Below are 135,736 nucleotides of genomic sequence, written 5' to 3' on the forward strand. Positions count from 1 at the left end.
GTACAACCAATAGAGCTGACTCTACTGGTTGCACAACAGCAACTCAGCCATCAAGCCATGTCAAATCAAAGAAAGGTTGCCAACTTTCTGGAGTCAATCACAACAGATCTCCAAACTTGTGGACTTCAGATTAGCGGGACTCGGTTTCCATGCATCCAAGCCTTACATCATCAAGTGCAATGCAAAGCATCGGATGCAGTGGTGTGAAGCACACCGCCACTGGACTCTAGAGCAGTGGCAATGTGATTGCTGAAGTGACGAATCGTGTTTCTCCATTTAGCAATTCGATGGACGAGTCTGAGTTTGGTGATTTCCAGGGGAACGATACTTGTCTGACTGCACTGTGCCAAGTTTAAAGTCTGGTGAAGGGGAGATTATGATGTGGGGTTGTTTTTCAGGAGCTGGGCTTAGCCCCTTAGTTCTGGTGAACTGACTTTGTGGGAACAATTTGGGAATGGCCCCTTCCTGTTCCAACAAGACTATGCATGACTGCACAAAGCAAGATCCATAAATACACAAAGCAAATTAGGTGTGGAAGAACGAGACTGGGCTGCAGGTTCCTGACCGCAACCCAACAGAACACCTTTGGGATGAATTAGTGCAGAGACTGTGAGCCAGGCCTTTTCATCCAACATCAGTGTTTGACCTGACAAATGCTCTTCTCCTACACTCCTACTATCTTGTGGAAAGCCTTCCTAGAGGAGCTGAAGTGATTATGGCTGCAAAGTGTGGGTCAACATCATATTAAACCTATAGATTAAGAATGTGATGTCATCAAATTCATATGCTGGTGAAGACAGCATAGCGTTTGCTCAATGAAATACTTGTACTTAACATTATAGTCAAAAGGATTTTTGTATTTCCGTATAATGTTGGAGGATCATGCTGGCTATGAGCCAGTCATTTGTTGACCAGAGTTGACTGGTATTGCACACTCCTATGCTGCAAGCAACTCAATAAGCAAGTGTCTCCAGGTTGGACAGAAATGTCAAATGCCTTGAAGTTTCACTGAAACACCAGCAAGAAACACATTCCTATTTTATAGATAAAACAGTAAGAGTACCTCATCTGAAAAAAAAAAAGACATAACAGCACAGGACTTAATTGCAGAAATGAGGTGCAATTATTTTTTTTTTACACTTATTAACTGCCAAAGGATTTTCAAATGTGCAAATTTTGCATTTCAAGTAACTGTTGTAGATCGTAGCCGTCAGGTATCATTAATGGTCTCCATTTGCGGCACTCAAACTTCAAGGACTGAGTATCCAAACCTGAACTGTGGTTTTAAACACCAGGTGAGAATGAATAAATGCACAAATTAAAATTTATTCATCATGCAAAACCGGAGCTCCGGATTTAAAACCACTGAAAGGATCAGGTTGTGTCATTTCCCTGACATAAGACATCAAACAGAGGGATATAAATAGTGTCTTAATACCATGTATTAAAATTTCCCTGGCCTTCAGTGATTCATCTTAAACATCATCATCTACTCTAGCTGCTCTATGTACTGCTGTTAATGCCCCTCAGACACTGAAACCTGACTTTCAGAGTGTAGTTTAAATGAGGGACCTGTCATACTTGATTGAGTACACATGCACCCTAAATGATGGTGCAAACATCTACTATATCATATAGCAAATAGATTGTGTGAGAATGTGACTTTTATGTTCTGGATGTGTGTGTCCTTAGCACTTGCAAAAGCACTCTCCCACATAGAAATGCTAGGAAACGTTATCCTGTGTGTTAGGGTAAAATTCAAAGGCAGACTTGAAGACAACAGGCTGGTGGATGTAAAAAGGTCACTTTAACAAAACAGGTTGAGCTGGATAGTCAACAAGCCCAGAGTCTAACAGAAAGCCCAGCTAACAACTAGGACCAGAAAAGAAAGCATAAACTCAGAGGGATTAACATGGAGACAAGAGGGATACTGGGCCGTCACATGACAGGCGGACAGCAAACGCACACTGACAACTGACAAAGGACTATGAGGGCAAGGCACACAATCACAAGGAAGGAGGCAAAGCAGCTCCCCCCCCCCCACACACACACATTACTACTAAAATAAAACTGGACGTGACTATAAAGCAGCTAACACAGACAAATGGGATACAAAGAGAGAAAAAGGGACATGGGGAAATGGGCAGGAGAAGCAAATGGAAAGGCTAGAATTAAATGTCACAGAACAAAAAAGAGTCATCAATAATTCATGTGCATTACATGACAGTCACCAAAGTTTCCTTCAGAATTAATGACAATGGCAGTGCAACATATACATTAGCAAGAGTGGGGGTAAAGGGTGCATGGATGTCTTTTAATGCTTGCTTACAGGGGCAATAGATAACACAGTTATGTCAAATGTTTGCACCATTTTAATATAAAGAAATATAAACGTAAAATATTTGCTCACTTTAAAGTTAATGATAGTAACACGTCTCAAAAAAATTGGCCATGTAACATCCCTTCTTCTTTTAACTTCAATACACAAATTGGGACTGATGACATCATTTGCTGGACTGTTTGGGAGAAGAATGTTGTCCCTTTCCTGTCTCATACAGGATTCCAGCTGCTTAACAGTCCAGCTGTGGGCTTCTGTGTTGTATTTTTAGTTTCACTATACTCCAAATGTTTTTGGTCTGGACTTCAGGCAGGCCTGTTGAGGTTTCTAATGTGCATGAAAATAAAGCAATGAGAGCACACTAAGCATTAAAATATTTCATTAAAATGAAAATGTAAATTGTACCGCTATGTGCGCTAAAGCCCAAGAATAACAGTTTTTGTGCAGCATCAATTTCATGTCTTATTTCAATGTTCTGGTAATATATATATATATTTTTTTATTTTTTTATTTATTTATTTATTAAGGGTTGCACCGATATTGAACCATTCGATAAAGTGCTTTCGGTTCGGTATGCATATGAACAATACAATATTTTTAATTTATATTATCAACTTTTCTTCTGACAATGCTGTCTGTGTTGAGAGCTCAGTGGATCTGCGTTTGACTACTCCACCTAGGCTGCACTGTCGAGCGCAGATCCACTGAGCGCAGCGCAAGCTAGCAAGACAGAAGCTTAGCTCGTTGCAACATGGCAAATTGAACCTCCCCCACCCTCATTCAGATCTGGCCTGTGGAACTATTTTGGTCTTCATGTGACGTATGACCCTGAAGGTAAGCGTGTCATGGGCAAAAGTAAAACAGTATGTCGGATGTGCCACGCAATGCTCAATTACATGGGTGGGAACTACTGTGTAGTTTGCTCGTTAAGGTGTTGACACAGTCCAGCCCCACGCACGGGGCGATCCGCGGTAACTCGATAACGGAGATTTGCCTGTTGTGGCGTTAACGTCATTTCAGATTAACACTGACAGCACTAGTGGGAACAAAATGAATATGACTGCACATTTACTCCGATATCATTTGTTGTATAGGATGCTTTAAGTGCTCTATACACTCTCTGCTTTATGAATATGTTTCATATAAGCAGCCAATATTTAGTCATATAGTAATAAAACTACTAAGTGTCGCTCAACTGTGAAGTTACACCAATTCTAACTGTGCATTGTCACTGGAAATCACACACACTGAAAATGTGACACAGAAAATGTATAACACAAGTAAATGATTCTTGATCCTCATGAATATGAAGCAATAAATGTGAATAAAATACAAATGAAATATAGAAAATCAAGGGCTTATATATTCAAATAGTTAATCATTAAGAAAAATATGGCCAATATAAACTGAACATTTACTAATCAAGTAAATTTTATTTCCATTAAAATGTAACCAATTAATTTTACTGATACATTCTAATGGTTTTTTTTAATAGATCTTGAACATGTTGCACTGTCAATGGTGCTGCTATGGAGAAGGTACGCAGCACCAAGTTCCTGGGTGTGCACATCTCAGAAGATCTCTCCTAGTCAAAAAACACATCATTGCTGGTCAGTAAAGCCCAACAGTGACTCTACTTTCTCCACAAACTGGGAAGAGCAAGAGCCTCAACCCCAACTATGAGCACCGTTGAGAGTATTTTGCCATAGTTACAATGGGTAGTAAGAGCAGCGGACAGGATCGTAGGTACCTCTCTTTCCTCTCTCCAGTACATCTACTGCACCCAACTCATCCAGAAAGCCCTCTGCATTACAGGTAACTCCACTCATCCGTCTAACAGCTTCTTCAGTTTGCTCAGGAAGGAGACTGAAGAGCCTCTTGGCCAGAACCAGCAGACTGAGAGACAGCTTCGACCATCAGGCTGTCAGGATGCTGAATTCACTCCCTGCTCTCACACACGAACTGCAGACCTGCGTTCACTTCTTCCCTGTGAAACATACAAAACTCTGACCTGCCACCATTGCCTTTTCACTGACTGCCCCACCCCACTCGCACACAAACTTGCCCACAATCACTATAATTGTGTTGGACACTGCTGTTTAAATAAGATTGTATAGTATTGTGTTGCACATAAGGCTCCCATTTTATTTTTATCTTTTTATCTTTATATTGTTTTAGTGTACACTGAGGGCCATGCGAGCATTGCAGTTTCAAATTCCTGTGTGTGATTGTAAATATGGTCTTTGACAATAAGGCTAACTTTGACTTTGATAATGTCTCTGATTTGAGTAGGTGGTGTTCAGCTGAATCTCCCCAAACAAATCAAATGACGTACAAATGCTTTCTTTTATGTCAACATGCACAAAGCCTGAAGCAAAGCCTTCAAAACTGTTTTATATATTTTTATGCAGATGACACAGTTTTATATGCCAGTGGCTCTTCCTTTGATCTGGCTATTGCAAATGTACAACCTGCTTTTTTTTAACGTTGTTTTTCTTAATTTTTGATTGTGTGGAATACGTAATTTTATTTTATATGGTAATAGCTGTCTATCTTGAGAAAGAGATGTCAAACCCAGTGACAATACCTGTTTAAATAAAGTATTTAATAAGAATTTGTTTTTGTATCTGATGCCATTGAGACCTACTGTATGGGTTGTATTTTATGCTACAGAAAGTGCTCTCTGCCACCTCCATAAAGCCAAACACTTTGGGTGGTAGCTGCTCCTCTTTTGCTGTTGTTGTCCGCTTAAATGTCTGTTATATTACATCTGTATGTGCAATCTGAGGTTTCAACTTGGCTCACATATTCTCCTGGGCTAGCGCATTGCCCTTCAAAAGGCAATTACTCGTTCTAAGACAGCCAGTTTGAGGTGCAGCATGCGATGAGACAGTAAGAGACTGTAGAGACTCAATCGAGGGGCCACTGATACAGCAGATGAAGCTGACCCAGATTCTGTGGGAAGAAGGCAAGAAGAGAGTCTCATCTACAAAGTAATTTCCTCTGTGAGAAAAACACTGGCTGCTTTGCCCTTAAAATTGTCTGATCAAATATTTCAGTCTGAATGTAGGGTCGGTGTCTGGAGAAGATGTGATCTGCTAAGGCATGTTATTAATCCTCATTATCTGTCCAGTGGTGCACACTGCAGATGTGCGAGTGTCTCTGTTACTAAAGACTATCACAGCCAAGTGGCTTCACAAGAGTAAAATAAATGAGATGTTCTCAGCTTGAAGAACTTTTAAAGGATTTTTAAAAATTAACTACATTTTTTTTAGTATCAGAAACTTCTCTGGGATTCTTCCTAGGTCTGTATACTATAAGTTCTGCTGTACTTGTACTTGCTTTAGTTTTCTCAGTCTCTGTCCCTATTTGCCCATCTCTTCGGTTCTGGCTGCCAACCAATCACAATATAAAGAGACAGACCTGGGCTTAATCACAATATTTATATGTAAAAGTGTCTTATTTCACCTGACCAAAGTCAAAGTTAAAGCATTTTTTGTCACAGTCCTCTCCTCTTGTGACGTTCTCTCTCTCCAACTCATTTGTATGTAGATGTGTGTTTAGCAAAAGCAGGACTCTCCTTTTGCCTCCAAACACCTGGTTTAATCACAGACCTGTTCCTGATGTCCTGTTCAGTCCTCACTGGATCATTGTCTTGCATCAGTTAGTGCAGCCAGGCTCCAAGCCTTAAGTTAATGTTTCCACTTACCTGTGAAAGAGCTGTTTCCCTGTGCTCAGGTCTGCCTGGGGACGGGAGAGTGGTGAGCAGTCTTTGTTTGGATTTGAGAGAGTTTGGACACTGTGGAGTGTCCTAGTGGAGTCTGGGACCATCACAACTGTTGTACTTTGACTAGGAGCTCTACCTGTGCCCAGATCTCGACATTTAGCGGGAAAACGATAATAAATATTTTTATATCAAGGCAATTATCATGGTCTCCATGTCCTCCATTGCAGACCTGCTTTCAGTCTCCCTTTCCTCCTCTTTTGATCTCCTTTTCTCTCTCCCATCAGTTTGCATCCCAGGCAGGTGCACCTGTTTACCATTCAGTGGTACCATTTCAGTCAGGCTTTCACCAGAACGTTACTCATGCGTCGCTTTTGCTGTTTTCAGTTCTACTTTTTGATGGACTTGCCTGCTTGTCTCCACCTCCTCTTCCCATTAGCTGTGCCTGCTGGATGTTCTTACCTGACTCTGTCTCTCATGTGTTTTCTGGAAAAGAAACCCTGTCTTGTAAATCTGGAGTGTAGGAGCTGACCCATGTTTAAGAAAGGAAGACAGAAAGCAGAGAAATAACAGGAAAGACTCTTCTAACAATCACAGACATGACTTACTGACCTGAGATTCTGCTTTTGACCTTTAGAGAACTCTTGGTATTGTGAAATAATCTAAAGTTTTTTCATTAAGCCACTCAGTTGTGTCATGTGTTTGAGCTCTCTTAACTGATTTTATTACTACAATGATGTTATTTTCCATCCAGATCATTTTAACACCTGCTGAGTCACAAACAGCTTCTCACATCAGTGATGTGATCTTACACTTTTTTTTGAAAAGGGTAGTCCTGTTTTTCTCTTTCTTTCACATGGCAGTGAAAGAGTAAGAGCGCTTTAATGTGGAAAATGGGAAACTGCTTGCTCACCTGAAAATTATCCAGTGCTTGTTGAATTGTTTCTAACAGGCACATTGGTAAGGCCATTTCACATTTGTCCCATTCCTACAGTCATGTGAAAGTTTTCACAGCACTCTGTTGAGGCCGGGGAAGCTCATTCACTCAGTATCTTATAGAACCACCTTCAGCAGCAATAACTTGAGGAATGTCAGCATACTGTTCTTTATGACTTTCAGTTAATTAAGGGTATGTACAGTTTTGTCAAGATCTTGCTAAAGAATTTCAATCAGGTTTAAGGTCTGGACTTTGACTTTGATAGCAACGCCTTCATTCTTTTCTTTTTCTGCTCATTCTTTAGTGAATTTTCTGTTTTATTTGGGAATTTTGTCTGTTGCGTGAGCCAGTTTCAGCCAAACTTTAGCTGTCACACCAAACTTGCCTGACTCTTATGAACTCCCATCCTCCTCACTGCCCTCTCTGCTCTCTAATCATTAGTACACCTAAAGGGCCCTGGGCTAACCCCAGAGACAACATTCAGCCGTCTCAGTCAGGCGAGAAAACAAGCTGAGAAAACAAAGGTGTCTTCAGTTTACATCAGCATTTCACTTTGTCAGTTTTGAACTGCAGTCAATATCAGTGGGCATGAACAGTTCATTTTTGATAGTTTTCATTTTTCAAGCGCTGCTATGTCTTTCCTGTAACGACCCACCTTTCAACTGATCGTGTTATAATAATTCCTTCAAAGCCTCTCTCCACCCATTTGAAGCCCTTTTGTGTAATATTTGACTCTGGCTTTAAGTTCGACGAGTAAATTGACTCAGTGGTTAAAAACTGTTTTTCTATTCAATTCATCCATCCATCCATTCGCTACCGCTTATCCTTTTCAGGGTCGCGGGGGGTGCTGGAGCCTATCCCAGCTGTCATAGGGCGAGAGGCGGGGTACACCCTGGACAGGTCGCCAGTCGCAGGGCCAACACACAGGGACAGACAACCATTCACACTCAGATTCACTCGCACATTCACACCTAGTGGCAATTTGAATTATCCAATTAACCTATCCCCACAAGCTGCATGTCTTTGGACGGTGGGAGGAAGCCGGAGTACCCGGAGAGAACCCACGCAAACACGGGGAGAACATGCAAACTCCACACAGAAAGACCCCGGCCTGATGGTGGAATTGAACTCAGGACCTTCTTGCTGTGCGGCAACAGTGCTAACCACCGTGCCACCGTGCTGCCCTATTCAATTCAATTCAATTTTATTTATATGGCACCAAATCACAACAATAGTCACCTCAAAGTGCTTTATATTGTAAGGTAGACCCTACAATAATACATACAGAGAAAAACCCAACAATATGACCCCCTAATGAGCAAGCACTTTGGTGACAGTGGGAAGGAAAAACTCCCTTTTAACAGGAAGAAGCCTCCAGCAGAATCAGGCTCAGGGAGGGGCGGGGCCATCTGCTGCGACCGGTTGGGGTCAGAGAAGGAAGACATGATAAAAGACATGCTGTGGAAGAGAGACAGAGATTAATAACAGGTATGATTCAGTGCAGAGAGGTCTACCAACATATTTGAGTAAGAAAGGTGACTAAAGAATAAATACTCAATGCATCATCTCTACTTCATATCAAAAAATAAGCATTTCCTTTCTGTGAGAGATTGTGAAATTGTTATTCATGCTCTAATGTCCTCCTGCTTGAGATACTGCACTTCACTTTACAATAGTCTCAGTCAGTCTTCTATTTCCTGTCTCCAGCTTGCCTGAAATGCTGCTGTTAGTTGAAACTGAAGTGACATTCACACTGATTTTGCACTGTTACCAGCATGGCCCAAACCAAAAGGAAGATGGTTGACTGAAATGCCTCGGACATGTGCCCGTGTTTTCAAAGAGAAATAAAAGCTCTACTTTCAGTGTTTTACTATCAGAATCAGAATCAGAATCAGAATACTTTATTGATCCCTGGGGGAAATTATTTTGTAGTCAGTAGTAGACTCCAAGAATATGAGAACATGAGTTTGTGTGTGGAGGAGAAACAGCGTGAAGAATAGTAGATGGAGGAAAATAGAGATGGACATGTCAGCTGTGTCGCTGTGGCAACCACACCGCAAAGCAGCAGGAGTGAGGAGTGTTCAGTTACCTTTTCTTTTTTTTGGTTTCCTGGTATTTGCTGTGATGATCTGGGATGTCACTTCAGGGACTTGCTGTCTAAGGCTTGAGTGTGTGGAAACAGTCTGCCAGGCAGCTTCCAAGAGGTGCTCGTTAACTGTGTACAGAGTAAGCAGCTGGAGCCTTGACATTTAAAGAAGGCGGGTTTCTGGCACACGGCGAGATTTGTCTACATTATGAGGGGGAGAAAACATGTGCTGCCAGCCACCTGGCCTTCTGCTTAAGCCACTGATCGATGCAAATATTACACATGAGAAAGAATTTGTAAAGGAATCTGTACCTGAAGCCATGATGAAGCTGTGAGCTTTATTTTGTATGTGCATTTGATTTCATCCCGCAAGTTTCATAATAAGAAGAATAAGAAATATGTTATTTATCCCATATTTCAAAAATTATTTTGTAACAACAACAACAATTAGCTGTATAAATGAACTTTTATAAAGTTTTATAAAAGATTTAAAAAATATTTATTATTAATAATACTAATGTATTACATATTTTATATAATACTTTCTCATTATTAATTCATTAATTAGGTGTTCTCGCCTGTAAATGGTGCACAGGGTGGTCAGGACGATCCATGAGGGATAACAGTTCAGGGACCTCTCTACCAAGAATCAAAAATATTGAATTTCAGTCTTTAGTCTTTAGTGTCACTACGTCCAATGCTGCTCCCCCTGGCAGACCACAGCAAAGCACACTTTACTCACCAGCACTAGTGATAGAAAATCTCCATCACTGCAGACACTGAAGCATCTCAGTTTACTTAAGAAACAGAACCCAGACATGGACAGTGTAGACATCATCCTTTTCCTTCTGAAGTTGATTTCTTCCAGACCACTACACAAAATCCTCTACTAGTGCCCTGCACTCGTCCTCCTGTCCATCACTCAGTAATTCAACCAGGTGAACAGGAATGGAGTAAGCACAGTTCCCTGAAGAGCTTCTCTACAACACATAGCCAGCCTGTCTGTCTGGTAGTCAATGATCCATGGGATGGTGGGCATGTTCCTTGACATTTCCTGTTGCTTCTCTCTCTCTCCGCAGCAGCAGCTGAATTGTATTAAATGCACTTAAGAAATCAAAGAAGGCCATCCTCAACGTGCAGCTGTTCCTTCGGGATCTCTGCAGATAATCAAATGTTTGCATCATATGTGATGTGAAGGCAACCGCCTGATACTTATGGTGTCAACTTTGGTACAGGATCCAGGCAAGATATTTTCCACCACACAGCAATGGCTTCATGCTGACTCGGGTTGTAAATGTGACGACTTAGGATCACAGACTCCTGGCTAGCTGCAGGTCCTCAGAACCTTGGGTGTGTGTGTATGTGTGTGTGAGAGAGAGAGATAGAGAAAAAGAGAGAGAGCGTGAGAAAGCAGTGAGGATATGTGGAGAACAGGGTGTGTAGTGGAGGAGGTAGCAGGGGGGCTGTGAACTAGATGTAGCAATGTTTCAGCAGGCTGCCCACCGGTTGTGGTTACACACCACAGTGCTTAAATGGAACAGGGAACTGACTAGCCATTATAACAAATGACTGTCTTTTCCTCTTCCTCTAAATTTGTATGTAAATCACTGTCCAAGTCCACCAAATTAGAGCCAGCAGTAAAATAAAATTATCCACAAAAGTTTAGGTGCTGATGCAGCTACTCACAGAAGCTGGCATGATGCCACAATAATGAATGCATTAATTTCAAAGTCTGGCTTTCCTAATTGTTGATTTACTTTAATGCTAGGGGGAATACAACTCCTAGCATTTAATGTCTGAAGTCAGCTCTCTGTGAGATGCTTAAAGAAAGTTTGCAATGTTCTGTATTTTTTTTTATCAGCCAAGCTACCTTGACTAATAATACAGCCCAGGGACTCTTGTTAAAGCAGCTATGAGGAGACTAAGACCTTCACGTTACCAACAATTAAATTCATCACACACAACAATCACAGTATTGACAAGCATTTATGTTTCTGTCTGCTTGCAAGTAAGTAGAATACTTTTTGGAGATGGGGTCCGGGAGCCACCGCCAGCCCCCTTCAAGGCCTTCGCCAATTCATGTTTAAGCCATGCACCTCTATCTACTAAAACGCTGTCAAACCTCAAATGAGGACGTGGGCCCAGTGAGTGAACTCTCCTTTTATCTTTGTTTTGGTCTCCTCCACCGCCTTTGCAGACAAAAATCTGGCTGTTTTGCCACAGAGACCTCCTCTCAGGGGGTTTATTGGCTAAAAAAAACAGCAAAACAGCAGCATTCTGCATTTAAAAATGGCACTTAAATGAACAGGAGTGAATGGAACTTTAGGGTTTCAACCAACTTTCTGTGGTTTCACTAAACAATAAGCAGTACCTTTCATGTTAGACTTAGTCATTTGATCCATTTGAGATCCAGAGAATACAGAGCTTTATAACAACATAACCTGAAAACCACAGAGATTCTTTTAAATGTTGTCAGTAAGAGGAGAAAATGCTGAGGTTAGCTCTTTCTGCCCTGCGATGCATTCTAATTTCCACATATGCCTTGTTACTTTTTCACTGCATGCGTACCTTTCAACTATAGTGATTTCACAGAGTGCCGAACTGCCAAAATACAGGATATGAGGAAATGTCAGATGTTATCCTCTGACAGCCTTATGTAACTCCTGAGCGTGTGTCAGGGGTAATCCTCTTACAGGGGAGAAAAGTCCCCTTAATAGGAAACAAAACAGTTTGCCTCCTCTGTCCCCTGCTTTTAATAATCAAATTGCAGCTTGCGCAAAGGCCACCACACCAAAGTAATCCATGCTGGAGGACAATCCTCTGCTCTTTAATCTATGATTATTTGCATGTTCAAAATGACCAGATAGTGACAGACCATTGACAAACAGATGTGTTTGGGCTTAGGAAAACATCTTATTGATGATAGCAATGATTCCTTCATTTTTGTGTATGATCTACAAAAGAGTGCAAATCTAGAGGCTGTCGTGGAATTTATAGGAATTCATTAATTTGCTTTGAGCTATGGCTCTGTCTTCATCGGGGTATTATTAATATTGCAAGAGGTTGCACAGTTAACAAAATGTGAACTGCAAATTAAGGCTCTGACTCCCTCTGTTGGTGTGGGATGATAAATGCTGGCGTTACTCAGGATTAGAGTATTTCAAATGCACAACAATTCACACCTCTGAACTCAATACCTGGTGGTGTCACGAAAGATTTGAGCAGTGAAAGTGATGTTAAAAAACAGCAATACAACCCTACAAAACAGAGTCCATTACAGATAAAGTTGCTCTTCTTAATACAAGAAAGAATGAATAAAAAAGAAGACTCTGTGTTAAATTTACTTGGATCTGGCACCATTTTAACGATATCTGGTTGAGATGGCAGACTTTGGAAAAGTCAGTGACAGTTTTGTAAAGAGTAACCAATCAAAAAAGTTACAGCCATTGGTTTCACTTTTAGCAAAACATGTTAGAATGATTATTTTCTTCGTTCCCTGGTTACCAAGACTCAGGAGAACGATTCAAATAAAACCAAAAATTACATTTTCTGATTGTGTACTGTTAGTAGAAAAGTACTGGTTTTTACACTTGCCTGGAAAGTGAAATGTTACTTCATTTCTAGCCGGGGACAATAATCCCCTTTGGTGATGCATCAGGAAGTGTGAAACTGTCAAAACAAACATGTGGAGCTACCTGTGGTGGTGACCCCGTATGGCAGGGGAGCAGCCAGAAGTGGCTCTCAGTGATGACTTCGACCTCAGTTCGTTAATGTGACCCAGTGGTGAGTGCTTTTCCACATGGGAAGAGAGTCCTGGGTCAAAATCAGAGTTGTGAACCTCATGTTGTTTGTCTTGGCTCAGAGCACTCTCGAAAAGAGACTCTTAATTTCAAGAGTTCTACTTCCTGTTAAAATAAAAAAAGTAACTTGAAGTCTGATATCTTCCTCTCAAATGCGGGGTAATAAAAGTACTCTATGAAGTAGCAGAAAATAGTTACTTTACCATGTTCACTTTTATTTTAACCTTTTCATTGGGAAATATATTTTAAGAAAATAATGAACCAATTGTAGAAGAAGTATGAGAGTAAATACTCATTAATAAAGTTATTATCCATTTGATTATTGCTGACTGTTTTTATCCCATTGGTTCGTATTGGTTTGCACCTCTAAAGAAAGTTGACATTTTTGCCTCTGTGGTTTTACTGTGGAATTAATTAACTAGAAATATATATGAGTCTGTTTCCTTGAAGTAGGAACTCAATTAAATAAATACACCTTTTTCACTTTTTAGTGAGTGCTGACTCACCTGCTATGAAAAAAAAGTAAAAATACGTTAAAAAAAAAAAAGCTGGATGCAGTGAAAGAATTTTCCATATTCAATTTTTACAGTTGTCTCCCTGTACTTTTAAACCATGCATTAAACTTACCATGACGTTTTTTTTCAGTGTTAATGACAATAATGTCTAAATAAAAAACATCTACTGACTCAAGATATAATCAAGAAAGGGAAAGTCAAATGTCTTTACAATAAATAATATTTATTACTGCAGTTATCAATCTAAATTCAAGTGGAAAGCATTTCCAATATAGGCAAACTGTGGACAGCGCCATAGCCTTGATAGAATAGGTCTTTACATTACTTAATTTTTCTTGCACTACACTATAGCAGAGCATATAAGCCTGACATTCATTTAAATACATTTATTTACAGTGAAGCAAAATGTGAACTCCCTTAGCAAGAAGAAATGTAAACAGGGTTTGTTACCTAGTAAGCTCAGGAGAGTAGGTCCTCTCATCTAAAACAGAAAATGTGGAAAAGTTTCATCTTGCTTAAAATCTACATTCAGGATCTGAAGATGTACCCTGCTGAGAGTCCAAACTGGAAGGGAAAAAGTAGCAAATCCCACTGCCAAATGTTCCAGAGCACTTCTCTTAGTTTTGCAGACATGGGCTCCAAAGTCACTGTTACGGTGAGCTAGATGCAGTTCAGAAACTGTCCAACAGGAGGGGCTGGTCTGACATAGCAGGAGGAAGGGATGAGAGTCCAGTACATGCAGGAAACCCGGCACTCTCCCTCTGCTGTGCTGTGAAAACCAAAGACCTGCTGACTACCTGGAAATAAGAGACACTGGTGTAAAGCTTGCAAACACCGAGAAACATTTCAAACAAACAGCTTTATTTACATTTTTTTGGATCGCAGTTTGAATACACTTTGTACTGAATATACACGGCATTCATCCATGGCAGCAGAAAACTGCTTTTAATGTCATCTTTTGAGCAATAACTTGAACTGTAGTCTGGGTTTTAGTCCAGTAACAGAAAATGCCAACTAAAAGTGACTATAACACTTATTAAACACAAGAACTTTCATTTCCTGGTCATACAACTGTACATTTATTAAGTCGATATTAGATGGGCTTTTGAATTTCTGTGGATAGACTGGATATAGATAAAAAACATAAACCAGGCTTTCAATCAGTTCACATTTTCAGTCAGAACTAAACGTTAGCACAATTTGCTAGTTAGCTAGAGTAAATACAAGACTGCAACAGCTGTTCTGGTGGACTGAAATTTGTAGTCCCCATAAGAAGATGCTAGTTGTGAGTAAATGGCAACTACCAGAGCTGAAAACGGAAGCTAATGCATTAATGCCAAATACTGCATTTCCTCAAGACTGTCTCCAAAGACCCCCTTGGTAAAACATCATAGCGGAAACAGGGACGCTTACAGCCTTATACAAAAAAGGCTTTTGGTCTCTATAGCTGAGTCACACCGCTAAGTATTTAATAACTCGGACTTTTTAAACTTTTAAAACTTAGCGGTAAAAATCTTTAAAAGGTAGTAAAGCCAGAACATTCTCATTCCCAACGCGCAACATACTGACAATTTCTCACAGCCCGAGGAGTCTCATAGTGACACGAGAGGTACCCTTCTGCGTCCTTATGAGATGCTCCAGATTCTCAATTGAATCCAACAGAATGCCGCTCGTGGTGGGAACACACGCTTCGAGCAGAGGCTCCAGCCCTCGCTTCCAGCCTGAACCAGAACCTTAACCATAAGCTTAAACCTATCACGTAGTGTTTTCCAGAGTGATTCATGATCAGAACATAAAACACATTTACATGTATAGATTCATTCCTTTCGGCTCTCATGCCTCAGAATGCGTAACATACCGACGATCTGTCACATGCGCCGGTATGTTATGCGTTGGGATGAGAACGTGGTGAGTAAAGCGGTAAATGCCACTACAAATCAAACCTCTCTGTGTGACTTAGCAGACACTTATGTCTGCATATGTCGCCCATCCACTTTATGGTATTCTAATTTTAGGCACTAAATACCGGCTAAAAGAACAGCAGTGGTCAAATTAATAACTTTAAACCATCAACATGGGTCTTCACCAGTGTACTGGTGTAACGCATTACAAAGTAAACATTACACCAGTAACTAATACAACGCATGCAAAGTAATATGATTCATCACATTACATGTGTCCATAATACTGTAATGTAATATGTTAATATGATACTAAATTCAGCAATTATATTGCAGTTACAATTATCTCTTTACGTCTGTTACAAAGGTTCTTCAGTTATCAGCAGCAGAAATGAAAAAAAACCACCCCACATCGAACACTTTTTTTTTGTCTTGTGTACTTGCACTACAATCAACTGAATTTGGGTGGAGTAAAATGGTGGAGCGGCATCAGCTTTGAGGAGTTATGTGCATCACTTTTATTTTAATTTCACAAAATTAACACAAGCCCACAAGCCACATTTTACTGATAAAGCAACTTTATTTTTTGCACATGTCTGCACAGACAGCATGCTAAGGCAAAGCTAGCCAAAAACCCAGAGTATATGCCGACCCCAACCCAGCAACCAAACACTGATCTTTAATAGGCTTGATCTTCACTTAGTTAAATGATGAGTCATCAGACTTGAAGCCTCTGTTTCCACCTGTTCATGCCACTTAAGTAGAATCACTGCAGCAGCCCCTTTGAGGTTTCTTTGCTTTGTGTTCATATGCAACTACTAAAAGAAAGATTGTAGGCCTGTCCTCACTAGGATAGGGATTTGGGCTGATGTGTGGGACTGTAGCCTCAGGTTTGTTAAATAGTAATTACATGACACTGTGTTTCAGGTCATTTTACAGAGTAACTGGAAAGTAATGTAACGAGTAGTGTAAAAATTTTTTACTCTTTCTGGTGAGTAATTCAGTAACATACTTACATTTAATAAAAGTAATAAAGCAATACTTTTCCTAAATAACAACCCCAACGCTGGTCTTCACAAACAAATAAATGACATCATGGTAGCCATTTTTGATATACAGCCTTAATAGAGCTGAAGAAAATCTCTCTACATGTACCTGTTGGTGTGTTCAGGGCCATTCCTTATGGTGGACCCTGTCTTTCTTCTTCTTCTCGTTTTTTTCCTTTTGCAGTCTCTCCAACTCAGCCTCATACATCATCTCCTGGATCAAGTATTTCTCCCTGCGCATTCTGTCTCGCAGGTCCTTGGGAAGGTCGGGGATCAGGTATGCGATCAGAGTCTTGATGGCAAAGACCATATGCTACAAAAACACAGAACTTTATCAGAAATCCCAGAGCTATACCTCCACTATGCTAAGAACTTTGAAGTGATAAGATGCAGTAATGCTTTTCTTCTTTGATTGTTATGTCCTAATAGGAAAGACTGGCTCTTTATCAGTTAAATGCTTCACAAAGCATAACAAATGATTTGAAAGATGGTAAAAAATTTCCGAGTGACACGTTTATTTGAGCCTCTTCTCTGATAAATACACTGTACCCGAGCAGCTCTAATCTGGATTTATAAAATGCTTTTTTTACACCTCCTAAATCTGGATTAGTTGCAATGTTACTTAGAGCGTGTGAGCTAAAATAGAAGAGTGCACTCCTCCAGCCGCTGAAAGCTGGAACAGGTTGCTCAGAATGCCAAACACAGGAAGCAGAACATGTTTTTTTTAAATTGCATGACTCTATTTTGGTCACAGCAACGTTAGAACATGACTGGGCTTCTGTGGCTGCACTTTTCTGCAATTCATCAAATCTTTAGTCTCTAAATGATTTGAGTTGATGGGTCATGGTTAAAAATATTCACTAGAGCCATGTCTCTATTAGGCTTTTTTAGATTTGAGAAAAATATTGAGAAAAATACAGTTCTATGAAAATGTATTTAACCCCTTCATGATTTCTTACTTTTTTGCATATTTGTAACACTTGCATGTTTCAGATCATTGAACACTTTTATTATTATTCAAAAGTAACCCCAGTAAATGCAAAATGCAATTTTAAATTATTTTTAAGGGGAAAACAATCCATCTAAACATAACTGGTTGTGCCGCCCAAGAACTGCAATCAAGTGTGCCAACTGGCAATGAGTCTTTCACTTCATTGTGGAGAAATTGAGGCATTCTCTTTGCAAAACTGTTTTAATTTAGCAACACTGGAGGGTTTTCAGACATGAACGGCCTTTTAAGGTCAAAGATTTAAGTTCAGACTTTGACTAGTCACTCCAAAACCTGAAGTTTCGTTATTTTTAGCCATTCAGAGGTGGACTATCTGGTGTATTTGGGATCATTGTCCTGCTGCAGAAGTGAGCTTGCGCTTCAGGGCATGAACTGATGGCCTGACATTCTCCTTCAGGATTTTCTGGTAGAGAGCATAATTCATGGCTCCACCAATTACAGCAAGTTGTCCAAATCCTGAAGCAGCAAGGTAGGCCCAGATCACCACACTGTTACAACCATGTCTGCCTGCTTGTATGATGTTGTGTTAGTTTTATGGCATATGTTTTTCTTCTCTCGCCCCAACCGGTTGCAGCAGATGGCCCCGCCCCTCCCTGAGCCTGGTTCTGCCGGAGGTTTCTTCCTGTTAAAAGGGAGTTTTTCCTTCCCACTGTCGCCAAAGTGCTTGCTCATAGGGGGTCATATGATTGTTGGGTTTTTCTCTGTATCTATGAAGCGCCTTGAGGTGACTTTTGTTGTGATTTGGCGTTATATAAATAAAATTGAATTGAATTGAATAGAATAGATGTAAGATAGTTTCTGGCAATTGTGAAACGAGCCTTTATGTTCTTTTTGGTCAGCTGTGGCTGTCTCCACCAACTCTCCCCTGGTGCCATTGTTGCCCAGTGTCTTTCTTATTTTTGAGCCATGACCTTTGACCTTTAGGGACAATTTACGTCTGCAGTTCTCTTGTAACCTCCTTGATAAGTTGCTGATGCACTCATAGAGAAATTTTGGAAGGGTGGACTTTCCTGTGAATGCTCCAAGTTTTCTCCATTTGTGAATAACGACCTCCCTCAGCCTTAGAAATGCCTTTGTAACCCTTCCACCCCGGTGTCGATGACTTTGTCTCTCATCTGTTCTCTCAGATCTTCTTGAGTTTCTTTAGATCGTGTCATGATGTTCCTCCTTTATGAGATCTCTTAGACCTCTTCAGCTTCTCAGACAGGTTCTATTTAAGTGAATTCTTGATTCAACAGGTCTTCCTGGGTGTGGCTCGTAATCTAAAACAAATTTTTCTAAAAAAAAAATATGGTTCACAACAACTAATTCACCTAGACTAAGGTCGAGGTAAGATAGCTTTTTTGATCAATGAAATCATAATTTAAAAACTGAAATTTGCATTTACTCTTTTTATCTTTCTATAAAATTAGAATTAGTTTGAAGGGGGAAAGAAGGGAGTCAAGTACTTTTTCACAGCACTGCTGGTTGGTCCTGATAAATAAGAGAGAAAGGTGAAAACCTGTTGACAAAATAATAAGAAGGAATCCAATTCCAAAGGCAGCCTGCAGCCTGCTGTCATTTGTCAGTGACTACAAAAGACTGACCTCAAAAACAATGATGAAGGCCAGCCGGGCTGCCAGGACGTGCCAGAACTGCAGAGTGTAAGAGTAAGGCTCTGCAGAATCTGGAGGCTCCCTGTAGTCACGATACCTAAAAGGGGAGGGGAAAAAAGAGAAAGGTCAAAGTTCATCCTACAGAAACACTGATGACTCATTTACCGTATTTCCCGGACTACAAAGCGCACCTGAATATTAGCCGCACAAGCTAAAATCCGGGGAAAATCCTGTTTTGTACATACATTAGCCGCACCTGACTAAAAGCCGCAGGTGTTTCAATGTTGACTTATCATATGTAAGAGAATATGCACAAAGGGAATTGTCAGGAAAGAGATGGCTGTTTGGAGACATCACTTTTATTAATATTTTGAAAAACAAGTTATGGGTACATATTTGCACATGTAGTACATAACAGTAGCCTACAGCACACCAGAAAAATAGATTCGGACTACCTTTTAGGCTCAGGTGCAGTAACACGGCTTTAACAAGAAGAAAAGTCAGTCATTCACCATCTTTCTCTTCTTCCTGCGCACTAAAACCACCAAAGTCCTCTCCTCCAGTGTCGGAAACAAACAGGCTCAGGATGGCTTCGTCATCCACTCTCCGCTTCTCTCCTTCGTTGTCACTTTCAAAACCAAAGAAATCCTCGTTGTCAGTGTCAGAGTCGAACACCCTCTGAAGGGCCGTGGCGGTGTCCTCCTCTCCATCATGCAGCAGTCCAGCCCTTCAAAATCCGTTGGTGATCGTGGATGTTTTCACACTTTTCCACGCTGTCAGAATCCACCGGTGGAGTTGGGCATAACTTGCTTTTCGCAAGTTTATCGCCGCTCATCATCCACGCCTCCCGCTGAACGCGTACCGCTACTTTGAAGTTTGTTTTTCGAGCTACTTCGTACGGCACTACGTTGCCTGGCGCACGGACATGTGACTAACATACCACTCTTGAACCCCGATCCTTCCGCCAGGCAACGTAGTGCCGTACAACAGCGGAACACACAAAACAAATCGTCTTACGATATGACAAAAATCATGGACAATCCATAGAAAAGCCGCACCTGACTAAAAGCCGCAGGGTTCAAAGCTTGTGCAAAAAGTAGCGGCTTATAGCCCGACAATTACGGTACTCATATTAGTGAGCAGGAAAATTGGGATACTGGCAGAAAATGGGGCGTTTCCAAAATGATGTTCTGTAACTTCAGTTCAATGTGGATCTCAGTAAGATCACTCAGTTACCAGAATTGTGAATAAAGTAGTGGATTATCTTATAGTTGACCCTGTGCTTTTAGCTGAAGCCTTTTTAAAATAAACAAACTTCTCTTCCCACAGTGTTTCTGTTTTCTACAGCTGCCTCAAAATAACAGCTTTTCACTTCTCACACCACCTGCAGTACTTCACGGCTTCTCCAAACAGCTCCGAGCCATTCGTCCTGGGGTGCGACCTCCTCTCAAAATCTGACACCCGGAAAACTGAGAGACTGGCGTTGACATAACCCATCATGCACCTGCGGCACATACGGGAAATGATTTTACCAACTGCAGCATGCAGCAACACAGAATTAAAGCAAAAACTGTGAAATCATCCCTCACCCCTCCCCTGCTCGGCCCTGACCAGCGCAGGGTCCGTACTTGTAGGCGTAAACAAGGCGGGGGATGAAGTCCGAGGTAACGGCGATCACAAAGGCGTTGGTGATGACGGACAAGATGCCGATGCCCTCCAAAATGCCATACCAGATCCCTGCCAATAAAGAATGATTTCAAAGACACCCCACAAACAGGAAAGTGTTTCTGTAATAAAGGAACGTACTGCATTTTACTCTTTACCTATGTCTTTGGCTTGTGATGGCAGAGGGCGTCGCCACTGTGTGACAAACTTGTAAGCGTCTAAACGGATCTCGATGATGTTGTTGATCAGCGCCAAGAGAGGGGCCAGAGGGAAAGCTGCCACGAAGATGGTGGTAAAGCCAAACTGTAAAACTGAAACAAACAGTGCAAGACTTCAGAGGCCTGCACTACAGCCGGCCACGGCAGATGCCTGGTTCTGTTTGAGGTTTCTTCCTGTTAAAGGGGAGGTTTTCCTTCCCACTGTCGCCAAGTGCTTGCTCATAGAGGGCTGTCTGATTGACGGGGTTTTGCCTGCATTAATGTTGGGTCTTTATCTAACAATAAGAAGCACCTTGAGGCGACCGTTGTTTTGATTTCTACTCAATTTAATTACAAGCAGGATTTGTGGTTGCCATGGTAAATCCAGACATTTATGCTGCACAGTAGCCTGCTACCCTGAGCAAGCTACATTTATAAAATCTCTGTCTATTGACCACTCAAAGCTCGAGCAGACCTCAGTGCACAGATATTAAAAAAGGCTCTGTTTGTTTACTACTCGCTGTAAGTTTTTGGCTGTTTGACATCACCATGGCTGGATCATAAAGATCATTAAGAATAGGGATACATTTAAGGGATTTACAATCATATCTACTCATGCACAAATATGAAGGAATGATACTGTTGACCCTAACCTTTATTTATCGAGTTGAAAACCAGTGTTGTGAGAAGGTTTCGCCTGATTGTGGTTATTAGGTTTAATGAAGCCAGACTGTATAAAGGTAAACTAGCTACCTTGAACATCAGGCATGTAACAAAAACATGCCTGATGTCCAACATCTCCTTTAGATGTTCATCATGCTTTCAAACAGTTTTTTTTTAGACTGGAATTTAAGAATTTAGAGTCATGTTATTGGCTGCTGCATGAATGTAAGGCAGTAGTTTCTGTCCTGTTCAGCTCTTTATGACTTGAAGAAAGCGTATAGTGGATTTATTTGAGCGATTTCAAATCTGGGAATGGGTGAACTTAAAAACTGTAGGATGAAAATCCAAAACAATGATCAAAAACATCAAATGCACCTTAAAGCTCCTTAAAGCACGTGGAAAAGCTTCTAGCTCTAATTCAATATAGTGCAGTGTCAGAATTACATAACATGGATTGAAGCTGCTGGGACCAAGATAAAAAAATTGTTTAGATAAATTCTGAAGATTAAACTGTAGAGTGCATTTTAGGATAGCCTTAAAATACAGAACTGATATCAAAGGTTACCAGCAAAGCGTATTTCATTCATATTGTGCTTGCATCCAACATACTCATCTCCAGGTATTCATCAAACAGTCCATAGGCATTCATTGGCTGTAGGTTAAAATCCCTCTCCCACTGTGGAAAGCCAGCCTTTGCATTTTGGCCGTGTTCTCTCCTCAGCCTCCGCCGCGTCCACCAGTTCTGCATCAGTCTGAGTAAAAAACAAAAAAAAACTGGGCATGATCTTCTTGTGCAACTACACTAAGTCCAGGTGTTTCGGAACACGAGAGACTGCTGTTTTCAAGTTTAAAAGCTCTCCGGATCTGTTCTTAAACACAGTACATGTAACCATATGGTAACTGGAGCTGCACACAAGCACAGTTGAGTAATATGGGAATGTTATTAGCTAGGTAAATGACCATAAGTAAGTACTGGTCAAATGATTGATTTAAAAATAAATAAATAAATAAATTTATAAAAAGCACGAAAGAGAAAAACACTTTATCAAACAACAAAAAACAAAATGGGAGTGAGACCAGTTTTGCAGTAGATGATGAATCACAAGGTTAGAAAAGCAGGATTCATTGCCTGGGGATCATGAATGTTTACCATGGCAATAGATTCAGATACGTTCAGCACCTTTTCAATCTGACACTACGTTTCTCGACCAACATAGACTGTATATAAACGACGGATGTATCCACTGTGATGTACCCAGCTGTGAACAACAGTTTGACAATTTTGCCATAACTGTGTTTTTTTTTGGTTTGTTTTTTTCAAATTTTCAGATGACGTAGAGTTAGAGAGTTGCCAGCTAATGCTAGCACTGGCTAGCTAGCTTGGATAGCAAGATGCATTTGCAATTCAGCATTAAATAAAATGGGCTAGTAATGGGCTAGAATTATATATTTTTGTAGTTACTCCATATACATACACGTAAGAGGTTGCCATAGTAACTAGCTCCATATATTTTATTTTTTACACCAGATGCTGCTTTTTGTCTAAACACATAACAGGTTTATATTATTTTAAGGTTACAGCGGCAAACGGAACTCACGGGTAGCCGAGCTCCATAAAGTTGTTCCACGTCTGTTTTAGCACCATGATGATTCCCATCTGCATACAGAGGTCAATGAGACAGCCACTAGGATGGCACTGAGGAGACAAGAAAGAGATAGCATGAAATCAAACTTTAGCCTTTGCCAACATGGTGTTTTAAAGTGTAAACAAAAGAGTTTCATTTTCAAGAAGGAATCCAGGATCGCTAGAACTAGTCACTGTTATAAGCATGAGTCTAACAGGATTTGCAAGCATCACTTGCTGGAAAACACCCACTGCAGCAATGCAAGTGCAGTTTATTTTGGAAAGGCTATAGTCACAACCTGTAATTATTTTTCATACACTTACGATTATGATTTATGCCTGCAACCTTTAACAGCTTTTTAAATGTGCAGCCGAGGCAGTAATGTCTTTAAGGACAATAATGGTTCTGCATGGGAATGAAAGGCTGACTGAGGCTACACTTGTACTGTACATGTCACATTATAGAGACTTTTTCCATTTCTGCTGCTGAGGGAAAACATTAGCTCAGCACCTAAAAGCGTCGGCTCAGGCCTTTTGTCCCCTTAGACCACTCCACTGTATTATTTCCCTGCATGTTCCCAGAAGTACCACTTACTAATGATGGGGGTTAAATGCCTGGTGGTTAGCCATACAGTAATAGCTTAATGCCCAAGTTAGAAATATGTCAATCCATAATGCCTTGCGATTATTCCCCACTGGGAAAAGGAAAGTCATTACTCACTTCTTCCAGTTTCCAGCGATTTATGAGACGCAGATATGAACCAGGTCGACCTGTGAATCTGTAGGCCAAGGGTCGAAAAAAAACAACAGGAGTAAGGAGTTAATAAAAGAGCACACAATTAGAGCTACATGTTTAGCGTCACTATAAGCTACGTTAAGCCCAGAGACGGCTTTGCTCAAAGTCTGTAAAATGTATCAAAATGGACCCGATGGTTAAAATTATAGATGTCACTGAAAAATAAAAACTCTTCTAGATTTGAAAGCCTTGGTAATGCAAAATGCCAGTTTTCTGGTACTGAAAGACCTGAGACATCTTTGTATCCCTTTGGTTGTCCTTTTAAGAGAGATTAAACAATTTTCCTGTGACACTTTATTACTCTTGGATAATTACAAGATCCAGAAAACCTTAAACTTATTCCTAACTGTACTTAACAGGACAATTTTGATGGCTTTAAAGGCATTTTATTTCATGTAACAAATAAAAGCTGGAAGATTAATCTAAATCAGGGGTGGGCAACTCCAGGCCTCGAGGGCCGGTCTCCCTGCAGGTTTTAGATGTGTCCTTGAACCAACACAGCTGATTTAAATGGCTAAATTAGCTCCTCAACATGTCCTGAAGTTCTCCAGAGGCCTGGTAACGAACTAATCATGTGATTCAGGTGTGTTGACCCAAGGTGAGATCTAAAACCTGCAGGACACCGGCCCTCGGGGCCTGGAATTGCCCACCCCTGATCTAAGTGCTCACAATAATGTGTGTAAAGAAACAGGCTTCGAGAACAGAAGTACACAAAATATACAATGCTGTTATAGATTCAATGAGATACACTGCGCTGCATTAGGTTACATTTTGTAAGCTACATTTTACATTTTTTACCTAACCAACAACCAACCAGCATTTGAACGTCAGCTGTATAATTTACACATACAGTACTATCATTGACCGTCAGGAAAATTCCAATTTGTCCCTAATTACACAAAAGGTGAACTCTTCAAAGGGTATCAGGATAACTATCCCCAAGCAGCAAGGCTGAAAGATGAAGCATATGATCATGCACCAAAAACTGCAGTTCCTCGAACGGCCACTTGAAGCTGGCTAAAAAAAAATGAGGCAATCTCCACAGACTTCTATTTTCAAAAGTTTACAAATGCTCTTCCTGTTTAAAGTAATATAAAACTTAATCTCTGTCAATGGGTTATTCACAACTATACAAGCAATTCAAGCAACCCCCCCCCCCCCCCCCCCCCCCCAAAAAAAAAACAAAACATCTCTTTAAAATGTATTAAGGCTATTCTGATTTAAATAATAATAATGGATTGCATTTATATAGCGCCTTTCTAGACACTCAAAGGGCTTTACAATTCCACTATTCATTCACTCTCACATTCACACACTGGTGGAGGCAAACCATGACAGGTGATTGCTTTCTTATAGGTCAGCTGTACTAAAGGATTCAGTATATTTTGTTTAAGACTTTTGGATATTCCCTAATGACTTTAATATCACAGTAAAATATACAGGCCCCTTTGCTAAACAAGGCAACTAGCCAGTGTAAGAATAAGTAATAGGAACTCAGCTACGTATATTTGTGTGAAACTGGTTACATGATTCAACTAATACTGGTCCTGTCCTGTATTTGTAAATTGCCTGTGACTTACTCACCTTCCCAAAAAGAAGGCGATGTAGAAAGTTGAACTGTTAAGATTGACAAACTGAAAAAGAAACATCTTGAAAGTAAAGCTGTTCTCCCACTCAGACTCTGTCCTCGGTTGCTCTGTGGTTAAACAGAAAGAAGGAGTTCATTTTAAGAATATCGTAACATTATTCATACAAAAAGAAATTGCAAAATTGTGTGTCACCAGCTTACCTAAATTGGTAAGAAGCAGAGCAACTTTTTCATAAAGCTGTAAAAAAGGGTGAAATTAAATGTATTTCTCAAGGTATTTCTCTAAATTTATTGTCTAAAAATGCTGTTAAAAGCGTTAGAAAGCTATCAAAATAATGATAATGATAATCTTATATGTATCCGTGTAACTATTCATACAATGCATGAATTAGCCGTTACATTTAAAACAGTATTTATCACACCTGAAATAAATGCATTAACTATTTCGTCATTGCTCTACTTCTGCACAGTGCAGTCGAAAAACAGCAGAAACTTACCACGTTAAGGAGCATGATGATGCAAAAGTTGATGCATACTGCCGTGCCCGTGGTCGCCACCTGAGAGTTGTTCCTGATGAGAGCCCAGCCGAAGGCAGCGAAGGTACTGACAGTGATAACTCGGTAAATGACGATGCCAAACACGGCAGCAATCACCACCAATATCTGTGACGTGACAGTGACAAGAAAAAGAGAACATTTCAACTGTAAACACTTATGAATGTATATATGATAACTGAATTTTTCAGTCTATAAACTGAGAGGTCTAGTTTTAGATGGAACAATGGAAATTGTAATTGCAGACAAAAAGCAGTTGACACATTTAGTAACACATCTTTTACTTAATGCTCACTTGCTCCAGAAACTCACCATAAAGAATATTCCAGATGTGGAAACGATGAGGCGACTGTATTTGTCAGAGAAGGCCTGGTAAGGTTCAGGTTTTCCAGATATAGGGTTCATCCTCTCCTTCTTTGAGTATTTGGCCTCAAACTGCGGGCGTATTTCTTCCTGAAAGATAACAGACTACACATATGAGCATAAACTGCAGTAAGAAAGCACACATTTAGTTACTAGTTAGCAGCCATTTCTGCTGAGAAGTTTTTCACAGGATTGCATAGTTGAGGGTGCAAGTCACAGGCAGTATGAGGTATGTATTAACACAATCTTCACAGAAGTGGAAAGCGTAAGGACTCAACAGACTTCAGTTAGTGGGATAAATGACATGACATGTCAATGCAATTAGAAAAAGACTGAACAAGTACTACTTTTTTTAAAAGGGTTACCACGGAGAAAGCTTCTTCTTCAGGGTATCAGCACAAATATTTAATACGAACTGTGTAAAGCACAGATCATGGGTATCATGGGATGTACCACCAACAGATAGAGGAAGTCTCTGACGTCAAGAAATCCTACCAGCGGCTAGAAAAGGCCACAGAGGTTCTGATTATGGCAGCACAAGAACCGGCCCTAAGCACCAGATCTATTTGGGCAAGAGTCTAGCACAGCCAACAGGACTCAAACTGCAGGCTGTGTCCAAAGGTGCCTGACACATAGCAACAGGATATAATAGCCAAGCTGGGACAGTGTAGAGGCACAACCAAGTGGCTGCAAACCACCCTTATATCCTCAAGCTCTGACCAAAAGCCTGTCTTCTCACGTTACGTACAAAGCAGATTGAAATTCTGAATCACATTTACATCGAAAGAAGAGCAGCCTTCAAAGAACACATTCACTATCTATTATGTGATTGACAGATGATGGTTGGAGGTTGATACACAAGACAGGAGAGAACATAAAAACCCACAGAAATTACATTATGACAGCTGTGTGGGTCTTTAGTTTGTTCGTGCTTTCATTGTAGAGCTGCAGATTTTCAGTGACTCATAAAATGAACTGAGACAGACTTGACACAGGCTCTTAGTACACCATCTCCACCTTTTTAAATATATGCTTTGAGATTGACATGGACTGAAAAGGGTATGAGTAGGCCAACATTTCTTCAGGGAAGAAGTGCTTGTTCAAGAAAAAAAGAAATAACTAGAAATATAATTGACTATCTTTTCCCTCCTAATTTCTTTTCATACTATTTATTTATGTTAAAGGGAGCAGATAAGCTACAGGACTTTTACCTCCTCTTCTTCCCAGTCAATGAGGTCCCAGTCATATGCGAGGACAGCTCTGCGTCTCTTCCAGAACTCCAGGAAGACCGTTGCTGGAAGACATGAACAAAAAAGTTTGCATTGCGTCCTAAACAGTCCCCAGGATGGGATTATATGGCTCCTACCAAGCACTAATCAACTTTCTATTAAATTTCTTCTGTTAGATGATTCTTCTGTCATTATGTAAACAATACATTATTGATGAGCCCGTCATGTTTTTGCAGATAACATGCTTCAAATTTAGACGTACAAGTCTTAATAATGAAGAAATCGTCACAATCTTTAAATATTTGGCCTGATATTAATCAACAAGACAGATACTTGTAATAAAAAGCAAAGTGCATGGGTCAGAAAGCTAAGTCAAGCTTAAAGTCTGAGTTTTCTGTTAAACACATAACCCAGGCTTTGTAGTATGAAGCAAGTTCAGTATACTGAGGGCAGTTTTCCTGTATCTGGACTCACTTACCCTAAAATTGATGATCAGAAAAACTTTAGACCCTCCTACCATCCGTGCTTAGAAGACCAACAGGATTAGTAGTGTTATTTTCCAGAGAACTGATTGTTCAGTTGGTGCTGATTTCATATCTGCACATATTATTCCAATAATATGCTCCATATGTGGTTATTGTCTGGACCCCAGTTTCTTGTATGCGTACACATACTTGGCCAGTAAAGCACCACTTTCAAGACACAGAGATGGCTCAACCCATTATTGTAGTACACCCCTCAGATTCATCTTGTAGTTTTGGACTGCAACAACTTCGCTTGCTTAAAGCATGCTAGCAAGAATTGTGTCATGTTTCTGACCTGGCGTTTTGAGTTTATTCTGTATTTTTGAGTTTCTTATGTAAAGTTTGTGATTATAAGTTATTGTGTTAGTCTTATTTGGGGTCTAGTGGAGTTTTAGTTTAGCCATTACTATCATCTGTCTCCTTGTCTTTTGTGTCTTGTTTCTTGTCTAGTCTGTCATGTCATTGTCAAGCTTGTGTTGTCCTGTCTCTCCATGTTTCCTGTTTTATTTTGAAAGTCTTGTGTTTCTATATTCAGTGAGGTTTAAGTTTACTTTTCCCTCTGATGTCATTATGTTCTTTCTAATCAGCTGTTTCCCCATGTGTTTCCACTTCCCCTGCTCACTTCCTGTGTGCATTTAGTCTGTGTGTTTTCATTCATTTCTTTGGGTCGTTTGCTATGTTCATGCTATGTCATGTTTCTAGGTTTGTTTTTATGTTTTAATCTTAGGTCACCAAGTTTAGGTTATTGTTTAGTTTCGCCTTTGCCTCTTGTAATGTTTTCCGGCCTTGAATAAACGGCTTGTTCTTAGATAGATTAAAGATTTGTTTTGCATGTTTGTACTCGGGTCCTCCTCCTCACTCCACACAGTCAGCTTCTCAGCTAGACTGTGACAAACTGTAGAAGGACGCAAGAGCAAAAGCTGTTCTTGCTGGCTGTTGCAAAGAACCAGGTTGATAAAAGTAAACCAAAACAAAAACCTGACCAATTAGCCTAAAGATGCTCAAACTCGTAATAGAAAAATAAGAAAGTGCAGGTAAGTCTGCATTAGGGTAGCTTCTACAAATTATGCCTTTTTACAATACAGTGGTCCCTCGTTTATTGCGGGGGTTATGTTCTAAAAATAACCCGCGATAGGTGAAATCCGCGAAGTAGCCAACTTAATTTTTTTACAACTATTATAGATGTTTTCAGGCTGTTAACCTCCTCATGGCACACTTTATACACTTTTCTCAGACATGCATAAACATTTTCACACCTTTCTCTCTCTTTTAAACACTCTCAGAGCTCAAGCCTTCAAATAAGTCCAGTACTATACTGTAGAATGACACCAAAGGCACCCGCGGTTGCTTTTGACGGTGCAAAACGTTTCATCGACATTGTTGTGTTTGTTGGGGAGAAAACCTACAAACATACAGAGCAGCACTTCAGAGTCACACTGCTAGTGAAAGATTTATGTAAATTTAACAAGCTGAACACATTCTGTACTGTACAGGAGACACGGCATGAGATTGATTGACAATGGTCTACAGCCAATCAGGATCTAAAAAAACAAAACTAAAAAAACTAAACTAGCAAACAAAAAAAACATGGAATATTGCACAAAAAAATCCGCAAAACAGCAAGGCCACAAAAGGTGAACTGCGTTATAGCGAGGGACCACTGTATATATGTAATTTGACCAACTCTTTATATAAAATAGGCACAAAAGATGAAACATTTCAGCTTTTATTTGTTTAAATTTTAAAACATCACTAAATAAAAATAACGTGCATCACTCTCCGGGTAAGAGAATAGTGTTTTGGCCATTATTTTCTACACCACAGATCACAATGAAGTTTAAATTACTGACACAAACTGCCAACACTGGTTAATGAGTTAATCTTTACTATTGCTTCCGAGTTGATCTTGCACTGTGTAGGGAAATGCCTACTGGTCTTCTGGATCTTTATATATGCACTATTAAGTTAATCCTAACTGCAGAGTGGTAAATAGTGAGAGGTTGATATGATGCCCGTGTTATCCAACTGTGTTGAAAATGGCACGTGTCAAAGTGCTTTCTGATCCAGTGTTTACAATGCACGACAACTCAGAAACAGTGCTGAGCCATGGAAGTTAGATCCTGCTGAACAAAGTCCTCCGGATGGCTTACTTATTGCAGACGCTGCTCAGATCAGAGGCCTTCATCCTCAGTGTTTCAAACACAAGCTTTTCATTTATTTTCTCTGTCATGCCGTCTGAAGCTGCATAAGAGAAAGGTATTTTCAGAGCGAACACTCAGCTGTATGAGCAAACAGCAGGGGAGAGAACTTCTGAGGAACCTTAATGAGGGGATTTCAGTGGATTCTGTGCTGCAGTGAAACCCAAAAATTAATTCGGACAAGCGGCGAGAAGCAGTGGATGTAAGGTCAGTACATTAATGCGCTTTCTTTTTGACTTTTCTTTTAATAAAAATAGAAAACTGGTAATGTTTTTGCTGTATTTGCAGACTTCAAACAGTGCTCTGAGATGCCAGCGCAGCTGTGAAAACAGCTTTAGTATTCTACACTGGTTGTTAAACTTGGCAAGTGTTTTTATATGTGTAGTTCAATGTCTAATAAATGCAACTATGTGTATTCAGGAATTATCAATTATTATACAGAAATAAAAAAACTATTTTGTGGAGTTTAACTTTGTACTATTTAGAGCTCAGTTGGGTGCTTATTTGTTAATTACATAAGAGCTGGTTAACTTTGTTAGTTGATAAGATAAGGGACTAGGATTGCAGATTTCATTGTAGAGTAAAAATGTTGTAGCTCCCTATCAAGATCCCAGTGTCCTGTACAACACCATATTACTAACAGTTTTAGTTTTAGTAGGTTGTTTATAGAGGTTGTTTGCAGAACTATATTAAACGTAAACATCTTTAGTAGCAGGGAATGCCCTCTATCGATCTATCCATGCTAACTGGGTGACTGTTATTATGTCCTCTACTGAAAAGTGAATTATTTAAAGTGCCGCAGTTTTTACATTTTTTGCCTGTGCGAAGCTACACAATCAAAGCTGCCCCTTTCTTCCCGCAGCACAGATTAAATATACAAATTAAAGCAGCCAAAAGATAATCAGCAGTGATGTTTAGCACCTTGCTGTCAAGACTGTCGCTGCCTGTACTGTACCATATAATCTTCAGCAACACTTTAACATGTTAAAGTAAGACTTTAAACCTCATTTTTAACCGCTGTGTTGGACTATCACATTATTACTTCTGTGATAGGTGCATCCTAGGTGCACCTTCAGCAGCATTAGAAGGTGCACCTAGGATCATAGTCAGAATCTTAAACAGATAAAAACATGCCACATACATATGTCATCAGGCATTTTGTTTTCCCAGAGAGGAGCATTTGATTTACAGGCTTATTTATAGACAGCACAGCCCCACCAGCTGTGGGCTGCTCAGTTTAAATATCCATAGTATTGATACCAATGTTGGTATTGTTATCGGCTCGATACTAGCGAGACAGGATCAATGCTTTCGTTTGATTTTCTCCTCTAGGTTCATTAATTTGCTCAATCATGAATGAAAATGTCTGAATACAAGGATACTTTTGTGTTGACTCTCAGGTCAAGTCGTTACATTGTAGGTCTGTGAAAGTGCCAGTTGTAAAATTTGTGTAAAAACTGTGAAAGCTGTGTTTGGTTTTATTAAGTAACACAACAAAACACTCTAATAGTGGAATTAAAATTCAAAGACATGTAGGTGTATTCAGAAGAAGCATATTGAGGATAGATACTTCAAAACTTATAACAAATAAGCCGCTGTTATCCCAAAAAGTTGATTCAGTTTATCTGGACGTCGCGTTTTCAGTGGGAGAAACGTTTGATGTCTCAGGAGTATCGGAACAGTTGAGACGAATTTTCTCGAAAACACAGCGTCTCTGAAGCTTTTAAACCCCAAATCGCGCTGCGCTGCGATCCTTGGGGTGGACCAAAAATTGGTCCACCCCAAGGATCGGGTCCCCCAACACAAACAGAGTAACATAGTGTACGCTGTTAAGTGCCAGGATTATTGCCAGGATTTATACATCGGGGAAACCAAAGAACCTCTGACTAAGCGGATGGCACAACACAGAAGAGCTACCTCGTCAGGCCGGGACTCTACTATCTACTCACACCTACAGGCCAGTGGACTCTCATTTAATCCTGGACAGGGATTTAGGACTGGTCTGATGTGGGGAGTCAAGAAGGAGGGGGCCTAAGGGTACATCTGTCACCATCTTACAATGCTGTGACTGCAGCCATTTCCCAATTCTCTGTGAATGGTACTCATGGCCACTGATCAATGACCAATGGTCTTTGATCAGTGGTTATTGATCAATGGTCATGACAATTTGCATATTTATGATCAAGGAAATGACCTCACAGCCCATTGTTCCTTCAGTGGGCTGGTTTCAGTCATTGAAGGGCAAATGTACTGTTTATAAGATTGGGGAAACCTGCAGTCAGCTGAGACTGAAGCAGTCACTTGGATGAGTGACGAAACGTTTCTCCCTCTGAAAACACTAAACATCTGTGATAATGGTCCTGTAATTACGTGGTAATGGATCAATACCAAATTTTGCAGTATTGCATACCACTAAACCAAACTGTGCTCATCTGAAGCAACGCTCAAATTGTGTTTGCTTCAAACCTAACTAACTAGTAACTAACTGCTAGACCTACAACAAATCATTATCAGATTATCAAACATTGACTGAACCATGATGAGCTCTTTTACATGCCTCAGTGGCTCTCTATGAGGGTAAATGATCTTAGTAAATAACATCTGAATTCCTAATAAAAGCAAAAAAGACATTCCTACATAAAAACAGACTAGCCCAATGACGTCAGACACGACATCATCAGCACTATAAAATTCAGGAAATGGTTGATCGATAGACAATAAGTTTTTTCACTGAAGTTGTAGTTTACTAGGATGTCTTTGCATAAGAACTCCATGTGCTCAGGTTGTTTCTTAACTTTTTTTTTTTGTTTCATCATGCAGAGTAGACAATAGACAATGCCATGAGCCAGTTGGTACCAAAGTATGCAAATGACATCTACAAAAACTGGAAAAATCTGTATTAAAGAAAATCAAAGGAATCATTTTTGATCACATCGTGCCTTCCCAAGCAAGTTTTAAATTGCATTTTGAAAAGTTAAAAAGCCAGCGATTAGTTGAAAGGACGTGGTAGCTTGCTGTAACGCTGGTCTGAGCTTTTACAAGCTGTAGAGTATTTGTTTTCTTCTGGCAAATTTAACTTCTATATGAACGGATACTGAGCTTTCCTTTATTTAGTTATACACAGCTCACAAACACAAGTAACTCGTCCACCGGAGCTTTTAATTTAACTTCTTTTCAATGACAAGCTGGAATAAAATTCCAAGCCCAGCTGATCAAAATCCAAATGCCCGTTGTTTTGCCTTCACAGCAAATCTCCTGGAGCAATAAGATCTACCTGATGGGGCTCCTCCAGAACCAGAACCAGTCTCTGGTCTTTTCTCAACCAGAGGTCATCCACTTGGAGTCCACAGCACAACAATCAGCTGGTACTATAATATTTCCAATGCAAAAGAGTCCTGATTCTGTACAACTACTACAACTTCAGAAAACAAATAGAAAAATGAGATTTTGTTTGCACTGTTTTATTCAACAGTTCATTTGTACTCTTAGGCCCACCCTAGAAAACTATGAAAGTATCAATAATGACTTTGTGCCTCTTTGAACACTAAATGTAGGCATTATCTTTTATCTTATCCAATAATTAGTTCACGTTGAATGAAGCTACGCCTCATTTGTCTGTACATTGTATTTATGAAAGTAATCAATGGTAATTCATAATAATTATAAAGAAACAAAGGTCCAAGTTTTATTCCTGTTCTGTCAGTCTGATTTGTTAAAGCCTTTTTGTACCTCTTCCCTCCTTTTTACCCTCAACAGTAAACAACATTGTCATCGTGCTGTGTGTGTTGATCTTCATCCTCCAGCTGTGTTTAGCTCTGTTCTTCATGCTGAGATGTTTTAGATATGACAACAGAATACGAGAGGCTCTCAAACAGCCGACCGATGTTAAAAAAATCCTTGGTGAGCATATGTTGCTACTCTATTTTTTGTTCTTCCTTTACATAGGTACTCAAATTAAACACAGTTCAACAACATTTCTGATTATATATGTGAAGATCAATGTGCAGGAACACCTGTTAAAGATGGTACTTATTTTTAAACATCAACATTGTTTTGATATGTATCATTTTGAGTTTAAGCTGTTAGAAATGTGACTTTTGAGTAATTTTTCTTTATTTTGTGCATTTTTTGTGCTCCATTTTTCTGTCACTAAGGCATTTCTAAAGAGTCCAGGGATCACCTTTATGATGCTGCTGGTTCTTCATCACCTGCCGTGTCAGCAGTGGAGGAAAGTTATGAACAGCCCACAGGTTCCTTAAGTGCACCGCACATATACTGGGACCTTGTTCAGTAGTCACGTGTCTAACAGTTCAACCAGGCTTTTAAACAGTGTTAATGAAACTGTAAATGTCTGTTTAATCTTTTAAATATATAAAATTCGGAAATGTTTTGTTTTTAGAGTATTAATACTAATTGAAAAAGAAATACAAACGACTGATGTTACTGTGTAATGTGAAAATCTTTGATAATATATAAAATAGCTGAAATAGCTCTGTGTTGAAATGTTTTAGTGTCTTCAGCTATTGGCTGCTGCTTCATTCATTTTCAGTCCATTCCTTGTACGTGATGATTTTTAGGGGAATTAACTGGGGTTTTTTTTGTTTCTGTTGTTGTTTTTCAGTTAATTTTTATCATGTAAACAATATACAGAGAGTCATTTAGGAAAAAAAAAAATTAAAGCAGAAATCTATCCACCTATTTTGATCTGCTTTACATATCAAACAGGAGTGGGAACAAACAAGTGCACGTTTATTTAATCCTGAGGCTGAATGGAACAAAAGACAGCCAACCTGAATATAGTTAAAGAAGCCTAATTTCCATGTTCCCTGCAAAATACAAATAAATGAGGGATGGCTCAAGGCTTTTGCACAGTAATCTCTATCTTTTAGAAAACATCAGAAGAGGTTATCAGACAGTGCAGCAGCACAGCACTGTACGAACCTCATTGTTATGTGTTTCCCTGCTGCATTTTTCCAAAGTTCAATGTTAACTTACCCCACACAGCCATGAACACAGCAAAGAAAACAGTGGCCCCGTTGTCGAATAGATGGGTGACCTTAAAACGAAGACAAGATCACACATTTTTATGTCAAAAAGCAAATTTAGGAAAAATCTACACACCTGATTCAATGAGATGCATAAATGTCAAAGATTTTAGTGCCGGTTTATGTGCAGTTAGTATGTTCCTAAGAATACTTTTGGATGATAAAAATGTCATTTTCATCACAGTGTTTCCAAGTAGGATGAGATGATTGAAGGGTGAGAAACTGAGGACACTGCACATTCATTCATAAACTGGTAGCTTGTGAATCAAAACATAGGGCTACCCCAAAGCATACCCTCATTAATCTCTTTTTGATGATACTTCAAATATACAAATATTTCAATCCTACTGGACTCATTTAGTGATAGACAGCTTCTTAACACATATTTATTTAACTAACACTGAGATCGGCTACTATCACAAGTATCAGCTGCTGGGAACATTTCGTCCCCCTTTTCATGTACCTTGGCGTAGATGCAGCTGTCTGACAGTCTCAGGTAGGGGCAGTACTGGTCACAGATGGGGCACATGATGATGTCGTTGGCCTGGCAGATTTCTTTGCTGGACGACGACAAACAAACGACCAAAGCATTCAAGTAGGACAAGAATTATAACATCCAGCAAGAGACAAAGTCACAGAAAAACCCAGACAAACGCAAGTCTGAGTTCTCTTAAAAAATACAAGTGCAAAACGTAAGTGTGTGTGATCTCTGTTCAGGTAAATGAAATTATGTTCTTAAGAAAAGTCATTACAGAGAACATTTGCTTCTGTGTGAGATTTTTCAGCCAAAGAAGCCTGCGCACGTTTGATTTTCTGTTTCAGTTAAGCAGCATCCAGTATAATCACGTACAGGGGACAATTTCACACTCTGTTGCCTCATCTCAAATTGCAAATTACAGTTAGCTCCATAATCTGTTGGACAAACACACATTTTTTGTAGTTTTGCCTCCGTATTATCACTGCAGTGAATTTTAAATCAAACAGCCAGGATATGATTGAAGTTTTTGTAAACATAAACGTATATATAGTTTAAACGAAGAGGCTCCAAATTCATTTTAGTACTGACTGAGAGAGACAGCAAATACCTTAGGAGCAGTGTTGGTCAAGCTACTTGAAAAAAGCAATTAGTTGTTAATTACTGATTACTTCTCCAAGAAAGAAATCCTGTTACTTTACTGATGACTTATTTTCAAAAGTAATTAGTTACTTATTACTTATTTACATGCTACACAACAGACAACAGACCTTTCCACAATAAAGCAACAGACCTTTCAGCCCAATTCTATTTTTTCTGCATAATCATCACATAAAATTGAATGAAATGAAAAAGTCTCTTTTTAAAACTTGTTAGTTTTAATCTTCATGCATCAAGCAAACATTAAATTATATGCAACAGTCTTTGACTGAAATAGAAACATTTTCAACACATTATAGATCTAAATGTATCCAAATGTATGTAAAAATAATTTAACGTTTAGTCTGCTCTGCACACGAGGATTCGTGGAAAGATGCAGCAGTTTGAAGAAAATAATGCGTCTTCTTCTGTAGACGCTCAGAGTAAAGAATAGCAGGACACACATGTTTATCACTACAGAGAGGAGGTGTCTTTACCTGACCTGGCAGTGCTCCAGAGTGAAAAGCCCGTACAGAAATACCAGTAGGCCAACTAGAGCTGCAGGAAACAGCATCCCCGTGTACCAGCCGAGCCAGGCGAAGTACAGTCCGATCTTCTCTCCAAAATACCTCCTGGAACAACAGCCGAGCACAAGCGGAATGAGAAAAAACAAGTTTGTTCCCTCAGAATGGCCTCGAAACTACACCTGTATGTGGTAAAAGCTACACAACACATCATGATGTCTTAATTAAATTTTATGTAAAGATATTTCAGCTATCGCTACCTGATGATGATGATGTTCTCATTTCAATATACTTTCAGATCTAATTGTGTGCATGTAGTTACCTGACTAGATCCAGCGGCTGGTACTTGTACCAAACCCCCCACCAAGCCCAGCACTCATACAAGAGGTGCCGATGGTTGTCTGCTCCGTGCGTTCTGATGGAGTTTTTGCTGTGGTAGCTCCCCTGTTAAAGCATGCATATATATGTTTATGTACACATAGACATGATCTCTGTGTGTGATATAATATCACAGCAAAGAACTACTTCAAAACAGGTGGTGGAAATGAATGAGTGAAAGGTTTCTAGCAGCCAAATTACCTCATGAAGGGGGAAAGCTGCCTCGTATGAATTATTGCTCAAAAGACGATTAAGCCCTGCAAAAAAATTAATAAATAAATAAAAGAAAGAAAGAGAATCATTAAAGGAGTGAAGTCAGGTGGAGCCATACCGTTTCCGTGTTCACATTTAGAATTTACCGTGTGAATGCATAATCAAATCAAGCCTTGCATGAGAAGACGGGGTTTCATGCAAACACATTCATTAAAAACCTCATAAAAATTGAGTCAAAATTTTGCAGCTGGGGGTGTTTTACAGATATCGGCTGAAATTCTGGTCCCTGCAGAAACACCGTTTGAGCTAAAGAGGATTTTTTCATTGTTGTTGATGTAATGCCACAACTAACCACTGGGATAAAATCAGGAGAAATGCCTGTAAGTCTGTCATAAAAGGATTTTGAGAATTCATCCGGAGTTTTTGAGACAGCATGAGCTGCCATTTTTTATGGGCCTTGGATTAATATGCATCAGATAGGACTGTCTGGTGTTTTTTTTTTTTATAAAAAGGCATTGATAAACAGGAAATAGTAATATTAAAATGTTATAAAACCATATTTAAAGTCTGAAAACTTACACATAAGCTTAAAGTGTAAAAAAGAATGGAAACCAAATGGATTTCTTAGTCAAATATACGGTGCTTATATACAATAATATTCTGGTGCATTTTGTGCATTGATATGTATTTTTTTTAATTTATTTTTTGGTAATTTTCATTAATTCTACAGAATCTTACCCATCTTAGTTTTCCCCTCCTCATATTTGACCCGCTGCAGGATGTGGTGAACGATGCGACTTCTGGTGGCGTTGTTGAAAAATGTATCTTTGTTGTGGATGATGAAACTGGAGTGAAACAAACTGGTTAGAACAAGTCTGTCTGCCCTGACTGATAGGTTTTTTGTATATACGTGCACATATGTAAGTGCAAAAGTGTGTTTTACACTGTGCACCAATTTGCATATAAGAGGCTAAAGTACAAAAGAGGGAATGGAAATGCACCAGCTGGCGGTGTAAGATTAAGTTCAAAAAGTCTCTCGGGGTGAAGCATTCCTCAACAACTCACTGATGGATCCTCGATCGACTGAAGGGGGCGGTAAAGCTCTCGTTCTCCTCCAGGTCGGGCAGCCTGTCATTGTCGAACTTCATGGGCTTGCGGGGAAGCCAGCCGCGGAATTTGTTGATGCGCTTCTCCATCCTGCAAGAGAAGCTTCTGTTGAAGCTGCAGCAGTGGGGGTTTGCTTAGTCCACTTACACGTTGCCATGGACACTCACCTGCTCATAAACTTGTGCCGTCGGTGCATGTAGAAGATTTTCCTCCTGGAAAACGGAATGTTGATGAGAAGAGAAGAAGAAATTCATTCAGGATGCTATCACTTGATAATTAATTCATTAAATAAATAAATACAACCTTACAACCAATTTGGGCTTCCATCTATTCAACAGTGCAATAAATTCCACAGAGCTTAAAATTACTGTGTGCACTGGGTTTTAAGATATTTTTATAGAAATAAGCTACAACTTTCAGCTAATGGATCTCATTAAGTGTTAAGTGTTGTTTTAATGGTGATTTTATATTACCGTGTTAAAACAGTGGGGCATCATCTAGACAGAAATGGAACAGGGCAGCCAACATAAAACGAAGAGCTTTTTTGCTTTTTATACTGTATCTTCATGTATGTTTGAATAGTAATTATTAAATATTATATTTATAGAGTGCATAGTCACCTCAGGGTGCTTTATATTGTAGAGTAAAGACCCTAAATGAGGGAGCACTTGGTGAAACTGGGAAGGAAAAACTCAATTTTTACAGGAAGAAACCCCTGGAAGAATCAGGCTCAGTGATCTGTTGGGGTTACATTACACTACATGCAAATAACTTCTGTTTGTGTACAAGAAAATTCGACAGGGCAGCTTTAATTATTTTCACATTAGCATCATTAGAAGTTTTGTCTAACCTGAAAGGCATGCGAATGTTCATGAGTTCTGCATAGCGACAGAGAACATCCCATGGTGCATGAAGCTTCAAGAAGATCACATCACTGTTTGTTAACGAGGCCTGTAATGAAGTCAAACACACATAAATATACTATACCGTTTTATAATATGTATATATATATAAAGCAGAATTTATTTTTTAAAGGGAAGAGCTACAAAATATCTCACTGCAGGCTGTTGAGCATCTGCTCTTTTCCTCACCTGTTTGTACTTCCTGACTGTGTAGGAGTCTGTCTAAGGGTACATGAATCAGAAGCTAACTGCAGAGACCTAAAAATAACTAAATGACTCCATGCAAGAAATACACACAAGTGGGCTGAAGGTTGAAGGAGACAACAACCGTCGCCTTCCGCTGCGCACTCTAGATAATGACGATCTTGGCGGTACAGCATCAGCAAACAGAGCTGAGGTTAACACACAGCATCACAACATCCACCTTCTCCATTCTATCAAGTGACACTTTTGCTCAGTGAGAAGCAGCAGCAGGGAAAATTGCGATCGGCACATTTGATTTTGCTCTACGAGTGCTGAACGTCTCGACAGCCCCCAGCTGTCAGACCTGGCACAAAGGCTTTGAGCATTTTAAAATTCAACACTTCGGCCATTTAGATTACATGCATAATAGGGCTGTGCATTAAATAACTTCCTCACATAAAATGGTATCGCTGTTGAGCGAGACTCACAATAAATGCAATTGCAGGTTGGCTGAAGAAGCTGGTTCTCTGTCAGCACCGGAAACTATCGAGCTTCTCGTTTACTTTGGAGTCATCGCTTTTTAAAGAACTGGACTACGTTTGCTTTGCTAATGTCCTGTGATTATAAGAATTGCTCTTGAACAATAGATATATGGCCGAAGAACGAATTGAGTGCTACATTGCTGACCTCCAAAACAAATTTTAAAATACGGTATATCATAAATGATTTATAATCCAAAGTTTGCCTCATTCATTGACTGGGTCTATTGTTTGGATTTTGCAAACCACAAGGAGATGCTTCAGAATAATTTAGGTCACATTGCTTTTATTGTTGCTGTCAAAAAAAGAAAAGGAAAAGGTCTTAGAAACTGTTTTACCTGCAAAGCGCAAAATACTAGAAAGGATTAGTGAATGGTTAACAAACACTGTGCAAGCCAGCTATTTTACCTCCTTTTCCATGTGCAGGCCCTCTGCACGGATGTTCCGTTCAAATACTTCCCTTTTCTCTGACTGTGAACTGGATTTCCTGTAGACCAGGATGTAATCGATGCGGCTCTTTCCATCACTGAAGCAAAGGCCACTGGACTTACTCCTCCCCTGAGGCCACGCAGATAAAGAGAGTCAGCAAAGAATAGCAAGTAGCCATTTAGAGGAACCGTTATCTCTGCTGTTTTGACTCAGTTATTGTCTATTATTGACGATGGATGGATGAATAAGCAAACATTTGGCTGTCGGTGATTTGTTTATTTTCACCGCTGACCTCTGGGAGACCTGCACTGGACTTTGTGTTGTCATCAAGGATGCTGCTGTGGGTGCCCTGGTTCTGCAGAGTGGAGTCGTCGTCTCTGGACGGGCTGCTGATGCCACCTGACCTTTCTCGTTCAAGAAGCACGTTAACATCCTTCACAACTGGAGAGTAAATGGAAACGAGAATAGAATCCAAGCTGACTAACTTTTAATCCAGTAAAAATGCTGACTCTTCTTCTGTTCTTATTCAATAACTGAGCAATCATAAGACAGCTAAAGAAAACCTTTTCATCCCTTATTATTTTTTAGCTATAAAAATCCAAAACAATGAGCTAAAAAGCTCAAAAACATCAACACGATCGTAGTGTTAGAAGTTTTTCTCCGGGATAGAATCAGCTCTGCTTCAAATTCTACTTTTAAGAACTATAGAAACCACAAGTGGCATCTTCAGACACAACAGGAGCTGATTATTCAAGAGCTTGTATGAGAGGAAAGGGACTTTAAATTAAATTCCAATTCAAATGGCTTTTGATTCTTTCACGATGCTCTGTACTGTATCTAACTCCTTTAATTAATCTGTGTTGTCGCAAAAAGCAAGTATGTTGGCAGAGAGCAGAGAGGACTATCGTATTTTACTATTTTTATATCAGGTAAAGGGGAACAACTCTAAATACAGTAATTGAAAATGCCAACAACCTGCACGCAAGTCTGAAAAAGTTTCTCTGAGCAGTGATGGCCTTTTATTAGCTGATGTAAAGGTATTCATTAGAAAGACCACAATGCTGTCAGCTAAACTTGCTGGGAGAAAATAAGCTGAGCGAAGTCGACATAAATGTAGTTGCTGCTGGTGGTGCTCACCCAGTGGAGGCACATCATCTTGAGTGCTGGAATCTGGGGCTGTGGCCAAAGATTCCTCCATGATGTCTTCTTCCCCACAGGAGGGGAAGGTGAGAGGTCTGTCTGCTGCCCGGTAGCCAGAGGCCGAGGGCTGCAGCTGGACTCTGTGTCGGCGGAGGCTCTGGTGCTGGAGCTCAGACCCATGTAGAGATAAACTTGCACCTGTAAGGATACACAGCACGTTACTGTCGTTTTTTGTTTCCTTTTAAGAGATAGCAATTAATCTTTTAGTGCTTATTGTTATCTTTTTCCATTTACTTGCTCTCGCTTAAGACACAACAGAAAGTCTAGTAATAAACTTGCGAGCAACTGGTCGAGTATTGACCGTGTCATCTGGACTTGGAACTATTGTGACAGTGAACATGAGAAGACTTTCTGTCAGAACGTCCCCCAGGTAAAGCTTTCTCACTAACTACACGGTAATGGCCATCCATGCAAGAAGAATACATCAAGACCAAAGACCCGAAGCTAAACGTGAGTCATCCCAAGGAATAAATCAACAAAAATAATCAGGGCCAGGCAGGCAAAACTTGCAAACTTGCAATTACTCTGCACACACACACACACACACACACACACACACGCGCGCGCGCGCACGCACACACAAAAGTCACAAGGGCCCCTCCAGCCAGCATCATCTGACAGCCTTGCAAAAACACAGTTAAAGTTATTCTAGAAATGCCAGAGACCATGTTGACTTCACTAACAATGCCCAAGTTGACTGGTTATAAAATGTTAACTATTAACTCCTAAGCTAACAAGTCAACTGCTGGTGTCCCAACTGTGACTTCTGCCTGTGCGCACTTGACTTGTTCACATCATGGCCAGTAGAGCTCGACACACACAAGGCTGCTCAGCTAGCTAAGTTAACTAATGTTGAACTTCAAACAAATTAAATGTTTCTACGTATATTTCACTCGCAGTTAAGGCTAGATTACTTGACTCAAACTCAACTTAATGTATTTATAAAGCACATTTTTAACACATTGTTAACAACCGGCACCAAAACCCTGTTCAAAAGACAAAATAGATTTAAAAAAACAAACAAACAAAAGCAAAAAGCACAAAAGGGAATAGATACGAAATGACTTAAATACATTTTAGTAGGTGCTTAATACATGAAGCTGAAAAAGTGAGTGAAGACACAATGAGCAAGTCCGATTCAAATGCCAGTGAGTAAAAATGAGTTTTAAGTCCAGTCCAGGCTGGATGGAGCAGATTTGACTGGGAGGGGAATGCTGTTCCACAGTTTGGAGAATGCTCTCTGAGTTTCAATTTAAAGTGGAAAACAGTCAGAAGCATCTGATCAGCTAACCGGACGAACAGACAAAGAGTTTTCGTTAGAGAAAATTACCTTTTCTTTTCCTTTACTGTAGATGTAGAGCAGGTTAATCTCACTCACATATGCTAGAAAGTTTTCCAAGTGGTCACTCTGGGTATTCCAAAAAACAACAACAACAAACCCCCTCTGCAAATAAAATAAATAAAACTTTGTTGTAAAAGAAATATTTTTAAAACTACAGCTTCACAGGCAATCAAGACTGTCTTTTCTAAATCTTTAATCCATGGAGGTTTTGACATCTACAAAGGTAGCTAGAGTTTAGTGTAGAGTGGAAAGGAACAGTCCCTAAGAGGAAATGCTGATGAACAGCCGTGCTGCACATCATACAAGGTGTAAGCCAATGGGTAGAATGCAATAAATGCTGAAGACGTAGACAGAGATTCCCACTATACAAACACTTTCCTTGAGTTTTTGCTGAAGCGTAACAGCAAAATTTAAAAGGAAGACAAAAACAGCAGGAACAGATGTACAGCAACAGATAATATGGCAGAGGAAGCTGTGTGAAAATTAGAGGGAAAAAAAGAAAAAGCACAGCTCTGTAACTTCTATCTCCTTAGCAAAGATTAACCTTGAAAGACCCTCCAAAGATAGACACTCTACATGGCAACACATATGCTAATTGGAGCTATTGGTCAACTAGACTGTGCCCGTCTGGGAGGGAGAAATTATTCCAAGCTTAGCATAAAACGAACAATCTAAACAGGTCTGTGTCTCTTACTTTCAGTCCTCTGGAGAGTGAGAAGACTTCGAGAGAGGGGGTTGGCTGTCTTGAAGGTCTGCATGGTGAATTTACGTTTGTGATAGCAAAGGTGACTCAGCTAAATTTTTCTGCTGAGCGGTGGTAAGAGGGACAGAGATATAGAGGTTGGGGAGTCGTCCCAGCCTTTAATCAGCCGTTGATGCTTTGGAACATTGGACTCCATGGACGAGGCTAATAGAAAGATGATCAATCTGATACTAGTGGAAAACAGGGTGACCAACTCAACCTGCAACCTTCAGAGAGGGCACACTGAAAAAACACTTTATTTATTCAAAGAAGATGAATAAAGTTTAATCTCAAGATTTGAGATTAAAAGTTCTTCTATGGAAACTCATTTCTGCCAGTAAGTGAAAAAAGATCAAATTAATCACGAACTTTAAAGAGTGTATGAATATTTACGACCTTTTACGCTTCATTTAAATTGAAAAACTGAAATAAAGTCCTAATTTTACTATTCTTTTCCTTTGATGTCATACGTATATTGTACTGTGCCTGGGTGTCTTTGGAGGAGTCGGACTCAAGCACACATAATCTGTATTCAGGAGGGCGTGCATAAAAATTAAGTGAAACAGTCGCAACATATGGATTGTGCTTTGCTCACAACAAAATTTAAAGTTTGTTCAATACCTGAACGTATTCCAGTTTTGTATCAGTTTAAATTGGTGTACTTTTCTACTGTGTAACATGCACAGTTAAAAAAAAACCAATTATAGTTTTTAATGGAAAAATTATTATTATTATTGTTGTGTTACTGGTGGAAATTAGCTTCCATAGTTCTGACATGAGAAGCTTTTTTAGCATGTTATTTTCAACTCTTAAACCCAGGCAGTATGTGATGACCTCGTACACTTCCCGACCCCGTTTCCTCAGCACCCTCAGCACTGCAACGCTGCTCTCGTTAATGGAAAGGAGAATTGCTTACTATAAATATTGGCTCTCGGAGGACTGAGACACCAGATATTAGCCTACATTGTGCTGTCTTGCCAGGCAGTGGCCAGTCAAACAATGTATTCATCAATCTTTAACAACCTTATCGTGCTTCTGTAACCCAAGCCACAACTGAGGTCACATGGTACTAAAGCTTTGGGTGTACACACATCTGTTTTTCTTAAACTCAATAAAGCCACACTTCAGCAGTGGCACTGTAGATTATTTCCTTTTCCTCTTTAATTTTGAACATCCAAGAAAAATGCATCTTAAATTTTTTCAATTACCAGATGAAGAATTTGTTAATTCTATTTTAAGATTTTATATAACATGCCATTACATGCAGCCTAGTCTTGCAAGTTGTTGCTTTATTATTTATTTTATTCTCACTAGTTTTGTATGCATAATGCAGTTTTTTTGTATTAGAAAAAATATATGTTGTGTCAGGTTTTCTCATAAAGTATTACCTGTGCCACATGTGCTCACTTACTATAAACTATATTCATACTCTTAATGTAGTTTTAATACTTGTCAACTCGTAGTAGTTGTATCAGGAAAATCACTGGGGTTGGATGTGGCAGAAAACCATACACACACCACATGTATGCTATTGTTCCTTTTTGTGGTTTAACCTGTGAAGGACAAAAATGTAAAGAAAATTCTGCATCAAGCCTTGCAGTCATATTGTTTCTGAATGACATTACGGTGGTTACCATTGCTGCCTCACAGCAAGGTCCTGAGTTCAAATCCACCAACTGTGTGGAGATTGCATGTTCTCCCTGTGGGTTCACTCTGGGTACTCTGTCTTCCTCCCACATAACAAACATGTGCTTAGTGGGGTTAGGTTAATTGATTTTTCTAAATTGTCCAAGCTGTGTTAGACTTGTCCAGCTTATACCTTGCCCTATAACACCTGGGATAGACTCCAGCCCCCTTCGCCCCCCTGTGAGCCTGATAAGGACAAGTGGCTGGAGTGACAGCTACAGTATGTACATTTTGTTATAAAAGCAATGTCTACACACGTTTTATGTTAATCAGACTCTAGACTCTAGACACTCCAAGAAATAACTCTTTAAATGAACTTTAAAATAATCACAGAAAGGTATTTTGACATTTATAAATGGCTTTCTCTTAGCATTAAGTACTTTTGCAGGACTACTCTAATTTGGAAAGGTTGGATTAACTCAATTTAATTAAATTGGACTCAACTGCAGTATATAAGTTGATTCACAATTAATGAATTAAGTTGGTTCAACTCAAGTACATTAAGTTGGAACAACAGAATTGCATAATGCTAAAATAAAGCAATTTAAGCACGTGTAAATCCTTTCCTTTGGATAAGAAATGACTAAAATACATACTTGCCTCTATCAGTGCGCCCCAGGGTGGCTGTGGTTACAATGTAGCTTGCCATCACCAGTGTGTGAATGTGTGTGTGAATGGGTGGATGACTGGTTGTGTAAAGCGCTTTGGGGTCCTTAGGGACCTTAGGGACCCCAAAGCGCTTTACACAACCAGTCATCCACGCTATACAAATACAGGCCATTTACCATTTACATTTTAATAGGTGCTAAACACATGAAGCTGAAAAAGTGAGTGAAGACACAATGAGCAAGTCCGATTCAAATGCCAGTGAGTAAAAATGAGTTTTAAGTCCAGTCCAGGCTGGATGGAGCAGATTTGACTGAGGGGAATGCTGTTCCACAGTTTGGAGAATGCTCTCTGAGTTTCAATTTAAAGCAGAAAACAGTCAGAAGCATCTGATCAGCTAACCGGACTAACAGAACAAGAGTTTTTGTTAGATATTTCCGTTTTTATTCCTTTACTCTAGATGTAGAGCAGGTTAATCTCACTCACATGTGCTAAAAAAGTTTTCCAAGTGGTCACTCTGGTTATTGCTAGTTAGCGCTTGTGGAGAAATTATATATTGTGGAGGTAAACACAGACGACACGAGAGCTCTCGATAAACACTGCTCGTTTATTACTCATCACCACAGAACTGAATACTTTCCCTCCAAAACACAGCAACAACACTTCCTGAGAACTGGGTGTGAGTGGAGCCCTCCAGTGGTCCACGGGTGGGCCAGCAGGGCGGCGTTTGCCAGCGCGGTCTTGGCCCCAGAAAATGCCTGGATGCGTTCAGGGGGCCAATCAATCGTGTCCTTAGCTGTTTTACCCTTCAAGGCAGCATAGAGAGGCTGCAGCAGGTGCGCAGCTCTGGGGAGAAAGCGGTTGTAGAAATTGACCATCCCCAAGAACTCCTGCAGTGCTTTAACGGACGCAGGATGCGGAAAAGCCGAAACGGCCCGGACCTTGTCTGGCAACGGAACCACACCGTCAGCGGAAATGCGGTGGCCCAAGAAACCCAGAACCGGCAAGCCGAACTGGCACTTGGAGGGGTTGTGTGTGCCGGCAAGCACTGGAAAACCTGATGCAGATGGGACGCGTGCTGACTCTCAGAGCAGCTGGCCACCAATATATCGTCAAGGTACACGAAGACGAAAGGCAGCCCGCGCAAAACAGAGTCCATCAACCGCTGAAAAGTCTGGGCCGCGCCTTTCAGGCCGAACGGCATGCGCAGAAATTCAGACAGTTCGAAAGGGGTAATAACGGCAGTTTTGGGGACGTCTTCGGTGCGCACGGGAACCTGGTGTTACCCCTGCACCAAGTCAATTTTAGAAAAAATCGAGGTGCCGGCGAGGTGGGCGGAAAAATCCTGGATGTGGGGAATGGGGTAACGGTCGTTCTCCGTGACATTATTCAAACGGCAAAAATCCCCACACGGCCGCCACCGACCGTCTGACTTGGGCACCATGTGTAGCGGAGAAGCCCAGGCACTATTCGAGCGCTGCACTATGCCGAGGCGCTCCATTGCGGCAAACTCTTCCCGAGCGACGAGAGTTTCGCGGGGTCGAGGCGCGTGCGAACACTGGGGGACCGACCGTCGGAATATAATGTTCAACCCCGTGCTTCGTTGCCGTGTTTGAGAAATTAGGAACAGTCAGTGAAGGGAACTCCAAGAGCAAATGCTGAAAAACATTCCCTGAAGTCACTACATTAGCCCGATTCAGGGGATCGATGGCACGAGTGAAACAGGGTATTGAAGAAAAAGACAGTGCATCGATTAAGCGTCTGTTAGCGACATCGACCAGCAGTCCGTGGGCACAAAGAAAATCGGCGCCCAAAATAGGTACAGAGCTAGCGGCAACAACAAAGGTCCATTGGAAATCCCGACCATGAAAACAAACAGTCACGAACCTTTCCCCGAACGTTGCGATGGGAGAGCCATTAGCCGCAACAAGCTGCGGTCCGCAGCCCGCTGCTAAACTGTCGGCTCCAGACGGGGGAAGGAGGCTCTTCTGGAAGCCAGAGTCGACCAGGAAACGTCTCCCAGAGGGCGAATCTTCTATGAAGAGCAGTTTTTCTTTGTCGGCAGCGGTTGCGGCCGCTACAGCGCGCTGGCGGGGTCCATGTCCCAGGGTCGGAAAAGCGCAAGGCGGGAGGCAGTGGCGCGCTCCGGCGCCAAAACGCCGATGGTAGAAACAGAGGTCCCGTCCGTGGTGTCGCTGTGCCGTGATCTTTGCCGTCAGCGAAGGATCGGGTACGTCGTGGCAGGTCAGCGGGGAAGTGGAAGGCGCCGCCGGCGAGGCTGGAACTAGGTCGTGATCGTGGAAAGTGCGGGTAGCCAGGAGAATACGATCCGCGTCCTCAGCCAGGGAGCGATAATCCTTCGTGCCCAGAAGCGGAGAGTTGGCGAGGCCGGCTCTCACGGCCGCCGCCGGCTGTCGGAGGAAGATGTGGGTGAAGAGGAATCCCCCGTCGTCCGGTCCAAGCCCGTACTTCCCTCGGGTGGGTGGGTCCCGGAGGAGAGTCAACGCACGACGGGTGGCTAGCGGGTTGAGAGAAGCCACCACATGGTGATATTTAGTGTCGTCAGCCGAGATGCCACGAAGGGCGAACTGAGCCTCCACGTGCACGAACCACGACGGGGGGTCGTGAAGCCAAAAGTCCGGCAGCTCGAGCGCCACAGCAAACGTAGCTGCAGCTGGAGGCAGAGGGCTGGCGGCTGCTGATGCATCCAGAGCGGAGTCGGTGCCACCATCGGACTGCAGCATGTTCGAGTCAGGGGTCACCAATGTGGAGGTAAACACAGACGACACGAGAGCTCTCGATAAACACTGCTCGTTTATTACTCATCACCACAGAACTGAATACTTTCCCTCCAAAACACAGCAACAACACTTTCTGAGAACTGGGTGTGAGTGGAGCCCTCCAGTGGTCCACCACAATATCTTCTATAGCCTGGAAATACCTTAATGTCCACCAAGAAGAACTGAAATGTAACAATCTTTATTTGTCCGACTCAGCTTTGGTGCAGCACCTCAGTTCATCCTGAACCATGCTGCTTTAGCTCCACTTCCTTTAAGGCCTCCTTCACTTCAAGCCAGCTTTCTTTCAATTGGTTGCCGTAGCAAACAAAAGGTTTAAGCATCAGGTTGGAGGGGCTTCGGTGCTCACTGCCAGAGCTGAAGCTAGTTTGGTTCATTTTAGGTTACTTGTACATACACTGACCTGATTATATGAAACTTTAGCCATGTTTAGTACGACCAGCCACCATTGTAACAAAACGAATAGTTTCATGCTAATGCAGGTCATTTTTCCGAACTGATTGCTACTTTCCAACCACACAAGCTTGAACTAAAAATAGCTGATCACAGTTATGTTAAAGTTACCTTGCTGTGACTTTTTCACTGCGATATGCTGAGGGTCATTAAATGCTTCATGATGACATAATGACAGTTTGAACAAAAGCTGAAAAAAAGACACCAGCAGTGGAATGGTGCAAAACATTAAGCGAGAAATTGTCTGCGTCTGAAGAAAATTCATTAAACTGTGTAAACTGATGTAACACTGGAGCTTCACGTGGTCACTCAAACAGGTCTTTATTGATTTTGAAGATGCAAAAGTGACACATAAATCTGGATAGCCTGTTTGAATAACTTCAAACAACCTCGGTTTGATTATGTATTTTATTTTCTGCATTTTTAGTGTGGTGAGCCTTCTCTGTTAACATAATATCATTCCACTGTGTCAGTTTGAGCAGCCCAAATACTTGGATGTCGTATCAATAATTTAAACTTGTCTGCTAAATAGTTTGGAGTCAAGATCTCCGGTATTTGAAGCAAGTAAGTCATCAAAATTAATGTGAGGAGAAGTAGGCCATGCTTGTTATTTCAGTGTTTTATGGTCACATCTGTGGACACACCACGAGATTTAAGCGTCCATGTTTTTTTGCCATTGTGTTTAGATTACTGTTGTGACCCGTTCACTGGCTTTGATAATCTCTTTCAGACTTACACCAAGACTTCTAATGTCTTTTAGTAAGCAAACTCACCTTATTCTTACTTTATGTGCCTGACCTTGAGTCCCAGTTGATTAGAGAATTAGTTTTGAAATGTTACATGCAGAGGAGTAAATGGACACAATTTATCTTAACTTGGTCTTAAATACACTGGAAAACGCAGTGTGTTTAGAACCTATTGAAGACTGGGGTGGTGGTCATATTAAAAAAGAGCATAACATTACTATTACACAAGAATATTTAAAGATTTTTTCTCCAGTGAAAAAGGAATTCTTCTTCTCTTCTAGTTGCTTAAAACACTCAACAGTGCGGCTCCATTTATAACACAACACAACATGGAGATGACAGCTCACGCTGATAGGAGAAGAAAGGTGTGTGTGTGTATGAATGTGTGTGTGTGTGGGGGGGGGTTAATGGGAAATGGGAGGGAGGGAGGGGGTGTGTGTGTTGTCAAGGGGGATTAGGTGTCAGTCACCAGTTAGGAGGGATTGTTTGTTCTAGCTGGATGCGCGAATCATACCCAGGGGCGCATTTTCTCCCTAGCAGCCAAGGGATGGAAATTTTTGCACCTGCCGAGCTGCTACTGGTGCCCAGTCACCACAGTCACAGCAAACACACACTCATACACGGACATTGCTCACAGAGACATGACTAGTTTCCGTGCGTTACAGCTGATGAATCACAGCAAAAGAGCTGGTGGAGCATGTGGGAAAAAACAAGTAGAATTACAATCAAGAGAAAGGGGATTATGAGGAGCTGGAAGAAAGAGTGTGTGTGTGCATATGAAGGTCAAATGCTTACACTGTTCAGGGAACTGCGGGTGAAAGATGAAGCAGTGTAAGGGCGGGGAGAAGGACACGGTAACAAATGAGTGAGAGCACTGCAGAAAAAAAAGAAGAGAATCCATTCTGGAGATCAAGCTGCCTTTGCTTCAAGACAACTTGAGGACACTCACCATGTGAAGGTGGGCAGAGGCAGAGAGGCAGCTTCGCTCCTCAGAAGGCAGGAGGAGGAGGAGGAGGGGGGGAGAGGCTTCACAGCTGAGCCGCAGCAAATGCCAAAACAGCCCGATGACTCCTCTACATACACACACTGACATATGCACACACCATCCTCCACCTCCAGCCCCTCGCTGAGGGCGACAAACAAGTGCGATGTCCCACGAGAGCAACCAGCATCCCCACTTTATTTTTTTTTACTCCTTATTCCTCACATCCCTGCATCAGTCGGTCCAGAATCACTGTAACATTCACACACATGCGGATCGGATCTGTCATAGTGAAAGATGCTCAAATCTGGCAGCAGGAAAGCTGCAAAAGCTGTCACAGATCCTCACTGAAGGAAAAAAAACACAAGCATGAGCAGGATGTTTACAGTGTCAGAGAGAGAGAGAGCGAGAGAGAAAGGAGAGCTACTCATCGGCATTCTTAATCGGGCTTCTCTGGCAGCCAATCGGGGGTCAAGCTGCTCTGACAGCGGCCAATCAGAAAAAAGGGCCGGCTAGTCAGTGTTGCTGCAGCCCAAAACAATGACAGTTGGCACTGATGACAGTGTCAGCATGGTCCTCTGATGGAGACTCAAGGGCACACACGCTTACATACAAATACATGCACGCACACATAGACACACACACCTGGGAATAAATATATCCATTAATCTATCTAACCTATTAACAGATATTGCAGGTTTATCATGTCATAATAAAAACCCTATAAGAACGATTGATTTCAATATAGAGATCTGCAGTTTGTTAAGCGAAACAAGTAAGTGGAGCAGAAACAGCTGCGCGGGGGGGATGGGGGCAAATCTGGGTGAAGGACAGCCATATTGAAAAGGTGACACTGGTGAAGAAGTGATAGTGTACTACACCACGTCATAGAGGTGTAGCAGATGTGCTGCCCAAGCTCTTCTGCAGATGTGTACAGACATAAGAACAGACGACTGGAAAACCTGCAGCGTGGTAAAGTGAGGTGAACACAGGTTGAAGGGCCAGAACACTCTGACCAATATTTAGGAATGAAGTCCCCGATATAAACATTATCTCAGCCTCATCTTCTCTAGTCTAAAACAAGTTTTTAAGTAGTTGCATCTATGGTATCAGTTTGAAACTCCTACGTTGCTGAGTTATTGCATTAAAGAGGCTATTTTCTCAAACAAAAGGCTCAAGGGTGACCGGATATCGATACTGGTACTAGCCAAAGACAAAAGAGGGCAGAAGAGTAAATCATGTCCATATGTGTGTTGACTCAGCATTGATTATACTGAATGGGAAAACCTGATGGTGTTCAAATAAAACAAAACCCGCACTTATGGATGACAGGATAAGCTGACTCCACTTTAAAACTGCCATTAACTGAGAATTCACGAACACCGGAGGGTCCCTGGTCTGAAGCCAAGCTTGAGCAGTGAGGGTGCTCCCATAACATTTGAATCACTTGTCGACAAAGGGCAGTTTATTTAATCCAGGGCCAGAGAGCACAGCAGATGAATGTCAACAGGAAACAGAAATGCATGGTGGAGGAAACTTGGAGGTTGAGACCACGTTTCTCCTTATTTAGCTTCAGATGTGATCAGAGTTTCCTTTGTGCTAAAAAAGTACAGACACCGTGCAGTTTATCTGGTTATAAATTGATTCTGCAGCATGACAATCAGCTCATATGTACAACCAAAGACATTAAGAACTGCCTTCAGCTCAAAGAGTAAACAGTTGTTGTGTGGCCCACAGAGTGCCAGTTTCAGCATTATGGAGATTGCGTAGAGGGTCAATCATAACTCTGATATCAACACAGCTACAGGATGTTACCATCTGACCTGTTGTAATCAGTGTTTTACTAACTGAAATGTAGATTTGCTGTAAAAAAAAAAAAGTTATCATAATTGAAAAGAATGTACTGTCACAGCTCTCAGCGTACTCGTGCTGCTGTCACACAGCGTCTCCTGGCTGGCACTGTACGTGGGGAGCGGGGTGACGGACAGCGACGCCGGGCAGGACACTGGCTCAAGATGCTCGCTGATGGGCGGGACAGCGGAGGCCTCGGAGTGAACACAGTCTGGACTTGGGAGGTTCTGGCTGCTCTCTGGAAAAGGACTGTTCCAGTGTGAGAACTCGATGGCCACTTGACCCCCGAGATCAAACCCTGTTGAGTGACAACAATTGAGGCAGATAATGAGATTCTAAACAAGAAGGGAAGAGGACACTGAAAACTTTAACATTCATCTTGTGGGAGCATTGCTACATGTACAATTTGGGACTGTGTATGCTGAACATAACAGCAAACAGTTGTTGCAATGTTGCCCCCTAGTGGTGGAAACTTTCAACTTCAATAAAACATTGAATTTTCATTGTTGCCAGGTATGTCCTCAGCAGCAACCACACAAAAGATGATTCTCAGTGTATGAGATTATAGTTCAGCAAAGTAATTATGATAAAATTCATGACAATGTAATACAGCCACACAGACAAATAGACATAAAAGCATATAGTTAAAAGATAGATTATTAAGCATAATTTTGCAATTTCCTCCAATAGCTAAAAGTTGCAAAACAACAAGTTAATACACAGGAATACTTCAAACACCTCTGACTTATATTAAATGAAAATATAATAATAATGAGAATGGCCACGAAGAACCTCCACATCTTTCTGTCAGTTTTTGCTGCTCTCCAGAGTTCCTGAGGACCAGCCCTCTGCTGAACCAGCTCGGCACGCTTCCGGCCTTCGATTTCTCCTCAGCAGGCTTCCCTCCCTGTTTCAGCTCAGCTCTGACAAGTGACTGAGCTGGATGGTCCAGATGTAGCTGCCCCCCACCTCCCCAAACCTTCATTATCTATAATTCTTCAGTAGGGCATTATAGATGCAGCAGATCTGATTGTACATAGCTATCTTATAAGCTGCTGCTGACCCCATTATTGAATTATCAAGTGCAGTTTGGCCATGCTGACCTTCAGAATGCTGCAGTCAATTGAAATGCTTTATGCTTGTCTTCCAGGTCATGGTGCCCTACTTTACCCTTCAATTAGGACCACAATGTACATTCTTGTACCTGCTGTTAGAACACTTGATCTATGTTGGCTTAAACTTTGGAATCAGAGATCCAATAGATCCAGATGCAGTAGATGAGCTCTGTTGTAAATAATCTGTGTTCTTTTCAATTTACTATTTAATTGTGTTCAATTTATTAAGCCTTTTTGATTACTTTGTTTTTTTGCTTTTTTTTTTATTAACCTTGACTTTATTCTATGCCTTATTCTAAAGAAATCTCTGATATGCCAATGCCATAATGCCAATGTTACGTATGTTTTTTACTCTACACAAAATAACGGGCAAATAAATGTCCTATTTTCCAAAATAAGTCTCGTTAAGGAAGGAAAAATGATAAAACTATTTCTTTACACTTCACTAACCAAACCTTAATTTTTTTTATTTCATTTTAAAAACAAATTATTAATTAAATCACAATATTATTTTTTCAATAGCAGCATCACTACCTGTTTTGCATTTTTAATCTGAACTGATATGTTGCGTTTGCTTACATGAGTGGACTGATTCTGCTGGAGGTTTCTTCCTATTAAAAGAGAGTTTTTCCTTCCCACTGTTGACAAAGTGCTTGCTCATATGACCCTCATAGGGTCATATGATTGTTGGGTTTTTCTCTGTAGGGCCCAATTTACAAAATAAAGTGCCTTGAGGTGACTGTTGTTGTGATTTGGCGCTGTATAAATAAAATTGAACTGAACTGAATAGATGAGACACATAGTACCAAATATAAAGAGCAGCAAAGTGTGTTTTTAATGTTTTGTATATTTAATATTTCTGGTATCTTTCACTGGCAGGTGGGATAAGGGAACACCTCCACCCATGCCACCTCCTGGTTTCCTGTAAAATACAAAGCCCAGCAGATTTCAGATGTACATCAGCAATGAACAAACGCAGCCCCAATCAATAGCAGAAAAGTGGAACGCCTCACAGTCTCCAGGCCCTCTGGCTCACTCCTTGCAATGCACATTCAGCTGGAGGATAAACTGCGATGAGGAGTGACGAGATAAATCTAAGCCATACTTTATATTTCATCGAATCTTTTACACCCTCCAGTTTTCAGAGAGAATGAAAGGAGGGATTTCACAAATGAAGTGTAAGAGTGTAAGGCTGGGCATCCCCCAAAATGATGTGCTCAAGTCAGCACTTTCAAAAACTGTGAGTAGGACTTTATTCACCCCGGGGGAGAAAACTGTAAGTGCATTACCTCTGGAAAGACAAATCTAACTCCCGTCTTTGGTGGGTGAAAATTTGACATAGTGAGATATTAATTTGGATGTAGAGCAAATACTGGAACGCATTTATGATATAGTGATGATTTATAGTTGATTTCATAGGTGTGGAATTATAATTTTTTTTAAAAAAGACAGCCTGTAATAATGATGAAAACTTGATTTTTTTCAACTCTTTTAAAGCACAGACACCTTGTTAAAATACACTGTGTTTGTTAACTCATTACAAACATTACTGCAGTGTAACAGACATGCCCTCACACTATAGGGATCTTATTTCAGTGTATGATTTGAAATAAGGAATAGTGAAGATATGAAACAATGTGCCATGTGCAGCTCATATTACTGAAGGTGATGAAAATAGCAGGGATGGATGGATAAATTACACTGCAGTCTCTGAGATGTATCCGTTACTGATGTACAGTGTGAGGTGGACACAGGCATATGCGCACTGCAGGGCAGTGAGAATGACCCTAAGACATAGGGAGGCTATTTTATATATGTTATTTGGGCTTATATCTATGTATACTAAATCTGTTGTTTCTTGTAGGGACTTAATAAATAATATCAAGCATGTTTGCTCTAATTTTCTAAGATATTCCAGAGCAGCCCGTCTACTCGATGGCCACAAACAGAAAGAGCACCTCAGCAGTTTATATATGCATAGTTTTGTTTTAAACTTTAGAAGTGGATTAGCCTGTAAGATGGGTGTTAAATGTAAATTTTACTTTACGAACTGCTACTAGTATAATTTTGCCAATTTACATTTTTTCAAAAATCTTGTAGCTTATACCGTTTGTCTAGTTGATGCCTTCAAGCCTTAAAAAGGAATCTATTGATTTATGTGGGGAGGTATGGCTCCATTAATGCCTTTTAGAATTTGTTTACAGGCACACAGTGTTCTTTGAAGTTTTTGTATCCTGTACCTGCTTACATCTCTGCTGAATGATTTATGTGGTCAATCTACAGTGCTCCATAACCTGTAAGTGGCTCCTGGATTTTAAACTGTATTAACAAGTGCTTTGAGCCATCAATGCCATCATCTCATAAAAGTCACCCACAACGATGGGAAGGGTGGAGTGGGTGCTGTAATCTACACCTGGCGTGTATCCGAACGACCTCCAAAACTTATGTTGCCCGGGCATAGTGTGTTCTAAGCATTATCTATGTCGCAGTCATCAGAAAAAAGTTCCCCTGTGGCTCTCTGAGGAGAGAGAGCCCTAGATACACCCCCCCTCACTTCCTGATGCCCTCAGAGGTAAGAAAACAAATGCAGGTGCATTTATCTGGGCCACATGCGGCACAATGCATTAACACGTTTGAGCTTGGAGTTTACAGGAAACTACTGGTGCTTTAATTTGAACAGTGAATGGGCATGTGTCGGAAACTGCAGCAACACAGCCTAAGAAGTGCTGCACAGTTGAAGTTATACATTATATTAAATACTGTATGAATGGTTTTTATCATTTTAGGGACAATACTAAGTAAAAGGTTGGAAACACAGTTGTAGCTTTGCAAATCTATGTACAGTATTATTCTTGATAACAATAGCTGTCTTTTTCCATCAGAGTAAAAATCTTCATACAGTAAAAAATATCCATACATTCAATTCAGGGTAAAACACAATGAATGAAAATGTTCATTCTTTGCTTTTTACACTATTTCAATGTAACAACCTTATGGAAGTTAAATAAAATAAACATTAACATATGTTGAAGCATTAAGTTGAGTTCCTTGCATTGGAACTGAGGGGCCACGCCCAGCTCCTGAAAAATAGCCCCACACCATAATCTCCATCCACCAAACTTGACACTTGGAGACACAATGGTGTCAGACAGGTACCGTTGACAACTGCCAAAGCCAGACTTGTCCATCAAAGCATCATTCATCACTCCAGAGAAAACATCTCCACTGCCCTAGAGTCCAGTGGTGGCGTAGTTTCAACCGGATGCTTTCCATAGCACTTGGTTGCAGCTGTTCAGCCATTGCAACCCATTCAATGAAGCTCTATAGTCCTATACACTCTATATGTTACTGAGCTAATCTGAAGGCCACATTCAATTCAATTCAATTCAATTCAATTTTATTTATATAGCGCCAAATCACAGCAACAGGTGCCTCAAGGTGGTTTATATTGTGAGGTAGATCGTATAATAATGGATACAGAGAAAAACCCAAAAATCATATGACCCCCTATGAGCAAGTACTTTGGCAACAGTGGGAAGGAAAAACTCCCTTTTAACAGGAAGAAACCTCCGGCAGAACCAGGCTCAGGGAGGGGCGGCCATCTTCTGTGACCGGTTGGGGTGAGAGGATGAAAACAGGATAAAGACATGCTGTGGAAGAGAGACAGAGATTAATAACAGATATGATTCAATGCAGAGAGGTCTGTTAATACATAGTGAGTGAGAAAGGTGACTGGAGAGGAAAAACTCAATGCATCATGGGAATCCCCCGGCAGCCTACGTCTATTGCAGCATAACCAAGGGAGGATTCAGGGTCACCTGGTCCAGCCCTAACTATATGCTTTAGCAAAAAGGAAAGTTTTAAGCCTAATCTTAAAAGTAGAGATAGTGTCTGTCTCCTGAATCCAAACTGGAAGCTGGTTCCACAGAAGAGGGGCCTGAAAACTGAAGGCTCTGCCTCCCATTCTACTTTTAAATATTGTAGGAAGAACAAGTAGGCCTGCAGTGCGAGAGCAAAGTGCTCTAATAGGGTGATATGGTACTACAAGGTCATTAAGATAAGATGGGGCCTGATTATTTAAGACCTTGTATGTGAGGAGCAGGATTTTGAATTCAATTCTGGACTTAACAGGAAGCCAATGAAGGGAAGCCAAAACAGGAGAAATATGCTCTCTCTTTCGAGTCCCTGTCAGCACTCTTGCTGCAGCATTTTGGATTAACTGAAGGCTTTTCAGCGGGTTTTTTGGACATCCTGATAATAATGAATTACAGTCGTCCAGCCTGGAAGTAATAAATGCATGAACTAGTTTTTCAGCGTCACTCTGAGACAGGATATTTCTAATTTTAGAGATGTTGCGCAAATCGAAGAACGCAGTCTTACATATTTGTTTAATATGTGCATTGAAGGACATGTCCTGGTCAAAAATGACTCCAAGGTTCCTCACAGTGTTACTGGAGGCCAAGGTAATGCCATCCAGAGTAAGAATCTGGTTAGATACCATATTTCTAAGCTTTTCAGGGCCGAGTACAATAACCTCAGTTTTATCTGAATTAAGAAGCAAAAAGTTAGAAGCCATCCAGGTCTTTATGTCTTTAAGACATTCCTGCAGTCTAACTAATTGGTGTGTGTTACCTGGCTTCATGGACAGATAGAGTTGGGTGTCATCTGCATAGCAGTGAAAATGTATGCTATGTCTTCTGATGATACTGCCAAGGGGAAGCATGTATAATGTAAACAGAATTGCTCCTAGCACTGAACCCTGTGGAACTCCATAATTAACCTCAGTGTGTGAAGAGGACTCTCCATGTATATGCACAAATTGGAGTCTGTTAGATAGATATGATACAAACCACTGCAGTGCAGTACCTGCAATGCCTACATCGTGCTCTAATCGCGCTAATAGGATATTATGGTCAACAGTATCGAACACTGCACTGAGGTCTAGCAGGACAAGCACAGAGATGAGTCCACTGTCAGAGACCATAAGAAGATCATTTGTAACCTTCACTAAAGGTTTGAACACATAAATTCTGACTCTGCAGAAAGTTGGTGACCTGAGACTTTTGGCAATACAGTGGTCCCTCGCTATAACCCGGCTCAGCTTTCACAGCATCGCTGTTTCGCGTATTTTTTGTATGCAATTTTGCATGATTTGTCAACTTATCAAATTTACATAATTTACATAAATCTTTGATCGCTAGCAGTGTGACTCTAAAGCGCTGTACTGTATGTTTGTAAGTTTTCTCCCAAACAAACACAACAATGTCGACGAAATGTTTTGCACCGTCAAAGGCATCTGCGGTAGCACCCAAAAGGCAGAGGAAGATGCTAACCGTCATTCAAAAAGTTGGACTTCTGGACATGCTAAAGGAAGGTAGAAGTTACCATATTTTCTGGATTATTAGGCGCATTAAGCAAAACAAAACAGTTAGATAAGTAAAACTTTACTCAACTCATTCTTCTTGCTTCCTCCACTTCTGTACCATTGATTCATTATTGTTGAATTCTCTGGCAGCTGCTCTATTGCTATGTTCTGGACCTGAAAACAGGGTTTGATCTTTGGTTTCGTTCTATAATACTGGACTTATTTTTCTACGAAGGTTTGAACTTTGAGAGTGTTTAAACAGGAGAGAAAAGTATGAAAATGTTCATGCTTGTCTGACAAAAGTGCATAAAGTGTGTAGTGAAGGGTTTTACAGCCTTAAAACATCTATAATAGTTGTAAAAAATAAAGCTAACTACTTCGTGGATTTCCCCTATTGCGGCTTAATTTTAGAACGTAACTCCCAAGATAAATGAGGGACCACTGTACTGTAATTTCATAAGTTTTCTGCCCAACAAACACAACAATGTCGACGAAATGTTTTGGACTTCTGGACATACTAAAGGAAGGCGGAAGTAACCGTATTCTCCGGATTATTAGGTGCATTAAGTGAAACAAAAGAGTCAGACAAGTGAAACTTTACTCGACTTATTCTTCCTGCTTCCTTTGTGAACCCCAACCCTGTTTCTTTACCCAAACCTAAATTGTTTATCTAGAACAAACCATAACACCCTTTCTTCTCTTTATTCACTTTCTAGCTCACTTGATCACCATCACTCCCTGTCCCTCCGACTGCACTGTCTCTGTTCATCTTGCTTTCTCTGACAATAAACATCTTCACTGGTCAAAACATTGGACTTCATTGGTGGTATAAAAACATACCTGTCCCTCCTCATCAATCCATCCATTTATTTATTTATTTTTTGTTCTGTTGTCCTTTATCTGGCTTCTTGTAGGCTGCTGGGTTTTAAAAATGCCACTTTATGTGGTTCTCTTCTCAGATTTTATTCAGTGCCAACAAAGACTTTTTTGGGGCCACTTACTGTATATGCTTTATATCAGCTTAATTCTTGCAAGTGAAAAGTGCTTTTAGCTGTGTCGCACTGCTTAGTTGAAGTCAGGGTGAAAAGCGATCAGTTATACAGAGGGCTGAGATGGGATGAATGGCAGAGCTGGGGATCTTTCCTCAAAGTACTGAACTTGAATTTTGTGATGACCTGATATTTTTACAAAACACCATGAATCCTCTCGGACGGCAAAATCTCACACTTCAAACTGTAAAAAAAAAAAGGATAACTTGTGTTTTTGGTTCTGGCCAGTGCAGAGCCAACCTCAGTGCAGTAGTGCTCTAAAATTTCCAGCATGACGCATTTAATGTTTTATTTCATCCTTCACTGAATCCCTACCTCAGGGTGAATATTAGCTCTGTCTATAAGCTGCACTATCCCAGTAGATTCCTACAACAATAAAGGAGGGTGGAATTGATGTGAGATTATAATCGATTAGAACGTTTAAGAACCTACGGTGATGCTGACTTGTATTTTCCTCTCGAACAAAGGCCGGAGCTTTAAAATCACAGGCAGCACAGTAAATCTTTTTGATGTCAGAGTGTGGGACGAGACTATAGATCTTTCTTTTGTGAAAACCAACAGAGTGAGTCTCAGTGGTCCAAAGCTCCCCCTCAGCAGTTCATTAGTTAGTTGTTTTTTTTGTTTTTTGTTTTTAAATTTAGCTTCTAGAGAAGAGAGGAACACCTGCATGCAGCAGCAGCACAGTCTGAATCCCCTTGCTGTCAACAACCTATACAGTAGCTTACAGGCTAACCACACACTGTGTTAATATTCATTGAAAAAATGTCGAAAGCCAAGGCCTCAATATTCCAAATGGCAGGCAGTTGCAGTTTTGTGACAGACAGGAAAATTATGTTGAACAGCTTTGTCACCATTGTACAATTTTCCATCAAGAACCTTGGACGTACAAACAAACTTCCACGTCAGCGGAAATCTTTAATTTTCTTACTGCTTAGCAAATCCCAAGTTAAATTTCCCCTAACCCCTCTGCTGTCAGAACTCTAACAATTCATACGGGACTAAACTGCACTGATACATAATAAAAATAAAATATACAGTGGGGCAAAAAAGTATTTAGTCAGCCACCGATTGTGCAAGTTCCCCCAACTAAAATGATGACAGAGGTCAGTAATTTGCACCAGAGGTACACTTCAACTGTGAGAGACAGAATGTGAAAAAAAAATCCATGAATCCACATGGTAGGATTTGTAAAGAATTTATTCGTAAATCAGGGTGGAAAATAAGTATTTGGTCAATAACAAAAATACAACTCAATACTTTGTAACATAACCTTTGTTGGCAATAACAGAGGTCAAACGTTTACTATAGGTCTTTACCAGGTTTGCACACACAGTAGCTGGTATTTTGGCCCATTCCTCCATGCAGATCTTCTCGAGAGCAGTGATGTTTTGGGGCTGTCGCCGAGCAACACGGACTTTCAACTCCCGCCACAGATTTTCTATGGGGTTGAGGTCTGGAGACTGGCTAGGCCACTCCAGGACTTTCAAATGCTTCTTACGGAGCCACTCCTTTGTTGCCCGGGCGGTGTGTTTTGGATCATTGTCATGTTGGAAGACCCAGCCTCGTTTCATCTTCAAAGTTCTCACTGATGGAAGGAGGTTTTGGCTCAAAATCTCACGATACATGGCCCCATTCATTCTGTCCTTAACACGGATCAGTCGTCCTGTCCCCTTGGCAGAAAAACAGCCCCATAGCATGATGTTTCCACCCCCATGCTTCACAGTAGGTATGGTGTTCTTGGGATGCAACTCAGTATTCTTCTTCCTCCAAACACGACGAGTTGAGTTTATACCAAAAAGTTCTACTTTGGTTTCATCTGACCACATGACATTCTCCCAATCCTCTGCTGTATCATCCATGTGCTCTCTGGCAAACTTCAGACGGGCCTGGACATGCACTGGCTTCAGCAGCGGAACACGTCTGGCACTGCGGGATTTGATTCCCTGCCGTTGTAGTGTGTTACTGATGGTGACCTTTGTTACTTTGGTCCCAGCTCTCTGCAGGTCATTCACCAGGTCCCCCCGTGTGGTTCTGGGATCTTTGCTCACCGTTCTCATGATCATTTTGACCCCACGGGATGAGATCTTGCGTGGAGCCCCAGATCGAGGGAGATTCTCAGTGGTCCTGTATGTCCTCCATTTTCTGATGATTGCTCCCACAGTTGGTTTTTTCACACCAAGCTGCTTGCCTATTGTAGATTCACTCTTCCCAGTCTGGTGCAGGTCTACAATACTTTTCCTGGTGTCCTTCGAAAGCTCTTTGGTCTTGGCCATGGCGGAGTTTGGAGTCTGACTGTTTGAGGCTGTGGACAGGTGTCTTTTATACAGATGATGAGTTCAAACAGGTGCCATTCATACAGGTAACGAGTGGGGGACAGAAAAGCTTCTTACAGAAGACGTTACAGGTCTGTGAGAGCCAGAGATTTTCCTTGTTTGAGGTGACCAAATACTTATTTTCCACCCTAATTTACAAATAAATTCTTTACAAATCCTACCATGTGGATTCATGGATTTTTTTTTCACATTCTGTCTCTCACAGTTGAAGTGTACCTCTGGTGCAAATTACTGACCTCTGTCATCATTTTAAGTGGGGGAACTTGCACAATCGGTGGCTGACTAAATACTTTTTTGCCCCACTGTAACACCCATTATATTGCTAAAACATTTAAAGTAAATATGCTCATTCTGTCTTCCTTTTTTTATTTATGATGATAAAAAATTTTCCCCATGTCGATTTTGCCTTTTAAAAAAAATTATTATCAAGATTGTTCTAGTGTGAGATGCAGAGAAGATGGCAGAAATTGCATGATAGACCTTGATAGGCCTGTACGTGTGTTTAATGCAGCGCCACCTGAGGACATGAACATCACAGCATTCAGTGTTCATCTCTTTTGCACAGCACTTTCAGGATCTTTTTAGGGTTTGATGGTATAGATTATGAAACAGACAATGAATTTTATACTTAAAAACACTGAATTTGTTCCACAATCTGTGAACAGCTCTTGTTTTTTGCAGATAAGTGAAACTCTGCCTGTCTAAGATGCTCTTTTTTATCCAAGCATGCTATTGATCTGTTGGCAATTAACCTAATTATTACCAAAATGTTCCTGCAGCTTTTTCTTTTTAGGGCTTACTTTTCCAGCCTTTTGTTGCCCCAACTTTTAAGAGACATGTTGCTGTCATCAAATTCAGAATGAGATCATATTTTTCATGAAAAAGTAAAATGTCTCAGTTTAAACATTTGATATGTTTTTTTAAGTTCTATTAATAAAATACTAGTTTTGGGGTATTTGTAAATCAATCTTTGCATTCTTTTATATTTACTTTTTTGGAATTCAGGTTGTATGAATGTATTCGGTCAGTGGCCCTTAAGTCCAAAATGTTCGAGCTTGAAATAAACATTTGTGTTTGATTAAGGAGAGTGTTGTGTTGGCCTTTTCCCAGTTAAATAAAATCCAGTGATGTTTTGCAGAGTTTGGAAATGAACTTCCCTTTAGTGTAAAGCCAGTGCTTAGATTAAATAGCTCTGTGGATGGGTTTTGCCCGGCGTGCTTACAGTTTTCTTACAGTTTTCTGAAAATGTTAGGTACAAACATAAAACTGTCCACATGGACGCTTCACTTTTTTTACTACTCAGACTCAGACAATAAGAAGGAATCAAGGTAGAGAGGACACACCTGGGGAACACGTTAGAAAAGTAAAACTGAGAGGCAGAGACATAAAAACTTGACATAGATGAAAGGGAAAGTAAACATGGAGACACAACTGAGAGAGAAAAATGAAAAACTACAGAAAAAGGGCACAGAGGGATTGCACAGACATGGGGACATGACTGGTGAGACAGAATGTAAACAAACATGGAGACAAGACTAACTACATGCAGGAGATACCAAATCTCCTGACCAAACCCTCATGCTGAAGGAACCATGACACAACTCTAAAGCAGTGCACTCACCGATGGTGATCTGACTGACACAACTGTAGAAGGTTCCTGAGGAGACATTGTAGCTGCTACTGCTGGGTTCGCGATCTGTGAATGGAGAAGACATCACGTATAAGGTGAAGGCAAATATTCAGTGTAACTAAGGTAGGGTTTTTTTGTTAGCACAGGTGACCATCAGTACCATGGAGTCCCAGAGAAACATGTATCTTGCAATTTCAAATGTGCCCACTAAGCTTTTGAGCTTCTCTTTTTCCTGGGGGCTTGTGAAAATCCATGACCCAGCAGCGTTACAGGAATCAAACCCGTAATCCTGCAATGTTAGTGCCCTGATCCACATTGAGCTACACAAGGGGAGGAAACTCTTGACCTTGGCAGAGGTAGGGGAATAAAATGCATGAGTCTGGCAGCTTTATTGCCTTTGTCTACCAATTTATATAGAGGGAATAAAAGCTTTCACTGTGGTAGAACTCTGTGGATTACAGGGAGAAAACCTCTCCAAGAGCCTGATAATGTTTAAGAAATAATGCCTCGAATACCGCAAGTGATTTTCACCTTCTTTCCCTGCAGGGCAGACTGGACAAAACAAAGAGAAAATAATTAAACCCATACGAGACTGAATGGAGTAAGATTTAACTGTGAAGCATTTTGCAGTTCTTTTTTCAGTCTTTGTGACACTGACCAAAAAGATTAATGATTAACAACTTTTACATTAATTTAACTTCATTTTCTTTTTGAACTGCAACTGCTATAATAGTACAAGTTTTACCCAAGTGGCACATCTGAAACAATATTATTAATATTTAATACAATTAAAGCCACATATATAATGGAAAGCCTGTTAAATGCTATCTAGGGATGCACTAAATGTGAAAGCTTCTGTTGATACCCATAATAATAATAATCAAGAGTTCATTTGATTCTCTCTTTCATTCATCCTATTATTCCAAGGAAAAAAAACATTTTCAGTATGGAAAAAACAGAATTCTTTTTAAGTCCTTTAGCTATTCATTAATTAACTAAATAGAAAGCACAAATCACCATATGAGCTACTTACACTGCTAAATACTATTTTATTTGACAATATACAATATAAGTAAACAAGAATAAAATTATTGGCTAAGTTATGTATCTATTTACAAAAGGTTGGGGTGCTATGTAACAATAAGATAAGATATGATAAGATGAAAAGGACTTTATTGATCCCAAATGTTGTGAAATTACTGCATTATAGCATACAAAACAGGTAAAACGATGAGTTCAATACGATAAATAAAATATTGGATCAGTTGAGTCAAAAAGGTAACAAAACAATAGACTAAAGAGGACATTCAGTTAAACAGAAAATACAAAAGCACTCAGTACATCAAGTGTTGATTCAAACTGGATCCAAACAGCAACGACAATGACAAATTCCCAGAGGGCAGCTATCTAGCCAACAGCTAGCTGTTCAGTGTTTACCACAGAAATGTTCTTTTGAAGTAAGTTTTCCTACTGTTTTGTTCTTGCAGCCAAATTACATAATGGCAAAATGAACACCATGAGTTTAATGTATATGTTCTGTGTGACTGAGCGTCATGTGACCAGTAACATGATTTAAGACATGGCTTCAATGTGCATTATTATTTGATGAAAAGTAGGTGTACACTTAATGTTACAGTTTTGGTTGTAATAAAAAGGCAAACCTAACCCAACCACTCCTGCAGGTTATAGATGTGCTCATATTTTCTATTTTTTAGCACTCTCTTCATACCATCACTGACAATAAGCAACTCAACAATAATTCAGTCCAGTAGAGTACAGTGTAACTGTCAGAACTGTTATAAGACAGAGACAATTTGCACTCACAGAATCAGTCATTTAAATCTATGGGAGAACTCTGCAATAGCAAAACTGGCGATAGTGGGGAAAAAAGAAAAGAATAAAAGTTAAGCAACCTTATCTGCGCCTTTATTTGGATTAGCGCAGTTTGAAAAACTTGTGGAAGGAGGTTTTGAGGGGCTTTGTTAACCGAGGCTCCAATTAATAAGATAAACCTGACAGTGGAAACTGAAGGCCTGATGTGGAACACCAACTTTCCTCTGGGAGACAGAGGTTAAGTCATTAATCTGCCTCAGCAGAGCAGAAGACTTTCTCTGGCACTGCAGTCACCTCCTGAAAGATACCACCCAACATTTTTGCCTGGGACTGATAAATGAACACCTGAACTGCTTTTTCTCATTTAAGCACTAAGACAACTTTAAAAAAACAAACTCTAATTTCCTTTATTTTCCTATCTAACACCTACAGATGCATCAAAAAAGAGCAAATGCAGCACAGTGTAGACATTTATCACCGACTGGGAATATTTTTAAGCACACACATTCCCGTCCCGGTGTAGAGATAAAGCTGCAGGTATCATTTATTTCCAAAGCTATGGGCTTTGGAGTGAGCACACCGCTGAACAAACCATATCAGCCTCTGAGCAGCTTCCAGCCACATCATTAATTTAACATCAGATGAATGAATTACACCACAGCAAAATGTTCACTGAAAAATAGCACCCGTACTCTGAGGCAGTGTACAACAACAATCTTGTACAACATGCAATTATATTTAAAATAAAAAAGGACTAGTATGTGTTGTGGTAGTGCAGCTTTCGCTGTCTGCTCTGTGAGAATCCGTGAGGTGTTCCACTACTGTTTGTGTGCCTTGGGTCGTCCCGTGGACTCACTTTGACCACAGTGGATCACCACACCCACATTTCAGCTTGAAATCGGAGTAATTGACGATATGAACGGAAGAAACAGTGTTATTAACGCTTGCAGCTGACAGCATGCGTCGCGCTTTCTTTTTAACCTCGTGTGCTGCATTGCTTGCCCTTACCTGCGGATCCGGATGAGAGGCGCGTCGCGATAGCGCGGCGAGGACTGCGCGGACTCCCCGGGCAAACCCGCATCACCTCATCTTGACATTGCAAACAGATGACCTGGTTGTCCTGGTTGTCTTCCACCTTGCTGCAGCCCATGTGCTCACCCCCGGCGTGGATCTTCATGCCTGTGTTGATCTTACGGACCAGTCGCATGTCGGCTCCAGCCTCATGATCCAGCATCCTCCTCACCGGCGACGATCGCACTTATTACGCATGGGTTCGGCATGAGGAGGCATCAACTTGTCCTGTACCTCAAACATCATTAACCCCACCTACTCTAACCTGTCCTCCGCACTCACCTCGGCTCCATCGTGTCAGCCTCTTTCGGCTCGTGTAAGCGGTTAGTGTTGCAGTCTTTACGCACAACTGCAGGCGTGGCTGTTTCACGTGGTTAATGAGGTCGCAGTGTCAAGTTCTTAGGGGTTATAACAGTGATACTAAAATAAATACTTAATTAAAGTCCCACAATCGATCATAGGATCAATTTAGATCCCCCCCCCCCGTAACACTGTCAGTATCTTGGACTTAGAGAATCAAAGCAGAGACCGACACCAGAACTAAACTTTTAAATGTCCAGCCAGTATCCATTAGCAGGGTGCTTGGGTTTTTATAGAGAGACAATTTGAGCTGTGACTGGTCGATCAATCGGAGGAGGACAGTGAGGATAATGTTTTGTAGGAATGACCACACAGCAGCTCAGCATGCAGAAATGAAAACTAAATAAAAAGATGAGTAATGCATGACTTTAGGTTAATCAACACACATTAATTTCAGATCTGAACCCAGAGGATGAGGCTTTGTTATATACCTCAGCCCTAAGATGTTCTAATACCAGTTGCAGCAATACCCTGCCCCTCCCTGAGTCTGGTTATGCAGGAGGATTCTTCCTCTTAAAAGGGAGTTTTTCCTTCCCACTATCTACAAAGTGCTTGCCCATAGGGGGTCATATGACTTTTGGGTTTTCCTCTTTATTTATTATTGTAGGATCCAGAGGTGTGGACTCGAGTCACATGACTTGGACTCGAGTCAGACTCGAGTCATTAATTTTATGACTTTAGACTTGACTTGAAAAAATGTTCTAAGACTTGTGACTTGACTTGGACTTTTACACCAATGACTTGGGACTTGAATTGGACTTGAACCGGTTTACTTGAAAAGACTTGATATTTTACCCCAAATATAAAATTTAACATGCATATTATATAGAGATTGAAAATGTGACGTCATTCACGGGTAGAACCGCAAAGGATTCTGGGAACTCGTGGCAAGCGGTACTAGCGCACGCAGGCTTTCAATTAAAATCAGTTATACAGCGATAAAAAGAAACACAAAAATGGCAAGAAGCTGTTGTATCATTAACTGCAATAGCCGGTCGCATGACAGCCACGGGAAGCCGACGGGTAAAGAGATCGGTTGTAAATTGTTCAGCCATGTTTCCGAAGTAACAAAGACGCGACTGGATTGCAGCCATTCAAAGATCAAATATAACGTCCCAGAACCCTCCAGCTCACAGGTTAGTCTGCTCCAAGCATTTACACGAAGGTCAGTGTTTTTTAGTAGTTAATACGTCATTTTCATAACATAATTAGTGATATAGGTTACAAGCAAGTCTGGCGCTGTCGCGCTATGCTCCTTTATTTATTGTGCATAAATAGTGAATTGTCCTGACACAATATTGCGTTTCGCTTCTGTTATTATGGTACATTGACAAAAACATATACTTTTATTCACAGGATAAAACAGGTTTTTTGTATCACTAATTGCCCAGTACGATTACAGCATACCATATTATTGTCACTGCTACATTTCTGTGATGGGTACTGTTAGGTATTTTAGTACCATGGTAGCATTTACTGGATATTGTTTTATAGTGACATTATGCAGGAAAACTCTGTCATTCAATAAGGCCCCTTTGTTTTAGTTATTTTTCTCTTTGACCCAAGAATTGATGTGTGAGAATCACAGGCTGGTACAAGGTTGAAATACCACAGAGATCACTCCCTCAGCTACATTAGTTTCTTAATCTTTTAGACGCCTGTTGAAGGCCAAATGGTTTGTTTCAGATTTCACTAATGTAAGAACTCTTCGTTTTGTGCCTTGAAAATATGTCGCTGAGATAATCACAATTGTAGCTGAACTGATACACTACACAAAGGATGCTTCTTCACCCAAGGGCAGGAAGACGCTGCCTTATCTTGGTCTGTACTGGTTTAAACTGATAAATCTGCTGTCTCATGAATTTTACCCTCTATATAAACTGTTGTACTTGTGAATAAAGTTGAGTCAATTTGGGAAGACAATCTAAAGCAGTCTCTGTTTTCTTGTTCTCCCAAGCTGCTCCCGAGCTCGTACTAACACGCTGAATGGCATGCTTGAATATTACTTGAGAATATATTTGACTGTGTTACAGACTAAGGGACATTCTCTGCTGATAGGTGAAGGTACATTCTCTGCTGATAGACGTCCACGCCTCGAAGGAAGTCGATCCACGGATTAGGCCTTGGAAACCGTTTCCTTCAGGTACCAGAAATTATTTCCACTGCTAATTAATTACCGTTGAGCTCAAAGGTCCTATTAATAAACGGTTAATGAATGTGTATTTATGACGACAATTTGTGAGACTGGTAAACTTATGATACGTACGATGGTCTTTCGTTCTACACGGTGCATTTCAAGGTCCTGTACCCATCCGTCGGTAAACTGTACCTGGGCTTGTTGCAGTGACCTGAAGTTACTAAACTTCATGAGTGTATGCACTCACTCCAAGAACCGTATGATTATAAATATGCATATAAATATGCTACAATGAGATAGCTGACTTCATCTAACTAGCAAATGTTGTCCAGGCTACGTTGGTGATACAGTTTTTTTTAATGTGTATGATATTTTTGTCATGCGATTTTAAAGCTGGTCCTACAAGCGCATCCAAGAATAACATGCAGCTTATCTCAGAACTGTCGGTGAAAATTATTCTTGGAGCTAAGTTTAATTGAGCTGCATTTTAAAGAGGTGCAATTTCACAATTTGTGTATATTTTCTACGTTCACTTTTGTCATGTGTTGAGAAAAACACAGATTTAAAATTACATGGTCTAATATTTACATTTAGCATATAACTGCAACATTATTTTTTCGTTGTTTTTTTTTTTAAAGACTCGAAAGGACTTGAAATTCAAAGTTTCAGACTTGTGACTTGAGACTCGACTCTGACTTGCCTGACATTACTTGAGACTTGACTTGAGACTTGAGGATAAAGACTTGAGACTTACTTGAGACTTGCAAAACAATGACTTGGTCCCACCTCTGGTAGGATCTACCTTACAATATAAAGCGCCTTGAGGCGACTGTTGTTGTGATTTGGTGCTGTATAAAAAAATTGAATTGAATTGGTGGGCCATGGTTTCATGTGTGAACAACAGCAATAAAGTTAATAAAAAGATCATGTTTCATCAGGACTGAGAACTGACAGACTTTGATATCGGCCAACATGTGATGGTAAAACTAGTTCAAAAAAGGAAAAGCACTGAGCTGTAACATTGGCCAAAGGATCATTGATATGCATGGGGAGCAGAGCCTGTTAGGAAGCACACATTCCTAAAAATGATATCACATCAATACATCAACATCAAAATTTCAGAAAAGTTGAGAGAGTATGTCAAATGTCAGTGTAGGCTAAATGCTGTTTTTTTTCCCCTAATGTCTTAATTTTAAATTCATTTTTAATCGATCCACCTCATTTGGCTTTCTGGACTTTATACTTTTTTGGCTGTATGCTTATTTGTTAAATAAACTGACATTTATGGTTCATAAATTCATTTCATTTATATCTTTTTTTTTACATATAACTCAAATGTTTTATTATTTGGGCTAATTTTAATAAGAAAGTCAGTCTATATGAAACATGAATATACTTACTGCACTTTATATATTTTAACCATATATAGTACATATTAAAGAATGTGTATAGAAATTGCTTGTATTTTGCTACTCCATCTGATTTTCATGATGCCCTAAAAATTTTCTCTAGATCTGCCCCCTGCTCTGGACTAAAAAGGAGACCAACCATCTAGCTCATTATCAGTACTCAGTTCAAAAGCCTGCATCTCTGGTAGTATGGGAGTGCATTAGTGCCTATGGAAGTGGCAGCTTGCACATCTGAAAAGGCACCATCACTACTGAAAGCTTATACACAAGTTTTAGCAACCTCCTCTTCAAGGAAGGCCTTTCATATTTCAGCAACACAATGCTAAACTGCATACTGCAGCATATCATCACAGTAGAAGAATCTGCAGTGCAAACCTCTCATTGAAAGAAGAGGGGATGCTGCACAGTGGTAAACACTGGCCAAACCTGTCCTCTTTTTTGCTCTCATCAAATTCAAAACTAACATTTGACATGTTTTCTGTGTTCTGTTGTGAATAAAACATGGACTTATGAGAGTTGCAAAATAATTGCACAAGTGCAAAATCTGATCCAGACTGGATGTTAAAGCTAAAATCAGTACAAACTTGTGTAATCATAATGGCAATTAAATTTAATAAACAAAAAATGGATTCCAGTGTAAACTGATGAGCCTTTGAGGTAGAAAACACTTCACTTGAGGAAGTCCATTTGGCTCAAGGGAAACAGCCCAGATCTGTCGGATAATAACTTAACTACTGCAGAGATCCTTTATGCTGTTCCACATTCACAAGCAGAGTGTGGCCCAGACTCAGCTGAGCAAGGTCCAATCTGCTGCTCTGTAATAAAGCAGCATGTCAGCTTTGGTGTGTTTAGCCTTAAATCATTTCAAGTTTTATATCTAACCTTGTCATCGTGTCTAACAGCAATGATTCAAGAGAGTTTTTTGGGGTAGTACACATGATTTCTGTGTGTGTGTGTGTGTGTGTGAGAGAGAGAGAGAGTTTAAGAAAACACACTAACCAGCAAATAGCTATAGCAACAAAGAGTGTTTAAAATCTTTTGTCCATCCCCTGTATTCTGTACAACCCAACGATAAATGGGTTAAAGATGAAAGCAATGCAAACTTACTATAGATTTAGTTTGAATTAGATTGGAATGTAATAGTTCATCTTTTGGGGGGCATTTAGCTCTGTTTCGATATTTGGAGGAGCAAATCATCCTACGAACTGACCTGATGGCATTTTACCTAATTAACAGCAAAACCCCCGCTGGTTTTCAGTACCATTTATTTTTCCAGTCTTTTTGTTTCCTTCATTTCAACATTATTGTGATGTGTTGCTGCCATCAAATTCAAAATAGTCTAACATTTTTCATTACATAGTAAATGTTTCAGTTGAAAAATTTAATATTCCTCATGATTTGTTTTATTGTGTATATGGATTTGTGAGATCCTCAGATCATTGCATTCTGCTTTTATTTATATTTTACACAATGTTCAAATCTGCTGTCAGTGCAAACACTGTGAAACTATCTGCTGTTTGAACTACCTTAAATTCCATCGATCTATCGATTTTTTAAAATCCAAACATTCAAATTTAACAGCTGCAATTTTTAAAAACAGCAACAAAAAAAGAAAAAAAAAACTACAATTTTAAAATGAACTATGCAATTAATTTAAACTGTGATGTCAGCATTGACTCATGGCCCAACAAATGGCTCAGTGGACTGGCTGAACAACATTCACATGAACTAGGTCTAAACAGGCAGCTATCGTAAAAATGCAGCTGGTTAAATTAGGGCAGAAAAGTTTTACCATCAGCAGAGAGACATGTGCCCTGAGACTGAAAACACTTATGTGCTCTTTTTAAGGGTAACTGTGGTGCCAGACAGTGGAGTCAAAATCTATTCAAATATTGACATTATGTTAGAAAAGGTCCAAACTCTTGTTGGGGCCTCAGTTAATAGCTGATCTATTTCAGAGAATTTCTTAGTGGACCGAATTTCTGTTATACCTACTCAAAGACTTGTCGGTTTGTTTATGTCACTTAAATAATTTTCGCTTTGTTTTTTTTTCCCCCTCCTTTTACTCAACCACAAAAATCAACCAGAGATGAGGACTGATTGGATACAGTAAGGGTCAGACCTCTGCCCTTTGTAGGCACACTTGTACTTGCCTGTCATTCAATAATATGATGAAGGATAACCAAACTATTATTTTTTATAAGTGTCTGGCTCTTTTTGCAGCACACAACTGACAAATGTACATTCGCTCTCGTGGTTTATGGACTGACTCCATATCCTTCTCTCTGTAATCACTGACAGAATATTCTTGAGTCTGATCACATCCTGCGCTGACAGTTTCAGCAGCATGACGATGAGCTGCTCTTGCACTTTTTCTTTTTTGGGGATGTTGCAATTTCCAATGTGGTTACTGGGATCTTTTCTAAGAATCTGTATGACAGCACTTTAGCCACCGTTTCCGATGAAACACCAGTCAGCTGTGCTTGCTCATTTGTAATACATGCCACTTTGCATGAGAAGATCGTGCAATGACGTGCACCTGTGTTAAAACACCTGGCTTGTTGGTTCTCCAGTAACCAGTCTCTGCAGAGACCACTAGGTGGCACAGGTCCTCAGCTCAGCACTCTACCATCAGGCAGTGGTTTGAACACCTTAAAGCAGAACTACCTTGAATCTTTCTAACACCAATTAGATTTTTATTCACACACTGCAGCTTAACCTTTTCCCTCTTGTCCCGAATTCTTTGATGTTGGGCTGAGAACAAACAACCAATACTCAGAGCAGGTCCAGTCAATCAACAATCATTTATTAAGCACATGCATGTGGAGATGTACACAATACTACCTTCCGTGTCGATCTAAAAGAGGAAGCACTTAGATACACAGTTTTATATGTCAGGGTTCACGGCCCTTCATGCGTAGGCAGATAACATAACATGCATGAGTTACAGTTAGTGACAGTTAGATGTAATTCTTTTTTCGGCAACCTAAGAAAGCTATCTCAACTGTCTCTCACTATGATGTAGCACATCCTGAGTACATCCTGCTGCAGAGGATCCACAGGGCGATGGTGCAGCTGCTATCCACAGCTCCAAACACACTGGTAGTCATTCGGACTGTAAACCACAAAGCTTTGATGAGGCAATTACTAACTGTGACTAAATGTCCATCTGGTGGACGCCTGGCAGATGAGCTTGGCCCACAGCATCCGCCCACCACCACCCACTATTAAGAACAGGATTAATGAACTCTTTTCCTACATATTCAATTAAAACCATGACAAGATGTGCGCGCACCAACACAGAGATTTTTACCAGAAACATTTGAGTGAGGAGAAAGAATCAGAGCAGGATTGAGCACAACTGCAGTGCTGTGAAAGAGTATGACTTCACTCTGATTTTTTTTGTTTATGTTATAAATTTACAAAGTGTAAGGTTAGTATAAACATCATACTTCAGTAAATTTAACAGGGTGGGCCAAGAAAAAGACTACCAGGGACTCAGGGGAAGATTTGCATTTTCCCCTTTGCATTAATTTGCAGTGGACAGAGTACAGTCGCTCTTGGATAATAATTAACTTTTGGTATGTCTTTGATTCATTGTGTCACAACTGGGAAAACAGCAAATCAATGCAATGAGCTTCAGCGCTGGTTCTCACTAAAAGAATCTTCTCCGTCGAGGTAAGATGTGCTATAGACTTGAGAAGTAAATGTAAAAATGAGATTCGTTTAGCATTACAATACATTATTAATGTACTTGTGTGCTTTGTAGAGGATTTTGTGCGATTTTACGCTGTGTGACATTTTTCTACAGAAAAATATTGCCGTTATCACTTCTGCTTGTGTCTTACTCATTTGTTCCTTAAACTGTAGACGTGTACATCTTTGACACACGTCTGAACCGAGGACATGTATTAGGGAGAATTTATTTCTACGATCTCTACCAGACTTTTCTTTTCCACTTGTTTGATAAATCAAAAAATGTTTCTGTCTTTACAACTCTTTACACATTAACTGCTACTTACATCAAGATTTTCGTCCTCCACAGCTGCATATTCTGATGAGTCAATAAAAAATAATAATAGTGTCAGTTTAACAGAATATATTGGTTTCAGTAATTAAACAGTTTGTAATTGAGAGAGGATTTGCAACTGCATTTTGTTTTGTTTTTTAACATATACTTTGTTATTGTTTTTGTTTTAATTTCATTCATAAAATCTAGTATCTGGTGAACTGGTCATAGTGCAACACTGCAGCCGGAGATGTGGACTGTTTACCAATCATGAAGTTCCAAGTTTGTAAACGACAGGCCTTTACTAGACTCCCAAAATGTGCCTGGATTTTCCTTTTCTTCACTCTTTTTTTCCTGGTGTTATTTATCACGAACACCCTGGAGGTAAGAACTTGTGTTTTTCTAATTAGTGACTACAGTTTTTTGTGTTGAAAAAAAGATTAAATGAATAATGTAGGTATGATGTGTCAGATGTCCATATGAAGAGCCAGATGCAATTCTCAGGTCATACAGTGCTTTCACATGACTTTCATCTGCTATATAGGTTTTAGATTAAATAGGTAAATGTGACAATGAGCGATCCGATGACCACAGCATTGTAGTTTTTAAAGATCCTTTATTTTCCCGTTTTAAAGTAGCACACACCACTCTCCCAGAAACATCCTTAAAAGGGGAGACATGATTAGATGATGAGGTCAGGTGTGTGAATCAGCCTCCATCTTTCACCACACCCTGAAAACCCACTGCTCTACCCCTCCCCTGCAGCGGAGCCACAAACCACTCCCCACAATAGTCATGTTTTTGGATGTAGCCCTTCGACAATCATCTTGTTGGTGGTGCAAAAATACTAAATATACTAATATTTAATCTGCAACACGAGATAACTTTTTTTACTTTTTAAACTTACTTTTTTATTTACTTCTATTTAATTTTTTTTTTTAGTCCTTTAGTTCTTGTTAGGAAGAATGTGTCACCCTGACCTGGCAACCCTGTTGTAAGCTAGTAATTAATGTAGCCTTGTATGTGAGGTTTATGGTAAAATCAACTCATTGGAGAGTGCTGATTAGTCCCTCCAAATTTAAATCAATTTTGTATCTCACATTATAAACATTGGTATTATAAGATTCAAATCCTGGTGATTTTCTGAAAGGCAACATTTCTGCCAGTAACCACATTTTGCATTTGATACAACTGCATTTAGTTTGCCTTATCATAGAGAGCTGAGTGTAATCTGTATCTGTATATTTCTTGGCTTAGTTAAATTGGTAATGCATATATTTTAAGGATTTTGATTTATTCATTTATGTACAAAGAAAAGCTTTGTTGTCTTATCACATGAGAAGAATTTTTAACAGTTTTCAACTATGTTTAGTATTTACCTCTTTTTAAAATTTACCATGGCAACTAAGCAGCTTCAAAATCTGCAACTTTTGCTTTGTATGAAATGTTTTTGTTTCCAACTCTCAGAGCCCTATTCAGATTTCATTGTCTTAAACTGGATAATGGAACATGTTGATTCTTAGGTGTACTGAATTGTATTGCATGTTTTAATTCAATGATTAATATTGCAGTTTCAGAATAAAATGAAGACCATCAGCATATTCTCAAGGCCTGCCGCTGTTACCCTGTCTACTGACATGCATTATGACTTCTGCAAGTTAAAACCGCTGTCCCCTAAGGAGGCTCAAGAAGAAGACCTCCTGCTAGAGTCTATTACTTGGCCTGAAACGCCACCTTTATCATTTCCTCTTTCCCTGGAAAAGACCAGTGATCCAGACCACAGCACCTTCACCATTCTTCCAAAGAGGGGAGGGGGCCAGTGGCGAATAGGAGATAAGCTGGAGGTTATGATTAACATGAAGGACTTTCAGGGCCGTCCAAAAAAGTTTGGAGGAGACGTTTTACTTGCCCGGCTGCACAGCCCAACTATCGGTGCGGGTGTTGCAGGAGAAGTGGTGGATCATCTCAATGGCTCCTACACAGCTGTATTCTTTTTACTCTGGAAAGGAAGTGCACAAGTCCAGGTGATTAAGAAAATATATCATTTTACATGTGGTTGAAGGCATTGGAAATGTCAACATCCCATCTTTCTTTTTTTTTCAGTCACTGGAATGTTTAGAAAAATACATCTTCCCATTTCTCTAGACAAAGACTTAATAGTAAAGTAATGTTTCAAGCTGATGTAAAATGTTAGCTTCCTGTTGCCGTTGGCATAAAGAAACCTACTTCTCAAATTTGCACATAAAGTCTGTTACCCCTACTTTTAGCTACTGACATTAGGACAAATGCTAAGACCAAACAGTCACTTCATTCTTATGCAATACTGAGCAGCAATCTGGGGGTGAAAAAAGAAACTAATGAGGAGGTGCCGCAAAAATGTGTTCCCCAAAAGGAACTGAGACTGACTTCCAAAGTTCTCATAGATTGTGATGTTTATATTGCTTATTTTTGTGTTAATGGAAACTGTAATGGAGGGGGAATGTGGTTCCGGGTTATACTTCAAGATCGTGTTCAGTTTCTGCAGTAGGAGAAAACTATTAGCACTAAAGTTAGCATGTTTGTAGTAAGCCCATGTAATGAATGCAAAGTATGGTGCTCCTTGCTAACTAGCAAGGTATGGTCATGACCTCAATGCCAATAGCTGAAGCTTTAAAAACAAATTATTTCCTCCAGAGTCTCCACCAGCTTGGGTTTGAGCTGGATGACAAAATATGCTTTAACAGAAACAAGAATTCTATCTGTTACAAAACAAATTATTTTGCTGCTTCCCCAACAGACCTTTGCTGCAAATATTTAATGATCATAGCTTGCTTATGAAATAGAGCCAACTCATCTTTTCCACTGAACCATAGCTGTTAGACAATTCTAACAGCAGATGGGTTAAATTCCAACCCAAGGCCGTTTGCTCCCATATGGAAAAGAAATAGTAAAAACTTATATGTGATTACTCATGAAAGTGGCCACTTTCATGAGTAAATCATATAAGGCTTACATTATTTACTCATGAAAGTGGCCACTTTCTCATTACTTTCATACATTGTTTTAGTAAGTATCCAAAACATACAAGTTTCATTATATAATTTTTCAAGGGATCTTATATCTGTTTTCACTCTTATATGCTTTTCATACAAGTTTCACACAAGACAGATACAAACTTTATAAGATTTATATATATCTTTTCCATATGGGCTGTGTATCTCCATCCATCCATCCATCCATCTTCATCCGCTTTGTCCGGGGCCGGGTCGCGGGGGCAGCAGCCTAAGCAAAGAGGCCCAGACCTCCCTCTCCCCAGCCACCTCCTCCAGCTTATCCGGGGGAATACCAAGGCGTTCCCAGGCCAGCCGAGAGATATAATCTCTCCAGCGTGTCCTGGGTCTGCCCCGGGGCCTCCTCCCGGTGGGACATGCCTGGAACACCTCACCCAGGAGGCGCCCAGGGGGCATCCTTGTCAGATGCCCGAACCACCTCAGCTGGCTCCTTTCGATGTGGAGCAGCAGCTGCTCTACTCTGAGCCCCTCCCGGATGGCCGAACTTCTCACCCTATCTCTAAGGGAGAGGCCAGCCACCCTTCGGAGGAAGCTCATTTCTGCCGCTTGTATCCGCGATCTCGTTCTTTCGGTCACTACCCACAGCTCGTGGCCATAGGTGAGGGTAGGGACGTAGATCGACCGGTAAATTGAGAGCTTCGCTTTTACACTCAGCTCCCTCTTCACCACGACGGACCGGTGCAGCGTCCGCATTACTGCAGCTGCAGCCCCAATCCGTCTGTCGATCTCCGGCTCCCTTCTCCCATCACTCGCGAACAAGACCCCGAGATACTTGAACTCCTCCACTTGGGGCAGGAACTCATCCCCGACCCGGAGTGGGCACTCCACCCTTTTCCGGCTGAGAACCATGGCCTCAGATTTGGAGGTGCTGATCCTCATTCCCGCTGCTTCACACTCGGCTGCGAACCGCTCCAGTGCGAGCTGGAGGCCCTCACCCGATGAAGCCAACAGAACCACATCATCTGCAAAAATCAGAGATGAGATTCTGAGGCCACCAAAGCGAAAGCCCTCCGCCACTTGGCTGCGCCTAGAAATCCTGTCCATAAAAATTATGAACAGAACCGGAGACAAAGGGCAGCCCTGGCGGAGCCCATCACCCACCGGGAACGAGTCCGACTTATTGCCGGCAATGCGAACCAAGCTCTTGCAACGGTTGTATAGGGATCGAATGGCCCGTAGCAATGGGCCAGACACCCCATATTCCCGCAACACCTCCCACAGGACACCCCGAGGGACACGGTCGAATGCCTTCTCCAAGTCCACAAAACACATGTAGACTGGTTGGGCAAACTCCCATGCACCCTCAAGTATCCTGGAGAGGATAAAGAGCTGGTCCAGTGTTCCGCGACCAGGACGAAAACCGCATTGTTCCTCCTGTATCCGAGGTTCGACTAACGGACGAACTCTCCTTTCCAGCACCCTGGCATAGACTTTCCCAGGGAGGCTGAGGAGTGTTATCCCCCTGTAGTTGGAACACACCGTCCGGTCCCCTTTCTTGAAGATGGGGACCACCACCCCGGTCTGCCAGTCCACAGGTACTGCCCCTGATCTCCACGCAACATTGCAGAGGCGTGTCAACCAGGACAGCCCTACAACGTCCAGAGCCTTCAGGAACTCGGGGCGGACCTCATCAACACCAGGGGCTCTGCCACCAAGGAGTTGTTTAACTGCCTCAGTGACCTCGCCCCCGGAAATTGGCGGGTCATTCCCCTCATCCCCAGACTCTGCTTCCTCCTCGGAAGACGTGTCAGTGGGATTAAGGAGGTCCTCGAAGTATTCCTTCCACCGCCTGACAATTTTCTCAGTCGACGTCAGCAGCGCTCCGCCAGCACTATACACAGTGCAGGTAGAACAACGCTTTCCCCTCCTGAGACGTCTGACGGTTTGCCAGAATCTCTTCGAGGCAGTCCGAAAGTCTTTTTCCATGGCCTCTCCGAACTCCTCCCACACCCGAGTTTTTGCTTCAGCCACTGCCCGAGCCGCATTCCGCTTGGCCTGTCGATACCTGTCGGCTGCCTCCGGAGTCCCACAGGCTAACCAAGCCCGATAGGACTCCTTCTTCAGCCTGGTGGTTCCCCTTCACCTCTGGTGTCCACCATTTGGTTCGGGGATTACCACCACGGCAGGCACCAACCGCCTTGCGGCCGCAGCTCATTGCAGCGGCTTCGGCATACAAAGATGCCTAAGATTACGTAGGCATCTGTGTATCTCCACCCACTGTAAATAGCCCTTACTAAACAGTTAGTCTTTAATGCTACTTGAACCAGGGGAATGGAATGCTGACCATGACAAAAGGTAACGTTTTCTTTCCATTGGCACTGTTTCTTTTTGCCAACATATAATCTGAATGAATTACTTACCACCAACCAGAAATGCAAATTCCCCAAAAGTTGATTCCATTTATCTGTATGTAGTTTTTTCAGTGGGAGAAATGTTTCGTCACTCACCCAAGTGACTTCTTCAGTTTCATGGAGATGCTCTTTTTATAAGGTTGGGGAAACCTGCAGTCAGCTGAGACTGAAAAAGTCACTTGGGTGAGTGACGAAACATTTCTCCCACTGAAAACATCCAGATGAACAGAATCAACTTTCTGGGATTTCCTTACTGGGATGATGAATCAAGATGCTGTATTCAAAGGTTGTAGTAATTATAGGTATTTATCTGAAAACTGGTTGCAAAACTCTGAGTCTGTTTTCTACAGGTGACACTGGTTCACCCCAGTGAGGCAGTCATGGAGCTGCGCAGGCTGAACAGAGAACACCCTGACAGGATTTTCTTTAAGAGCGTCTTCCAGTCAGGCTCAGTCACTGAAACTACCACCTGTAACATATGTTTGCGTCCAACCCAGAAGTCTCTGTGCAACTACACTGACCTCCATACAGGCGAGCCCTGGTTCTGCTACAAGCCAGATAACCTGAGTTGTGATGCCAGAATGAATTACTTCAATGGAGGATATCAACAAAGCATCACAACCATGGAGAAGCTTTTTAAGAGGTGAAGATTTCGTTTATGTCCTTAGTGTAAAAGTATAAAAGTCAATCTTTTTCTTTGTTTTACTCTCCACAGCAAAAAGAGGGAACTATCTTTTTCTCCACCTGGAAAATGCTTCATTGTTGTGTGTTAGCCAGTTTCCCTGTCAACTATTTAATGTTTAATATGATTTAATCTGTTTTTGCTGCCTGCCGTCTCTAATAAATTTCTAGTTTAAAAAACTTTTAAACTTTTCTTAAGAACTTTTATTGTGTGTGCTTTGCCTCAGTGGCGTCAACTTGAAAGTCTCCATTCGAGCTTCAGGACCTGCAGGTGTCACCATTTTTCCAAGAATGAAAGGTAAAGCCAGATGTTAACACCTATATTAAATAAACATTTGTAGAACATTTAATAGTTTATGGATTTTGAATTAACTACTAACAGTGTAACTTTTCCTCTGTATGGATAGTTCATAACATGTGGATGAAATGAACTTCAACAGTTCTTATTCCCAGAATAAAGAGGTTTATTATAAGAATGTGAGGTATGATCAGAAAGTTCTGGGAACTGACCTCAACTGATTTATATTAGGCTGATCCGTCTTCTTGAGTGTTGTCTTTTTGTGCATCTTAAGCCCATTTTCAAAAATGTAATTAGTTATAGATTGCTCCCTGGATGTCCCATTCTGTTCCCTTGCACTTATTTTGGGTCAGATATGTCTGTGTAGTTAAAAAATAGTAACAGTAACAGTTATATAGTAACTGTTAAGTCTAATATACCCTAGTAAGCTATACTACTTTTTCCTTTGGGAAGATACCATCTGTGCAGTGTGCAATTCTGTTGAAGAAAGATGTTGAATCTATTTAATTATTCTTGAAAAATAATTTATTTCTGTGCATTTTCCCCCCTGCATCAAATTAAATTTGATTATATCGATTAAGCATCATGAGGTGGAGGGTGGCTCCCTATTTTTTTTGCTGGGAGTTTGCAACCCTATTAGTTAGGTTGCTTAATATTTCTGCTAAGTACTCTTTAAAATACCAGAATAGGGAGGATGGAGTAGGTTTAAGTTTATTAGATTGATTGGTTTTGCTGAACTATGAAATATTTTGGGTGCAGTGTATTTTTTACATACAGGTATAACAGAATAGCTTTAGTGTTGTTATTTATTTAAACTTGAGTATAAACTTATACAAAATGCAGCAAGATATTAAAAAAATGTTTTGTTGATTAAAAAACACTATATCGGATTCATATCAGTATCGGCAGATATCCAAATTTATGATATCGGTATCGGTATCGGACATAAAAAAGTGGTATCGTGCCATCTCTAATTTTTAGGCAATCCTGATATTAATGAATCTCAGTAGTCCAGTCTAGAATTAATAAATGCATTAACTAATTCTTCCATATCAGTCTGAGACAGGATTTCTCATTTTTGAGATACTGCACTAATGCAAGAAAACAGTCATACATATTTGTTTAATATGTGCATTGAGGGACATGACTCCAAGTTTCCTTACAGTGTCACTGGAGGTCAAAATAAAGCCATCCAGAATGGTTTGACGCCACGTTTCTAAGATTGCACATGAAAGGGATGGGACTTCCAGGAAGTGATCTAATAACAGCAGCAGTAGTCATAGTGGTGCATAAATGCATGATAAGATGATCTTCAACAGTGGATGGTAAACATTTAAATTAGGTAATCACCAGTGTACTGCACTTATATTTTTTGGGACTAAAAAAGTCATAAACAAACTAACTGTACTTCAACTTGAGTGAGGTTAGAAAACTACAGCAAACTAGCTGTCTTATAAAATTAAAATTATAAGTAATATTAGATTTCATTCACTCATACAGGTAAAGGAAAGATTTTGTTTGGGTCTTTTCTTGTTAATAACTCAAAAATAGTCATATAGCGTGTCTGTTGACTTGTTCTCAGGACAGTCAGAGGAGAAGAGCAGCAGTGAGGAGTCTGGACCCTCGGGCTATTACTACCAAGATGTTTGGCGAGGACTAGGTGGCACAAAAATTCATCAGTTCAACACTTCCTCGGCCATCACTCAGTGCCTGAAAGGCAAGGTGGTTCATATGTATGGAGACTCCACCATTAGGCAGTGGTTTGAACACCTTACAGCAACACTACCAGGTAACTACCCCACAACCCTTTCAGGCACCCCTCTGATTTTCTTTAGACACCTTATCACACGCATTATTTCCTCTGTAATACTTTCAGATCTCAAGGAGTTTGACCTGAATAGTGAGAAACAAGCTGGACCTTTCATGGCCCTGAACTTTACACACAACATCATGGTGAAGTACCGCTGCCACGGTCCTCCTCTCCGGAGCACTACTGTCCCAGCCATTGAGATGCATTATATTGCCAACGAGTTAGACAACATGGTTGGAGGCAGCAAAACCGTTGTAGTACTTGGAATCTGGGCACACTTTGCCACTTTTCCCTTGGAGTTCTACATCCGGCGGATGTTGTCCATCCGCAGGGCAGTGGTGCGGCTGCTGTCCAGGGCTCCAGACACACTGGTGGTTATTCGGACCGGAAACCCCAAATCTTTAACATGTTTCCTTCACTCATCCACTAACAGTGACTGGTACACGCTGCAGCAACTCAAAGTGCTCAAGGCCATATTCAAAGGACTGAATGTCCATCTGGTGAATGCCTGGGAGATGGTCATTGCCCACCACCTGCCCCAAGAACTCCACCCACAACCTCCCATTATTAAGAACATGATTAATGTTCTCCTGTCGTACATATGCCCTGAAAAGGATGGTTAGATGTGTGTGTGTGTGTGTGTGTGTGTGTGTGGGGGGGGGGGGGGGGGGGTTAGCAGTCTGTGCACACACATTTATTTACCATCTATTTGAATTAAATTAACTACAGTAAACAGCAAAAGTAACTATTATAAATGTTCATAGTAGCCCCAGAGAAAGCTTGTAACCATCTTAATCAGCCTCATTGGTTCCACTCTCTGCATACAGTACATTTAATCCATTTTTCATTTTTAATAATAGTCCCTATTTGATTTGTTAAATAATGTTGTTTCCCACTGCATCACCTAAGAAACCAAAGCTGATTTGTACTTTAAACATGGTCAGCATAAACACAGGAAGTTAAAGGGACAAAAACAAAGGTTAGCACAAAATTTCACTCCCAGCGTGAAATGCCTTTCAGGTTTCATCTGAATCTGTAAATACTGTATTTAGGGGCAGTTATGTTTTGGGACATGTTTACATGCATCTGTGTTATTCTGTCTGTAAACATGGTTTTGAATTAATTCTGATAAAACTACGTAGGCGTGTAGGATTGGGATTGTGTTAACAATCCATTAGAATTTGGTTTATACATATTTAAGGTGAACTCGAGATGTGTTACTGTATATCTTCACAGAAAGAGAATGAGCCGCCTAGTTAGCAGTGGTAAATGGTAAAGAGCCTGTATTTATATAGCACTTTACTAGTCCCTAAGGACCCCAAAGCGCTTTACACATCCAGTCATCCACCCATTCACACACTGGTGATGGCAGCTGCATTGTAGCCACAGCCACCCTGGGACGCACTGACAGAGGCGAGGCTGCCGGACACTGGCGCCACCGGGCCCTCTGACCAGTAGGCAATGGGTGAAGTGTCTTGCCCAAGGACACAACGACCGAGATTGTCCAAGCCGGGGCTCGAACTGGCAACCTTCCGATTACAAGGCGAACTCCCAACTCTTGAGCCACGATCGCCTCAATAACGGTGTTACTAACGTTACTTTTTCCAGTAACAAGTAATCTAACTAATTACTATTTCTATCGTTACAATGCTGTTAACTAGAAAATGTGGTGCGGTCGCTTTACTATTTTTCAACAAACAGATGGTTGAAGCTGTCTTCAGCCTACCGCACCTTATATCAAGCCAATCACATGACCACATGAACATTGTGTTGATAGGCTACGTAAGACCAGAGTCATGATAAACATTATGTATGCATGTTTTTTCCTGAATAGTTTTGTCACATTAACTGTGATTAACAGTAACTGATTTACAAACGGTAACTGATTTAAACCAAGCAGAAGACTAGAGAGTTGTCTGTGGCTCTATAGTGTAGGTGTAGGGGTTTACACACTTGCCTAATAAACAAAAGGTCCTTGGTTTCATTCTGAGAGTAGACACAAATGGGGCTTCAAATGGCATAAAAACTAATAAAATCTGTCTCACTAACCACTTTGGAAACTTGTGACACGTGAATGTAGCTTTAAAAACATCTATGTAACATGTTAGACAGCCCAGTTTGAAAGGACTGATAGCTTGTGCCAAGGAGGTTAATTATCATTTGTATAGCTCTTTTGTTTAGGACTTTTAACAAGCAGTTAAGGACAATTAACCAGGTATCGGACACACTTAACTGGCTATGCAAAATAAACCATTGAAAGGCCATTGTTCCTTTGGAGCCTGATTCCCTAAAAGGAATCTATAGCTAACAGCTAAACGAACTATAACTCTAGCATTAGTGTCGGCTCTACAAAGTATTTCTGGTACAATGCAATACAATGTTTTCAGTGACACTGAAACTAAGAAAAAAAATCCTAGTCATAAAATAAAAAGCTGATGTATCAAAATCACGTACCAGCAATAACACAGGGTATCAACAGCAAAAGCAGCAATAGAAGGTGTGATGAAGGCCGAGGCTTACTGAGGCTTACGGTCCTGCTACCATACTTTATCTAGAAAACATTAAGGAAAGTCTCAATAGAGCAGCAGGTCAGAGATTTTCAAAATATTATTCATACAGTAAATATCATGATGTGAAACAGGCTGTAAATAATGTTGTGGAGCTCTTATCACAATGATCCAGTCTTTAATTGATGACGTATGAACCCTGCTTCCTGGTCCAAACCTCTCCATGTTAATTAAGGCTGTTGTGTTTTTAAAGTGTTTTAATGCTTTGTATCTTCTTAATCTGAACAATGAAAGAATTTAGACAGTTTTTAACTCTCAGTGATGCCGCAGTGTTTGTTTGACTTTGGGACCTGAAGTGGAGTTTGGACCCAGAAATGGCTATTGATGTCAGTCTTAAAGACTGGATAGGTATGTTTGTCTGTCCATAAACAGTGCCTCGTGTTAGTATGAAAGAAAGATTTACCAACAACAGCTGAAATTCAACGTCGGGTGGGTTTTTAACCTCACAAGTGAAAGAGTGAGTCTCATCACTGGTTTTGTTTGTTTCCATGGCGCAGCAGTATTCCTTACTGTCTTGAACGCCCCACACTGATAACTCTGCTGTTGTCATTTCCAGTTTATCTGCCTTTTTCTAAAACAACAACACAAGCAAAGACTGATGTTCTACGAGCTGATGTCACATGTTTGTGAATGTGCGATTTAAAACATGCATTACCCGTATAGTGATGTGAACACTGTTTCTTGTCCTTGTGGCTGTGAAGCTGATAAACTCAGGGTCTGGATAGTAGGACATGTTTGTGGAGCAGGCCAAGGTTTGATTAGCTACTTTCAAAAACACAGTGCTGCTAGAAATCCCAGGACTGTTTTCAGCTGAAGGTGAGTCATAGGTGAGACTCTGCAATGAATTACATTTTTATATAAATCATAGACTCTTTATATAGCTAGCATGGTATGGTCATGATGGTGACATGATAAACCTAATGTCAATCACAGAATCAGAAGCGCCTCAACATCTATATTTCTAATGATTCAGCTTCTCTCCACAACTTGTTTTGTGCCAAATAATCTTACCGGTTACCCTCAATCTTCAACAAGGTGTTTATTTTAATCTTGCTTTTTTATTTTAATTTGACTCCCAATAAAATGTAAGTGATTTTTGTGATTACTGCATTTTTGTAATGGTGAGAATATGAAGTTACTTAATCTGTGTATGAAAAATCCTCCTCGTTTATGTCAAGACCAGTAAAGCTGACATTGGAGAGTAGTAGCAACAAAATAGAACCAACAGTCAATCAACACGTATGATATGTATGAAGTCAGACACTCTGATGTCGGTGGACTGCGTAGGGACTTGCTCAGCAAATGTAGGCGGCATAAATAAAACAAATACATAAATAAAGATTTAATCAAAGGTAGCTGTGGAGGCTTACCTTGGTGAGAAAAGGTTTACTGTTCAGCAAATTGGACAAAGAAATCAGCCCTTGCTCAACCGTCTGCCTACAACTTTCTGAAACATCCAGAGCTTGTCCCAGTTGGGACTCCTGGTGCCCCGGGAAGAAAATGCGCTCAGCATATGTTTGGTAATCCAGGAAAGCAATCCCAGAGCCCAGCAAAGCATTGAACATGTCCATCATCTCTGTCATCCAGTCTAAAAAGAGGAATTAAGGTTTCGTCTTACTTTCACAAGATGTAAAAGTCCAATCCAACTTTATTTATAGAGCACTTTAAAAACAACATAGTTGACCAAAGTGCTTTCCAATAATAAAAAACAGAGATAACAGTTAAAAACCATACATTAAGCAGACAAAGAAAAATATCTAAATAACAATAAAATAAATACATAAATGAAAAAAGAAGATAAAAAATAAATCAGTATATATCAAATAATAAAACATGAGTAAAATAGACATTAAAATATACAATGAATAAAATTAACAAAAAAAGATTAAGAGTGACCATCTACTGACTAAAACTGACTACAAGCTGACTCTGGTGCTTCTCCTAAAAAGCCTTTGGAAAAAAAGGTGTTTTTAAAAGTGATTTGAACATTTCAAGTCTTGGGGCCAGCCTAATATGGATGGACAGCTTATTCCATAATCTGGGGGCCACAACAGCGAAAGCTCGGTTCAGAAGAAAAAGAGGAAGTTACCTGTGAACTCCTTCTTACAGCGGTCTCAAACACTCGTCTCCAGGTTCTCCAGCTGGATCTGAACTTTCTGATAGTCCCTCATGGCCTGTTTGCTTTCTCCTGACCCACAAGCCATGATGAAGAGGCAATATTGAGATCAAAACCAATGATGCTCCGTGAATTGAACATGTTTACCTGTATATGAGCACTTTGATGAGAACACCAAAGAAAAATACACTGACACCTCTGATCTGCTTGAAAAGCTTAGATTCATTTAAAATAATTAAATTAAAACATCAATATACTGGCAACTGTACAAGGGGTAAAAAAAAATCATCGTAAAAACATTCATGCTTAGGCAAACATTTAAAAGCAAATAATAGTTTCATAGGTTATAACTAGGCTTTATATAGGCTGAGGTTTGGTGTCAGAAGGTGTGGATGTACAAGAACAATGACAGAGGTACAAACTGTCTCACAGGCCTGTCACCTTGACCTTGCTAAGGTCCAGTGTGGCTGCCACGACAACACTGAAAGGGCTATTGGGAATGTGATCTCCACCGTAGGTCACGCAACTCCCAGGGGACCCTGTCATGGGAAAGGGAAGCGATCCACATCCTCCCATTTAATATGATGTATAACAGCCAGAAGAACGCTTCCTTGTCTTATAACAACCCACATAATACAAAGTAACTACAAAGTAACTACAATCCACGCCCGCATGTGTGAGCATTACTTTTCTCGCCTGTTGCACAGGTGTATATTTAACAGTGTGTGTGTTGTTGTGGTTGTTGATGATTTCAAAGTCTTTCACAGCCTGCTGCTACTACTGCTTTGACTGGTACACAGTTCAAATGACAGCTCAAAAGGACCTGTTTACATTAGCATACAGCTGTGTGAAGGACCAAAAAGCTCTCCAGAGAGTGATCCGTACAGCAGAACGCTGCTGCAGGATTGCTCTCCCCCCGCTTCAGGACACCTACACCAGGAGATGCCGGACTAGAGCAGCGCAGATACTGAAGGACCCGTCCCATCCTGGCAACAAACTGTTCCAACTTCTGCAATCTGGTAGAAGGTTCCGCATCTTCCGGGCAAGGACAGAGAGACTCAAGAGGAGCTTCTATCCCCAAGCCATCCGTGCCCTAAACACACACACCCGCCCTCTCACATCATCTATAATTGACTGAGTCAGGACTCTTCCAGACACTAAACCAAGGCACAATGTACATTTCAATTCCTTTAATTTTAAATATGTTTATATTGTGTATCCTGTAAAATAGTCAGATGTCTATTCATATTAATGTACAGAATTCACCTGCTTGCTGCTACTACTGCACATTCACCCAATGTATATACTACACACACACACACACACACACACATATATATATATATATATATATATTTATATATATACAATGTTTTTCCTCTACACACCCCCCCCCCCAATTTTTATTTTTTTTATTTTTTATTTTTTGCACATGTCGAGGAGCGTGTCAGGCTACGTTTCACTGTGTGTTATACTTGTATAACTATGCATGTGACAAATAAAGAACCTTGAACCTTGAACCATACCAACTATAACCCTGTTTATTCATGTTTATTCTTCTTTTTAAATCCGTGCGATTGTGATTTTAATTTTGATCTTGTCAATTTCATCAAACATTTTCATAAAAGTGTTATGAAGCGTTGTTCCATGTAGTATGACGGAAAACATTCCGACCGTATTATAGACCAACAAACTAAACAAACTCAACAGACTTGTTTTTGTTAGTACTCTCTGACTTTGTGAGGCAGTACAGGTATTCTTACCACTGCGGCTGAGTCTTGGTCCCTCTGCCTTGAGAAGGATCCACTTTGACCCTGAAGGGTGTCATTGTTATAGTCTAAACGCAAACAGCCTTTGTCCTGATGGCAGAGGACAAAGGCTGTGTTAGCATGTTACCTTTGCAGGTAATGCTCTTCAGTCATTTTTAGCCTCAAACAGCAGGTGGGTTAAATACGTTTCCCTGTAATATCTGTTTATAAACATGTTTGGAATATTTCTTTGACATGATCATATGTTTGCGCTCTTTACTCTTACACACACAGTTTTATGGAGCTTTACCTTGACCAGACTCTGAGCAGTCAACAGTGAAGTATGTTGTCTCGAAGGCTTTGAGGCCCGTCTTTGCCACTCCAGGGTCAGAGACCTTCACCTTGTTTGGATGACAGCCCGCTCCGATATTCAGCTCCGATATTCATCTGTGGGCACAAACACCAAAACTCAAGAGACTTCTCAGTGAGAAGAAAAGACAATCCCTGCATGCCAGAGTGAAAGTGAGAGCGTGTGTGAGTGCATACTCACCCTGAACGGACTCTCGGGGATGTGAACGTCTCCCCAGGAGACCATCACAGTGTGCTTCACAGGCTTACGTGGGGTGTAGGTGCAGGCGTATGTGCTGTTGCCATTATCCTTAACCTGGACATGCACAGAATTACCTTCACCATCCTGTGCAGAAGACAAGGGATTAGTTCAATCAGATTTAACACACCGTATTTTTTGGACCATAAGGCACACCGGATTATAAAATGCATTAAGCGAAACAAAACAGTCAGATAAGTCAAACTTTACTTAACTCTTTCTTCTTGCTTCTTCCTGTTAGGTTTTGTATTGTTGATTGTCATTTATGCTTAGAAATATCTACTTCTATAGGCTTAGAGTTTTATAATTAGTTGTAGATTGGTAGAGGTTTGATCCTTAATAGTCTGCAAACTTTGTGTGCATTCCAGAGCACTCTGGGAGCATGGGAGAGGTCGTACCTTGTCTTATTGTTTTATGGTAGGATAAACGTACAGTATGCGTACCGAACCGAAAGCACTGTATCGAACGGTTCAATATCGATACGAGTATTGTTGCACCCCTAATATCTATGTAGGCAGGGAAATCTCATCTGAGCAAGATGAGTAAATCCAGCCCATTTCAAAGATGGTTGGACGACAACAGTCACAACAGACTCCTTTGCCATCTATTAGGCCAAAAATGCAAAATTTGAGGCCCGCCTTGCCAGTGTCAGAATCTACGCAACTGCCAGGCCTTTTCGCATGATTCGTGCCCCAGAAAGGCAAACCAACCTACTCCAGCCCTACCAGTTGTAATTACACAACGTGGTCTTGTCCCTCTGCCGCCCATTTGTAAAAAAGTTGAATATACAGTGGGGCAAAAAAGTATTTAGTCAGCCACCGATTGTGCAAGTTCCCCCACTTAAAATGATGACAGAGGTCAGTAATTTGCACCAGAGGTACACTTCAACTGTGAGAGACAGAATGTGAAAAAAAAATCCATGAATTCACATGGTAGGATTTGTAAAGAATTTATTCGTAAATTCGGGTGGAAAATAAGTATTTGGTCACCTCAAACAAGGAAAATCTCTGGCTCTCACAGACCTGTAACGTCTTCTGTAAGACGCTTTTCTGTCCCCCACTCGTTACCTGTATGAATGGCACCTGTTTGAACTCATCATCTGTATAAAAGACACCTGTCCACAGCCTCAAACAGTCAGACTCCAAACTCCGCCATGGCCAAGACCAAAGAGCTTTCGAAGGACACCAGGAAAAGTATTGTAGACCTGCACCAGACTGGGAAGAGTGAATCTACAATAGGCAAGCAGCTTGGTGTGAAAAAATCAACTGTGGGAGCAATCATCAGAAAATGGAAGACATACAAGACCACTGATAATCTCCCTCGATCTGGGGCTCCACGCAAGATCTCATCCCGTGGGGTCAAAATGATCATGAGAACGGTGAGCAAAGATCCCAGAACCACACGGGGGGACCTGGTGAATGACCTGCAGAGAGCTGGGACCAAAGTAACAAAGGTCACCATCAGTAACACACTACAACGGCAGGGAATCAAATCCCGCAGTGCCAGACGTGTTCCGCTGCTGAAGCCAGTGCATGTCCAGGCCCGTCTGAAGTTTGCCACAGAGCACATGGATGATACAGCAGAGGATTGGGAGAATGTCATGTGGTCAGATGAAACCAAAGTAGAACTTTTTGGTATAAACTCAACTCGTCGTGTTTGGAGGATGAAGAATACTGAGTTGCATCCCAAGAACACCATACCTACTGTGAAGCATGGGGGTGGAAACATCATGCTATGGGGCTGTTTTTCTGCCAAGGGGACAGGACGGCTGATCCGTGTTAAGGACAGAATGAATGGGGCCATGTATCGTGAGATTTTGAGCCAAAACCTCCTTCCATCTGTGAGAACTTTGAAGATGAAACGAGGCTGGGTCTTCCAACATGACAATGATCCAAAACACACCGCCCGGGCAACAAAGGAGTGGCTCCGTAAGAAGCATTTGAAAGTCCTGGAGTGGCCTAGCCAGGCTCCAGACCTCAACCCCATAGAAAATCTGTGGCGGGAGTTGAAAGTCCGTGTTGCTCGGCGACAGCCCCAAAACATCACTGCTCTCGAGAAGATCTGCATGGAGGAATGGGCCAAAATACCAGCTACTGTGTGTGCAAACCTGGTAAAGACCTATAGTAAACGTTTGACCTCTGTTATTGCCAACAAAGGTTATGTTACAAAGTATTGAGTTGTATTTTTGTTATTGACCAAATACTTATTTTCCACCCTGATTTACGAATAAATTCTTTACAAATCCTACCATGTGAATTCATGGATTTTTTTTTTCACATTCTGTCTCTCACAGTTGAAGTGTACCTCTGGTGCAAATTACTGACCTCTGTCATCATTTTAGGTGGGGGAACTTGCACAATCGGTGGCTGACTAAATACTTTTTTGCCCCACTGTACATCCCAACCTCTTTTAAGAACTCCAAAGAAACCAAATGTAACACGCACCAATCAATTCCATCTGATCTCACTTTCACCCATTTCCATCAACAAGCTGTAATGCTGTACCTTAAGAGTTGTTTTTTTCCCAACTCACCCCAACTGGTAAATGGCCTGTATTTGTGTAGCGCTTTACTTAGCGGACCCTAAAGCGCTTTACACTGCATTCAGTCATCCACCCATTCCCACACACATTCACACACTGGTGATGGCAAGCTACATTGTAGCCACAGCTGTCCTGACAGGGCGCGCTGACCACCACCACTAGGCAACGGGTGAAGTGTCGTGCCCAAGGACACAACAACCGAGACTATCGGAGCCGGGGCTGGAACCGGCAACCTTCAGATTACAAAACGAACTGACAACTCATGAGCCCCGATCGCCCTGTGGATTATGGTTTATTTTTTATGCTTCATTTAGTTAGTCCCGAGTTTATTCCATGTTACTTTCTTGCACATTTGGGTTCCCCTTGTGTCTTTGTCCTGTGTGTCCCTCTCTGTGTGTTTGGTGTATATGTGTGTGTCCTTGTGTCAAAATACTCCATGTTTCAGACTCTGAATTTAGTGTAAATAACATGAAAGCATCCATCCATCCTGCCTTGTATCAGTGGTTTGGGATGGTGGAGACAGTGTAATGGTGTTGGGAATATTTCTTTGGCAAACTTTAAACCTGGGCATTGTTTAAAAACCTTTAAACACAGTATTCATGCTGACCATGTCCAACCCTTCATGTCCACTGCAGTAACCTTGCAATGATATCATGGAGCAAAATCTGAGAGAAATGTTTCCAGCATCTTGTTGAATCTGTATCATGAAGAATTAAAGCAGTTCTGAGGCCAAAAGGGAGCCTAATCCAGTACTCCATCTATCTCCAAATAGACAGATAGCATGTAGAAAGGCTTTATATGCCTTTAGAGCCAAAAAGTACATATGTGACTTTCACTTAAGAGAAAGAGAAGTAACATACTATCTATTACAATAACTCTTATTGTTCTAAACATGCAAAAGGTTTAGCATACAATGTAAAAGTCTAAGACATTTTTGTCTGAAATATACAATTCCAACAATTGGTTCAGTCAGAGAACTATCACAAAAGCAGATATCAGAAAAATCTTTAATAGGATAGTGCTTGAACAAAATAATTCAACATTTCAAGAAAAGCCTTAATTAGTTTGATGTTTATATGACTCATGAAAAATATATGAAAGTACAAAAAATATATAACAACTGGAAAAATCAACTTTTAGTACAGCAACTCCGTGAAGACTGTCAGTCAGCCAGCAGAGACAGGAAAGAAACTTTAAACGTTATTTCTGTGGCACGTCTCTTCCTCCACAGATACATAAACACCAGCACTGAAAGACAAACGGTAACTGATTTAAATCAAGCAGAAAACTAGAGAGTTGTGGAGTAGAAAAGGTTTTCATCAGTCTGTGGCTCTATAGTGTAGGTGTAGGGGTTTACACACTTGCCTAATAAACAAAAGGTCCTTGGTTTCATTCTGAGAGTAGACACAAATGGGGCTTCAAATGGCATAAAACCAAATAAAATTTGTCTCACTAACCACTTTGGAGACTTGTGACATGTGAACTTAGCTTTAAAAACATCTATATAGCATGTTAGACAGCCCAGTTTGAAAGGACTGATAGCTTGTGCCAAGGAGGTTAATTATCATTTGTATAGCTCTTTTGTTTAGGACTTTTAACAAGCAGTTAAGGACAACTAACCATGTATCAGACACACTTAACTGACTATGACAAAATAAACCATTGAAAGGCCATTGTTCCTTTGGAGCCTGATTCCCTAAAAGGAATCTATAGCTAACAGCTAAACGAACTATAACGCTAGCATTAGTGTCGGCTCTGAAAAGTATTTCTGGTACAATGCAATGCGAACAGCGACACTGAAACTAAGAAAAAAAAATCCTAGTCATAAAATAAAAAGCTGATGTATCAAAATCACTTACCAGCAATAACACAGGGTATCAACAGCAAAAGCAGCAATAGAAGGTGTGATGAAGGCTTACTGAGGCTTACGGTCCTGCTACCATACTTTATCTAGAAAACATTAAGGAAAGTCTCAATAGAGCAGCAGGTCAGAGATTTTCAAAATATTATTCATACAGTAAAAATCATAATGTCAAACAGGCTGTAAATAATGTTGTACAAGGATAGTTGACGTTATGTTAAAAGCAAAGAGCAGTTACATCATGCATCCATTCTGATTGATTGTGCTCCGCGTGAAGCTCAGTGAATAAGAATATTTATAGCACTATTTGTCTTTGAACCTAATCACTTGATATTATATCTGAAAGATATCATTTCAGTGCCTAAACCATTAGCAGAGTACTGCACCGTGGAGCTCTTATCACAATGATCCAGTCTTTAAGTGATGACGTATGAACCCTGCTTCCGGGTCCAAACCTCTCCATGTTAATTAAGGCTGTTGTGTTTTTAAAGTGTTTTAATGCTTTGTATCTTGTTCTGCTTAATCTGAACAATGAAAGAATTTAGACAGTTTTTAACTCTCAGTGATGCCGCAGTGTTTGTTTGACTTTGGGACCTGAAGTGGAGTTTGGACCCAGAAATGGCTATTGATGTCAGTCTTAAAGACCGGATAGGTATGTTTGTCTGTCCATAAACAGTGCCTCGTGTTAGTATGAAAGAAAGATTTACCAACAACAGCTGAAATTCAACGTCGGGTGGGTTTTTAACCTCACAAGTGAAAGAGTGAGTCTCATCACTGGTTTTGTTTGTTTCCATGGCGCAGCGGTATTCCTTACTGTCTTGAACGCCCCACACTGATAACTCTGCTGTTGTCATTTCCAGTTTATCGACCTTTTTCTAAAACAACAACACAAGCAAAGACTGATGTTCTACGAGCTGATGTCACATGTTTGTGAATGTGCGATTTAAACATGCATTACCCGTATAGTGATGTGAACACTGTTTCCTGTCCTTGTGGCTGTGAAGCTGATAAACTCAGGGTCTGGATAGTAGGACATGTTTGTGGAGCAGGCCAAGGTTTGATTAACTACTTTCAAAAACACAGTGCTGCTAGAAATCCCAGGACTGTTTTCAGCTGAAGGTGAGTCATAGGTGAGACTCTGCAATGAATTACATTTTTATATAAATCATAGACTCTTTATATAGCTAGCATGGTATGGTCATGATGGTGACATGATAAACCTAATGTCAATCACAGAATCAGAAGCGCCTCAACATCTATATTTCTAATGATTCAGCTTCTCTCCATAACTTGTTTTGTGCCAAATAATCTTACCGGTTACCCTCAATCTTCAACAAGGTGTTTATTTTAACCTTGCCTTTTTATTTTAATTTGACTCCCAATAAAATGTAAGTGATTTTTCTGATTACTGCATTTTTGTAATATCGTTGTTTTCTGAAACAATTCAACTTGATACACTACAGGAAAACTACAATATGTTTATTGTTTTGTTTTTTTCATTTGATTTTTAGACAGTACATGCTACACTGTTCCAAAAAATAGTAATGTCAAATTATTTTACTGTGTATTTTACAGTTGTGTACTGTTTTTCTAGAATATCATTACATTTACATAAGTAGACTGTGATCTGACACGTCAAATGTAAAATAACATAACATCACTGTAAATGTAATAAAACACAATTTACTTGTTTGTTAAATATATTTTGTTGTACATATGCATATCTAGATCGTAAAAATACATCCAGAAATGTCTCCCATCATGCCTTGGGACATGTGCTGCTGTTTAGATGTTCTTGTTTTATTGTTTATGGTTACGTTACTTTAAACTGTTATCTTGAATGTTGTGTTTACGCCGTGGTGCAGTGTTACTGACAGTTGTTGTTTTGTAGAGAGAGTGCTGTACCATGAGTGACTTCTGTTGTGCTGTTGTTGAACCTTGAGGCACATTGTTGCATCGGCACATGTTTTAATAAGGAGCTCCCCTACCAGCTTGGGGTTAAATAACAAGCTCAATCTCTCTCTGTGAGCTTCTTTGTTAAGATTTCTCTGCATGCCACAGTGTAAAACATTGCACGGACACGCGTTGCTAATTATATATTTTGAAAAAGAAATGTAGAGGTAGGAATTGCAATTAATATAAATAACATGATGCTAAGCATCGGCCAATGAATGTGAACTAACAAGGTCGCGGGTAACGCTGCGACCGTAGGAAAAAAACCCTAATATGAAGGTATTCTACTGTGCATTTTACAGTAATGTTCTGTTCTTCTAGAATATCATTAAAGTTACGTAAATAGACTTTGACTTCTCATTTTGAATGTAAATTAACGTTAAATCACTGTAATGTAATACAACATAATTTTCTTGATTGTTAAATTTATCTGTCTGTACATATGCATATTTAGATTGTTAAAATACATTCACAAATGTATCATGATTTCACAAATATCTGTCCGTTATTTGAAAGATTGAACTGTTGAATTCAAATGTAATGCTATGGAAAAGTATATAACGTGATCCCTACAAGCTTGTGTTACATCACATAAGTATTATTATCTTTGCTGTTTAGGGCGTTTGTAGCTCAAGAGTTGGCAGCTCGCCTTGTGATCAGAAGATTGCCGGTTCGCGCCCCGGCTCAGACACTCTCAGCCGTTGTGCCCGTGGTCAAGACTCTTCACCTCCCGCCTATTAGTGATGGCCAAAGGGGCCAATGGTGCGATATGGCACCCTCGCCTCTGTCCCAGGGCATGCAATCCATTATTATTTAAACCAACTGTTAACTGTATATTTCTGTACATTTACGTATTATGATTCATATTTCCACATTCATTGACCTTGTTTATAGGTAATTTCATTGTTTGATCGCGTAAAAATGTTCCTAATTTAATGTCTAAAAGCACTTGGAAAAGGCAGAATCCCATGTCAAATTAGCGCAAGATTATTTTCATTACTGAAAATAACCGTATTTTTATGGGAAAGTTATTTTATGTTATTTTACGGTCGTATTTTGGCGCCCCAGCTGCCGGAATATTACCGTTTTTTTAAGATGTTTTTTTTAACAGTGTAACACAGCATAGAGTGTGGGGTTCAGAGCTGTTTTGGTGGCACAAAAAGAGGATGGTACTTTTATTGTTGTGTTATGGGTTAAGGGTAAGCTTCAAGCTGCAAGTCTGTGCATATGTACAGATGACATACTGTAAGAAGATTACTCAAGAGCTTTGGCATGCAGTGAGAGGGTGTATGTCATGTATAATAACTGTACTGGACACTGTGTGTGTACAGACCCACCTGGTAGCTGCTGTTTTTGGGAAGTGCAACTTCCTGCATGGCATGGCTGTGTACAATGCCTTCAACAAACTTCAGGTGGGACCCCCTGACTGTGATCTTCCTGTTCCCACTGCAGGACACAGAGAGCATAATTTTAGTCACAGCAGAGAACCTTTCAAAAGAATTTTGATTACAGTGACTCTAATTTGACAGCAAAACAATAGTTGACCACTGCTACTTAAGACACTGGTTACTCTTATATGTATTTGAGTATATATAAGAACAACCTGAGGATAATGAGGATAATCAGATATGATGCTGCAGACCAAAGTGTCTGATGGACTGAAACAAAGCATTAATGGATCACAGTAGTATTATTGGAGAGTTTAAGTACCAAACCAACGTGGTGGATCATTTCTTAATGGAAGAAGAAAATGCAAGATAAAAAAAGAAGACTTCCTATGCAATACCAGTATGTGCGACCTCTGTAGAACGAGAAGGTTTAGTGTTTGTGAAAAAAGCTGAGAAAAAAGAGCAGATTTTAGATCCATTTTCTTTAGCACAGTGGTATATTTGTGATAAACAAGCAAGTTCTAGTTTCAGAAGACAATATGTTACAGGCAGTGCACTGCTTGTGTCACTTTAGGTGTGCTGCAGCTTCTGTGAAAGTTTCAGTTCCTCTGCCTCAGAGTTTGGTACTAATAACTAAAGTGAACTTGGGTATTTTTTCAGGTGACCTGTTCCCCAAAAACACGTTGGGTGGTTTCAGTTAAATTAAGTGTACCTTATCCAGCTGCTGCTTGGAGTAGCGTTTGTACAGGATGGTGATGACAAGTATGTGATGTTAGCTTCGCCGTGGCAACTACCATCTGGGAGGAGAACACATACATTGACCACACCTTTGATATCTGTGCTGGGAATGTGGAACGTCACACTGACACCAGAGTTGTCCCAAACAGGAGACCTGACCAGAACACACACACAGAGCGAGAAAAGTCATCACTAAGATCATCATATTATGCAGAAAATCTGAACACAGACAAAAACTGATCAGTAAAATCTTCCACAGTATAATTAAGGATTTGTTTGTATGAAGAAATGTGTTTTCCAAACTTAACGCATCTACTGTGATTATAAAATATCCTGAGGAATCCTTTTAACACAGCAACTGACAGCGATGGACTTCTTCAAAGCAAAAGCACAGGAAGCACGGCGGAGTTTCATTTTTCCACTCTGATACCAAACAGTCTCTCTGAGCACCGACACTGAGAGGCAAATAGTGCATCACTCGTACCTGTACTTTCTGCAGCCTCTTCCAAAGCTAAAAGCTGTAAAGCTAAAGTTTTTTTTTTCAATTGTCAAAATTAAATTGTAGAATATTCAGTTTTAAATATGTCTCCCTGTTTGGAATTGTTTCTACACTTTAATAAATTCTTTCTAGTCCAGGAATCATCTTAGTTATCTGTAAAGTGACTCACTCTTTTGGAGCACAGTCAGTGTGCGTCTGGATCCTCACTCCTGACACGTCACCAAGGTTATGACCTAATAACACAGCATGGTTTGTGCCATACAACGACACCACATTGGGAGTGATGGAGAAGATCTCTGGGATCTGAAGGTGAAACAAAAAAATAATCAGATTAAAATAATTTCCTTCTTCTGCCATTAAAACCTCTACTGGATCAGTATCAGAAGAACAATAAAAAAAAGAGCATTACACTCACAGAAAAGTTCTTCCCAGACTCCAACGTTTGGCAAACACTTTCCTGTAGCAGAGAATGAATTTATCCTTGAATCACAACACTGTGCAGATGCTATTAGAGCTGATCTCAGACATGTTGTAGCTAACATTAGCTTTGTTCAAAACGTTTAAATGGTAGGAAACAACTAACCTGAGTATTTCCATTTAGAAACTGAAGTGAATCCTTTTACAATGAGGGAAATCTAAACTCTATTCATCAACTAGTCTAGCCTCATGACCTACTGCAAATGACACTGAAGAAAATCTGAATTTTTAAGCAGAGTTTATGTCTCACTTTCTACACATTTACGCAATATTGTTGGATTGGAAATGTTCCATACAACAAATGCACAACACGAAATGTGAAAAACTGCTACAGAAATCCATAAAAATACGATAGTTTCATTATTACATCAGTCTCTCCTTGGTTAGCCCAGGAACAGCTGTTTCTGCTCCAACCACAACCAGCCTTGATACACTGCTGACACCTGAACAGAAAACAATCATATAGGATCAGAGGACTTTGAATGTGCCTCATAGAACTACTCATAAGATTCACTTATTTTATTTCATCATATTTATTTTGTATGACTAGGACATGGTTATTTTATAAGTCATGGGAATGATTATTTCAGTCTATGATTATTTGTTATCTTTATAATCTGACTGGACTTACAAGATAGAAGTTGGAGGTCCATGGATGTCAGAGCAGTTGGTTAATTTCATTTGTTCTGACAGGAGTATTTTTCCAAGCCTAAACTTTACTGTGACATGCAGGCCTGTAAAATAAATATATATATATATTAAATGATGAATTTCAAATGAGTTGGACCAATATATAATAATAAACAACAAAAGATTCAACTCAATTTGTCAAATGTTTCAAATCAATACATTCCTGGGATTATTTATCAAAAGTGACAAACCATCAGGAGGAAGTGTGTGATCAGACAGGTAGCAGGTGCACTGGGGGAACCGTGGAGGGTTATTCCCAATACAAAGGTGGCCAGAAATTGCAGAGAACTGGCAGGTGAAGTCAGACGATACTTTCTGGCCCAAAGTCAGGTGTGTGTGGATTTTCAGTGAGATCTAAAATCGGAAGGACATAACTGAACAATAAATGAAAACCAGAAATTATCACAGTCCTGAGTGTGTTTGTAAGCTGTACCTGTCCGTTTGTGTCCTTTTCAACTTTGTGGGAAATCATTTTGTGTTGGGACTCATCAGGAATGGACAGCCAGTCTGAATCTGTGCAGTCATCTTCAAATGTGCAGCTGGGAGAAGAAGAAGAAGAAATGATCACCAAGTTCAAAATTGTTTGAAGACGTCAGCTGCAGATATTGTTTCTCTCACCTGCTTTTAGAGCCACACCAACCACAGTATGGATCCTGTGCAGACCAACACTCCTGCACATTTGTGTACGTGCTGCACTTTGACACAGGAACTCGCTTCACCTAGAACAACAAACACTTTAAAATGCAGCACAGGTACATGTGACGTTAAGATAATCAGTAAATAATATAAGTACCTGGTTTGTAAATGGCACATACACATGTTTATGACCCACTGGATCCAGATGCAATTTGAAAAACACTTTGTGGTCATCACTGGTCCTGTAGAGCACCGTGGGACAGGCAGCGTGATACTTCCTGTCCACAGACAGCTGACAACAAGAAGGTGATTATTTCTGAGACACTGTACTATTGTTTCTGTACTCAATGTTTTTTCTTCATTTATTTAAAATAAAATGCTTTGTTTATTGGTTTGTTTTTCTCAAATCAGAAGTATCAGAAGAGTGATTAATCTGTTTATACCTTGTTTCATGGGACAGTAAGCAGAATTTAAATCATCTGCAAATTGGATATACAGTATTGAGCAATATTTAATCAAAAAAATCATGCAGAGACAATGTATCAAATGTTAAATGTTACAACTTGCATTCAGAAAAACCATACAGCTTCTACATCCCCATCATCATCAAGTTAATCTTTGTTTCATCTTTCCAAAGAATATTTTCCAGGTCAAAGCCAACTGTTTGAGGTCTCGTGTCCTTCCTGTCAATAAGTGCAAAATTATTTTTTGTATTTACATTCTTGAAGGCATCTCTTGATTTTAGAGTTTGATAAAGAGAGGTTCAAGACAGGTTAGTTCAAGACTAACCAATGAAACAATGCAGAGATTATCCACTGTAATGACCTTCTTCACTTGCACTTACATCTCTTTGGAGACCAAATGCTGAGTTCCAGTAAACAGGTTATAATATATTCCACTAAATAGCTAAATAAAGAACAAAGAATTCCCCACTCACTATTCTCATACTGTTTCCCTGCCTCTGAGAGTACACCTTTAATGGTTCAGGACTGGCTTCTATCTCTCTGGTATACGTTATTCAAGTGGCTGGCCAAAGCTGTGAGTCTTTGCGTGGAACACTCAGGTATGGACAGCTTGCTGCACTTATTAGCCATCTTGTTCTTCAACTCATCTTTTTGCATCTCCAGTAGTTGGCTAACTTCCCTCTGTGCTGACTTAGCCTCTATATTTGTGTTCTGCCTCATCAGTCTCTAGTTTTTATAGCAGTTGCTTCTTCCAGATGTTGGAACACTGAGCAACAAGTTGCTTTGTCATTAGTATAGATGTCGTGTGCCAAAGAATCCTCAAGTCCCACATCCTCTTCATGTAACCTCTTCTGCTGTGATTACTTGCTTAGTAGCATTCCAACTGCTCGCTATTCTCAGCAGTTATCGACATTTGCCTTTGTATTCCAGTTGCAAACACACTCATCAGTGTGTCCTGGTTCCTCAACACCTGATGCAGGCCTTGTTTATCAGAATGACTTTTGAGACCGTATGGTATTCAATTTCATATATAAAAAATTCCTTAATTCCTTACCTTAATGAGCAGCCCATCTTCTGTCCAAATATAGAAAACCATCCAGGCATTCTGCCTCACTGCCAGCACTGAGGTCATGTAGCTTTGCCTGAAGAGGACTGCCTTTGGTTTCAGGATCTTTGGCTGACGCAAACAAAACATGAGAAACCAGAAGACATGAACACTACTACTACTGAAAGCCTTATTGAAGCATCTTGCTGCGTTATTATCAAACTGACCCAAGTTTATTGATGTTATCTTTTGATAGAAGAATGTATGTGTGTGAGAGTGAAAGAATGAATTTTGGCTTGTACGGCCCCTCATATTAATGTTTTACTTGCATCACTGACCAGAGAAGATACTGGAGCAGCAGGTGAGAACAATATCAACAGTACAACCATTAAATCAGAGTTTAAAAAGCTCTCACCGTCACTTCTGATGGCACAGAGGTGTAGAAGTCTGGATCTCTGTCAGTGTTCCTGCTATAATCAGGGCTGATGTCAAACACCATTAGCTGGGTGTCGGTATCTCCTCCATCCACACTGAAAACGCCGCTCCAAAGCACCGGCTGCTCCCCCGGGATGACCGAGGAGGCCACAAGTCTGCTGCTTTGACTGTCAGAGACACTGAGAGTCGCGCCCCGCAGAGACTTGAGCGTATCAGTTTTGCTCTTTTCGCCTTCGAGCCAAATGAGACGGACTCTGTTTGTTTGAGCTGAGAGCGCGTTGGAGAACAAATAGATGGTTGAATTGATCTGAAACCCGTCAACAAACTCCACATCACCTTTACTTTTGATCCCAGGTGTGCCTGAAGCTCCATCAGTTAGAGAAAATATACCTCCACCCTGTTTGTCATCTGCATCCTGAAGATTGACAGTCTGCCGATTAATACCACACTTGTTGTTTTCGGGCTTTTCTGTGTTTTGTTGGATCGCGGTCAGAATGTAAGTGTCAGCCTGAGTTTTCTTCTTCACATCCACCAGAAAGCTGACTGACCTGCTGCTGCGCTTCAGAGGACCCACCTGGATGTGTTCTCTGTGCAGAAGCTTGGAGATGTTCTTCAGGTCCAGAATCTCGCAGTGGCCGCAGTCATCGTCAGTCACACCGCAGCTGATCAGCGAGTCATTCTTTGTGAAAGGCAACAACACGTTGATGCTGAAAGTTGCGTTCCACTCAGCTGTGTCAGAAACCCGGTAAAACTGCACATCATCCTGCTGGTTTCCGGTCTTTAAGATTCCTCTCTGGGTCAGACTGTTGATCAAAGTCAAGTCGTGGCTCAGCTGGTACAGCCTCTCCTCTGTGGCGATGTAAAGCATGTTGGGGGTCACGACAAATTGGCGGATGTCTCCATCAAAGGTGAAGCCTTCATCCTCCTTCTGGCACAGACCCAGTTCTCCAGAGAGAACAGAAAGCAGAGCGAGCAGCAGGATCATCTTATAATAACGATAATTCTACCCAGGACATGCTCACACAGCGATGCTCTGCGTGGCACTCTGCTCTCTGACACTGTGTCTCTATACTTGTGCGTAAAGCTCAGAGCGCACAGCTGAAAAGAGAACTGCTGGAAGGAGGAGGGCTGGAGCGTGCCAAGCGAAAGTGAAAATATTTGAACATTTTCACTCAGCAGCTTTCGTCTCATTTCCACCCCGTACCTCTGTACAGGCCAAAGGAACCCAGATGTGTCCCATAGTCAGTTACTTTCTGCAGCAAGTTTGCTCACTACGGTTTACTTCTTACTGTTCCAAACATATTTAGTTTTAGTTTCAGTCTTAGTTTTGGTAATTTTTTAGTTATTATTGTATGGAGGTCTTATGTTAGAGGCAACAATCAGCAAAATCAGTACAGTATTACAATAAAAGCACACACTGTTGAAATAGTTGTGTAGAAATCTCAAAAAATATGTGCATCAAAGCCTCATAAAGCAAGTTCAGATTCAAATGTACCAAACTAACAAACACTAAGTGCATATTTTCACATGTTCATTTTAGTTTGTTAGTTTTCTAGCATCGTAAGATTGTTTCAGTTAGTTTTCAGTTTGGTCTAGTTTTGTTTTAGTTAACTAAAATGTTTTTGTTTTTTTTAATCACAATTTAGTTTTTAGTTTAGCTTTAGTTAACTATAACAACCTTGCAAGTTATACGATGATATCCATCTCAACAAGAATCAGAATCCAGAGTGGCTGGAAGCATTTCAGTTATAATCATTTCTCAACTGAATTCCCAGTCCATGTCATGTAGTATGGGTACTATTCAATCAAAAATCATGAAGCAATTCACTAATCGATAACATGTTTGTTACAATCTGTTTAATGCTGTACTTATTAACATCTGTCTGTCAGTTAATGTCAAATAAAAACAAACAGCGAAACTGAGTTTGATGTATTTTACTTTCCCCTTTAACAAATAAGGAAATTGAACTGTGGACATAATAAGAGGCGATTTGGTGTTAGTGTAAAGCCAGATTTGACCTAAATCAATGGAAATATATGAACTGAGAAATAATTCAGACACAAAAGCCATTCAGTCCTGAGTTTAGGAATGTAATGGAAACTCTCAGCTAAGGACACACTTAGAGGAGCTGAGACGTTAGCACAGGCAGAATTCTGATATGCGTTGTGTCTGGATCTAATGTGATGATCTTTCCATTGAACAAATGATGTGTCCACTGATTAACATGAGCAGAAGAAACCTCAGCCAACTTTTAAAAAATGTAATATAAAAACTTCCTACACGTTTTAACTTGAGAACAGCAACAGCGACATCTAGTGTCAGTGTTGGGAAGTACTTTTCTCTTATTTTCTGGCATGTGACGTTTTTCATTTGCAAAACCTGACCAAACAGATGGTGTGCCTTCTGACAAACATATGTATTTATTTTAAATACACAGTTCCAGCTATAATAAAAAAAACAACACACTATACACTATGCAAAATAATTAAACACTAGGGAGCAGTGTTGGTCAAGTTACTTGAAAAAAGTAGTCAGTAACTAATTACCGATTACTCCCCCCAAAAAGTAATCCCGTTACTTTACTGATTACTTATTTTCAAAAGTAATTAATTACTTAGTTACTTGGTGATAAAGCGATAGATCTTTCAGCCCAATTCTACTTTTTCTACATAATCCATCATACAAAATGTAATCAAATGGAAAAGTTTCTTTTTAAAACTTGTTTTATTAGTTTTAACCTTTTAACTTTATGCATCAAGCAAAAATTTAATTATATGCAACATTCTCTGACTGGAAGAAATTTGTTAAACTTATTTTCTGCACATTCCAGCACATAAAATATATATTTTTTGTGTGTGTGTTTACACTCACTCTTTCAAATACAGTGGGGCAAAAAAGTATTTAGTCAGCCACCGATTGTGCAAGTTCCCCCACTTAAAATGATGACAGAGGTCAGTAATTTGCACCAGAGGTACACTTCAACTGTGAGAGACAGAATGTGAAAAAAAAATCCATGAATTCACATGGTAGGATTTGTAAAGAATTTATTCGTAAATCAGGGTGGAAAATAAGTATTTGGTCACCTCAAACAAGGAAAATCTCTGGCTCTCACAGACCTGTAACGTCTTCTGTAAGAAGCTTTTCTGTCCCCCACTCGTTACCTGTATGAATGGCACCTGTTTGAACTCATCATCTGTATAAAAGACACCTGTCCACAGCCTCAAACAGTCAGACTCCAAACTCCGCCATGGCCAAGACCAAAGAGCTTTCGAAGGACACCAGGAAAAGTATTGTAGACCTGCACCAGACTGGGAAGAGTGAATCTACAATAGGCAAGCAGCTTGGTGTGAAAAAATCAACTGTGGGGTCAAAATGATCATGAGAACGGTGAGCAAAGATCCCAGAACCACACGGGGGGACCTGGTGAATGACCTGCAGAGAGCTGGGACCAAAGTAACAAAGGTCACCATCAGTAACACACTACAACGGCAGGGACTCAAATCCCGCAGTGCCAGACGTGTTCCGCTGCTGAAGCCAGTGCATGTCCAGGCCTGTCTGAAGTTTGCCAGAGAGCACATGGATGATACAGCAGAGGATTGGGAGAATGTCATGTGGTCAGATGAAACCAAAGTATAACTTTTTGGTATAAACTCAACTCGTCGTGTTTGGACGAAGAAGAATACTGAGTTGCATCCCAAGAACACCATACCTACTGTGAAGCATGGGGGTGGAAACATCATGCTATGGGGCTGTTTTTCTGCCAAGGGGACAGGACGACTGATCCGTGTTAAGGACAGAATGAATGGGGCCATGTATCGTGAGATTTTGAGCCAAAACCTCCTTCCATCAGTGAGAACTTTGAAGATGAAACGAGGCTGGGTCTTCCAACATGACAATGATCCAAAACACACCGCCCGGGCAACAAAGGAGTGGCTCCGTAAGAAGCATTTGAAAGTCCTGGAGTGGCCTAGCCAGTCTCCAGACCTCAACCCCATAGAAAATCTGTGGCGGGAGTTGAAAGTCCGTGTTGCTCGGCGACAGCCCCAAAACATCACTGCTCTCGAGAAGATCTGCATGGAGGAATGGGCCAAAATACCAGCTACTGTGTGTGCAAACCTGGTGAAGACCTATAGTAAACGTTTGACCTCTGTTATTGCCAACAAAGGTTATGTTACAAAGTATTGAGTTGTATTTTTGTTATTGACCAAATACTTATTTTCCACCCTGATTTATGAATAAATTCTTTACAAATCCTACCATGTGGATTCATGGATTTTTTTTTCACATTCTGTCTCTCACAGTTGAAGTGTACCTGTGGTGCAAATTACTGACCTCTGTCATCATTTTAGGTGGGGGAACTTGCACAATCGGTGGCTGACTAAATACTTTTTTGCCCCACTGTAGATGCAAGTAAAACACAGCAGAAAATAAATGACATCAAAGACTAGCAGTCCTGTTGCTCTATTTTCACCTGTAAAGCAGGAATAGGGTAGGCGGAGGTTTACCCTTGTGCAGGTGTGCCGCAGCGGTCAGTGGAAGAATCCTCGAGTTTCTCTGTGAATTTCCCATTACATCATAGCGCACTCGGTGCTTGCTTGGAAGTTTAGGGTTTTTTTTCGGTGTAAAAAGAAGTTTTCTTCCCACGCACAACGGACACTAATGTTTTTGTCACTTTTTATGGAATCAAACTCCAAATAAGGTCAGTACTTCCACGCTTTAAACACTGCACGCTCATACTCTCTCCCGCACTCGATATATGATGCACTGTTGATCTGCACACAGCTGTTGTCACGAACGTCGCACTCGCTTACGTCACTGTCATGAGACATTCTTGCAAAAAAATTACGGTTTTAGTAACGCAGCGTTCCTACGGGAAAGTAACAGTAATCTAATTACCGTTTTTGCAATAGTAATCCCTTACTTTACTCGTTACCTGAAAAAAGTAATCGGATTACAGTAACACGTTACAAGTAACATCTCTGCTAGGGAGAACCCTTTATTTGCATTGTGGAAGGAATTTACATCAATGCCTGCTTCCAAAACATATGAAAAAGAAATTACATGAAACAACTAAAATGCATATTTATACTATCACAAGGGCAACAGCCTGAAGTTATGCCTGAATTGTGAGGTTACCGATTAACCAAAATATGGGAAGGAAAAAATAACTCCTTGGTGACCTGGCACATGAATCCAAAGTATGTAAGTTTCTTCCAACTTCACTTGTGTTTAAGGTACAGTAGCTCATTTTTAGGATATTTAATAGAAATAAAGAATGCTGTACTTGTATATATATATATATATATATATATATATATATAAACAAAAAACACCCAGCACGCCCCTGCGGGCGGTTTATCCTTCAAGCTCGGGTCCTCTACCAGAGGCCTGGGAGCTTGAGGGTCCTGCGCAGTATCTTAGCTGTTCCCAGGACTGCGCTCTTCTGGACGGAGATCTTCGATGTTATTCCCGGGATCTGCTGGAGCCACTCGCCTAGCTTGAGAGTCACCGCACCTAGTGCTCCGATTACCACGGGGACCACCGTTACCTTCACCCTCCACATCCTCTCGAGCTCTTCTCTGAGCCCTTGGTATTTCTCCAGCTTCTCGTGTTCCTTCTTCCTGATATTGCTGTCATTCGGAACCGCTACATCGATCACTACAGCCGTCTTCTTCTGTTTGTCTACCACCACTATGTCCGGTTGGTTAGCCACCACCATTTATATAAAAAAAAAAAAAAAAAACACCTAGCACGCCCCTGCGGGCGGTTTATCCTTCAAGCTCGGGTCCTCTACCAGAGGCCTGGGAGCTTGAGGGTCCTGCGCAGTATCTTAGCTGTTCCCAGGACTGCGCTCTTCTGGACAGAGATCTCCGATGTTGTTCCCGGGATCTGCTGGAGCCACTCGCCTAGCTTGGGAGTCACCGCACCTAGTGCTCCGATTACCACGGGGACCACCGTTACCTTCACCCTCCACATCCTCTCGAGCTCTTCTCTGAGCCCTTGGTATTTCTCCAGCTTCTCGTGTTCCTTCTTCCTGATATTGCTGTCATTCGGAACCGCTACATCGATCACTACGGCCGTCTTCTTCTGTTTGTCTACCACCACTATGTCCGGTTGGTTAGCCACCACCATTTTGTCCGTCTGTATCTGGAAGTCCCACAGGATCTTAGCTCGGTCATTCTCCACCACCCTTGGGGGCATCTCCCATTTTGACCTCGGGACTTCCAGGTTATACTCGGCACAGATGTTCCTGTACACTATGCCGGCCACTTGGTTATGGCGTTCCATGTATGCCTTGCCTGCTAGCATCTTGCACCCTGCTGTTATGTGCTGGATTGTCTCTGGGGCATCTTTACACAGCCTGCACCTGGGGTCTTGCCTGGTGTGATAGACCCCAGCCTCTATGGATCTTGTGCTCAGAGCTTGTTCTTGTGCTGCCATGATTAGTGCCTCTGTGCTGTCTTTCAGTCCAGCTTTGTCCAGCCACTGGTAGGATTTCTGGATATCAGCCACCTCCTCTATCTGCCGGTGGTACATACCGTGCAGGGCTCTGTCCTTCCATGATGGTTCCTCGTCTCCCTCCTCTTTCTTGGGTTTCTGCTGCCTGAGGTATTCACTGAGCACTCGGTCAGTTGGGGCCATCTTCCCAATGTATTCTTGGATGTTCGTTGTCTCATCCTGGACTGTGGTGCTGACACTCACCAGTCCCCGGCCCCCTTCCTTCCGCTTAGCGTACAGCCTCAGGGTGCTGGACTTGGGGTGAAACCCTCCATGCATGGTAAGGAGCTTTCTTGTCTTTATGTCAGTGGCTTCTATCTCCTCCTTTGGCCAGCCTATTACCCCAGCAGGGTACCTGATCACGGGCAGGGCGTACGTGTTGATGGCCCGGATCTTGTTCTTACCATTCAGTTCTTACCATTCATATATATATATATATATATATATATATATATATATATATATATATATATATATATATATATATATATATATACCAATCATATATATATATGATTGGTATTTAATTATGTCTTCCCAGAAAATTCTCTTGAAATTTGAGTTATTTGTGGGATGTTGTGCACAAGCATACTCCAAAGCTATAATGAGATTCTGGTGTATATTATTATATTTGGTGTTTTGTTTTTGTTTTTTATAATTTTTATTAATAAAAGACATCAAGAGGTCATAAACAGAGGGAGAACACACCATGGCACATTTTAAACAGATTTATTCATCAAAGTAATCAAACAGACATAACATGAAAACACTTGAACAGAGAGAGGGGCATCATTGGTCAAAATCCATTCATCTCCCTGGGCGTCTCCTCCACCATAGACAGATAGCCACCAATACAAAAAGCCAAACAGTAACCAATTTAACCTGAGCAGAAAAACTAGAACGCTGTCAAGATGGAGTAGAAAAGGTCTCCAGAAATTGTACTACATAATTGAAATTGAAATTTGTTCAGGGTTTATAGAAAAAGCCAATATGTCAACACAACTTACTGGCAATATGTCCAATTATCAGCAGGGAAAGCAGTATTGGAGAGACATGGTGTGATGAAGAATCACTGAGGCTTATTGTCTTGTCACCATACTTTATCTAGAAAATACAAAAAAGCATTTCACAGGGTGAAGTCTCACCAGAGCAGCAGAACTATTCTTAAGGAAATATCACAATTTGAACATAACTGTTTAAAAAATGATGTTTTAATAGATGTTTTTGGACTTGATACAAGTTTAAAGATTCTACTCAAAACTTTTGCTATTCTCACCACAGACTCATTTGATCAGTTTTGTTTTGTTTTATGTTGATTGTGTATTGAAGTTCAATATCACGTATTTATAGAATTATTTTAGAAAACAGTCATTTAAAATGACATCAGAAATATATTTTGTGTACTTTGTATGGTAACACGATTGCTATAATGTTGGACCTACTGTCACAACAAATGTATCTCTATGAAAGTGTTGCCTATAGCTTAAAAGAAAGATTTACCTTTAACTTTTGGAATCGTGTGTTGGGTAGCCCTTTAATCTCACAGCTGAAGGAGTCAGTCTCTTTACTGGTTTCTTTGGCCACCAGGATACAGCCGTATTCCTGTGTGTCTTGAACGCCCCACACTGATAACTCGTCTTTTGACATCTCCAGTTTGTCTGACTTTTTCTAAAATAACAGAAACAAAGTTTGACCTTTAATGAACTCCTGTTTGTACATGCGATAAAAAAAAAAAAAAAAAGCAAAAGTAACAATGTTACCTTTAAGGTGATGCGGACATTGTTTCCTGTCCTTATGGCTGTGAAGCTGGTAAACTCAGGCTCTGGATGGTAGGTGATGTTTAAAGAGCAGGCTAAAGTTTCATTGGCTGCTTTTAGAAACACAGTGCTGCTAGAAATCATCAAAGTGCTTTCAGCTTCAGGTGTGTCATAGCTGAGACTCTGCAAGGAGTTTAAATACATTCTGTGTTATAAAGTCAATGTCTGGATGAGATGCTTAAGTGATGTTATTTTTTAAATATAGTTGAGCACTAATTCTTTAGCACAGGAGCTACCATGACCTGAAAAGCGCACACACACACACACACACACACACACACACACACACACACACACACACACACACACACACACACACACACAGACCTAAATTCAACAGAACGTTCAAAACTTCCTTTTAACAGGGAGAAAATTCTAGCAGAACCAAGCTCAGGGAGGGGCAGCCATCTGACATGTTGGTCTGGTTGGGGGTGAGAGAAGGAAGACAGGACACAGACACACTGTGGAAGAGGGCATGAGACTAATAATAACTAATGATTAAATGCAGAGTGGTTTATAAACATATATAGAGTGAAAATGCAAACACTCACAGTGAATCATGGGAATCCCCCAGCAGCCTGTGCCTATTACAGCATAACTAAAGAAGGATTTGGGGTCACCTCATCCAGCCCTAACTATACAGGGAGTGCAGAATTATTAGGCAAATGAGTATTTTGTCCACATCATCCTCTTCATGCATGTTGTCTTACTCCAAGCTGTATAGGCTCGAAAGCCTACTACCAATTAAGCATATTAGGTGATGTGCATCTCTGTAATGAGAAGGGGTGTGGTCTAATGACATCAACCCCCTATATCAGGTGTGCATAATTATTAGGCAACGTCCTTTCCTTTGGCAAAATGGGTCAAAAGAAGGACTTGACAGGCTCAGAATAGTCAAAAATGGTGAGATATCTTACAGAGGGATGCAGCAGTCTCAAAATTGCAAAGCTTCTGAAGCGTGATCATCGAACAATCAAGCGTTTCATTCAAAATAGTCAACAGGGTCGCAAGAAGCGTGTGGAAAAACCAAGGCGCAAAATAACTGCCCATGAACTGAGAAAAGTCAAGCGTGCAGCTGCCAAGATGCCACTTGCCACCAGTTGGGCCATATTTCAGAGCTGCAACATCACTGGAGTGCCCAAAAGCACAAGGTGTGCAATACTTAGAGACATGGCCAAGGTAAGAAAGGCTGAAAGACGACCACCACTGAACAAGACACACAAGCTGAAACGTCAAGACTGGGCCAAGAAATATCTCAAGACTGGTTTTTCTAAGGTTTTATGGACTGATGAAATGAGAGTGAGTCTTGATGGGCCAGATGGATGGGCCCGTGGCTGGATTGGTAAAGGGCAGAGAGCTCCAGTCCGACTCAGACGCCAGCAAGGTGGAGGTGGAGTACTGGTTTGGGCTGGTATCATCAAAGATGAGCTTGTGGGGCCTTTTCGGGTTGAGGATGGAGTCAAGCTCAACTCCCAGTCCTACTGCCAGTTTCTGGAAGACACCTTCTTCAAGCAGTGGTACAGGAAGAAGTCTGCATCCTTCAAGAAAAACATGATTTTCATGCAGGACAATGCTCCATCACACGCGTCCAAGTACTCCACAGCGTGGCTGGCAAGAAAGGGTATAAAAGAAGAAAAACTAATGACATGGCCTCCTTGTTCACCTGATCTGAACCCCATTGAGAACCTGTGGTCCATCATCAAATGTGAGATTTACAAGGAGGGGAAACAGTACACCTCTCTGAACAGTGTCTGGGAGGCTGTGGTTGCTGCTGCATGCAATGTTGATGGTGAACAGATCAAAACACTGACAGAATCCATGGATGGCAGGCTTTTGAGTGTCCTTGCAAAGAAAGGTGGCTATATTGGTCGCTGATTTGTTTTTGTTTTGTTTTTGAATGTCAGAAATGTATATTTGTGAATGTGGAGATGTTATATTGGTGTCACTGGTAAAAATAAATAATTGAAATGGGTATATATTTGTTTTTTGAGTTGCCTAATAATTATGCACAGTAATAGTCACCTGCACACACAGATATCCCCCTAAAATAGCTAAAACTAAAAACAAACTAAAAACTATTTCCAAAAACATTCAGCTTTGATATTAATGACTCTTTTGGGTTCATTGAGAACATGGTTGTTGTTCAATAATAAAATTATTCCTCAAAAATACAACTTGCCTAATAATTCTGCACTCCCTGTAAGCTTCATCAAAAAGGAAAGATTTAAGCCTAATCTTAAAAGTAGAGAGGGTGTCTGTCTCCTGAATCCAAACTTCGAGCTGGTTCTACAGAGAAGGAGCTGAAAGCTGAAGGCTCTGCTTCCCATTCTACTTTTAAATACCCAATGAATCAATAGTCTGAGCGCAAAGTGCTCTATTGGGGTGATATGATACGATGCTGTCTTTAAGATAAGATGGGGTCTAATTATTTCCATTAAAAAATCTGTGGGATGAGCAGAAGATGCCTGTGCACATGCTCTCACATTTTACACATTTGGTGCAAGTAAGAATAGGCAGGTCAGATATGCCATGCTGAGAGACCCAATCCTCTGATTAATCAAAAGGCACTTCCACAAAGTATTGGGCTAACTAAGTTTGTGCACACGTATGCAACCAACTAATTGGATGTTTTATTATTATTTTTAAATATATTTAAAAAAATATAATTTTTAAAAACATAGTTGGTTAGTTGGTTTTGAAATTATATTGTACAGGTTAGAGTTAAAGATGAGAACAGTTTTGAAATTATTTGATCTCATTTTTTAAGTTGACTAAAACCCGGGTGTGCACACGTTTCATACACATGCACAATGAATAGAAAACCTGGTAGTGGAGCAGATTAATTTGTCTTCTCAAACACTGAAGCTTGCTTTAATGTTAGTTCATTGTTTATTTGTTTGTTCATTTAACATGAGTGCTTTTGTAATCATCGTTCACTAGTGTTCATCCTATTATCTTTTAAAATGATAAACAAACGTTTGTTTGAACGGCATTTAAGAACACATCTAGTCTGAATGTGTTCTGCTTTCATGTTGAAATCAGCCAACATTTTGAACATTTTAAAATTTGAAAGTTTGAACCATGACATCTTTACCTCTGTAAATCAACCAGAGAAAGACATATTATGTAAAATGATATATTTGATGTGTAACAACAATCCCATTTACACTGTGTGTGTCTGCAGACCTGATAGCTGCTGCCGATGGGAAGCTTGACGTCGTGCTTGGCGTGGCTGTGTACGACCCCTTCAACAAGGTCCAGGTGAGACCCCATGAGTGTGAGCTTCCTCTTCCCACTACCAAACACAGAGCAGCATTTATGCAGAGCAGAGAGTATGAAAGACTCTTGATCACAGAGAATAATTCTTATAATGACACCTCAATGTAATGGTAAAACTGTACTGCAGTGGCTCCCATTGCAGGTTTAAGAGATTTCTATACACTAGAGTATAATGAGTCATCATCTGAGGATGACCTAGTTGTTATGTTCTGATGCAGACCAAAGTGTCTGATGGACTAAAACAACAAATTTAGCTTTGTAGCTATAAAGGCCAAAGCATGAAAGGATCACCGTGGGGTTCTTTAAGAGTTTACTTGAGAATAAAAATGATGCTGCATCACTTCTTAATGGAAGAAAGATCTACAGCATTATAGCAGAAAACCAGCAGAGCTCAATAAAGGTGTAACAATAAGCTTATTGCTTGATGGAGCAGAAAAATATCCATGTCTCTATTCTTTCCCACTAACATGTTATATTTGTAATAAATAAATAAGACTAAAGTAGTTTTAGATTTGGATCATTAACACCACCTTTACTATCGGCCTTTATTGCCTCAGGAAGACTCCCTGTTAAAATGAACTGCAGATGATTATTATTTTGATTTATCAGGTTTTTTTATTGCACTTCTCAGAAGATAATTTCTTAGAGACAGTGCTCTCCATATGTCACATTAAATGTGTTGCAGATATTGTATGGTTGTTAATTTGGTTCTATTTGATTTGATTTGTCTAAAAACTAAACTGAATTTAGTCAGAGGTGACCACCTCCTCAAAATCAGTTATCAGCACTAGTTCCTTTTAGTCATCCAGTTTAAAAGCTTCAGTTTAAACTCTTTCTGTGACATTAGCTGCTGGAAGTTCTGGATCCACCATCAGCAGCTGTCGCTAACGCTTTGTGCAAAACTAATCTTACCTCATCCAGCTGCTGCTTGGAGTAATGTTGCCACAGGATGGCGATGAGCGGTAAGTGATGTTAGCCTCACCATGGCAACTACCATCTGGGAGGAGAACGCAGACGCTGGCCACACCTTTAAGTTCTGTGGTGGGAATGTGGAACGTCAGACTGATACCAGTGTTGCCCCAAACAGGAGACCTGGGCAAAGACACACACTCAATGACATCACCACGATATGCAGAAAACCTGAAAACAGACAAAACTTGTTGTTTTATTTTTACTAATTTCTTCTTTTGCACCTTAATTTTGAATCCTTGTATTGTTTCTTTATTTAATATTTTATTGTTGTTTTGTGTGAAGGGTGACTCTTATTGTACATATTCTGGATTTGTTAGTATTTTATGAAACACACTGTTAACTATTTTAGAATTGACCTGTCAAAGTTAACCCTCTCAGGCTCAAATTAAACTTTTTGTTGCTAATGCACAACCAAGTCCTGCAGTGGTACTTCTGAGTAAAAAAAACTCATAAAATATGTATGTGGGGTAATCAGGTTGTTAGTTTTTAACTGTTGCAAATCGGCAACACCTGCTTTGAGAGGGTTAAATTATAGAATATGTAGGTTTGTAATATGGGTGGTGTTCCCCTGTATTAAAATCTGCTCTTTAATTTGTCATTTCCCAGCATCGTCTTAGTTATGTGTACAGTGGCTCACTCTTTTGGAGTACAGTCAGCGTGTGTCTGGATCCTCACTCGTTTCACATCACCAAGGTTACGACCTAATAACACTGCATGGTTTGTCCCATAGAAAGACACCACACTGGGAGTGATGGAGGAGATCTCTGGGATCTGACAGTGAAACAAACAAAAAAAACAGATAATTTAATTTCTTTCTGCTGACATTATACTGGATGTGGATTAGGTGTCAGAGGAACAATGAGGATCAGACTCACGGAGAAGTTCTTCCCAGACTCCAACTCTTGGCAAACTCTGTCCTGCAGGAGGGGATTCAGCACTTAGCATGTGCGTAGCACTGTAATCTATCAGAACTGATCTAGGACCTGTTGTGGCTAACATTATCTTAGTTCAAAAAGAGGAAAACTGCTAATAAAAGCATTTTTATTTTTTATAAACTAAACATGGAAATCATTGTATTGATGAAGCAATAAATACTTGAAAATGTCATCCTCAAAATAAGTTAATCAGTAGGAAATTTGCTCAGTAATTGTGTTTTTCTTAGCATGTCTGGCCTTTACTAAAAATGTTGTTTTCTACCATTAAGCCCACGTTTCTTGCTGAATGTTAAAAAGTGATGAATTTAAAATAATGTAGCACACAGACTGATAAATCCATAAAATCAGTCACTAGTACACCAGTCTCTCCTTGGTTAGCCCAGGAACAGCTGTTTTTGTTCCATCCACAACCAGCTTTGATACACTGCCGACACCTGAGCAGAAAACAGAGGAGTGAGATGAGCACAAAAAAGCACCATAGGGAAAAAAGGAGTGCATGAATGAGAGAAGGACAAAGCTGTTTTGTTTTTCCTACTCATAACCACCTGGACCTCCGAACACACACGCTGACCCCACCTGCCTGCTCTCCACCCACTTCCTGAGGAAAACTGCGTGTCGCCTCAGTCAATCCAATCTGCACTGAAGCAGTTCTTATTCCTCAGCCACAGTCGCTAAAGTTCTTTATGGTTCATTTATGTCTTAACTGACAGGATGTCTTATTTTGTTAAATATCTCTCTTCCTCATTTCCTCTGCTGCCACAGCTGGTAGGAGGGACCAAGATGCCGAGGAAAGGATTCAAGAAGAGGAATCAACTACGTGTACTTTTGGGAATGAAAAGAGACTGCCATACTTTTCATGCAGAAACAGAAACACCCAGTCCGCGTCATCCTGAATGAATAACAGGAAGAGAGCAGATGTTCAGCCAAGAAGTTCTACTGAACAAAGCTCAGCTGAACTGAGGACGCTGTATGAGTTTACTGCCGAGAACATTTAATAATGAAAATATGTTTTCAAGTACGCTCCGGGCCATGAGCAAGCTCATGGCTTTGCTGAAATAAACCAGTATAAAGACTTCCCACAACAAGACCACTCGTCTCTGGTCCATCCTGTCCGTACAGTTTCATTCAATTGTTCAACTTTTCCAGCTTTCATCAGTAAGGTTTCGTTCTCTTTGATTTCTAACTGCGACTTGATTGTCTGATCTTTCTGTTAATCACATCAGGACCACTTTAGTCTGTCCACAGTCTGAGTCGTTGAATCATTTCTAGTATTAATGGACTTACAACATGAAACTTGGTGGTCCACTCATGTTAGAGCAGTCGTTTAACCTCAGTTGTTCTGACAGCTGTGATGTCCCAAGTCTGAATTTTATTGTGACATGCAGACCTGTACATTAAAAAAAACAAAAAAACTTAAGTGTCAAAGTCTCTACTATTAGTAGTATATATGTTTGAGCTGTACCACTATAATAATAAACAGTTAGAATATTTCATCTGTCAGAGTAGCTCTGTCATTAATATTTCTGATTTAATTTTCTTATTTTGGCAAATACTACAAATCAATAAATAACTTTTGTTGTGAAGCATTTTATTCCTGGAATTATTTCTGAAAAGTCACTGACCATCAGCAGGAAGCGTACGATCAGACAGGATGCAGGTGCATTGTGGGAAATGTGGAGGAGGGTTATTCGAAGCACAAATCGACCCGGACCTTCCAACGAACTGACAGGCAAAGTTAGACGGCCCTTCCTGGCCCACAGTCAGGTGTGTGTGGATTTTTAGTAAAATCTGAAAATGAAGAACATAAGTGAGAAACACCTGAAAGCCACAAATGATCACAGTCCTGAGTGTGTTTGTAAGCTGTACCTGTCCGTTTGTGTCCTTTTCAACTTTGTGGGAAATCATTTTGTGTTGGGACTCATCAGGAATGGACAGCCAGTCTGAATCTGTGCAGTCATCTTCAAATGTGCAGCTGGGAGAAGAAGGAGAAATGATCACCAAGTTCAGAATAGTTTGGAGACATCAGCTGCATGTTCTTTCTCTCACCTGCTTTTAGAGCCACACCAACCACAGTATGGATCCTGTGCAGACCAACACTCCTGCACATTTGTGTACGTGCTGCACTTTGACACAGGAACTCGCTTCACCTAGAACAACAAACACTTTAAAATGCAGCACAGGTACATGTGACGTTAAGATAATCAGTAAATAATATAAGTACCTGGTTTGTAAATGGCACATACAGATGTTTACGACCCACTGGATCCAGATGTAATTTGGGAAACACTTTGCGGTCATCACTGGTCCTGTAGAGCACCGTGGGACAGGCAGCGTGATAGTTCTTGTCCACAGACAGCTGACAACAAGAAGGAGAGACTGTACTATTGTTTCTGTACTCAGTGGGGGGGTTTGTATTGTTTGGTTGTTTATGTCAAATCAGAAGCAGTGTGAGTGATCAATCTAGTTACAACCTTGCTTTGAAAAAAATGGGACTCTAGGAAGAATGTAAAAAATAAATAAAGCTGATAATCATATAATTAAGATCACAAGTGTTAATGTTAGAATTTACACTAAAAACAAAAGCTTTTACACTTTTCTTCCCCCCGTTAACCATCATCCAGTAAATCTTTGTTTCTGTCCAAATATTTATTTTTAGGCATCTTTGAGATGTTTTCAGCCAGGTCTAATCTGGTCTTCCTGTGCCCGAGTGTAAACAATGGTTTCCGTATATACATTCCTGAAGGTGTCTCTTTAACTCAAAGTTTGATAAAGGACGACAAAACTACTTCTCCAAGGGTTTTCTTGGGATTCCATGATGCTCTGTAGCTGTAAACTAATGAAACACTGCTGCAAACATCCACATCGGTTGTCTTCTGTACTTGTTCAGACTCGTTGGATGTTCTTGATCTGGAATGTTGATTTGGCTTCTCCTACAGGCTCTGCCGTCTGTCTGCTTTCTTTTGCTTGTTCAGCCTTGTTTACTTGCACTGACACTTCCTTGGGCCTAATACGTTGACTTCCAGCGAAATGTTGTGACATAACGAAATTAGGCCTCAACTGACTGTGAAAATGGCAGCCTGTGTATAAAAATGGCTGTAATTCCTAAACAGTTAATGCATTAAATTTGTTTAGTTAACAGTTTCTCAATAGACACCCTACTGCTACTAGATGGCCTCTGAAATACTGAACATTAGCTTTATTTCTTTCTGTTAATAATAACTGATATATGATAATTTATACAAACCTTAATGAGCTGTCCGTCTCCTGTCCCAATATAGAAAACCATCCAGCCTCTCTGCCTCACTGCCAGCACTGAGGTCATGTAGCTCTGCCTGAAAATCACTGCCTTCGGTTTGAGGATCTTTGGCTGAGAAACAGAAAAACATCAGAAATAACTGACCTGAAGAACTGAACATCAGAAGTACTGAAAGTCCTGAAGCCTCACTGAAGCATGTCTGTTGCTGCATTGTCACCAAAGTCAGTTGAATTTCTTGATTTTGTCATTTTAGTTTGAAATATGAGGTTCAGACATGAAGTGTGGCCATTAGGACATCCCACAGTTGGCTTAATAGTTAAACTGGTTCATAGATAACATTTTTTTTTGTTATAGTATGTGTGGAGAAACAAATATATGGATTATTTTATCACCAATTGTACAAAAGTCTTAAACTGCTCTCTCATCTTTCTTCAGTCTATGATGCTCAAACATGACAAGATTTTTCCAGCAGCTGAAATGATATTACAAAAATAACTCTATTAAGACGCACAAAAGAACAAAACTTTCTTTTTGTTGTAGTTAAAATGTATATTTTAGTTATTTTATTCTTTTTTAAAGGGACATTTATCCAGAGGATACTGGAGCCATTAAATTAAGAACCATTAAATCAGAGTTTGAAAAGCTCTCACCGTCACTTCTGATGGCACAGAGGTGTAGAAGTCTGGATCTCTGTCGGCATCACTGCTGTAATCAGGGCTGATGTCAAACACCATTAGCTGAGTGTTGGTGTCTCCTCCATCCACACTGAACACGCCGCTCCAAAGCTCCCCCGGGATGACCGAGGAGGCCACGAGTCTGCTGCTTTGACTGTCAGAGACACTGAGAGTCGCGCCCCGCAGAGACTTGAGTGTATCAGTTTTGCTCTTTTCGCCTTCAAGCCAAATGAGACGGACTCTGTTTGTTTGAGCTGAGAGCGTGTTGGAGAACAGATAGATGGTTGAATTGATCTGAAACCCGTCAACAAACTCCACATCACCTTTACTTTTGATCCCAGGTGTGCCTGAAGCTCCATCAGTTAGAGAAAATATACCTCCACCTTGTTTGTTATCTGTATTATGAAGTATGATAGTCTTCTGATTAATACCACACTTATTGTTTTCGGGCTTTTCTGTGTTTTGTTGGATCGCGGTCAGAATGTAAGTGTCAGTCTGAGTTTTCTTCTTCACATCCACCAGAAAGCTGACTGACCTGCTGCTGCGCTTCAGAGGACCCACCTGGATGTGTTCTCTGTGCAGAAGCTTGGAGATGTTCTTCAGGTCCAGAATCTCGCAGTGGCCGCAGTCATCGTCAGTCACACCGCAGCTGATCAGCGAGTCATTCTTTGTGAAAGGCAACAACACGTTGATGCTGAAAGTTGCGTTCCACTCAGCTGTGTCAGAAACCCGGTGAAACTGCACATCATCCTGCTGGTTTCCGGTCTTTATTATTCCCCTCTGGGTCAGACTGTTGATCAAAGTCAAGTCGTGGCTCAGCTGGTACAGCCTCTCCTCTGTGGCGATGTAAAGCATGTTGGGGGTCACGGCGAATTGGCGGATGTCTCCATCAAAGTTGAAGCCTTCATCCTCCTTCCGGCACAGACCCAGTTCTCCAGAGAGAACAGAAAGCAGAGCGAGCAGCAGGATCATCTTATAATAACGATAATTCTACCTGGGACATGCTCTGCGTGGCTCTCTGCTCTCTGTGTCTCTAAAGTTTTGTGTGAAGCGCAGCGCGAGCAGCGCGCGCAGCTGAAAAGAGAACCGCTGGAAGGAGGAGGGCTGGAGCGTGCCAAGCGAAAGTGAAAATATTTGAACATTTTCACTCAGCAGCTTCCGTCTCATTTCCACCCCGTACCTCTGTACAGGTCAATGTTACAAAAAAAAAAAAAAGCCTGATATAGTGCGTCCCTAAGCAAAATCACCGCAATTACAGCCCTCAGCTGTATTCTTTAAACCTTCCATAAATGTTAGTGTAAAGTCAGATTTGGCTTAAATCAATGGAAAGATATGACCTCAGAAATGATTCTGAAACAAAAGCCATTCACACCAGGTTCCCCCAATCTTATAAACAGTACATTTGCATAAGATTGGGGAAACCTGCAGTCAGCTGAGACTGAAGATGTCACTTGGATGAGTGACGAAACGTTTCTCCCACAAAACGCTACGTCCAAATGAACAGAATTAACTTTTGGAGATTTACTTTCCTGGATGATTGAGAAAGCATCATGACATCTTAAAAGGTGCTGTATAAATAAAATTTTACCTTTACTTTACTACTGTATGGAAGAAGGACAAAGAAAAGTCACTGTGCTTGACCCTGAAACCAGAACCACAGGTTATTCATTCTAAACAAAGACCTAAAGACAAATTAATGAAGTGCTATCAAGTTTTTTTTTTTTAAAACAATACCCCAAAATAAATATGCATAGTTAAGTTCAGCTTTGACTTAGAATTATCAGAATGACATTGCTCATGTTATCCAAAATGACTTCACTTCTTGTTGGGCCAGCAGGATCTAATGACTGACCATCCTTCAAGAAATATCTCTAACTGATGCAGAGTCACTTTAATAAATGCATTTCATACTTCCATCCATCTCACCAATGCCAGATCCCTCGGTAAACAAACCAGATGAGCTGCAATCAGAGATTTACTACAACTGCTTTTTCTGTGAGTGTTGTTTGTAGCTGAATCCTTCGTCCAAACATCCCCAATGCATCAGTCGAGGTACCGGGCCAGACATTACACTGCCATGACGGCAACAACGACTCTAAGGGAAGGGGCCTAGAGCTCTGTGCTCATGTGCTTCAGGGTTGGTGCCATAACAGTAGAATTATAGACAGTCACTGCTCACCAGTCTTAGAGGCCAATCTGGAGGGCGTCCATATTGTTCCTGAGGACTTTAATCAGGTATGTTTGAAATCTGTACTCTCCAAATTCTACCAACATTGTAGTGTCCTACCAGAGGAAACAGGTCACTGGACCATTTGTACAGTAACATCAAGTATAGGCAAATTTGACGTTATCTCTTGCCCAGTTGGGCGACATCTCTCGCCCAACTGTAACAATTTGACCACCTCTCTCTGCTCCCCATTCTTCCTCCTCAGGAACCACACACTGTAAAATGTAATTCTAGATGTTTGTTATTGTAACATATTATTCTATATCAGTTTGATGATAGATGACTGAAGTTGTTGTTATAACATAGAATTACAAGTTAAAAATGTCCCAATTACATAAAAAAAAAGCTAACTTGAAAACTCATGTCCAGCTAAATCAGCAACTTATGTGAACTTGACAATGTGGGGAAGTTGAGCACAGCAGGATTCAAAACTGTCCCACGTGATTGCTATCAACAATATAATGGTGGACTCTGCAGATGCTTATCTCATGCAAGTCAGTAGTTTTTCCTTTGTTTTGCAATTGAGCAGAGTCAAACCAATGTTTCTGAAATATTCATATTATGAAATGTTTCAGAAGCAGGCAGCACTCATTTTCAGAGAAATTGGTTCTGTGGAATTTGTTGCAATTGTAATTGAAGACAAATACAAGAGTTTGATGTCTTAGTTGTTGTAAACTGATCTTTACTGTCACTTATCAAAGGTTTTGTACTATTTTAATATTTCAAGTTTTATGCGAACAGGTGTGACTGCGCACAATGAAGTTTAAAAATATTGCAAATGTAAAGAATAACTTTTCTAAAATGGCAAGTGTCCCGTTGATACATTACATTAATGCAGACTTTATGTTGTTACTTTTAACACAGCAGTTTTTTATCTCATCCTGTTGAAAGTCTGATAAGCTCATGCCATGGTGAGGGTTCGGTTGACCAGCTGTCCGCAATTCACAAGAATCACTACTGCTCCTAAAGTATTGGTCAGAATTTAATCAAACTTGTGCAAAATAATCACCCAATCTGTCTTCACCCAAACTGGGCTCAAGACCCAGTTCAAATTTATTGCTTCACAGGGAGCAACCTATGAGTTTTGATGGATTGTGAGCCTGATGAGCTACGTCACAGATTTTTCTGTTTCTCAGATGACTAAGATGGCACAATAAATGGTGAATGTTGGGTGCTCATGAGTAATTGTCTTGTCATGTTCTTGAAACAAACTTTCTGCCTGCAATGATCAGATACACTTTAATGGAATCTGTGGGGTTTTATTTTTTTCTGTAAACAACAGAAAATTTATTTAAAGGAATGTAGATATTTAAACCTGAGATAAACCTAACAGGTAGTTTTGCTGAAATGGACGAAATTGGAAAGCTAAAAAAAAAATACTTAAGATGTTCAATACACATTTTCTTTACATCCAGTCAATCAACCCTGATAATTAAAATGAAACTGATTTATGAGTTCACACAGCTACCTTAAAGAGCTCAGTTAATTAATAAACTTAAATCAACTTAGCTAACAAATAATTTTAGTTAAGCTAAAATAGATTCCTAAGTTAAAAGAACTACTAAAGTATTTGAATTAACTAAAAAACCCAAGTCAACTGAACTATGACAAGAGTTTAAACAATAGATTATTTTAATTTAGCTGAAAGGGTTTTCCCAATTTTTCCCAACTTTAATGACAATTAAAGGAGTTGAACTGACTAACAAATCGCAGTCAACTAAACTAAGACAAAAGTTTAGACAACATGTGATTTTTCATCAACATAACATTTAGTTGTGTTACAAGAACAAACTCTATTTCTTGAATTAACTTAAAATTTTAAGGCAGCCCTTTACATCATATTTTTAAGTTGAAACAACAAGTTATATTTTACAGTGCACCCTTTTCTTGTACTTTTTAGTTTTTCTTCTTTATTTTGTATAATTTTAAAAACCTTTTTATGTTTGGAATTACATACATCTATTGGCATGCATTTAAATTACGACATTATTATGTTCTTGTTTTTGCCTTGTTACTCTTCTATTACCGCTTTATTACCGAGCTGTAGTAGAAAGTGCTACCTCCAGTCAACAGTCAAAACTATTAAGTAGCTTATAAGATAAAACTACATCTATGTTAAACAATTCAGAAATTGCTCGCAGATGCAACAAAAGCCAAATTTTGAAAGAAATCCTAATATACCAGGGTTGTCCAACTCCAGGCCTCAAGGGCCTGTGTCATGCAGGTTTTAGATGTGTCCTTGATCCAACACAGCGGATTTAAATGGCTAAATTACCTCTTCAACATGTCTTGAAGTTCTCCAGAGGCCTGGTAATGAACTAATCATTTGATTCAGGTGTGTTGACCCAGGGTGACATATAAAACCTGCAGGACACTGGCCCTTGCGGCCTGGATCTCCCCACCCCTGTAATACATATTTTGAGACAAAGAGGGAACTTTTTCTTAGTCACCACCAGTCATACAGAAAATTCCCTGCTGACTTGGCCTCAGGATGTCTAGAGGAAAGAATCAAGCAATGAGCTCATCAGTGGTCATGTGCGCAAGCTGAGGGAGAGAGACTGAAGGAGCAGCAGCAGAGCATCACAGTTGTAACACGGTTTTGTGTGATGACGTGTGTTAATGAACCTACATCCAAGGTCATATTCGCATATACTGTATCTTCTACAACTATAAGTTCATGTATGGCTGCACCACATTTGGATTACACATGGGAAGCTCTGATGTAACCAATTCTTCTGTGGAGCTTAATTAAAGACAGTGAACTCAACTCCTGGTAGTCTTTCTGCCCGAAGACTTAGGCCAGACTTGTATATCCAGCACTTCTAGTATTATAGGTTATAGTATTGAATATGCTATACATAATCTACTAGCCTGGTTATAGAATATAACCAGTCAGCAGCCAGAGCTTATTCATTTCACTTGTGAATGTCTTCTGCCAAACTAAGATAACCACCAACACTGAAAGACAAAGAGCAGCTTAAACACAGCAGAAAACTAAAACATCATCAGTAAAGTTGAGTAGAAAACATGAACTACACATCTGCTGCATTTAATTTTCTGAAAATAGCTGTTTGAAATGTAAGATTAATTTAAAACAACATTTTATTTGTTTCAGGTTTAGGGCACAAAATAAAAAGCAGACAGAATCAAATCACTTACCAACAATAACACAAGGCATCAGCAGGAAACGCTGTATTTGAAGGACCTTGTGTAAAGAAGACTGCGGCCCAAGTCTTATTGTCCTGCCACCATACTTTATCTAGAAAGAGGTTAAATGAATGTCATAGAGGCAGGTCTCACATTTACACCAGGACTTTGACTAAGTCACTCCAAAGTCTTCATTTTGGGGTGTCTGTAGCTCAGGTGGTAGAGCAGGTCACCTACCTACTCACCGGAAGGTTGGTTGTTCGATACCTTACTCCACGCTGCATGCCAAATATCCTTGGTCAAGATACAAACCCCATATTGGTCTCTGATGCAGCCATCGGACTGTGAATGTTAGATAGAAGGTGCTTAGAGCCTAGAAAAAGTGCTTGGGTGAATGAGGCAAGTTGTGTAAAGCGCTCAGAGTAGAAAGGCACTAATATAAAAACCAGTCCATTTACCATTTTGTTTTTCTTAAGTCATTCAGAGGTGGACTTGCTTGTGTGTTTTGGATCATTGGCATGCTACAGAACCGTGCTTCAGCTTGAGGTCATGAACAGATAGCCGGACATTCTCCTTCAGGAGATTTTGGTAGAAAGCAGAATTTATGGTTCCATTTACCACAGCAAGTCTTCCAGGTCCTGAGGAAAACAGACCCCGACCATCACACTACCACCACCCCATTATACAGTTTGTATGATGCTCCTTTTCTGTAATGCTGTGTTACTTTTACGCCAGATGAAACGGGACTCAAACCTTTCTAAGAGGTAAACCTTCGTCAGTCAACAGAGCATTTTCTCAAAAGTCTTGGTGATCAGGAAGATGTTTTCTGGCAAAACTGGCATGAGCCATCATGTTCCTTTTGCTCAGCAGTGGTTTTTGCCATGCACACCATTTTTGCCCAGTTTCTTTCTTTTCGTGGAGTTATGAACTCTGACCTTAACTGAGACATGGGAAGTCTGCATGCAGGTTTGGGTATATTTAGAAACTGCATTTTGTGTTTGCTTGTATTATCTAATATTTAAAATTTTGTTTATGTTTATGTTAAGCCTTAATTATAAAAGAGTCCCTTCTCCAACCTGTTCTGTTTTTAAGTTGTTAAATTTAAACATTATTTTGTGCTGATATTGCACGTCTTTTTTCAGAACCAAAGAGTTTTTGAAATCTGCATAAAATTGCATTTTAAATTACTTTTGGAATATTACTTGAAATACTTTATTTGTTTTTTTTTTTAAAGTTCATCTAAAAGTTTAAACTAAAAGATCAGAATTGCTGAACTGCAAATTATTTTGGGTGCAGTGCGTTTTTTGCATACAGGTGTAACAGAATAGCTTTAGTGTTTTGTTTCTATTTACATTTTCAAACAATAAAGGGATATCTTATGCCAGTTAAGGAAAACTGGACTTGAGAGTACAAGTAGATCTGAATCTAATTCAGATCTACTTGTACTTTCTTATCCTCTAATTCTTCTTCTTCAATCAGTAAGAAACTTGTACAGATGATCAAGATCATTTTCTGCAAGAAGTAATTCACACCAACACTAGATGGCGCACTCGAGCCATTAAAGATTCAAGATTCTTTATTTGTCAAATGCAAAACGCAGTGAAATGTATCCTGACTCGCTCTTCGACTGTGCAAAAGGGGAGAGAAGAGCATTATATACATTAATGAATATATACAAGGGGGACATTGTGTGCAGCAAGTAGGTGAATTATGTACATTAAATGAATTAAATAAACAAATTAAATAAAATCCACTAAATGCATCATGTTGCCACGTGTCTTTTACGTATAAAATCAGTAATCACGATCATTATAGCTGTGAACGTATGTTGGACATTTTTTAAGGAATAAAATAATATATAAATAAATAATTATATTATTTACAAACATTTGCATTCATAGACCAGGGTAAAACCTTTATTATATCACAATTCACTGTGTGAGCTGTTGAGTAAGTAAAGCATCAATAGGAGAGGAGACAAGGCTTAAATCCTCCAAGTATTAAAAACTTTCATACTTGGATGGAAACATAATATTTAAAATGATGTTTATCCAGTTACCTTTGAGTTCCATGAGTCAAAAGGGAAAAGAGAGAAGCCTGACAACAAAGCCACATATATTGACAAATACGTATGTGTGGCTGGAAAGCTCTAATGAGTGACTGGATCTCAGTTAATCTAATGAACATTCATTGTTTAGCGTTTGGTTTTAGAGAAATCCCTACCTGCCATCAAACCCAGACTACAGGTACTGCCAGACAAGTTCTTTATGTGTAATGTGTGAACTGGATTTTCTCTCTGCTGAAAGACTTTTTGATCACTATGACTTAAAAATTAATTTTATTGAATAATTATTTAAATGAGGATTTAAATGGAAACAGTTTGTACATACAAATGAGATAAAAAGGTGAAAAAATTTAGATGGAGCTCAAAATGGAGCTCAGTTTATGTGGGACAAGCCACAGATTTCCACAGCCACAGTTACTGTATGTTCTGTCTTTTTATGTAGTATAATCTGTGACTCTAAATGTTTGTCCAAGTATTAAAGTTAATAGTGTTAACGGTTGTTCTGGTGCTACTGGCTCTTCTCTGAATCCCCAAAGATTGCAGCTCAAAGGCTTCCCCAAATTTACACTGATGTCTTTTGATTAATGGCTGGATGTCATGTTGGCTTCCTCCCACACTCCAAATGCATGTTGGGTTAATTGGCAGCCGTGTAAATGTGAACAAGAATGTTTGTGTCTCTACGTTAGCCCCGACCTTTCCAGGGTCTACCTAAGCTTCGGTCCCTCTGTGTGCCTGAAATAGATACGCTACTACAAAAATGGATGGAAAAATAAATAAATAAAATACAATATTTTACATTTAAAAAATGCCCCTCAATTTAGTTCATCATCCTTGCACGACTCCAGTATCATGTTTATGACCTTTGATGAACTGGGTCATATTTCTTCTTTCAAAACAATTGAGCTAGCCTTTCACATGAAAGCTAGATTATCCTCAGTTTTTAAAGGGGACACTTGCTGATATAAATATTTTTTATTATTTATTTTTTTTAGCTAATAACTCTTTCTTTATGTATGTCAAACTGTGTTATCTTTGGGGTTTTTTGTGTTGATTCAGCTAAAGAAACAAAAAGTAATCCCTCCCTCTGTGCTCTTTCATAATAGCTCTGAGGGAGGGATTTGAGAAAAAACTATATATTTGCCCAACATTTTCAAGACAGTGGGGGTGATAGATTCTGCCTCTAACTTTCTGTGCAGTCTGCAACACAAGAACAGCAGCAGCAACCATGAAGTTTCATGCTTTTGTTTTCATGCTGCTCTTCCTCTGCACGTACCTGAGTCTGGCACAAGGTAAGTGAAACAGAATTGTCTGGTTTCAAATCACTACTTTAACATTTCCACTTAAAAAATGTATTTTTAAGAGAATTCACAAAAGTTTAACCATGCAGCTCTTCATGGTATCTCAAAAGCATTTTCTGGACAAAGCAAATTACTGAAAATATGCACCTGAGTGCTTTTTTTTATGCCCTGTCTTCGTTTAACCACAGCTCCTGAAGCCACATCTCTTTGAAGCTGTGAGGACAATTTTTCAGTGAATGAGATTCTGTTCAAAGCCATTTATCACAACTCTTTAAATGTACATGTATTCACTCATCTTGCTTTTACAGATCACTTAAATGTGGCAATCTGCAGAATTTTAAAAAGGACATAAGGACAGCTGTCACATGTACAGAGGACTTAAATAATAAATGAAATTCTAAAAAAAATTCCTTAAACAATTGAATAATAAAAGAAAAGTAAAGTTGGACTAAAACAAAATCATTTTATTAAGTACTGTATGTTTATGTCTAAAATAATTGTTTCTTTGATGCAGCTGCAACATTCAAGGGAGGGACACAGACATTAATCATGAACCAGTAATGTGGGTATGATTTTGAAATGAGTACTACTTATCTGATTAAATACTATTGATACCTTTATACTGTAGTATTGCTACTTTGATTAAAGTAAAGATTCCTAAAGGATCCAAATACTTTTCATGTAAAACCAGCCCTTTCATGTTCAAGTGCTTTCACTTTTTTTCTGTGCATGCTGTGAAATTATTTGCAGCTGCTGCCAAGTGCAACAGGTCTACAGACATCGTATTTTCTCAGCATTTGTGCAAGCTGGCTTTGTTCAGAGGAATTCTCAATCAGCAGCATCAGTTCAGGCAGAGATGTTGAGGTTAAGGTAAAGTCAGCTAAAAACAACAATAAAACTAAGGAGAGGGGTGAGCGGTGAATTTGCTGAAATAGACCCTGAAAAAGATCCCCAAGTAAGGGGATGTGGGAATCTTCCTGGGCTGCTCTGGCAGACGTTCAGATCTGTTCAAATCATCAAAACGGTCAAATTCCAGTGGGCTGGTTTATTTGATCATAATTCTCTTTAACTTTCTCTCCAGGCTCGTATGCCAACTGCTGCCTCGGCTACGTTCGTGAGATAAAAAAGAAGAGAAACCTTGTCAGTTACACTATGCAGGAAACAGATGGGGACTGCAACATCAGAGCTGTTTTGTGAGTATCAACTGTGAAGTCCTTCACTTTTGGCACATTTTGTCAAATTCCATCATAATGACTTGGCACAGACCGAGGAAGTGACTGATCCCCATTTATCCACAGATTTTTAATAACGATACTCATATGTGTAGGTTTAAGTGGAAGAAGAGGGAACAACCCGTGTGTGCCAATCCAAATGATCACTGGGTGCAGAAGGAGATGAGGAGGCTGGATTTAATGCGTAAGAAGTTACACAACATGCTCTTAAAATGGCATACACTTTCACAGGTTATGCACATGAATCATCATAACTCCTGCCTCTTTACAGATGGCTAAGCGAGAAAAGGAAGATCAGAGAGGACAGCGGACGCTTCAACGAACTGTCAGACATCGTATATCATCCTTTGGTCATGTGCACAGTTCACCAATACAGAAAAATACTGTATCCTAATCCTTTTAAAGGCTGAACCATAAATAACTGTCAGAAAATTCTAATTATTTTTTGACACCCATGTATATATCAGATAAGATACATTTGGCATTAAGACGTTAATGTTAGAATGGTTGTGGGGAAAATGAATGTATATAAAACATATATGATATTGTACTATTCAGCTTTGAATCGTGAGTGAATACAAAGTGCATCTCTGAGAGAAACATACACTTTATTTTTTCATTATATACAACAGGTTTGCTAATTTTTGTATCAGCACTATAATTGTACTTTGTGTTTTTCTATTGCCAATAAAAAGCAAAACCATACAAAACCTCTGTTGTCCTACAAAAGTTTGTAATTAATCAGAAAAGCCTGGATCTGTTTTAAATATCTGATCCCTGTTCTGGTGTTTTCTAGAAGGCCCAGATGAGGTAAAGCAACCAGCCTTTGATTCAGTAATCTCTGATATATTCTTTTGGCAGCGATTTGAGCTGTTAATTGTCTATGTGCTACAACTGTAAAATACATTAAACAAGGTATTTGTTCTACTGTACACTTAATCCAACACTCAGAGTTGAGATAAAAGTGAATGCGTTGCCTTAACCAATCAATCCAGTCGGGATTAAAGGACAGATTCAACATATTTCACATCTGTCTTAAAGCAACAGTCACATGCACACATTAAAACTGGTTCTGTTAGCTGTCAGTGCTCCATTGTAAGTGTGTTTCCAACATTAGTCATGTCTCCATATTACTCACAGTACTCCCACGAAAATGTATTTATTACATTTTATATTACATTCCTACATACTTGGTACATTTTCCACATAATGCGGCATATGTATTTCAGAAACTTTTGACCTGTTGGGATTTTCCACACTATACAGAAAGTGAAAAACAGAAAATATCTGTTGATGTCAGAGGTCAGAGGAGAATGGCCAGACTTCTCCAAGCTCATGAAAGCAACTGTAGCTCATATAAACACTCACTACAACCAACTTGTGCAGAAAAGGCTTTCTACATGCACCAAATATGGAACTTTAAAGCAGATGAGCAACAGCAGCAAAAAACCACACTGTGTGCAGCTGGGTGTCCTGTCAGCTAAGAACAGAAAACTGAGGCTACAGTTCACACAGTCTCACCAAAATTGGAGAGTAGTAGACTGGGTAAACATTGTCTGGTCAATTTCTGCTGCAAAATTCAAAAGTAGGGTCAGAATTTGGGATAAAAAAAAATGACAGCATGGATCCATGCTTCCTGATGGTGGTGGGGATGCAATGGTATAGGGCAGCGGTCTCCAACCCCCGGAGTCGTTTGGCACTGGGGTGCGAGAGTTGATGTTCTGGTGTGAAATTTATGGTTTTCTGGGTTTTTATTGGTTTTTACCGTTATTTTATTTTTTATTATTTTTATCGTTAACTCGTTTTCCCTGAGTCTTTTCCTGTCTGTTATGAATAAATCTTCTTTTTTTGGTACCAGTACTGGTTTTATTTTGTTGTATTTATCCACAACACCTTTAAAACATTGTTATAATATATTGGCATAAACCGTTCCGTGGCGCAAAAAAGGTTGGGGACTGCTGGTGTATCTCAGATTATACCAAATTGGTTTCCAGAACAATGGTCTCCACAGTCATCAGATTCCAGTCCAACAGAGCACCTTGAGGATTTACTGAAACAAAAGATTCACATCATGGATGTGCAACCCACAACTCTCCACCAACTGTGCAATAACAGAATGTCTGAGGATTGTTTCCAGCACCTTGTTGAGTCTGTGCCATGGCCAAATGTGTGCCAAATGAGCACTGCACCTGGCCAGGTGAATCTGGAAGTTCGGATGTTCATCCCTCACACATCACAATGCCACTCATTTATTAGAACATGACTAATGTACCGTGAAAAGCCCTCAGACGTCAGCAACAACTACAGGGTATACTGGTAGTCTAAGGGCAAAGACATGGCCCATCAAAACAGCATGTCCCTGATTGATAATGCAGCCAAGAACCTTTTCATCAGCTTCTTAATCCTCCCAAGCCCGCACCCTTAACTGGCTGGTTTTTTAATGTGCAAAAGAATTTGTGGTGCAGTGTGTGTGCAGCCATGTTTTACGTAGATTTACAACAAAACAGGACAAAAAGAAAAGCTCTGATTAAACTATTACAGTAAGCAGCAGCATTTTTCTCCAAAACCATCATACTGATTTCCCCTCTGCCTGGTCTCTGTGTATTTCTTGAGGGCTGATGCATACAAGTAACAGTTTAGATAGTTTAATTTCTTCCAGCTGGGTGAAACTCCCCCACCTCCTCGTTTCAGTCCAGTGCAGGATACAAAGGATTGAAAACTGTTTTTGGTGTAAATCTGTCCCTGCGTGTCAGTCTTGCTGTTTTTGTCATCCTGCCTACAGCTTAGTGTCAGAGTGCACATTGTTGCCCTCTAAGGTTAGCTTGCTCACTAGCTTCACTAACTAAACTGGGTGTGTGAGCGGCAAGCCACTAGTTGCTGGTCCTTTTGTTTGTGGTCTTCTTACAGCTTTCCTGCATATCTCAGGGATTACAGTTCAGATGGTTTAGGTATACCGATGCAGCTGGGGAGGTTTTTGGCTCAGAGGAAGCTGCTGGTTTCTCAGTGTTTATTGCAAAGAGAACATTATTCATTGCATCCTTGAACAGTTTAATGAATAATTGCGCAGAAAGTTGTGGAGATTACAACTTTCTCAAGTGGAAACGATAACAGAGACTCTTCAAGTAGTGATATTGAGCAAGAACAGGATTCCTAAACAATCAGCAAGTTAAGACGTATTCTTGGCACCTATTCCGATGTTAATAACCCCTCTCTATGTTTGCTCTTGCCCACACAATGTGTGCACATTCTTGTGCAAACAGGCTGTGGGCTTAAAACCCTTATTGCAAAATATTAAGTTATAGTGCCAAACTCTCATAAGAAACAGAGCCAGTGTGTGCACACGGACACTGCCAGGTTGTGTCACACACAACACTGACTCCTGGTTCAGAAAGACTTTTGTATCCTAAATGCAAGTGACGGGAAACTAAAGGCCCATCACTTGCACGTTTTGGTGTGAAATGACATGTTACAGTCACAAATACACAAACACAATTAAAGTTTTCATCATTTTCATGAAAGTGTTTGATTTGATTCCAAAATCAGTTCCCCAGAACTGACTCAAGATTCACTAATTTATCAAATTTCAAGGATTACAAATAATTCATCATAAATAAAATTTTACACCCCAGCAGAATCCTTGTTGGAAACTGTAAAAATCTGGAGTCTTGCACATGCTGCAGAAAAAGACAGTCGTATCATCCTTGGGGGAAGATGCCGAAACTGCTGAAAGAAAAGAACCAGAATTGTCCAGACGTAGAGATTGGAGGGGAAATAGTTCAAAACCAGTGTGAAAAAATATCTATTCTGTTCAGTAAATCTGGCTTTACTCTTTGTAATACAGTGGCTTGCAAAAGTATTTGGCCCCCTTGAACTTAAAATCATACATGATTCCAAACATTTTTTTACAAATAAATAACTGCAAAGTGGGGTGTGCGTAATTATTCAGCCCCCTTTGGTCTGAGTGCAGTCAGTTGCACATAGACATTGCCTGATGAGTGCTAATGACTAAATAGCATGCACCTGTGTGTAATCTAATGTCAGTACAAATACAGCTGCTCTGTGACAGCCTCAGAGGTTGTCTAAGAGAATATTGGGAGCAACAACACCATGAAGTCCAAAGAACACACCAGACAGGTCAAGGATAAAGTTATTGAGAAATTTAAAGCAGGCTTAGGCTACAAAAAGATTTCCCAAGCCTTGAACATCCCACGGAGCACTGTTCAAGCCATCATTCAGAAATGGAAGGAGTATGGCACAACTGTAACCCTACCAAGACAAGGCCGTCCACCTAAACTCACAGGCCGAACAAGGAGAGCGCTGATCAGAAATGCAGCCAAGAGGCCCATGGTGACTGTGGACGAGCTGCAGAGATCTACAGCTCAGGTGGGGAAATCTGTCCATAGGACAGCCATAAGTTTGCCTTTTTGGAGTTGCAAGAAGAAAGCCATTGTTAACAGAAAACCATGAGAAGTCCAGTTTGCAGTTTGCCACAAGCCATGTGGGGGACACAGCAAACGTGGAAGAAGGTGCTCTGGTCAGATGAGACCAAAATGGAAGTTTTTGGCCAAAATGCGAAATGCTATGTGTGGCGGAAAACTAACACTGCACATCACTCTGAACACACCATCCCCACTTTCAAATATGGTGGTGGCAGCATCCTGCTCTGGGGGTGCTTCTCTTCAGCAGGGACAGGGAAGCTGGTCAGAGTTGATGGGAAGATGGATGGAGCCAAATACAGGGCAGTCTTGGAAGAAAACCTCTTGGAGTCTGCAAAAGACTTGAGACTGGGGCGGAGGGTCACCTTCCAGCAGGACAACGACCCTAAACATAAAGCCAGGGCAACAATGGAATGGTTTAAAACAAAACATATCCATGTG

The 135,736-nt window shown here is 40.3% G+C and overlaps 6 protein-coding genes across 13 annotated transcripts; 3 read left to right on the plus strand and 3 right to left on the minus strand.

The window, feature by feature from the left end:
- Positions 1-13,602: 13,602 nt before the first annotated feature.
- On the minus strand, positions 13,603-67,887 carry LOC147309537 (anoctamin-4-like). Of its 5 annotated transcripts, XM_086268504.1 has the most exons (29): positions 67,526-67,887; positions 64,676-64,750; positions 53,266-53,490; positions 41,924-42,124; positions 41,079-41,227; positions 40,766-40,915; positions 39,584-39,684; positions 38,901-38,945; positions 38,692-38,823; positions 38,365-38,471; positions 37,615-37,670; positions 37,358-37,479; positions 37,009-37,143; positions 35,861-35,957; positions 35,348-35,408; positions 27,613-27,695; positions 26,351-26,491; positions 25,982-26,146; positions 25,686-25,722; positions 25,481-25,592; positions 23,822-23,879; positions 23,075-23,172; positions 22,086-22,228; positions 20,775-20,927; positions 20,541-20,688; positions 20,336-20,455; positions 18,943-19,048; positions 16,457-16,660; positions 13,603-14,197 (listed from the first exon to the last, which is right to left on the minus strand). In XM_086268504.1, exons 1-28 carry the CDS (start codon positions 67,749-67,751, stop codon positions 16,469-16,471), a joined length of 3,438 nt encoding a protein of 1,145 aa, XP_086124630.1. In that variant the 5' UTR covers positions 67,752-67,887; the 3' UTR covers positions 13,603-14,197; positions 16,457-16,468. The 5 variants fall into 5 exon arrangements, 4 of the variants coding, with proteins under 4 accessions (XP_086124630.1, XP_086124632.1, XP_086124631.1 ...); XM_086268506.1 differs by lacking the exons at positions 53,266-53,490; positions 64,676-64,750; positions 67,526-67,887 and adding an exon at positions 51,309-51,811; XM_086268505.1 differs by lacking the exons at positions 53,266-53,490; positions 64,676-64,750; positions 67,526-67,887 and adding an exon at positions 48,250-48,376.
- Positions 33,576-35,050, plus strand: LOC147309538 (uncharacterized). Its single transcript, XM_086268508.1, has 3 exons — positions 33,576-33,717; positions 34,109-34,252; positions 34,507-35,050. Exons 1-3 carry the CDS (start codon positions 33,576-33,578, stop codon positions 34,644-34,646), a joined length of 426 nt encoding a protein of 141 aa, XP_086124634.1. The 3' UTR covers positions 34,647-35,050.
- Positions 67,888-69,390: 1,503 nt separating the features above from the next.
- On the plus strand, positions 69,391-87,362 carry LOC147309539 (NXPE family member 3-like). 2 transcript variants are annotated; one of them, XM_086268674.1, is made up of 7 exons: positions 69,391-70,091; positions 75,714-75,887; positions 77,075-77,527; positions 81,255-81,547; positions 81,813-81,883; positions 83,466-83,672; positions 83,760-87,362. In XM_086268674.1, the coding sequence occupies exons 2-7, from the start codon at positions 75,774-75,776 to the stop codon at positions 84,314-84,316; spliced, it is 1,695 nt and encodes a 564-aa protein (XP_086124800.1). In that variant the 5' UTR covers positions 69,391-70,091; positions 75,714-75,773; the 3' UTR covers positions 84,317-87,362. The 2 variants fall into 2 exon arrangements, with proteins under 2 accessions (XP_086124800.1, XP_086124799.1); XM_086268673.1 differs by lacking the exon at positions 69,391-70,091 and adding an exon at positions 74,340-75,172.
- Positions 87,363-94,265: 6,903 nt separating this feature from the next.
- On the minus strand, positions 94,266-105,391 carry LOC147309540 (plexin-C1-like). 2 transcript variants are annotated; one of them, XM_086269679.1, is made up of 16 exons: positions 103,439-105,391; positions 103,033-103,155; positions 101,672-101,806; positions 101,497-101,597; positions 101,312-101,417; positions 101,070-101,232; positions 100,820-100,922; positions 100,556-100,631; positions 100,127-100,168; positions 99,881-100,014; positions 99,187-99,366; positions 98,424-98,532; positions 96,092-96,271; positions 95,841-96,008; positions 95,132-95,222; positions 94,266-94,520 (listed from the first exon to the last, which is right to left on the minus strand). In XM_086269679.1, the coding sequence occupies exons 1-16, from the start codon at positions 104,441-104,443 to the stop codon at positions 94,435-94,437; spliced, it is 2,802 nt and encodes a 933-aa protein (XP_086125805.1). In that variant the 5' UTR covers positions 104,444-105,391; the 3' UTR covers positions 94,266-94,434. The 2 variants fall into 2 exon arrangements, with proteins under 2 accessions (XP_086125805.1, XP_086125804.1); XM_086269678.1 differs by lacking the exons at positions 94,266-94,520; positions 95,132-95,222 and having other exon boundaries at positions 95,619-96,008.
- Positions 105,392-110,655: 5,264 nt separating this feature from the next.
- LOC147309541 (plexin-C1-like) lies at positions 110,656-122,124 on the minus strand. Of its 2 annotated transcripts, none has more exons than XM_086269333.1 (15): positions 120,867-122,124; positions 120,205-120,327; positions 119,182-119,316; positions 119,007-119,107; positions 118,827-118,932; positions 118,583-118,748; positions 118,245-118,347; positions 117,289-117,394; positions 116,901-116,942; positions 116,663-116,796; positions 115,966-116,145; positions 114,961-115,069; positions 111,718-111,897; positions 111,458-111,625; positions 110,656-111,061 (listed from the first exon to the last, which is right to left on the minus strand). In XM_086269333.1, exons 1-15 carry the CDS (start codon positions 121,860-121,862, stop codon positions 110,951-110,953), a joined length of 2,760 nt encoding a protein of 919 aa, XP_086125459.1. In that variant the 5' UTR covers positions 121,863-122,124; the 3' UTR covers positions 110,656-110,950. The 2 variants fall into 2 exon arrangements, with proteins under 2 accessions (XP_086125459.1, XP_086125458.1); XM_086269332.1 differs by having other exon boundaries at positions 110,657-111,061; positions 117,319-117,394; positions 120,867-122,121.
- A 7,338-nt stretch (positions 122,125-129,462) lies between these two features.
- On the plus strand, positions 129,463-131,569 carry LOC147309542 (C-C motif chemokine 25-like). Its single transcript, XM_086269619.1, has 4 exons — positions 129,463-129,618; positions 130,709-130,820; positions 130,955-131,043; positions 131,131-131,569. Exons 1-4 carry the CDS (start codon positions 129,555-129,557, stop codon positions 131,136-131,138), a joined length of 273 nt encoding a protein of 90 aa, XP_086125745.1. The 5' UTR covers positions 129,463-129,554; the 3' UTR covers positions 131,139-131,569.
- The last annotated feature ends 4,167 nt before the right edge of the window (positions 131,570-135,736 follow it).

The sequence above is a fragment of the Aulonocara sp. 'chitande type north' Nkhata Bay genome, linkage group LG17 (assembly GCF_057382095.1).
Source record: "Aulonocara sp. 'chitande type north' Nkhata Bay isolate Kocher_YH1m ecotype deep benthic linkage group LG17, A_spYH_male_GT1.1, whole genome shotgun sequence".
NCBI classification, from domain to species: domain Eukaryota; kingdom Metazoa; phylum Chordata; class Actinopteri; order Cichliformes; family Cichlidae; genus Aulonocara; species Aulonocara sp. 'chitande type north' Nkhata Bay.

Coding starts and splice junctions, on each gene's coding strand:
- LOC147309537 (XM_086268504.1), bottom strand. CDS start 67,751: ATGCTGGATCATGAGGCTGGAGCCGACATGCGACTGGTCCGTAAGATC. Junction 38,946..39,583: donor AACATTCGCATGCCTTTCAG/GTTAGACAAAAC, acceptor TCCGTTTTCCAG/GAGGAAAATCTTCTACATGC. Junction 25,723..25,981: donor TCATCATGCTCCTTAACGTG/GTAAGTTTCTGC, acceptor CCTTTTTTACAG/CTTTATGAAAAAGTTGCTCT.
- LOC147309540 (XM_086269678.1), bottom strand. CDS start 104,443: ATGATCCTGCTGCTCGCTCTGCTTTCTGTTCTCTCTGGAGAACTGGGT. Junction 101,598..101,671: donor ATGTGCCATTTACAAACCAG/GTACTTATATTA, acceptor TTGTTGTTCTAG/GTGAAGCGAGTTCCTGTGTC. Junction 100,169..100,555: donor CTAACCAAGGAGAGACTGAT/GTAATAATGAAA, acceptor TCTCTGCTACAG/GAAAGTGTTTGCCAAACGTT.
- LOC147309542 (XM_086269619.1), top strand. CDS start 129,555: ATGAAGTTTCATGCTTTTGTTTTCATGCTGCTCTTCCTCTGCACGTAC. Junction 129,619..130,708: donor GTACCTGAGTCTGGCACAAG/GTAAGTGAAACA, acceptor CTTTCTCTCCAG/GCTCGTATGCCAACTGCTGC. Junction 130,821..130,954: donor TGCAACATCAGAGCTGTTTT/GTGAGTATCAAC, acceptor TCATATGTGTAG/GTTTAAGTGGAAGAAGAGGG.
- LOC147309541 (XM_086269333.1), bottom strand. CDS start 121,862: ATGATCCTGCTGCTCGCTCTGCTTTCTGTTCTCTCTGGAGAACTGGGT. Junction 119,317..120,204: donor GAGACGGACAGCTCATTAAG/GTTTGTATAAAT, acceptor TCTTGTTGTCAG/CTGTCTGTGGACAAGAACTA. Junction 116,943..117,288: donor CTGATTTTATGGATTTATCA/GTCTGTGTGCTA, acceptor CCCCTCCTGCAG/GACAGAGTTTGCCAAGAGTT.
- LOC147309538 (XM_086268508.1), top strand. CDS start 33,576: ATGCCCGTTGTTTTGCCTTCACAGCAAATCTCCTGGAGCAATAAGATC. Junction 33,718..34,108: donor CACAGCACAACAATCAGCTG/GTACTATAATAT, acceptor TACCCTCAACAG/TAAACAACATTGTCATCGTG. Junction 34,253..34,506: donor CGATGTTAAAAAAATCCTTG/GTGAGCATATGT, acceptor TCTGTCACTAAG/GCATTTCTAAAGAGTCCAGG.
- LOC147309539 (XM_086268674.1), top strand. CDS start 75,774: ATGAAGTTCCAAGTTTGTAAACGACAGGCCTTTACTAGACTCCCAAAA. Junction 75,888..77,074: donor TTATCACGAACACCCTGGAG/GTAAGAACTTGT, acceptor TTAATATTGCAG/TTTCAGAATAAAATGAAGAC. Junction 83,673..83,759: donor CCTTACAGCAACACTACCAG/GTAACTACCCCA, acceptor TAATACTTTCAG/ATCTCAAGGAGTTTGACCTG.